Raw genomic sequence first — 144179 nt, forward strand, 5'->3', positions numbered from 1 at the left:
GTTCAAGGTTTCAGGCTTGTTTCTTCCAAAATGAGAAAGAATTTTGAGTTTTGGTACCGGGAGTCACAGTTGGAAATCAGTCTTGGTTTCGAAGTGTACACGCACTTGCTAATTTTACTTTTCTATTGAACATACTTCTTTCCGTATGAAATATTATAGTTTATTTACATTTTAGGGTACCTGAGGATTAAATAGAAATGTAGTTTGACTTGTTTTAACAAAGTTTAGTGGTAGCTTTTTGGATTCCTTTGTCTGCAGGTTGAACGAGTGGATTACTGAAATCGATGGCGCCAACTAAACAGACTTTTTGGGATTTAAAGAAGGATTTTATCTAACAAAACGACCATGCATGTTGTAGCTGGCACCATTGGGATTGCAAACAGAGGAAGATTTTCAAAAAGTAAGTGATTATTTAATCTCTATTTGTGATTTTATGAAGCCTGTGCTGTTTGAAAAATATGTTGATGTGGGGCGCCATCCTCAAACAATTGCATGGTATGCTTTCGCTGTAAAGCCTATTGTAAATCGGACAATGCAGTTAGATTAACAAGAATTTCATCTTTTAACCGATATAAGATACTTGTATGTTCATAAATGTTTAATATTACGATTACTTATTTGAATTGCGCACCCTCCAATTTCACCGCATGTTGTCGACAGGTATCCCGCTGATGGGACGCCTAGCCCTAAGAAGATTTATTAATATACATTTTTCTGAATATTTCAAGGCACCAATAACCAGTGTATTTACGTGTGTATTTCATGGCATGAGCTCAGTATTCTTCAACAAGGGAGAGAACTTTTGTTTTGTTATAAATGTCATCACGCACGCTGATTGACTCAAAGTCGTTTATTTTAAACAAATGAATGCAATGAAATATTTTCTCACATAGAATCATATCTAACGTCTGAGTATTCCCCCTTCATATTGAACACATTGAATTTCACCTCACAAATCCTGGGTTGATGTCACGTTATTTTGAAGTCATTCCTAGTACATGTAAGAGAGATTTCCTTCTTGTTTAGTCGGCTTTGAGCTTGTTATCTCTGATGTGTGGACTGTACCAAAGAGAGAGGGCAGGCTGTTTACACTGCGTGGTCAACAGACAACAGTCAGGGAGGACCCCTGGTTGGAAGCAGGTGTGGTTGTGTGTATTTGTTTCTGCATACTTTTGTGTGTTCGGCAGTTTGTCTCACGAACCGAGGATGATCCTCAGTGGAGGTATCCTGACCTGGACTAATAATAGGATGGAGGATGAGAAAGACAAGCCCATCATGGTTGCCATAGAGAACTCCAATAGGATCTGTCTACAGGTGGTGGCTCCGTACCTGGTGGCCGGGCAGGGGATGCTGACGGCAGGCATGGTTCTGGATGCTGTGCAGGTGGGTGAAGGGATTCTAGGTCTGGAGGGGAAAAGTTTGAGTTGATAGACGGTATGTAGGCAGCCTGTTGTAATGTCATCATACTTTATCTATTAAGTTGATATACAGTATATTTATCTGGCTTAATGAAAGCTAATTACGATAGATGCCAAGAAAAGGTACAACATAAAAAAACTGGGCCTACCAACACTCATGTACTTCTTACTTTTAATTCAATAAAACCCATCAAATCAGAGTGGGTAGTAGCACATTACACATTTCTAAGTCACAGTAATACTAGTAGAGAAAATCATCTGTGACTCTCCGGTGTTTACATTTTGCACATTTGATAAGTGTCTTTCTATTTAGCCTCTCACTCCTTCTCTCACATAGTCTGTGTAGACCGTAGATGCTTATATTCTGGATTCTGTTTGTGTTGTTGTGAGGTGGCTGAATGGTGGAAGAGGGGAGCTGGGGGGGGGGGGTTAGGTCGCTGTGATCTAATGAACCTGATAAGGTGACCTCGCTGGCGCGCCGTCACTAACACACCAGTCTTGGCACAATGGGATGACCGAGGTCTGTTACTTTGTGTCCAGTTTTTACGCAGCTTAAACTTAACGCAGCGTTTGCATACGTCTAAAAGTTTAGAAGAGTTCAACTTTTCATGGACCACAGTCAGACAAAGTAGGATGTATAAGCATACAAAAATGCAATGCATCCGTCTCTGTCTCTACAGGCCCTATTAAAAAAAATGTCACCAAGTACAACCTCAGACCAAAGGCAAGTTCTGCATAGCAAGTGCCAGACAGTATTCCCTTGGATTTCATTATGCAATCCTGGAACCCAGTCAATGTGTTTGTAATGCGGTCTCTAAGCTGTGATATACAGTCCCATAGACCTGTCACTTTGTCATTTAACAACAAACCCCCGAAAGGCCATTGCTATAAATAATCCAGTGTGTACTTGTACGTTTGACTAAGGGCTCTATTCAATCTGTAAAGCTGAAGCGTTACAGATTCCGCAATATAAATGTAAAGGTCATTTCCGATTGAACCGACGTATGCAGCGTTTACCATGAATGCAGTCTCCACTAAAGTGGGAACATTGCCGTTTAATTTCAATCATGCTGTAAAGCTGAACGTCCGCGATGCAGATTCAGTAGAGCCCTAAACTTTGTTTTTACTGCACACTGCACACACTGAGGATTATATGGTCTAAAAAGGCCACGTACATACTCAAGTTGTACAACTGATGTACAGCACATTTGGCACAATGGTTTTGATACAGCAAAGTTTTTCTTCAGAAAAATAATTATACAAGCATTGTGGAGACTGCACAATGGTTGTGTTTACTAATTGTGTTAGCACTAATAATAGCAGTCGTAATTGTGTTTACTAATAATAGCAGTTGTACCACAACCATTGTGTCAAATGAGTTTAGTATTTTAGAATGTTATTAGGATCCCCATTAGCTGCTGCTGACGCAGCCACTACTCTTAACGGGGTCCTCACAAAACATTTAAAATCGGAATTCACACTTTCATACACTTAGGTCGAACATTCCATGCTTAATAACATTACACATACGCCGGCACATACTCCTTCGTTAATCGTAATATGTTACATATACCACCCAGTGAGTCATACTGGGTCTCTTGCGGTATAATGTTAACCTTGGTGGAGTCTTTCATATAAAAAACAAATAGAGTCACACCGGATTGGAGCCATTCACCCAGTGAATGGAGTCCCATACATATGTTCCCTCAACACAACCGTGACAGCGTTGACTTTTTGTTATATGTTACAGTCATCTCCAGACATAGTGGGTTTCTTTTACGGTGAAGGGAGACAGATTAGTTGTACAACCTATGTGTATACGGGGCCATAGAAGCTAAAGTGATTAGTATTTTGACATTTCAGGTTAAGATTTTGTGTTTTCCGCTGACTTTGTTTTGGCAGTTGTTTTCTGGTCATTTTCTGGCAGTTGTTTGGTTGTTGTTTTCTGGTCATAGAGGAAACCCCTACCGGGACTTACTGGCACTACCCTTCTCCTAAATGTGTCCTTGTGGAATCTCAAGAACTGGATTTACTGTACTTGTCACGCCCTGACCATAGAGAGCCCTCGGGGTTCTCTATGGCATTTTAAGTCAGGGCGTGACTAGGGGGGTTTCTAGGTATAATATTTCTATGTTGAAGTGTGTGTATGGTTCCCAATTAGAGGCAGCTGATAATCGTTACCTCTAATTGGGGATCATACTTAGTGTGTCCTTTTTCCCACCTGCTAGGTGGGATATTGTTTTGTATGAGTGCCTATGTGCGCTACGTATTTCACGATCGTTATATCTTTGTGGTTTTGGAAGTTTCACTATCATTAAAATGTGGAACTCTACTCACGCTGCGCCTTGGTCCAATTATTCATACGAAGGTCGTGACAGAATATCCCACCTTTACAGGACCAAGCAGCGTGCCCAGGAGGTGAAGGAGAGTTGGTCATGGGAAGAGATACTAGGTGGATGCGAGATCCATCCTTGGTGGGAGTCGCCGAGGAGTAAAGGAGGACAGCGACAACGCCGGGGTCCGCGGCCACAAACAGCCCAAGGGTAACCCCAAGTTTTTTTTGGGGGGGGCACAAGGGGCGGTCAGCCGAGGAGAGAGCCAGAGACCGTCTGGGAGTCGATGGAGCAGTTTGAGGAGGGATATCGGAGAGAGATGTTGGCTAGGAGTATGCTGCAGCGCAGGCGTTTTGAGGAGTGTGTCATCAGTCCGGTGCAACCTGTGCCGGCTCCACGCACCAGGCCTCCAGTGGGCCTTCCCAGCCCGGTACGTCCTGTGCCGGCTCCCCGCATTCGCCCTGAGGAGCGTGTCATCAGTCCGGTGCAACCTGTGCCGGCTCCACGCACCAGGCCTCCAGTGCGCCTTCCCAGCCCGGTACGTTCTGTGCCGGCTCCCCGCACTCGCCTTGAGGAGCGTGTCATCAGTCCGGTGCAACCTGTGCCAGCTCCCCGCACTCGTCCACCAGTGCGTGTGTACAGTCCGGAGTCTCCAGCGACGGTCTACAGCCCGGTACCTCCAGCGACGGTTCACAGTCCAGAGCTTCCAGCGACGGTTCACAGTTCAGCGCCTCCAGTGACGGTCCACGGTCCGGAGCCTCCAGTGACGGTCCACGGCCCGGAGCTTCCAGTGACGGTCCATGCCCGGAGCTTCCTGCGCCGGTGCCATGGCCGGAGCCTTCCACTGCGCCGATGCCCAGTCCAGGCACGGTATCCAGTCCTGCTCCATGGCCGGAGCCTTCCTCTGCGCCGGTGCCCAGTCCAGGCACGGCATCCAGTCCCGCTCCATGGCCGGAGCCTTTCTCGGTGCCGATGCTCAGTCCAGGCACGGCGTCGAGTCCCGCTCCATGGCCGGAGCCTTCCTCTGCGCCGGTGCCCAGTCCAGGCTCCACTAGCCACCGACGCTAGTTGCCCACCCTAACCCTCCCCATCTAGTTTCAGGTTTTGCGGTCGGAGTCCGCACCTTTGGGGGGGGGGGTACTGTCACGCCCTGACCATAGAGAGCCCTCAGGGTTCTCTATGGTGTCTTAGGTCAGGGCGTGACTAGGGGGGTTTCTAGGTATTATATTTCTATGTTGAAGTGTGTGTATGGTTCCCAATTAGAGGCAGCTGATAATCGTTACCTCTAATTGGGGATCATACTTAGTGTGTCCTTTTCCCCACCTGCTAGATGGTATATTGTGTGGTATGAGTGCCTATGTGCGCTACGTATTTCACGATCGTTATATCTTTGTTGTTTTGGAAGTTTCACTATCATTAAAATGTGGAACTCTACTCACGCTGCGCCTTGGTCCAATTATGCATACGAAGGTCGTGACAGTACCACAACTAATCCTTCAGAAGCTTATGTTGTGAGACTCCAATGTAGAGATATCTACATGAAGTACAAGAAGTTGCATGACATTTCCGGGAGACTCTCTCTGTTTGTGTCCCTCAACAATTAGATAACTTATTTTTTTTTAAATTCCAGGCTAATCAGAGCAGGCAGTATCATATAAATAGAATTACTAATTAAGTAATTATAATTCTATGGGAATTACCTTGTGGGCACAAGCAACACATAATCTCTCAATTATAACTGCGTCCCAGAGTCCTCTAAGCCCTGAGTTTACAGTCCGTATTACAACACAGTGTCAGTGGGGGGAGCAGGAAGGAGAGAGCAGACTCTACACATCACGTCTCAGGGACACCTTTCAGCTGAGTCACTCTGTGTGTGTGTGTGTGTGTGTGTGTGTGTGTGTGTGTGTGTGTGTGTGTGTGTGTGTGTGTGTGTGTGTGTGTGTGTGGGTGGGTGGGTGGGTGTGTTTGTGGGGGGGGATTTTTGTGTGCGTGCATGCGTAATCACTTAAAAGGGAGAGAAAGAGCTGGGCTCAGTTTTCTCTCTCCCTCTTTAACAGCATGCATGACTCAAATCTCTGTCATGGTCATGGATGATTTTTACTTCACTTCCAGTGTTTTGCTAATATTTACTAAATATCTTTCCGGTCGATAATGTCGTTTTTTAAATCTGAATTTAAGTGAGAAGGAGAGGGGGATAAAGGGAGGGGGAGGGAGAGAGGCAGACTTGCTAATAAAGACTGATGCAGAAAGAGCCAAAACCCCATTAGATGCCACGCCAATGGAGGGGAGACAGTCAACCCACCAATCAAAAAGAAGAGGAGATGTCCTTTAGAGGAGACCGGGCTAGTGCCACGTTTTGTGAGAGGTGAAACACCTGCTGGCACAGAGAATGTGTCACAGTGGGGACAGGGAGGGTAGGAGGGCGAGACAAGAGAGAGAATAAAGAAAACAGAGTTGAGAAAAAGAGAGTCGTCGGGAGGCAGAGATAGATAGAAAATAAAAAGAGAGTAAAGGAGAGATTTAGAAATAGAGACAGAGTGAAGCAAAGCAATAAAACTACAGAGAGAGAAAGAAAGAGACCCCGTTTCAGTCTGATAGCCCTGCTCGTACAGACGCCAGCAGCACCCCCTCCCTCCCTCTCTCACAGAAGCACCATCCCAACCCACTCTGTCTGCATACCAGAGTACAGAAAACCCCTGGTAGCGATGGTACAGGTACTCTAACGCTTTGCCTCGTGACTCACACCTTATCGTTCTCACTTAATGTCTCACTGCAGTCCTTCTTCGGAGCCTTAGAACCACAGACCATCACCTTATTACCTCATTTCACTTCTGCGACACACCGATAAACAACCACCGTCACGTCTCTCCGACCCAACATGAGGAAGGGGCTCCAGGGAAGCCAGGCTGCTCACACAGGGCAGTGGGAAGAAACGGAGAGGAAAGAGGAGCGCCATCACGAGCAGCAGCAGCAGCAGCTGGGGAGGGCAGAGAAAAAGTTAGTAGCGTTCTGGTTGTCCTTGTCCCAGAGGACGTGGACATTTTTCAGGCCCCGCAGTGGCGAACGCACCGGCTGCTTCCAGCGGAGCCCTTCGGCAGCTCGCCTGCTGAAGAGCGAGCGGTGAGGAGTGCGAGAGGCCAAAGGCAGTCCGTGTCATTCTTCAGCTTCGTCCACCATTAGCAAAAAAAATTTTTTGTTGTTATATTAGTAACGTTGGCTAAAGACAGAAGCACAAGAGTGAGCGACAGGTGAAAGACAAGAGGAGGGAGGTTCGTCGAATGCCCTCTTCTTCTTTTCTGGGCTCCTTCCGGATTCTTTCCCTTAGGGAAAAGCGTTAGGCAGCAGCTGAACTGTTACTTTTAGAACATTACGACAACAGACTGTCATTACTTTTACTTCACATTCAGAACATTAAGGAAACAAACTGTGATTCAAAAGGCGTCGTGCTGCTGTCGACTGGAAGAACTTCCTGCTCTCCTCTTGTTGTCGTCAAAGCCAGGCCTCCCTCCTCAGAAGAAACTTCCACTCACTAAACTATAAAGTTACGATAGAGGAGATATTAGTGGTGGAGATTGTTGGAGGTTAGTGTGACAAGGGGCAGGTGTCGCTCCCTAAACCCCCACTCGTCTTTCCAGGAAGAGATGGGGTAACTGGGACCTGCTGAGACCATGGTGGTCACCCATCTGGAGCTGGAGCTGTGCTACCAAGGGAAGAAGCTGAGAGGCTTCACCTGTAAGCTGACCCGCTCCCCCTATGGCTACTTGCCTGAGAGTTCCTGGCTCATCGCAGCCCAGATCCTACTGCCCTTCCTGGTGGCCGGCCTGGGCATGGTGGCGGCGGGCATAGTCATGGACGTGGTGCAAGTATGGGATAACTTTGTGTTTGTGTGTTTGTTTGTGTGTCTTGTAAAGTACATTTCTGTGTGTGTGTGTGTGTGTGTGTGTGTGTGTGTGTGTGTGTGTGTGTGTGTGTGTGTGTGTGTGTGTGTGTGTGTGTGTGTGTGTGTGTGTGTAATATCTGTGAACAATATCCATGTATGTATGTATTTTCTTGACCTATTGTTAGGCTTTGAAACAGTATATTTGTGTGTATCAGGGCATGATGTAATGTGTTGTAAATCCCCTTGCATTTAAGCAAAAAACAGGTGAGAGAGGTGCAGCTCCACAGATGTTTGGGCATCTACATTGTTACATTGCTTTGGATCAGTGATAGCCCACATTCCCTGGTAGATAACCCACCAGTGGTGGGACTGGTGGGGTTAGAAAAGGGCACACTGGCTACATCCCAAATGGCACACTGATCCCTTTAAATCTCAGACACACCGGTTTGTCTGCCACAGTACTTAGCACTTCTGAACAGTGTCGGCAGTCAATCTCTTTTATGTTTACACAGCAAAGACCTTGAAGTCGTCAGCCACCCAGCCTTGTTAGGATACTCCAAACCAGAAGGCGGCAGTAGTGTTGTTTGGCAATGCATGTCTATGTGTGTTGCTATATGGTGTAGTCAATTTTAGCTATCTACCTAGCTAGCTGCACTCATTTTGCCCTTGTTGATAATAGTCAGATGGCAAGATCACAAATAAACAATTGAATTCACTCTCCATAATCACATACAGGCCTTAGATAAATGTTTAGCTATCTGGCTAATGTTAGCATGATTAGCTAACTAGCTGTTGTGCTACCTAGGTAAAGTAAAGATACTGCATTGACTCAAGCAGCTGCTACAAGCTACAAGCAGCTGCTACATTGAAACTAATCCATTGTGATTTAATTATAATGTTGCTAGCTACAGTGGCCAGATAGCTAGCTTGGTAAAGCATTAAGTGATGTGTGCATTGTGATTGTGATTCACTTAAAACCCCATTTGTTTAATATGAAGTGTGTGACTGCATTGCTCAGTTATCTAGCTAGCTAACTAATAAGCTAGTGCACATTATCAAACCTTACAAAAAAATCCTTCTTCAAGCACAAAACTCCTTACCTAGATGTAAAATATGTAAAGACGTCCTCTAGAAAAAAAATGTATTATGCAGCTTTATTGTTTTAGTTAGAACAATTCTGATGAAAAGGGGGTACATTAGACCTGAAAAAGAGACCTATTTCTTTTCCTTTTTCTTGTCACTCATATCGGCTCCCCACATGGAGGTTCAAATCAAATCAAACTTTATTTTTCACATGCGCCGAATACAAGTGTAGACCTTACCGTGAAATACTTACTTACAAGCCCTTAACCAACAGTGCAGTTCAAGAAGAGTTAAACAAATATTTACAAAATAAATTATAGTAAAAAATAATAAAAAGTAACACAATCACATAACAATAGCGAGGCTATATACAGGGGGTACCGGTACTGAGTCAGTGTGCGGGGCTACAGGTTAGTTAAGGTAATTTGTTCATGTAGGTAGGGGTGAAGTGACTCAGCTTAGATAATAAACAGTGAGTAGCAGCAGTGTACAAAACAAATGAAGGGGGGTGTCACGTCCTGACCAGTAAAGGGGTTATTTGTTCTTATAGTTTGGTCAGGACGTGGCAGGGGGTATTTGTTTTATGTGGTTCAGGGTGTGTTTGTGTATGTGTTCATGTAGAGGGGGTATTTGGTTTATATGGTTCGGGGTGGTTGTGTATGTATAGGGGTATTTTATTTATGTATTCCGGGGTTTTTGGGTTATCGTTCTATGTTAGTTTATTTCTATGTTCTGTCTAGGCGTTTGTATTTCTATGTTTTGGTAATGGGGATTGGGGCCTTCAATTGGAGGCAGCTGTCTATTGTTGCCTCTGAAGGTCCTATATTTAGGAGTGTGTTTGTTTTGGGGTTTGTGGGAGATTGTTTCTTGTTTTGCTGTGTGCTTGACGAGACTGTCTAGTTCGTTTGTTTTTGTATACGTTGTTTGTCTTTTTCCTTCTTCACTAATAAAAAGAAGATGAGTATACATTTTCCTGCTGCGTTTTGGTCTACACCCTACGACACTCGTGACAGGGGGGGTCAATATAATAGTCCGGTGGCCATTTGATTAATTGTTCAGCAGTCTTATGGCTTGGGGTTAGAAGCTGTTAAGGAGCCTTTTGGTCCTAGACTTGGCGCTCCGGCACCACTTGCCGTGCTGTAGCAGAGAAAACAGTCTATGACTTGGGTGACTGGAGTCTGACAATTTTATGTCCTTTCCTCTGACACCGCCTATCATACAGGTGTTGGATTGCAGGAAGCTTGGCCACAGTGATGTACTGGGCCGTAAGCACTAACCTCTGTAGGGCCTTACGATCAGATGCCGAGCAGTTGCTCGGTGATACAACCGGTCAGGATGCTCTCGATGGTGCAGCTGTAGAACTTTTTGAGGATCTGGGGACCCATGCCAAATCCTTTCAGTCTGCTGAGGCGGAAAAGGTTTTGTCGTGCCCTCTCACGACTGTCTTGGCATATTTGGACCATGATAGATCGTTGGTGATGTGGACACCAAGGAACTTGAAACTCTTGACCCGCTCCACTATAGCTATACTATTTTGTCCCCCCACACCAAACACGATCACGACACACAGGTTAAAATATCAAAACAAACTCCAATTATATTAATTTGGAGACAGGTCGAAAAGCATTAAACATTTATGGCAATTTAGCTAGCTAGCTTGCACTTGCTAGCTAATTTGTCCTATTTAGCTAGCTTGCTGTTGCTAGCAAATTTTTCCTGGGATATAAACATTGAGTTGTTATTTTACCTGAAATGCACAAGGTCCTCTACTCCGCCAATTAATCCACACTTAAAAACAGTCAACCGAATCGTTTCTAGTCATCTCTCCAGGCTTTTTTTAATAATCTCTTCCAGGCTTTTTCTTCTCTTGACTTTAGATTGCGATTGGCAACTTTCATAAATTAGATGCATTACCGCCACTGACCTCATTTGTCTTTCAGTCACCCATGTGGGTATAACCAATAAGGAGATGGCATGTGGGTACCTGCTTCTATAAACCAATGAGGAGATGGGAGAGGCAGGACTTGCTGTGCGATCTGCGTCACAAATAAAACTGACTTCTATTTTAGCCCTTGGCAACGCAGACGCTCCTGGGTGCAATAATTGAATAATATAGATTTCTACATTTATTTTGCAACCCTCGAGCACGCGAGTGTGTAGTCAGCCTGTTGACAATTACAGGTATTACATTTGCAACAGCTGTCACAGCTCTCCAGGGGCATTTCATTCCCGACTATCAATGTTGTGGTCGAGGACCACAAATTCCGACAAAGAGCACAGAGACCTGATGAGTCCATAGCAGATTACTTTGCTGCCCTGAGAGAGTTGCTTGTGAACTGTTTTTTTGGTGATAGATGAGATGCTGAGAGATAAACTTGTTGAAAAGACCTCTGCTCCCTTTTATTGCAGGTTAATTTCACACTGTGGTGTCAAAAAAAAGAGGAACGTGGCCGGAACTTGCAAGCCATTCTCAGCACCTTGGAGAACGCCAGTCTGCTGCTAATCAAAGGAAAATGTCACTTCAACAAAATGAGCCTGACCTTCCTTGGTCATACCATCACTGCACAATGACTACTACCTGATGATGGACTTGTCAGTGCCATTCTCAAGGCCCCTGCTCCTTCTGAAGGTACCACCCTGCACTCTTTCCTTGGCTTAACTGGGTGGTACTCCAAATTCGTCCACAACTACTCTACAGAGGTTGAGCATATGCTTGCCTGTCTCAGGACACATGCTGACGTGGATGGATGCTGCGCAGGAGATCTTCGAGAAAGTCAAGCAGCTGATTGTCAATAGATCTGCCCTGGCTATATTTGACCCTGCTCTTCCTATCCTGGTGTCCACAGATGCATCAGATTATGACTTGGGTGGTGTGCTTATGCAAATACATCCAGATGGAACAGAGCGCACAATGGCGCTTACATCCCGTACTCTCTCCTCAGCCGAGCGCAAATACTCCATAGCAGAAAAGGAAGCGCTTGCCTGTGTGTGGTTGGTTGAGCGGTGGTGAACGTTCCTGCGAGGTACACGTTTTACACTACGAACTGATCATCAGGCACTTACTACTGTAATTGCATCAAAAAGTGCAGGAATGCGCATTGCGAGATGGTCTGCTTGCTTACTGTGCTTCTCATATGACATTCTGCACAGGCCTGGATCAGTAAACCTAATTGCTGGTTGCCTGTCGAGTCTACCCCTCCCTTCAGACAAAAATGTTGTCCGCTTGTCTGAACCTGAGTTAGTGGCCCTGCTATCCACTGAGCTTAACACATTGGCTGAGTTCTCCTCCGAATGTGCTACATGCCCAGAACTGCTTTACACAGCCAGATTGAAAAATATGGGCCCAAAACAAGATTTTATTTTCTTCCCAGACCTGTTACCTTCCTTTCCCTTTCGGGAGGAACTCTGTACAAGACTGTTTAGTGTACCGTGTACCAAACCACCTGCTAATGCCCATTACGCTGCATCACAGAATGGTTTCACAAGCTCATAAAAACAACCAGGGAGTCTTCCGAACAAAACAACAGCTGTGTGAGCACTACTGGTGGCCTGGAATGGACACGTCCCTACAAACTACAATATCAACATGTCAACTCTGTCAGGCAAATTACAAAACTAAAAAACTACAAAGACGCATGTTGCACCTCTCCAGCCTGTTCCCCTTTCTGAAGGCCATGATAAAAATAATAGAATTGACATTGTTGGTCCATTTGAAACTGCCCCAGCAGATTGGTGGTCAGATGAAGTAGATGCTAAGCAACAGGACTGTTTTGCTAGCAGAGACTGGAATATGTTCTGGGATTCCTCCAATGGCATTGAGGAGTACACCGCTTCTGTCATTAGCTTCATCAATAAGTCCATCAATGACGTTGTCCCCACAGTGACCGTACGTACATACCCCAAACCGGGGGTCGGCAACCCGCGGCTCTAGAGCCGCATGCGGCTCTTTAGCGCCGCCCTAGTGGCTCCCTGGAGCTTTTTCAAAAATATGAAAATGGAAAAAGATGGTGTGAATATATTTTTTGTTTTAATATTTTTGTCAGTATATATTTGGAATGACACATAGGGATATTATTGTGTTTTGTTGCTCAGGTCCGAGGATGGCTGCATTGTATTGTCCGTGTCAAAAGAGAAGAGGGTGCTGCTGCATTTTACCCTTGCACATTTGCAGAAAACTAAAGAGAAGAGGATAATGCACAGAAATCGAACTTAAACTGTATTATTTAAATTTTATATACTCTACCTTTTCAAAAGGCTGCTGTTTTATTGCACGCTGTCTGTTGCCCAGATAAGGGGGAAAAGAGAAGAGGATTGTATCGTATTATTGAGGATTGAAAAGGACTGCATTTTATTTCCATGGGGAGGTCTGAAATTACAGGAGGCTATTATGCATGTTGCACATTTTGTTGTTTTTTTCGAATCCTAAAATAAAAATGACATCAAAAATCTGATTTCTGTATTGTATTTCTTTAATTTCATCAATGCAACGAAACATAATACATTAATATTATAATGGAAGTTAAACTTAAAGCACCATCGTACAGCAGAGTAGTCACGTGGTGCGTCATTCTCTCCAGGATGCGCTGCAGGTAAAATAAACGATTAATCATGAATGCTCATTATGTATTTGTAGCCTACTTATCATTTTGATAGTAGGCTAATATAGCTAATATAGACACTTACAGCATGTGTTGCCTTCATTATAAGGCTTATATAAGGCTTTTAATTTTTTGCGGCTCCAGACAGATTTGTTTTTTGTTTTTTTGGTCCAATATGGCTCTTTCAACATTTTGGGTTGCCGACGCCTGCCCCAACCAGAAACCATGGATTACAGGCAGCATCCGCACTGAGCAAAAGGCTAGAGCTGCCGCTTTCAAGGAGCGGGACTCAAACCCGGAAGCTTATAAGAAATCCCGCTATGCCCTCTGACGAACCATCAAACAGGCAAAGCGTCAATACAGGACTAAGATCGAGTCGTACTAAACCGGCTCTGATGCTCGTCAGATATGGCAGGGCCTGCAAACCATTACAGACTACAAAGGGAAGCACAGCCGAGAGAGCTGCCCTGTGACACGCGCCTACCAGACGAGCTAAACTACTTCTATGCTCGCTTCGAGGCAAATAACACTGAAACATGCATGAGTGTACTGGAAGACTGTTGATCACGCTCTCCGTAGCCAATATGAGTAAGACCTTTAGACAGGTCAACATTCACAGGGCCGCAGGGCCAGACGGATTACCAGGACGTGTACTGCGAGCATGCACTGACCAACTAGCAAGTGTTTTCACTGACATTTTCAACCTCTCCCTGTCCGAGTCTGAAATACCAACATGTTTCAAACAGACCACCATAGTGCCTGTGCCCAAGAACACTAAGGTAACCTGTCTAAATGACTACCGACCCGTAGCATTCACGTCTTTAGCCATGAAGTGCTTTGAAAGGCTGTTCATGGCTCACATCAACATCATCATCTCAGAAACCCTAGACCCACTCCAATTTGCATACCACCCCAACAGATCAAAAGGAACACCTATGTGAGAATGCTATTCATTGACTACAGCTTAGTGTTCAACACCATAGTGCCCTCAAAGCTCATCAATAAGCTAAGGACCCTGGGACTAAAAACCTCCCTCTGCAACTGGATCCTGGACTTCCTTACGGGACGCCCCCAGGTGGTAAGGGTAGGTAACAACACATCCGCCATGCTGATGCTCAACACAGGGGCTCCTCAGGGCTGCGTGCTCAGCCCCCTCCTGTACTCCCTGTTCACTCATGACTGCACGGCCAGGCACGACTCCAACACCATCACCAACAACAACGAGAGCCTATAGGGAGGTGGTCAGATACCTGGCTGTGTGGTGCCAGGACAACAACCTCTCCCTTCAACGTGATCAAGACAAAGGAGATGATTGTGGACTACAGGAAAAAGAGGACCGAGCACGCCCCCATCTCATCAACGGGGCTGCAGTGGAGCAGGTTGAGAGCTTCAACTTCCTTGGTGTCCACATCACCAACAAACTAACATGGTCCAAGCACTCCATGACAGTCATGAAGCGGGCATGACAAAACCTATTCCACCTCAGGAGACTGAAAAGATTTGGCATGGGTCCTCAGATCCTCAAAAGGTTCTACAGCTTCACCATTGAGAGCATCCTGACTGGTTGCATCACTGCCTGGTATGGCAACTGCTCGGCCTCCGACCGCAAGGCACTGCAGAGGGTAATACGAATGGCCCAGTACATCACTGGGGCCAAGCAATCCAGGAACTCTATACCAGGCGGTGTCAGAGGAAGGCCTTGAAAATGGTCAGACTCCAGCCACCCTAGTCATAGACTGTTCTCTCTGCTACCACACGGCAAGCGGTACCGGAGCGCCATGTCTAGGTCCAAGAGGCTTCTAAACAGCTTCTACCCCCAAGCCATAAGACTCCTGAACATCTAGTCAAATGGCTACCCGGACTATTCACATTGCCCCCCCCCCTCCCCTCTCCACACCACTGCCACTCTCTGTTGTCATCTATGCATAGTCACTTTAATTAACTCTACCTACATGTACGTACTACCTCAACTAACCGGTGCCCCCGCACATTGACTCTGTACCGGCACCCCCTGTATATATTGTTATTTTTTACTGCTTTACCTTTTACTTTTTTGCTCCTTTAATTACTTGTTACTTTTATCTCTTATTCTTATTCTTTTGAAACTGCACTGTCGGTTAGGGGCTCATAAGTAAGCATTTCACTGTAAGGTCTTCACCTGTTGTATTCGGCACATGTGACTAATAAGATTTGATTTGAGATTGTCGTTACGCAATCAGATCATTTGCTGGTTAAACTTCCTTTTCATGTCAAAAAGGGTGTACCAAATTGCAGTGCGCCACCAAAGTTATCCAAAGGAAAGGACCAAACACATATGTCCTTGGCGACAGAACGGAAAAACATGGAATGTGTCACATCTCTCACTGTGGCCTGAGCTGGCCACATTATGAAATGGTTCTGCTCATCCAGTGGAGATTTTAGCTTGTAAATCTTGGTGGGGGAAAAAAATTATGTGGGATGCATGCCAGCAAAGCCACTGCACAACACTAAACAATACATTAATTGCACTGGAACGGTGACAAACGGTGCCCACAAACTGTTAGGGCCTACAAAAAGCTGTCCCAACAGTAGAGTCCCAACAGCAGTCCCAACACCTTACCACTGCTACACCTGGCTATCAGCGGAGCCTTGTCTGGCAGCAAAACAGTTCATTCAGCCTCATTTACTGCCTTTTAAAAAAACATAGCTACTATATGGCTGTCACAACTTCCGCCGAAGTCGGTCCCTCTCCTTGTTCGGGCAGCATTTGGCGGTCGACGTCACCGGCCTTCTAGCCATCGCCGATCCACTTTTCATTTTCCATTTGTTTTGTCTTTGTCTTTTGTCTTTGTAATTGGGAGTTTCAATCCCCCAATTACCTGTTCATTATTTAACCCTCTGTTCCCCCATGTTTGTTTGTGAGTGATTGTTTCTATGTAGGAAGGTCCATTATTGTGGGCTCTGTTTTTGTATTGCATTTATTATATGTTGAGTAAAATACGGTTATTTACTCATATCTGCTGTCCTGTGCCTGACTCCTATACACCAGCTACACACAGACTTCCTTACAATGGCTGACTTGCTTAAACAAATGTGGTTTCTTCTGACAATTGAGATGTACAAACTATGGCATAAGGGGTTGACAAGCGGTTAAGAGGCAATCGTTATTTCGATTAAGACATTAATGAGCGAGCTAGGACGGACGTAGTCAATATAACTATTTGGTCAGCACTTTTGAAATGTACAGAGACAGAATTCAGAACATGGGGCGTTCTTACAGTGTTCTCCCTGTACACCAAGTCAGAACCGTAGGATAAATAAAGGGGGCATATAAGCAGACAATGAAAGCTCTTACAATATTTGATGATTACATTTCTCAAAAACAGGTTATAGCCTACATGTGCACCACCAAGTCAGAACAGTAGGCGAAATTAAGATGTGAAAATATACCAAATTATTTGGGTGAGGCACATGGGCTACTAACAGCTTACTACACAACATACACTTAGTATTACTTTCTTAGCTACAGTATACATATCTCCCTGGTAAATTACATAATTTATGCAGCAGCATACAATACATTTTTAGACTCACCTTGTTGTCCTGTGCTCACTTGAACAGAAAGGTGGCACAGCGGTCCTTGATGGGCGAATTTTGTCATCAAACTTTGTCATCAAATTCTGTCATTCTCTGGATTTATGGTGCTTTCCAGAATTGGGAACTTGAAAAAAAAGGTCATGATGACGTCAGTGATCTTCAGGTTGTAGTTCTAGAAAGAGGCCCGAGTTCCCCCACCTGCCCTGAATGACAGGTTGTCACTGTGCTCATCCCAAAGTGCCCTTGCATTCACAACAGACTATTCAAATTGAGTCAGAAGAAGCCCGGCTTGGCTAAATAACTATATTCAATAAAATCAGAAAGATTGTGAGTACTATAATTGACTGCTAAAGTGTCAATGTGATATTCTGATGTTACTGCCGTTATGGTTACTATGCTGTGCATTTTAACAGGGTTATTATTCTGACCTTTGTATAAGAATAACTGTTCAATTTAAGAATTGCGGAATGCTTTAGTAGCGTTATGCTTGGAGGAGCTTTACTTTCACAAGAGGGAAATATTTTGTGTTCTTCTGCTCTACCCAAGTTAACCACTAGAGACATACAGGTATTTTATTCTACGTATTCTGTCAGAGAACGGAAGTACAATAAGAACAGGATTTCAGATAGGGAGGAGAAGAGGGTGTATGTGCTGATTATGTATGCTGTGATGGAGTGCTAAGCAAACTTAACCTTAATTTTGGAAAACTCCGCTTGGAGTTTTCCAAAAGGCACCTAAAGGACTCTCAGACCATGAGAAACAAGATTCTCTGGTCTGATGAAACGAAGATTGAACTCTGACCTGAATGCAAGCGTCACGTCTGGAGGAAAGCTGGCACCATCCCTACGGTGAAGCATGGTGGTGGCAGCATCATGCTGTGGGGACGCTTTTTAATGGCAGGGACTGGGAGACTAGTCAGGATCGTGGGAAAGATGAACGAAGCAAAGTACAGAGAGATCCTTGATGAAAACCTGCTCCAGAGCGCTCAGGACCTCAGACTGGGGCGACGGTTCACCTTCCAACAGGACAACGACCCTAAGCTCACAGCCAAGACAACGCAGGAGTGGCTTCGGGACAAGTCTCTAAATGTCCTTGAGTGGCCCAGCCAAAGCCCGGACTTGAACCCAATCAAACATTTCTGGAGAGACTTGAAAATAGCTGTGCAGTGACACTCCCCATCCAACCTGACAGTGCTTGAGAGGATCTGCAGTGAAGAATGGGAGAAACTCCCCAAATACAGTACAGGTGTGCCAAGCTTGTAGAGTCATACCCAAGAAGACTCAAGGCTGTAATCACTGCCAAAGGTGCTTCAACAAAGTACTGAGTAAAAGGTCTGAATACTTATGTAAATGTGATATCTCAGTTTTTAATTTGTCATAAATTTGCAAAAATGTTTAAAAATTAAAACGTTTTTGCTTTGTCATTATGGGGTATTGTGTGTAGATTGATGGGTGTCATTAGTGTCGTAAGGATTGGACCAAGGCCCAGCGGGTAAAGTGCTCATCTTCTTCATTTATTAGAAATAACACTTAAACAAAAGAAACAAATGATGAAACAGTCCCATAAGGTGCACAGACTATACAGGAAATAACCACCCACAAAACACAAGTGAAACAAACCTCAACTAAATATGGCGTCCAATTAGAGACAACGACAACCAGCTGCCTCTAATTGGAGATCCTACCAAAAACCCAACATAGAAATAGAAAACTAGATTTAAACATAGAAATAGAGAACATAGAACCTAAACCAAAAACACCAAAACACACAAAACAAACACCCCCCTGCCACGCCCTGACCAAACTACAATGACAAATAACCCCTTTTACTGGTCAGGACGTGACAGAGGGAAAAAAATGTTTAATTCATTTTAGAATACGGCTGTAACGTAACAACATTTGGAAAAAGTCAAGGGGTCTGAATACTTTCAGAATGTACTGTATTGTCATTTTGCTTGTTTGATGGCTCTGTGGACGTCGTAGCTCAACTCCTTGTACTAAAAAGAAAGGACGCCTATTTAAATATAGGTGTTTCAAGATGGATCGTATAGAAAATGCTGTCTTGCCAATTCACATGTTATTTTCAATAGGAGTTGGCAAGACAGCACAATAAGATCTGGGACTCAGGGTACTTGTGGCTATACCCCATGGAACATTTTGGAGATGATGACACTTTTTTTGTATTTTTTTCTAAGTATACTCTGTAAGACATGCAGATAGGCATAGTGCGTGTAGGTAGTAGTGTAGCAAAAGGACATAGAGGCAGATAAGAGTAGAGCAGCGCAATAGCTCTTTCCCTGGTTTACCTTTTGGAAAGATCCCAGCAGTTGCATGGCATGACTAACTCCCTGAATAATGGAATAGGTTGGTGGGTTGGTAGTCACTTTGACTGAAGTTAGCCTTGAAAGCAATTTTTTCCCACATTTTTATTGGAAATGACAAAATGTGTGTGTGTGTGTGTGTGTGTGTGTGTGTAGTCGGGGGGGGGGGGCAAATACATCAACCATGAACACTGGTTGGATTCATTCAAACATTCACCTGTAACTCATAATATCAAGGCAAAACAGCAAAACATACTGAGTCATTTTAGTTTCACTGTAACGTCAATCTTCAGATTCTAGTTATTAGTTATAAGTGTCGTGACGTGACTTGCATTAATCTGATGACTGTATTTATCTTATCAACTAACTATGTTTAGTTGTTACCCAATTAAATGAATAATGTAACAATTAACTCATTAGGAATTTGGGGCAACACGGAATAAGTTGTTTATCAGTTACCATCTCCCGAATTAAACTCTAAAGATATATATATATGTATCGATAACAGTCACTTATTAATCATAACCTCATATCAGTCTCATTCTGAACGTTGCAGACTTCTTGAATCTGCAAGAATACCAGTCTTTTCTGATTATTCAGTACTACACAAATTAATTGTATTATTTATTTACTAACTAACTAAATAATAACACAGAATACACATACACTCTATCATGAGACAAAAGTCCCTAGTGGACTGACAAGATATGACGGCTTGTTACACACATGGAGAGAGGGTGGGGGAAGAGAGAGATAGAGAAAGAGACATTTATTGTGGATACATTCTATAACTCTCCTCAAAGTAATAATAATACTTTGTTCATGAACCATCGCCCATTCGGATAAGAAATGCAATGTATATATTTACGCATAGATGTCTTTGTTCGTCGTCTATCTCTGTTGAACCAATCAACCCTTCTATGGGGACTGGGTAGCTGTTGTTCACACTTCGGTGTTAGGCTCGGCGTCGGTATAAGGCTCGGCTTGTCTACCAGAGGTCACAATGTCCTTCTTAGTTGTAGAGCTTCTCTGGTAGTGGTGTTCAAATAGAACCGCTGCTCAGATTTAACAGTGATTGTCTGAGATGTGATTTCTTCCTTTCCACCTTGTGTCTTTAGTCAGTTCTAGGACCACTTTTACATGCACAGCTGCAGACTGTGAATGTTTTTGGTCTTGTCGTGGAGGTTATCTTCTCATCTCGTGTTGGTTTTCAGAGTTTCCAACCATTTCAATGTGTGGACCATGGACTTACGTCTTCTGGCATGGTATGTTAATTCTTGACGAGTCCATTTAAGCACTCTGGTCGGAAAGCCGGTTCCATCACACTGACACACTATTCTGACCTCATTAGGGGCATGGCTTAGTTAATGTGCCAGGAACATGAAAAACCATTTACGACAGGGTGTGAAGGTGTCATAAAACTGGCCCAGCCCCCCACCTCTGAGGCCTTGGATCCTTGACCAGGAGAGTCATGACAACAGCAACAGAGTATGCTTTTAATCTGAATAAAGAAATGATATAATAACAGTATTAATCATGTCCTGTTACAGTGAATTATTCTGCTTGCCAGATCTGTTTGTGCTTGAGCCAACTCCTTTCTGTTTTGGCATGACAATGACCAAACAGTTGGCTAAAGCACAAGTACTGTATATCTGGCAATCAGTCTAGCAGAAAATATGTTTGAGGGATTGGGATGTTTCATCATCGAGAGGTGTTTAAGGAGATCATTGTGAATGTTTCAGCACTGGCAAGTTTATATGGATATTATTCAGAGTAGTATGTTTCAGTAGTAGCTAGTGTTTAATTGTGTATTTTTCAGCACTGGGAGGTGTTTAAGGAGATCACAGAGGTGTTTATCTTGGTGCCAGCCCTGGTGGGACTTAAAGGCAACCTAGAGATGACACTGGCATCCAGACTGTCTACAGCAGTGAGTGGACACACAATGACACACACACACTCAAAGGCATGCATGCACACACACAAACACTGACGCACACACACTCAATGCTGGCACGACATGCTTAAAGCTCAAACTAAAACATGTGATTTTACACACACACAACCATTTAGAGGCTGCTGCCATATATACATAGACTTGGAATCACTGGCCACTTTAATAATGGAACACTAGTCCCTTTAATAATATTTAAATAATGTTTACATACTGCTTTACTCCTCTCATATATACTGTATTCTATTCTACTGTAATCTACTGTATGCCACTCCGACATTGCTCAATCGAATATTTATATATTTCTTAATTCCATTCTTTTAGTTTTAGATGTGTGTATTGTTGTGAATCGTTTTTAGATACTACTGCACTGTTGGAGCTAGGAACACAAGCATTTCGCTACACCCACAATAACATCTGCTAAATACGCATATGTGACCAATACAATTGTATTTAATTTAATTGAAATGTTATATCTCACCCCTTTTCCTCTCTAACTCCCCCTCCCTCCTACCTATCAGGCTAACACTGGGCAGATGGATGACCCGAAGCAGCAGTGGAGGATGGTGTGTAGCAACTTGGCTCTTATTCAGGTGACACTGACGTCTCCGTCCAGCAAACACAGCCAATGGCATTTTATCAAACCAGTGCTGTCACTTTCGCTAGCGTGTACAGTCAACCACACAAGATATTATGGAGCAAGTTTATCTGTGACTCCAACAGAGGGCACAAGAGGGTGCCATTGTTTCAAGGCAATGACACGTCTCAGTACCATGCTTCATTCTCTCTCTCTCTCTCTCTCTCTCTCGCTCTCTCTCTCCTCTTCCCTCCCTTACTCTAACCTTTCCCCCTCGATCTCCCTCCTTCCTTTCCTGCCTCCCATACCCTTCCCTTGCTGACTCACCTGTTCCCTCTCTCTCCCTTTCCCTCTCCCTGCCTCTCCCTCTCTCTCACTCTCTGTCTCTCTCTCTCTCTCTCTCTCCCTCTCTCTCTCTCTCTCTCTCTCTCTCCCTCCCCTTCTCTCACTGCCAGTTTCTTATTCCCCCTCTCTCTTCCTCCATAGGTCCAGGCAACAGTGGTGGGTTTCCTGGCTGCGGTAGCCGCAGTGGGGTTGGGTGCGTTGACCAGGGGTCATGTAGACTTTCTACAGGCTGCTGTCCTATGTGGCAGTAGTGTCACCACAGCCTTTGTAGCTGCCCTGTCCTTGGGTAGGTCAACGTGACAAAAGCACAACAGTATACTTGCCACTAGCTGATATACAAGCTCTGACTAACACCAGTAATTCTAGGTAGAATTGTAGCGAACGGAAAAGTGAACCCAGGTTGCTAGCGTGAAAGGCAAGCAAATTACCCATTGCGCCAGAGTAATCCTATATACCACCCATGGTTAAGCCACTTTGTGAGAATTGTAACAGGGCTCATTACTGAAGATTGCTACACCATGTCGTCACTTCGATTGTTCCGATGTTTAGCAGCTGTATATTTACTAGGTAAACCGGATATTGAGAGTGATCTTTTCTATCTTTTGGCAATAGATGACAGTCAGGAACCCTACAAACCTTAAGAGTTGTCCTGCTGAAGTGTTTGAATAAATAAATTAATCTAGATATGCACTTTGATATTGATGATTCTATTTTAGATTGACAGTAGGCCATAGTATGTGTGTCCACTCTCTGTGTCGGTAGGACTAGTGATGGTGGGAGTGATCATTGGCTCCAGGAAGGTGGGCATCAACCCTGACAATGTGGCCACACCCATCGCCGCCAGCCTGGGGGACCTCATCACCCTCTCTCTGCTGGCCGGGGTCAGCAGCTTCCTCTTCAGGTTCAAAGGTCAGATCAATCGCCATAGAATAACTGGAATGTGCCGGAATCTGGTCGAGCTGTAACTCTCTCAACAGCCGGACCACCTATGCTCCCCCCACCAACGGGGTTCCAGCCTCGGCTCGGCCGCTGTCTGTGCCCTTCCTACCTGTCATTCCTCCTTCATTGTCTGTCCCCCTCACTTCATACTGTCCTGTTGGGAAAAAAACTGTTAAAGTACAAAAGGATGTTTGAATCTCACATTTTATCTGAACCTTCACACCTACCACTGACTAGACCCATCTTGATGATTTCCAGGACTGGATGCAATATTAAGCTAAGCATAGGTAGAGCCAGAGCCAATATTATATTAAATATATGGCTCTGGGTAGAGCTATTTTCATATGCCTAGGTTCCGATTCCCTACACTTCTCCCCAAAATGGGCACTTGTTCCCCCCCTCATGGATTTAAAAGAATTGGATGAATGTATGCATGGACTAGACCATAGCCATGGGAAGTAGGAGTGCTGAGGGTGCTGCAGCATCCCCTGATTAATTCATTTTTTGTTTTTAAATGTCCCTACTAAATTAGTACTTTTATTACTTTTATTACTCCTGTATGAAATGAGAAAAATACTTGTCAGCAGAGCGGAGAAAAATACTCCTCAGCAACCCCCCCCCATGTCGACTGCACCTCCGTCAACAGCACCCCACCTCATAACACATTCCCACGGGCATGGGCTAGACTAGATGGAGTTTCCACAATATGTTTTACACCAGTCCATGAAGGTGAATTAGTGACTGCACACTTTGAGGAGAAGTGTAAAGAATCAGACAGAAGCCCAGTTCTTTCAGATTTTCTAGGAAAGTGCTTGGTAGAAAAGAGTTGATTTAAAACTGATCTCTCATTGTTTCCAGCTGGAATAGACTATGATCACAAAGTAGGTATTTTACATTACTTCATCGTTATTTCATTTTACATTTAATTTCCTTTCCAGGCAAATCTTGTTGACCTTTGCAGTGAATAAAAAATCTTACGCCTGACAAGGCAAATGAAATCTGCGTCTCGCTGGAAGCCCCGCCTTCCACAGGTGACAAGCCCAAGGCTCGGATTCATTCCTTTAATTCTTCTGCTCTTCACTTCGATGTGAGCAGCAACGATTCACACTACTAAAAACAAACACTTTTGGAATACTTTGTGGTAGTGCGTGCTCACCCCCTGGGCTTTGTGGGCCGGAGTCTTTGTATTTGTTCTCCTCGTTTCCTAACCACAAACCAATGAGTTTTTCTTCGGATTGCTTGGCCTGACTGTAGCAAAGAGTAAAATGGCTAACGCGACCGAAAAGACGAAGGCTAACAAGCCAGGTTTGGGTTCACAACTATGCCCAAATTAATATAAAGATACTCACGTTTGTTGTCTTGTATGTCTCAACGCATGCTTTGGCTGCCCTCGCTTGAATCAGTTTGTGTGCGGGACTAGGGGATGGTGTCAGTAACAGTGGCTTGCCCGCGGCTGGTACTGTTCCCTTAGTCCAGGGCGCAGGTTCTCTTGACAATTGTTTAGCATTCTTGAGGGGGCTTGGTGTTTCTGATAGTGACTTCCTCTCCCTGGTGCTCGTATCTCGGCTGAGTCTGAGTTGCGGAACGCAGAGATGGATTGGGTCTGGTTGGAGCAAATGTCTTGTTTGCCTGGGCGTGGTGTATGCGGTAGCTGTCGCTGGTTACGGGAGGCTACTCGAAGAGAGAGGGTGGCAAGGTTCGGTGGGTACTCCTTGCCGCCTATATCTGCCTCGGTCAAGCACCGCTTGTCTCTCTTCCCAGACTTGACAATGATGGGTCCGGTCCTACCTCTGTGATCCAGTCCTATGCAGACTTTCAAGAACAGCCTAGCTAAACAAGTGCTGCATAGCGTGCTAGCCAGGTTAGCTAACTCGCCAAGCTATTGCTGCCACCCCACGTGGAGTTGCTAGGGTAGCTCTCTTGTATATATGTAGCGTTAAGTCGCTTGGTTATTCTAAACAGACCGTGTTGCAGTCAAAGAGGCTATCTTGCCTAGCTTAGACTAAAATGTCTCCTGGCTAAAGTCAGCTAGCATGCATAACTTCTGGTGAATGAAACTTCCTAGCTTTCCCCCAGGATTATGGCAACTCATTCCTATTTCCAATTCCTGGAGTGGGAGGGAGTGGAGGAAGCGGGGCTTGAGTGCACCTTCAATAAGGAAGAAGCCCCCAAGCACTTGGCTTGGGTAACACATGGAGCAGGGGGCCTTAGCACGGGTCTGAGGGACCAGTGCGCACCTCCACAAAATCATTACTGTGACAACAGTACCTCCACATTTGGTTACGGCCAAAACAGGGTACTACATCAGCCATTGCCAGAGCCCTCTATGCAGGCTATACAGCCTCAAGGAACGTATTTATTTAGTTTATCTTTCTTTAAATAGGCAAGTCATTTAAGAACAAATTCTTATTCACAATGTCAGCCTAGGAACAGTGTGTTTGTTCAGGGGCAGAATGACAGATTTTTATCTTGTCATCTCGGGATTTGATCTGGCATCCTTTCAGTTACTGGCCCAACGCTCTAACCACTAGGCTACCTGCCGCCCCTAGGATACCTGCCTAGGGGCGGCAGGTACCCAGGGTGAGAGTAATAGGTTTGCTCTCTGTCCACAAGGGGGCACCCCTCCCCATAGGTGGCTCATTTCTGGGATTCATTGCTGATTCCTGCCTGTAGCTCACTAGTCCCTATGAGGCATAGTCACCGGAAGTAGGGGTGCTGAGGGTGCTGCAGCACTCCCTGGAAAATCAAAAAGAAAGAAATAATAAGAATTTTTGCACAGTATGTTTTGCACAAAAGTAGTGCCCTGGGCCTTTAATAGTCCTTGTATTAGCGGACCGAAATGCCATGGGTCATTTCATTTGGTATCCATTGGGGCCGGCTTGGGGCGGGATTTCCTTTCCCCATAGTTGTGTTGTACCAAGAGTACCGACTGAAAAGGAATGTAAAGTTATGACTATAACTACTGTTTCCTGAAGGAGGGAAACGAGGTACAGCCCAACTATGGGGAAATGAATTAAAGGAATGAATCCGAGCCTCGGCTTATCACCTGTGGAAGGCTGGGCTTCCAGCCAGGCGCGGATTTCATTACCCTTGTCAGGCATAAGTGCGACTCCCCATAGTTGTGTTGTACCTCGTTTCCCTGCTTCAGGGAACAGTAGTTATAGTCATAACATTACGTTTGCTGGTTATTGCAGGTCTGCTTGATAAATGTCTAACACTGCCCGGTGTGTTCCAGATACACATTTTCTATGGAGGTCTGCACTGAATATGGGATGGCTTTATCATGTTGATATACAGTATGTCTTGCAGTTGTAACACTTATTTTATACCTGTGTAAAAAATGTGTATGTGGAATGTGCTCACTTTCTCACACACACTCGCTACCTGTCCTGTCTTCCAGAGATGTGGTACCTGCCTGTGCTGGTGTGTGGCTTCTTCCTGGTTCTCATCCCGCTGTGGGTGGTCATTGCCCGGCGCTCTCCTCCAATTAGAGAGGTCCTGAGGTCTGGGTGGCAGCCCGTCATCGTGGCCATGTCCATCAGCAGGTAAAGGCCTGGGGCTTTCAACAATCTATTGTAATTCAATCAACATTCTAGCAATATTCAATCAATGTTCTATTCATGATCTACAAAAGACTCAGGAGTTTCCAACTAGCCTTCAAGGAGACAACCGTGCAGTATACACACTTAAAGTGTAGCTTGAAGGACTTAATCGCTTTCTCTTTCATCACCTTTATCTAAACTGATTTGATATAACTGGACAAGTAAAATATACTTCTCAGTAAGCTTCCATGCACCATATCGCTTTCATCTATCCTCTCCTTTCAGATCAGTGCAGATCATTTAAAAAAAACTTTATTATGACACCTTTCAGCTTTGGACATGTTAAGTGACGTTTGTGTCCCATTGTGTCCTTTTAAACCACAGTATCGGAGGCCTTATACTGGACAAGACCATGAGTGACCCGAACTTTGAGGGCATGGCGGTGTTCACCCCAGTAATCAACGGTGAGTGGACCGAACCTTACTCCTCAAACAAATGAAAGGGTGGGACCTGTGTGTAATTCAATGTTGAATAGTTCTTACTTCCTCCTAACTAACAAATATCCTCAAGAAACCACCCGAGAAACAGCTGTCCTACTGGGAAAGTACTGGTCGAATCAACGTCGTTTCCACATTATTTCAACCAAGAAAATCAATGTGATGACATTGAATCAACATGGAAAACTGATTGGATTTGCAAAAAGTCATCAACATAAGGGCATTTAGTATTTTTTTTTCACCCAACTTTTAACCTAAATCCAATGATATGGTGACATTGTTGTTGATTTCACGATGAATTCATGTTTGTTGACAACTCAACCAAATGTAAATCAAAACTAGAAGTTGAACTTACGTCTGTGCCCAGTGGGGTATGGGGAAAACCAGAAACAGGTTTAACCTTTTTGCAATGCTGCTTACCATTACTAAATATGTCTCTTATAAAACCACCATTAAATCTCATTTGTGCTCATGTTGGGAAATGGGTTCGAGTCGAGAAGCCATAGCTTAATTGGTCTCAAATGGTTATAAGCAGAGCATTACTTTACTTATGTCTGTTATCCTTAGCCTGTCCACTACTGTAACATATTATGTAAGCTTAAATGTAAAATCTGGTACTCTTTTCCCTCAAAGACAACATCTGGTTTTCTTGGTGGAGAGATATATGACGTATGACAAAATAGACGGGCGTGGGATCTTGTCCTATTTAAACAGTCTTTGAAGTATGACAGTAAATTACTATAATTTGTGTGATTGTTTACAAAAGCACAACGGCTTGATGCAAAGCATCTAAATGGCATCCACATTTATTTCATTAGTCATAAGTTGGTTCCACACAAGTTGCAGAGTGCCATGTCACTAAAGGCCTAGTCTGTGATATTTACAGCCATTTTTTAGTGATATATACCCATTAATTGTGAAGAATATCACTTATAAATGCATTATGAGTCTTGAAAGCCATGACTACGAGGCCTCCCGAGATGTTCATTACTTATACGGAATAATAGGACACTAATTTAAACCACTCAGCAGCCTAGTCAGAACATCAGAGGAGAAGGAGGAATGTATTGAAGTTCCCACATCTTCTGTAAATAAGACTCTTAGTATGGCGATGTTTGTTACCCATGGCTAGCCACCATCGCTGGAGAGGAATAACAATAGGGTTTACATAAACCTCAGCCTGTTTAGAATGACAACTATGCACTCTCTGCTTCGGATTTCCTCTATACTGCATATTTTCCAGCCTCAGCTAGCGATACCAAAGGTTTTCGCTTTTATCTGCATTTCAAGACAGGAAGTACATTTGCATTGCCATTCAGTGTTTCTTTCACTCTCTTTCTCCCTCCATCCCTGTTTATGTCTCTCTCACCCTCTGCCTCCCTCACAATCTCTCTCTTCCTCTCTTTCTCCTGCCTCTCCAAATCACTCTCTCCCTCTCCACCTCTCTGCCTCTCCACCTCTCTCTGTTCCTCTCAACCCCATCCAATTATAAATCAAAATCAAATCAAATTTATTTGTCACATACACATGGTTAGCAGGTGTTAATGCAAGTGTAGCGAAATGCTTGTGCTTCAAGTTCTGACCATGCAGTAATATCTAACAAGTAATCTACCAATTCCACAACAACTACCTTGTACACACAAGTGTAAAGGAATGAATACGAATATGTACATTAAAATATATAAATGGGTGGTGATGGCCGAACGGCGTAGGCAAGATGTAATAGATGGTATGGAGTACAGTATATACATATGAGATGAGTATTGTAGGGTATGAAAACATATAAAGCGGCATTGTTTAAGGTGGCTAGTGATTCATTACATCAGGATGGCATAGAGTACAGTATATACATATGAGATGAGTAATGTAGGTTATGAAAACATTATATAAAGTGGCATTGTTTAAAGTGGCTAGTGATACATCTAATACATCAAGATGGCAAGATGCAGTAGATGGTATAGCGTACACTATATACATATGAGATGAATAATGTAGGTTATGTAAACATTATCTAATATAAATAATATAAAGTGGCAAGTGATAAATTGATTACATACATTTTCCCATTATTAAAGTGGCTTGAGTTGAGTCAGTATGTTGGCAGCAGCGACTCAATGTTAGTGATGGCTGTTTAACAGTCTGATGGCCTTGAGATAGAAGCTGTTTTTCAGTCTCTCGGTTCCAGCTTTGATGCACCTGTACTGACCTCGCCTTCTGGATGTTAGCGGGGTGAACAGGCAGTGGCTCGGGTGGTTGCTGTCCTTGATGATCTTTTTGGCCTTCCTGTGACATCGGGTGGTGTAGATGTCCTGGAGGTTAGGTAGTTTGCACCCGGTGATGCGTTGTCCAGACCTCACTACCCTCTGGAGAGCCTTCCGGTTATGGGCGGAGCAGCTGCCGTAGCAGGCGGTGATACAGCCCGACAGGATGCTCTCGATTGTGCATCTGTAAAAGTTTGTGAGTGTTTTTGATGACAAGCCGAATTTGTTCAGCCTCCTGAGGTTGAAGAGGCGCTGCTGCGCCTTCTTCACCACGCTGTGTGTGTGGGTGGACCATTTCAGTTTGTCCGTGATGTGTACACTGAGGAACTTAAAACTCTCCACCCTCTCCACTACTGTCCCGTCAATGTAGATAGGGGGCTGCTCCCTCTGCTGTTTCCTGAAGTCCACGATCATCTCTTTTGTTTTGTTGACATTGAGTGCAAGGTTATTTTCCTGACACCACACTCCGAGGGCCCTCACCTCCTCCCTGTAGGCCGTCTCGTCGTTGTTGGTAATCAAGCCTACCACTGTAGTGTTGTCTGCAAACTTGATGATTGAGTTGGATGCGTGCATGGCCACGCAGTCGTGGGTGAACAGGGAGTACAGGAGAGGGCTGAGAACGCACACTTGTGGGGACCCAGTGTTGAGGATCAGGGGTGAAGATGTTGTTACCTACCCTCACCACCTGGGGGCGGCCCGTCAGGAAGTCCAGGACCCAGTTGCACAGGGCGGGGTCGAGACCCAGGGTCTCGAGCTTAATGACGAGTTTGGAGGGTATTATGGTGTTAAATTCTGAGCTGTAATTGATGAACAGCATTCTTACATAGGTATTCCTCTTGTCCAGATAGGTTAGGGCAGTGTGCAGTGTGATGGCGATTGCGTCGTCTGTGGACCTATTGGGTCGGTAAGCAAATTGGAGTGGGTCTAGGGTGTCAGGTAGGGTGGAGGTGATATGGTCCTTGACTAGTCTCTCAAAGCACTTCATGATGACGGAAGTGAGTGCTACAGGGCGGTAGTCATTTAATATTTAATATGCAAAACTTAGCTGTAGGCTGTGGAAGCACGGCTGTTGAGAATGTCATTTCAAGAGCTATTGCAGGGAACTACAGCAAGACACGCTCAAGGCTATTAGACATGTTTTTATTCCTCTCAGAGAGATGCGCTCAAGGCAATAAGATATGCATTCATCATCCCATCACATGTTTCTGAGTGAGGATGTTGTTAGGATTATAAGGACGATATTGAGTTTCTCATGACTGGATGATACAAAGGATTAAGTAGAGGAACATCAGTCTTCAACAACACCTGTAGCGTTGTGCTTGCTACCACGCTTTTAATACTTCTCTGATTTGAAGAGAAGCAGTATAATCTCATGCATACAAGATCATGCTCTCTTTTTGCACGAACTCACTTTAAAGATATGCCATTACAGTTACAGCCGAATAAGCCCTATTTGATGAACTATAAAAAGTTGCAGAAAACCAAAACTACCTACAATTACCTTAAAGATGCTTCATAACCTTGAAAATACCTATAACTTATTAAACCCAGAGCTCAAGCATAAATATGTAACAGACAATTTCGACAAATGATCCCACAAATAAACACCAACCTCTATTTCCAATGATTGTTCTGTTCCATCCCTTCACCCAGGTGTGGGAGGTAACTTGGTGGCCATCCAGGCCAGCCGCATCTCCACCTACCTCCACTACTGGAGCATGCCTGGGACCCTGCCTTCCAAGATGGCACAACACTGGCCTGGCCCCTGTCTGACCTTCTGCTCCTCAGGTCAGCAGTCAAAACACACTTCAACTTCAAACACACACATACAGTTGAAGTTGGAAGTTTACATACACTTAGGTTGGAGTCATTAAAACTCGTTTTTCAACCACTCCACAAATGTCTTGTTAACAAACTATAGTTTTGGCAAGTCGGTTAGGACATCTACTTTGTGCATGACACAAGTAATTTTTCCAACAGCTGTTTACAGACAGATCACTTCACTCATAACTGTCACGACTTCCGCCGAAGTCGGTCCCTCTCCTTGTTCGGGCGGTGTTCGGTGGTCAACGTCACCGACCTTCCAGCCATCACTGATCCATTTTTCATGTTCCATTGGTTTTGTCTTGTCTTCCTTCACACCTGGTTCCAATCCCATCAATTACATGTTGTGTATTTACCCTCTGTTTCCCCTCATGTCCTTGTCGGAGATTGTTTTATTGTATGTGATTGTGCTAGTATGTGTTGGTGTGCGAAGGGTTTTGTACCCACTTTGTTATTTTTGTATATTTTGGTTTTTGGAGTTTGGTCAGCACTTATTAAACGACTCCGTTTATACCAAGTTCGTTCTCCTGCGCCTGACTTCCCTGTCACCAACACGCACCCATTACAGAATCTCCGACCACAACTATGGAGTCAGCAGGAGAAGGTACCCCGGCAATTAAGGTGGAGGAGCGCATCCAGTAGCATGCAGTTATGCTTCACCATCTTGGCGTCGCCATGGATCGCGTTGTCCAGACAACGGACAGCTGGGAGAGACAGGGAGTTCTTCCAGCGCCTCCACCCGCACAACCGGGGTCTCTCTTGAGTTCCCCTTTCCCGCCTGAACCCAGTGGGATCCGTCTCTCCTTGCCCCAGGAGTACAACATGATGGCTGCGAACTGCCAGGGGTTCTTGTTACAATTAAACCTTTATCTGGCCACCGTCCACCCGGCTCCATCGGACCGTGAGAGGGTGTCCGCCCTCGTCTTGTGCCTCACCGGGAGAGCCCTGGAGTGGGCCAACGCCGTGTGGAGAGAGGGAGATGCGGCATTGGACCAGTTTGAGGAGTTCACCCGCCGTTTCCAGGCAGTCTTTGACCATCCGCCCGAGGGTAGAGCGGCGGGTGAGCGCCTCTACCATCTGAGGCAGGAGATGAGGAGCGCCCAGCAGTTCGCCCTGGAATTTAGGACCCTGGCTGCCGGCGCGGGATGGAACAACAGGGCCCTGATCGACCATTATCGTTGCAGTCTGCGCGAGGACGTCTTTCAGGAGCTGGCCTGCAGAGACACCACCCTCACATTTGACCAGCTGGTGGACCTGTCCACCCGGGTGGACTACCTGCTGGCTGCTCGCGGACGTTCAGATCAGGGTCTGGTGGTTCCATCCTCCCGCACCCCCTCTCCAATACCCATGGAGCTGGGAGGGGCGGTGCGCAGGGAGACCGGAGGGGGTCCCCGCTCGTGCACCATCGGTGGCCGCAGAGGTCACACTGCCGGTCGGTGCGGGGTTGGTTCCTCTGGGAATCGAGGCAGCAGGCAGGGCCTCTGTTGTACATATGTTTGTGTCTGTTACGTTCCCTGAATTTTCCCCGCATTCCCAGCATAAGGCCCTCGTCGATTCAGGCGCGGCTGGCAATTGATAGTGCTTTAGTCTATCGTTTAGGGATCCCTATTGTTCCCGTGGATGTGCCCTTCCCCGTTCACGCCTTAGATAGTCGACCATTAGGGTCAGGGTTAATTAGGGAGGTCACCGCGCCATGGTGCGGCATGGTGACGCAGGGGGGTAATATGGAGAGAATTAGTCTCTTCCTTATTGACTCCCCAGCGTTTCCCATGGTGCTGGGCCTACCCTGGTTAGCTTGTCATAACCCCACTGTTTCTTGGCCACAGAGGGCTCTCACAGGGTGGTCGCGAGAGTGCTCAGGTAGGTGTTTAGGGGTTTCTGTTGGTGCTACTATGGTGGAAAGTCCAGACCAGGTCTCCACCGTGCGCATTCCCCCTGAATATGTCGATTTGGCTCTCACCTTCTCCAAAAAGAAGGCGACTCAATTACCACCTCATTGACGGGGCGATTGTGCGATAGATCTCCTGGTAGACGCCTCACTTCCCCAGGAGTCACATGTATCCCCTCTCACAGGCGGAGACGGAGGCTATGGAAACATATGTCTCCGAATCCCTGCGTCAAGGGTACATTTGGTCCTCCACTTCACCCGCTTCCTCGAGTTTCTTTTTTGTGAAGAAGAAGGAGGGAGGTCTACGCCCGTGTATTGACTATCGGGGTCTGAATCAGATCACTGTGAGGTATAGCTACCCGCTACCGCTCATAGCCACAGCGATAGAGTCAATGCACGGGGCGCGTTTCTTCAAAAAACTAGATCTCAGGAGCGCTTACAACCTGGTGCGTATCCGAGAGGGAGACGAGTGGAAGACGGCTTTCAGTACCACCTCTGGGCACTATGAGTACCTCGTCATGCCGTACGGGTTGATGAATGCGCCATCAGTCTTCCAAGCCTTTGTAGACGAGGTTTTCAGGGACCTGCACGGGCAGGGTGTAGTGGTGTATATTGATGACATTTTGATATACTCCGCTACACGCGCTGAGTATGTGTCCCTGGTTCACAGAGTGCTTGGTCGCCTGTTGGAGCATGACCTGTACATTAAGGCTGAGAAATGCCTGTTCTTCCAACAGTCTGTCTGCTTTCTAGGGTATCGCATTTCCACTTCAGGGGTGGAGATGGAGAGTGACCGCATTGCAGCCGTGCGTAATTGGCCGACTCCCATCACGGTAAAGGAGGTGCAGCAGTCTCTTAGGATTTGCCAACTACTACCGGAGGTTTACCCGGGGTTTTGGTCAGGTGGCGGCTCCCATTACCTCACTGCTGAAGGGGCGCCCGGTACGCTTGCAGTGGTCAGCTGAGGCAGACAGGGCTTTTAGTCACCTGAGGGCTCTGTTAACCCCGGCTCCCATGTTGGCCCATCCGGATCCCTCTTTGGTGTTCATAGTGGAGGTGGACGCGTCCGAGGCTGGGATAGGAGCCGTGCTCTCTCAGCGCTCGGTTACGCCACCTAAGCTCCGCTCCTGTGCCTTCTTCTCGAAGAAGCTCAGCCCGTCGGAGCGAAACTAAGATGTTGGGGACCGGGAGCTGTTGGCTGTCGTCAAGGCCTTGAAGGCGGGGAGATATTGGCTTGACCACCGCAATCTGGAGTACATCCGGGCGGCGAGGAGACTGAACCCTCACCAGGCAAGGTGGGCCATGTTTTTCACCCGTTTTGTGTTTACCCTTTCCTACCGACCAGGCTCTCAGAACGTTAAGGCAGACGCATTGTCCCGGCTGTATGACACAGAGGAGCAGCCCATGGATCCCACTCCCATACTCCTGGCCTCTTGCCTGGTGGCACCGGTAGTGTGGGAGCTGGACGAGGACATTGAGCAGGCGTTGCGTACAGAGCCTGCTCCCCTTCAGTGTCCGGCTGGGCGTCTGTACTTTCCGTCTACTGTCCGCGACCAGCTGATCTATTGGGCCCATACGTCACCCTCCTCTGGTCATCCTGGTACCGGTCAGACGGTGCACTGTCTTGGTGGGAAGTACTGGTGTCCCACTTTAGCTAAGGACGTGAGGGTTTATGTTTCCTCCTGCTCAGTGTGTGCCCAGTGCACTGCTCCTAGACACCTGCCCAGAGGGACGTTACAACCCTTACCCGTTCCACAACGGCCATGGTCGCACCTGTCGGTGGATTTCCTGACTGATCTTCCTCCTTCACAGAGTAACACCACAATCCTGGTCGTTGTGGATCGTTTTTCTAAGTCCTTTTGTCTCCTCCCGTTGCCCGGTCTCCCTACAGCCCTACAGACTGTGGAGGCTCTATTTACATGTATTCCGGCACTACGGGGTGCCTGAGGATATAGTGTCTGATCGGGGTCCCCAGTTCACGTCGAGGGTCTGGAAGGCGTTCATGGAACGTCTAGGGGTCTCGATCAGCCTTACCTCAGGTTTTCACCCCGAGAGTAATGGGCAGGTGGAGAGAGTTAATCAGGATGTAGGTAGGTTTCTGAGGTCATATTGCCAGGACCGGCCGGGGGAGTGGGCAGCGTTCGTGCCCTGGGCAGAGATGGCCCAGAACTCGCTCTGCCACTCCTCCACTAACCTTTCTCCCTTCCAGTGTGTATTGGAGTATCAGCCGGTTCTGGCTCCTTGGCATCAGAGTCAGACCGAGGCTCCTGCAGTGGATGAGTGGTTCCGGCGCACGGAGGAAACATGGGAGGCCGCCCATGTCCACCTTCAGCGCGCCGTACTGCGCCAGAAAGTGGGCGCAGACCATCACCGCAGTGAGGCCCCGGTGTTCGCACCGTGGGACCGGGTCTGGCTCTCGACCCGAAACCTGCCCCTCTGCCTGCCCTGTCGGAAGCTGGGTCCGCGCTTTGTGTGGCCATTTAAAGTCCTTAGGAGAGTGAACGAGGTATGTTACAGGTTACAGGTTCCCCCCGATTACTGCATTAACCCCTCGTTCCATGTGTCTCTTCTCTTGCCGGTGGTGGCTGGCCCGCTCCAGGAGTCTGAGGTACGGGAGGTTCCTGCGCCCCCTCTAGACATCGAGGGGGCCCCGGCATACTCCGTTCGTTCCATACTGGATTCGAGACATCGGGCGAGGGGCCTTCAGTACCTCGTGGACTGGGAGGGGTATGGTCCGGAGGAGAGATGCTGTCTTCCGGTGGAGGACGTGTTGGATCCTTCAATGCTGCGAGATTTCCACCGTCTCCATCCGGATCGCCCTGTGCCTCGCCCTCCGGGTCGTCCCCGAGGTCGGTGCTGAAGCTCGGCTGGAGCCGTGCGTCAAAGGGGGATACTGTCACGACTTCCACTGAACTCGGTCCCTCTCCTTGTTTGGGCGGTGTTCGGCAGTCGACGTCAACGACCTTTTAGCCATCACTGATCCATTTTTCATTTTCCATTGGTTTTGTCTTGTCTTCCATCACACCTGGTTCCAATCCCATCAATTACATGTTGTGTATTTACCCTCTGTTTCCACTCATGTCCTTGTCGGAGATTGTTTTATTGTATGTGATTGTGCTAGTATGTGTTGGTGTGCGACGGGTTTTGTACCCACTTTGTTATTTTTGTATATTTTGGTTTTTGGAGTTTGGTCAGCACTTATTAAACGACTCCGTTTATACCAAGTTCGTTCTCCTGCGCCTGACTTCCCTGCCACCAACACGTGCCCATTGCAATAACTCACTGTATCACAATTCCAGTGGGTCAAAAGTTTACATACACTAAGTTGACTGTGCCTTTAAACAGCTTGACAAATTCCAGAAAATGATGTCATGGCTTTAGAAGCTTCTGATAGGCTAATTGACATCATTTGAGTCAATTGGAGGTGTATCTGTGGATGTATTTCAAGGCCTACCTTCAAACTCAGCCTAAAAAAAAAGAAAAAAAAAGAAAATGCATGAAATGAAATGTATGCATTCACTACTGTAAGTCGCTCTGGATAACAGCGTCTGCTAAATGATTAAAATGTTAAAAAAAATGAAGCACTGGGGTGGCATCATGAGGTAGGAAAAGTATGTGGATATATTGAAGCAACATCTCAAGACATCAGTCAGGAAGTTAAAGCTTGGTCGCAAATGGGTCTTCCAAATGGACAATGACCCCAAGCATACTTCCAAATTTGTGGCAAAATGGCTTAAGGACAACAAAGTCAAGGTATTGGAGTGGCCATCGCAAAGCCCTGACCTCAATCCTATAGAAAATGTGTGGGCAGAACTGAAAAAGCGTGTGTGAGCAAGGAGGCCTACAAACCTGCCTCAGTTACACAAGATCTGTCAGGAGGAATGGGCCAAAATTCACCCAAATTATTGTTAGAAGCTTGTGGAAGGCTAACCAAAACATTTGACTCAAGTTAAACAATTTAAAGGCAATGCTACCAAATACTAATTGAGTGTATGTAAACTTCTGACCCACTGGGAATGTGATGAAAGAAATAAAAGCTGAAATAAATCACTCTCTACTATTATTCTGACATTTCACATTCTTAAAAAAAAGTGGTGATCCTACCTGACTTAAGACCGGTAATGTTTACTAGGATTAAATGTCAGGAATTGTGAAAAACTGAGTTTAAATGTATTTGGCTAAGGTGTATGTAAACTTCCAACTTCAACTGTAAATACAGATTGTTAAATACCCACACGGACACAAAACATGACACAACACTGCCCTCACCCTTGCCCGACCTTCAGCTCCTAAACAGTCAAAACAAACTTCAAAAGTAGCACAAACAAGCACCGGGGGGCAGGGAACAGTGCTCCACCACCTTAGGATAGGTGAAAGTATTTTTGTTGAATTGATTTTGGAATTGAAAGGCAACCAGTTATGGGAAAAATGTATTCACTTACAGTACAAAATCCCAATTCGACTACTGCACACATCCACACACAATCTTACTTACCCATAGCAGTTGTCTTGCACACTTCATCCGACCTAGACAGTAAAAAGATAGTTAACTTTTTTAAGTTTTATATTATTTTTAATTGACCTAGGGTGTTGTCATTTAATCTAAACCGTTTTTAAGTCCTCTAAGTTTCCTCTTTACATCCACAGGAGTCAACTCCAAGTCAGCGAGAGTTCTGGTCTTCTTGGTGGTTCCGGGTCACCTGCTCTTCCTCTACACCATCCACTTACTGAAGGGCGGCCATGGCGCCCTCACGTCTGCCTTCGTCTGCCTTTACCTGTGTGCAGCCCTGCTACAGGTCAGAGGTCAAATATATATGTACCACAGACATTAAGACTGTATACAACTCCTACTGTAACAGCTGACATACTGTACATTGAAAAATCTATAAATAATAAAATATCACAAGAAAAGCTGACATATGGACATAATAATAATTAATTAAAGTGCAATTATTTATTTAGGCTTTTGGGTCTATAACTAAACTTCAATGATAGAAACCAAATAGGAATTGTATAGAAATGATAATGGTGCTTTGTCAGTGCGGCCTCTGGGGCAAAATGAGTTTCACACCCCTGTGTTAGTTATAGTATTTTATTCTATATCATTTTATTTAACCTAATTATTCCATAGTGACACACTGCAAAAATAAAGTAGGACACCTTTATTGCCATAAACCTGTGAACTTTGTGAAAAAGTTAGGTCAGTTTCATGGAGGAATGTTTATTTTCTCTACACCTCTTTTTTGTTTGGATCTCACACATTAAGGAGGGTTTGAGTCGAGGGAATCATAGGCGTACACTAAGAAAATCATTTGGATGACTATCACGTCAAGATAAACAATGGCCTTAGAAGAAATGTTTCATAAAAAAAGATTTACAGTTTTTCAGCCCTCTTGCTTGCCCAAACTCCAGTGCTGCAATTCAAACCACATGTTGCTGAAACAGGTCAACCAACAGACTGACACGTCTGTTTAGACCAAAACAGTGTTTCAGTCCTGGCATTTATCACATCAAATGGTCTTTTTCAGTGCAGTTGAAATGACCAGTGTTGTCATTTGCAACTTTTTAGTGTTAACTTGATAGCCGCTTATCAGTAGGGGACTTATAAATATAATTATACACTGTAATGAGCAACAGACAGATGTGCCTTACAAAAACCATATGTGATATAAATGTGCTGACTTGTACAAGAACATATGTGTAATAGTAACTATCTAAACCTAGACCGTATAAAAACAAGATCTAAACCAAGAGGCAATGGAATGATTACTGCTCAATAAAGAGTCAAGGATTGGGTTTGACTAAAGTCCAGCATACACAGTGGGTTGTCAGGCCCAGTGTTGCCAAATTACTGTATCAGCTCTTCTTCTCAGCGTTGCTCCATGCACATAGCCAAAGCTTAATCATTCAGTTCCAACCAGTATGAACATAACAGTGGTATAAAATGGAACAGAGGAGCGCTTGTTTGGTAATACAGTTGAAGTCGGAAGTTTACATACTGTCAGAATGGTGGGTGTAGCTGGTGTATGCAGTCAGGCGCAGGAGAGCAGAGAAATGGGAGCAACGTACTTTATTCAGAATAATTAATGGTACAAGGTAACACAATACACTTGCCCAAACACGAAACACAAAACATCAACTTTTACGCATGGGCAAGAAACAACACCCGTCGAAATTACCAGTCACCAACATACCGAACATGACATAAAACAATCCCGCACAACACCATGGGGGAAACAGAGGGTTAAATACATGAACAATAATTAGGGGAATGAAAAACAGGTGTGTAGAAACAAAGACAAAACAAATGGAAAATGAAAAGTGGATCGGTGATGGCGACGCCGACCGCCGAGCGCTGCCCGAACAAGGAGAGGCACCGACTTCGGCTGAAGTCGTGACAGTACCCTCCCTTGACACGTGGCTCCAGCAGCGCGCCGAGGCCGGCCTCGGGGATGACCCGGAGGACGAGGTGCAGGGCGATCCGGATGGAGACGGTGGAACTCCTGCAGCATCGAAGGGTCCAACACGTCCTCCACCGGCACCCAGCATCACTCCTCCGGACCGTACCCCTAACACTCCACGAGGTACTGAAGGCCCTTCGCCCGACGCCTCGAGTCTAGTATGGACCGAACTGCATACGCCGGAGCCCCCTCGATGTCCAGAGGGGGAGGAGGAACCTCCCGCACCTCAGATTCCTGGAGCGGACCAGCTACCACCGGCCTGAGGAGAGACACATGAAACGAGGGGTTAATACGGTAATCTGGGGGAAGCTGTAACCTGTAACACACCTCGTTTATTCTCCTCAGGACTTTGAATGGCCCCACAAACCGCGGACCCAGCTTCCGGCAGGGCAGGCGGAGGGGCAGGTTTCGGGTCGAGAGCATGACCCGCACCGGGGGACCGGGTCTGGCTCTCAACCCGAAACCTGCCCCTCCGCCTGCCCTGCCGGAAGCTGGGTCTGCCTCACTGCGGTGGGGGTCTACGCCAGCCTTCTGACGCTTCACGGCACGTTGAAGGTGCACATGAGCGGCGTCCCATGTCTCCTCTGAGCGCCTAAACCAGTTGTCCACCGCAGGAGCCTCAATCTGGCTCTGATGCCACGGTGCCAGAACCGGCTGGTACCCCAGTACGCACTGGAAGGGGGAGAGGTTAGTGGAGGAGTGGCAGAGCGAGTTTTGGGCCATCTCTCCCCAGGGTATGAACGTCGCCCACTCCCCCGACCGGTCCTGGCAATAGGATCGCAGAAACCTACCCACATCCTGGTTCACTCTCTCCACCTGCCCGTTACTCTCGGGGTGAAAACCTGAGGTAAGGCTGATCGAGACCTCCAGACGTTCCATGAACACCCTCCAGACCCTTGACGTGAACTGGGGACCTCGATCAGATACTATGTCCTCAGGCACCCCGTAGTGCCGGAAGACGTGTGTGAACAGAGCCTCCGCAGTCTGTAGGGCCGTAGGGAGACCGGGCAAAGGGAGGAGACAGCAGGACTTAGAAAACCATTCCACAACGACCAGGATCGTGGTGTTACCCTGTGAGGGAGAAAGATCCGTTAAGAAGTCCACCGACAGGTGTGACCACGGCCGTTGTGGAACGGGTAAGGGTTGTAACTTCCCTCTAGGCAGGTGCCTAGGGGCCTTGCACTAGGCGCACACTGAGCAGGAGGAAACATAAATCCTCACGTCCTTAGCCAAGGTGGGCCACCAGTACTTCCCATTAAGACAGCGCACTGTACGACCAATGCCCGGATGACCAGGAGGGTGACGGGTGGGCCCAATAGATCAAACGGTTGCGGACAGCAGACGGAACGTACAGACGCCCAGCTGGACACTGGAGTGGAGTGGGCTCTGTACGTAACGCCCGCTCGATGTCCGGGTCCAGCTCCCACACTACTGGTGCCACCAGGCAAGAGGCCGGGAGTATGGGAGTGTGATCCATGGACCGCTCCTCCGTGTCATACATCCGGGACAGTGCGTCTGCCTTAATGTTCTGGGAACCTGATCTGTGGGACAGGGTGAAAACAAAATGGGTAAAGAACATGGCCCACCTTGCCTGGCGAGGGTTCAGTCTCCTCGCCGCCCGGGTGTACTCCATATTGCGGTGGTCAGTCCAGATGAGAAAAGGGTGTTTAGCCCCCTCAAGCCAATGTCTCCACGCCTTCAAGGCATTGACCACAGCCAACAACTCCCGGTCCCCCACGTCATAGTTTCGCTCCGCTAGGCTGAGCTTCTTCGAAAAGAAGGCACAGTGGCGAAGCTTTGGTGGCGTACCCGAGATGTTGCAGCATGGCCGCATGCTGCTGGATGCGCTCCTCGACCCCTAATACGGGGTTGTCTGCTCCTGCTGACTCCATATTCAAGGGTACGGGATTCTTTCAGAATGGTGGGTGTAGCTGGTGTATGCAGTCAGGCGCAGGAGAGCAGAGAAATGGGAGCAACGTACTTTATTCAGAATAGTTAATGGTACAAGGTAACACAATACACTTGCCCAAACACGAAACACACAAACATCAACTTTTACGCACAGGCAAGAAACAACACCCGTCGAAATTACCAGTCACCAAAATACCGAACATGACATAAAACAATCCAGCACAACACCATGGGGGAAACAGAGGGTTAAATACATGAACAATAATTAGGGGAATGAAAAACAGGTGTGTAGAAACAAAGACAAAACTAATGTAAAATTAAAAGAGGATCGGCGATGGCTAGTAGACCGGCGATGCCGACCGCCGAGCGCCACCCGAACAAGGAGAGGCACCGACTTCGGCTGAAGTCGTGACACATACATCTTAGCCAAATACATTTAAAATCAGTTTTTCACAATTCCTGATATTTAATCCTAGTAGAAATGCCCTGTCTTAGGTCAGTTAGGATCACCACTTTATTTTAAGAATGTGAAATTTCAGAATAATAGTAGAGAGAATGATTTATTTCAGCTTTTATTTCTTTCATCACATTCCCAGTGGGTCAGAAGTTTACATACACTCAATTAGTATTTGGTAGCATTGCCTTTAAATTGTTTAACTTGGGTCAAACGTTTTGGGTAGCCTTCCACAAGCATTTCACAATAATTTGGGTGAATTTTGGCCCATTCCTCCTGACAGAGCTGGTGTAACTGAGTCAGGTTTGTAGGCCTCCTTGCTTGCATATGCTTTTTCAGTTCTGCCCACAAATTTTCTATAGGCTTGAGGTCAGGGTTTTGTGATAGCCACTCCAATACCTTGACTTTGTTGTCCTTAAGCCATTTTGCTACAACTTTGGAAGTATGCTTGGGGTCATCGTCTATTTGGAAGACCCATTTGGAGCTAAGCTTTAACTTCCTGACTGATGTCTTGAGATGTTGCTTCAATATATCCACATAATTGTTCTACCTCGTGATGCCATCTATTTTGTGAAGTGCACCAGTACCTCCTGCAGCAAAGCACCCCCACAACATGATGCTGCCACACCAGTGCTTCATGGTTGGGATGGTGTTTTTCGGCTTGCAAGCCTCCCCCTTTTTCCTCCAAACATAACGATGGTCATTATGGCCAAACAGTTCTATTTTTGTGTCATCAGACCAGAGGACATTTCTCCAAAAAGTACAATCTTTGTCCCCATGTTCAGTTGCAAACCGTAGTCTGGCTATTTTATGGCAGTTTTGGAGCAGTTGCTTCTTCCTTGCTGAGCGGCCTTTCAGGTTATCTCGATATAGGACTCGTTTTACTGTGGATATAGATACTTTTGTACCTGTTTCCTCCAGCATCTTCACAAGGTCCTTTGCTGTTGTTCTGGGATTGATTTGCACTTTTCGCACCAAAGTACGTTCATCTCTAGGAGACAGAACGTGTCTCCTTCCTGAGCGTTATGATGACTGCGTGGTCCCATGGTGTTTATACTTGTGTACTATTGTTTGTACAGATGAACGTGGTACCTTCAGTCATTTGGAAATTGCTCCCAAGGATGAACCAGACTTGTGGAGGTCTACGATTCTTTTTCTGTGGTCTTGGCTGATTTCTTTTGATTTTCCCATGATATCAAGCAAAGAGGCACTGAGTTTGAAGGTTGGCCGTGAAATACATCCACAGGTACACCTCCAATTGACTCAAATGATATCAATTAGCCTATCAGAAGCTTCTAAAGCCATGACATCATTTTCTGGAATTTTCCAAGCTGTTTAAAGGCACAGTCAACTTAGTGTATGTAAACTTCTGACCCACTGGAATTGTGATAGAGTGAATTATAAGTGAAATAATCTGTCTGTAAACAATTGTTTGAAAAATTACTTGTCATGCACAAAGTAGATGTCCTAACCGACTTGCCAAAACTATAGTTTGTTAACAAGAAATTTGTGGAGTGGTTGAAAAAACGAGTTTTAATGACTCCAAACTAAGTGTATTTACATTTCCGACTTCAACTGTAGATGTCCGACAAGAGGTGGCCTTTGAAAAGGGGGATGAATACTTGCACAAGCAAAAATAAGTTGGTGCTGGTAGTGTGAAGAATACATATGTTTTTGTATGTGAACCCTTTGTAATTCCTGAATTTATGCATCAATTGGTCATCAAATTAGATTTTATCTTCATCTAAATCACAACAATAGACAAACATAGTGTGCTTAAACTAATAACACACAAATTATTGTATTTTTCTTGTCTATATTGAATACATCATTTAAACATTCACAGTGTAGGTTGGAAAAAGTATGTGAACCCCTAGGTTAATGACTTCTCCAAAAGATAATTGGAGTCAGGAGTCAGCTAACCTGGAGTTCAATCAATGAGACGAAATTGGAGATGTTGGTTAGAGCTGCCTTGCCCTGTAAAAAACACTCACAAAATTTGAGTTTGCAATTCACAAGAAGCATTGCCTGATGTGAAACATGCCTCGAACAAAAGAGATCTCAAAAGACCTAAGATTAAGAATTGTTGACTTGCATAAAGCTGGAAAGGGTTACAAAAGTATCTCTAAAAGCCGTGATGTTCACCAGTCCACGATAAGACAAATTGTCTATAAATGGAGAAAGTTCAGCACTGTTGCTACTCTCCCTAGGAGTGGCCGTCCTGCAAAGATGACGGCAAGAGCACAGCGCAGAATGCTCAATGAGGTTAAGAAGAATCCTAGAGTCAGCCAAAGACTTACAGAAATCTCTGGAGCATGCTAACATCTCTGTTGACGAGTCTATGATACACGATACGTAAAACACTAAACAAGAATGGTGTTCATGGGAGGACACCACGGAAGAAGCCACTGCTGTCCAAGAAAACCATTGCTGCACGTCTAAAGTTTGCAAAAGTGCACCTGGATGTTCCATAGCGCTACTGGCCAAATATTCTGTGGACAGATGAAACTACAGCTGAGTTGTTTGGAAGGGACACACAACAACATGCGTGGAGAAAAAAATGCTCAGCACACCAATATCAAAAGCTCATCCCAACTGTAAAGTATGGTGGAGGGAGAATCATGGTTTGGGGCTGCTTTGCTGCCTTAGGGCCTGGACAGCTTGCTATCATCGACGGAAAAATGTATTCCCAAGTTCATCAAGACATTTTGCAGGAGAATGTTAGGCTATCTGTCCATCAAGAAGTTGGGTGATGCAACAGGACAACGACCCAAAACACAGAAGTCAATCAACAACAGAATGGCTTCAACAGAAGATAATATGCCTTCTGGAGTGGCCCAGTCAGAGTCCTGACCTCAACCCAATTGAGATGCTGTGGCATGACCTCAAGAGAGCAGTTCACACCAGACATCACAAGAATATTGCTGAACTGAAACAGTTTTGTCAAGAGGAATGGTCCAAAATTCCTCCTGTCCGTTGTGCAGGTCTGATCCGCAACTATGGAAAACGTTTGGTTGAGGTTATTGCTGCCAATCTAGGGTCAACTAGTTATTAAATCCAAGGGTTCACATAATTTTTCCACCCTACACTGTGAATGTTTGCATGGTGTGTTCAATAAAGACATGAAACGTATAATTGTTGTGTGTTATTAGTTTAAGCAGACCGTGTTTGTCTATTGTTGTGACCTAGATGAAGATCAGATCAAATTTGATGACCAATTTATGCAATAATCCAGGTATTTCCAAAGTGTTCACATACTTTTTTTGCCACTGTAATATGTTTATTGTTATTCACAGGTGGTGATTCTGCTGTACACGGCTGACCTGATGGTGCGCTGGATGTGGCGGCGGGGGCTGGACCCGGACAACTACTCTATCCCGTACCTCACGGCTCTGGGGGACCTGTTGGGGACTGGCTTCCTGGCCCTGACATTCAGAGCCGTTCTATTGGGCATTTCCTCTGGGATGAAGGGGGTTTGAGAGAAGGGGCTAATCCATTTCTGTCCAACATGGTCTTATTGAATATATTAAAATAGAGTAATTTAGCTATTGTAGGTATATGTCAGTTATGCTGACATATTATATGTTGTTCTGTTCATCCATTAGCAACTCTGTTCAGGTCATATTTAAGTGATAATGCCCGAGAAGCCAATGTTCAGAGGATATATTGGCAGGGGTGTTGTTAGGCCCGAGACGAAATGCCAATACATCCTCCAAACACCGGCTTCGAGGACATTATCACTTTTAAACAACAGGTTACCAACATATTCATATAATGATTGACATATATTCATTAAAAACATATTTTTTATGAATTTATTCATACCATTTCATCCTTCAACAAGATATAATCCCGACACAAATCTAGGGTTGCTACCCAAGCTGTTCTATCGGTTCGGGTGCCAGAGACGCGACCCAGTCGTTCGTTCTAAATGTTCCACTGCCATACTGGCTGGCAACGTTCTTATCCCTTGCTTGCTAGCTAGCCAATTAGTGCTAACTTACGGTCACGTCAAAAAGTGCAGCCAGAACAACAGCAAAGTAGCTGCATTTGCATTTGTTTAAGCTGTTTTCAAAATACATTTATTTGGATACATCCATAACAATGAGCTAATGAGGCACGATTTCCCCTGGCATAGAAAATGTGCTCACTCATCAGGCCACTGTTGTTCAGAGGAGCTAGCCAACAACACAGTAACACAATCACTTCAAACTGAAGCTGGAAAACCTGAAAACTAGCTGCACTTGGTTTTGTTTGACCTCGTTTCAATTTACATTTATTTGTATATAACCATAAAAATTATGCCAGCTGATTCATGATTTCGACTGGCTAAGAATCGCTGCCCGTCTCGTCACGATCATTACTATGGGACAGCTGAAGATCAAATTTGAATATTGAAACAATATTGCAAAATGTCGGAGAGACAGACAGCAAGGTTTATACAAATCTCCGCTGTTGAAAACAAAATGTTAGTCTAAAAGAAATGTGAGATAATGTCTAGATGCTTTTTATAGTGGAGATCAAGTTTATAAACTGCTTGGCTGGGTTGATGAGACAATGGATTGCGCAGTCAGAAGGGTTTGGATTGCGCAGACATTTTCATTTTATAGATTTAGCCGGTGGTAACTTGTGGAATAGACACCGGCTGGAATGCTGTTTTAACCAATCAGCATTCAGGATTAGACCCACCCGTTGTATAAACTACTGTATGCAAGTGGCTGGAATTAAGAAGTGAGGGAGAAAAGATTCAACAACATAGCTTACCGACAACCACCAAGCTTGACTTCACATAGTCTTTAGTCTCCGATAACGAATGAATGCTGCTGGGCCTCCCAAGTGGCTAGCGATCTAAGGCACTGCATCACTACAGATCCTGGTTCGATCCCAGGCTGTGTCGCAGCCGGCCACGACCAGGAGACCCATGAGGCAGTGCACAATTGGCCCAGCATTGTCCGGGTTACGGGAGGGTTTGGCCGGCCGAGTTGTCCATGCCCCATTGCGCTCTAGCTCTGGCGCAATGCATGCTGACACGGTCTCCAGGTGTTTCCTCCGACACATTGGTGTGGTTGGCTTCTGGGTTAAGCAAGCATTGTGTCAAGAAGCAGTGCGGCTTGGCGGGGTCGTGTTTCGGAGGATGCACGGCTCTCGACCTTCACCTCTCCTGAGTCTGTAAGGCAGTTGCAGCGATGGGAAAAGACTACCAATTGGGGAGAAAAATGGGTAAAAAAAATATATATATATATATATACTGCTCCAAAAAATAAAGGGAACACTAAAATAACACATCCTACATCTGAATGAATTAAATAATCTTATTAAATACCTTTTTCTTTACATAGTTGAATGTGCTGACAACAAAATCACACCAAAATAATCAATGGAAATCCAATTTTTCAACCCATGGAGGTCTGGATTTGGAGTCACACTCAAAATTAAAGTGGAAAACCACACTATAGGCTGATCCAACTTTGATGTAATGTCCTTAAAACAAGTCAAAATGAGGCTCAGTAGTGTGTGTGGCCTCCACGTGCCTGTATGACCTCCCTACAACGCCTGGGCATGCTCCTGATGAGGTGGCGGATGGTCTCCTGAGGGATCTCCTCCCAGACCTGGACTAAAGCATCCGCGAACTCCTGGACAGTCTGTGGTGCAACGTGGCGTTGGTGGATGGAGTGAGCCATGATGTCCCAGATGTGCTCAATTGGATTCAGGTCTGGGGAACGGGCGGGCCAGTCCATAGCATCATTGCCTTCCTCTTGCAGGAACTGCTGACACACTCCAGCCACATGAGGTCTAGCATTGTCTTGCATTAGGAGGAACCCAGGGCCAACCGCACCAGCATATGGTCTCACAAGGGGTCTGAGGATCTCATCTCGGTACCTAATGGCAGTCAGGCTACCTCTGGCGAGCACATGGAGGGCTGTGCGGCCCCCCAAAGAAATGCCACCCCACACCATGACTGACCCACCGCCAAACCGGTCATGCTGGAGGATGTTGCAGGCAGCAGAACTTTCTCCACGGCGTCTCCAGACTCTGTCACGTGCTCAGTGTGAACCTGCTTTCATCTGTGAAGAGCACAGGGCGCCAGTGTCGAATTTGCCAATCTTGGTGTTCTCTGGCAAATGCCAAACGTCCTGTACGGTGTTGGGCTGTAAGCACAACCCCCACCTGTGGACGTCGGGCCCTCATACCACCCTTATGGAGTCTGTTTCTGACCGTTTGAGCAGACACATGCACATTTGTGGCCTGCTGGAGGTCATTTTGCAGGGCTCTGTCAGTGCTCCTCCTGCTCCTCCTTGCACAAAGGCGGAGGTAGCGGTCCTGCTGCTGGGTTTTTGCCCTCCTACGGCCTCCTCCACGTCTCCTGATGTACTGGCCTGTCTCCTGGTAGCGCCTCCATGCTCTGGACACTACGCTGACAGACACAACAAACCTTCTTACCACAGCTCGCATTGATATGCCATCCTGGATGAGCTGCACTACCTGAGCCACTTGTGTGGGTTGTAGACTCCGTCTCATGCTACCACTAGAGTGAAAGCACCGCCAGCATTCAAAAGTGACCAAAACATCAGCCAGGAAGCATAGGAACTGAGAAGTGGTCTGTGGTCACCACCTGCAGAACCACTCCTTTATTGGGGGTGTCTTGCTAATTGCCTATAATTTCCACCTGTTGTCTATTCCATTTGCACAACAGCATGTGAAATTTATTGTCAATCAGTGTTGCTTCCTAAGTGGACAGTTTGATTTCACAGAAGTGTGATTGACTTGGAGTTACATTGTGTTGTTTAAGTGTTCCCTTTATTTTTTTGAGCAGTGTATATATATTTTTTTTTTTATGCTGCTAAGGGAGTACCTGTATACTGTAGCTCGATATGCTTTGAGCACCCAATAACCATATAGACGCTAACTGTTGAGAAGTGCTCTGATGTCTGTAAATGCTTCATAGTAAACTGGCAAATGCACTGTACTGAAGCAATAATGTTGTCTGTACTTGTTTTGTTGACTGTCTGTACATCTATACTCATGCTAAAAAATTGTCACAACTGCACTCTCTGGATGTACACAATATTAATCAATAGATGACATAGGGTGTATCCAGTGTCACAATTTCAATGATCAAGCACTGCTATTTTCAATTGTGCCTTCAAACCATTACTGTACAAGCTAGAGGAGTCATGTATTTTTTATGACATCAGCAATGTTGCTTATTCGTCAGTTAGTCTGCCACATTTAATTGGTTTAAAAGTTAATGTTTGTATCAATGTATCTAAGACATACCACTGCTTGACATTGCTCACATTTCCCAATGATCATTTATTTGTGAATAAAGTAAGTGTTATGATTTCTCTTCAAATAAATCGGCCCTTTTAAATAAATGAATACGCACTTTTAAAAACAGGCTTAAATCATATTAGCTGTTCTGCATTGAACATGACAATATGACTTCCATAAAAGATATCAATTGTATAGAATTGTATTTTAAATTGTACAGGACCCATGTTGACTTAGTATGTATGCTAATGACTCATCTGACTAGATCATACCTAGAGCAGGTTATTTTAGTAACACAATTACTTTGTTTCAATGTGTTCCTTTGTTGGAATAAAACCATTCACATACAATGCCTGTCTTCCATTTTATGACCCCACTTATATTACAGGACAATCAATACGTCATGTGATTTTACAAAACAGATTTAAAAAACATAACCTCACCACTAACACTCAAATGCGCGTCTTTGTGGCAGCCCTGTATTTCAACACCACGGTACACAGTGCATGTTGGGAAATAACTACTAAACTATCTCCATATTTGAGTGATGCGCAGAATCACTGATCTTCAAATCACCTTGTGTTCCAAACAATTACATCCTAAGTGATGTAGATGAGCAAATCAGTGCAAAAAGAGCATTGCTCAGTCCCATCCTATGCAACACGGAGCGAAGCTTGTCAGTCTCCACCTCCAGACCAGAATGTGCCCAGGGGATATACTGTAAATACCTGTGCTGAACACAGTTATCCCAACAGTTACTTCACACAATACGGTAAAATGCCAGTTACAACTGTGCAGATTTCCTAAAGCAATGCCTGTGCTGGTGCTGTAGGTATAGAACCGTGTCGGGGTCAAGGTTCGTGGCTCTCAGCTGTGTATGGAGCACATACAGTACACATACTGTAGAAGAATACACATACAGCACTCTTATAAAAAAATTGTTATTCAGCTGTCCCCATATGAGAAACCCTTTTGGTTCCATGGAAAACACTCTGTGGAAATGATTCTACATGGAACCCAAAAGTGTTCTACCTGGAACCAAAAAGGGTTATTCAAAGGGTTCTCCTATGGGGACAACTGAAGAACCCTTTTAGGTTGTAGATAGCACCTTTTTTTCTGAGAGTGTAGAGGAGCCTTGTTGACCTTGTGTCAAAGAACATGACAGGTATCCAGATTAAGTGAAGCCTTTGACAAATGGCGAGACCTTTGCTTAAAGTGGAACTGACAGCATTTTAGCAACATGAAATCTCATTCAAATCTGTTCATATACACCCCCAGGAAGAATATGACCCCTTTAAAAAAAAAATAATCTGACAAGCGAGCACTTAGATATGGTTTTCATAAGTTCTTAGAATGGAATTACATATACTAAGGCATTTGTGAAAATTCTATAGGAATATTGAGTGGGAAAGCAGCCTTGCGTTTGGACAATTAATACACTGCAGCAAATAAAACCGAATAAAAAACATCTGTCTCGTCTAAGACCTGGAGTCTACGCAGACTGGTGCGCCATAGCCAATCAGAGCTACAGTAGGCGTTTATGCAAACAAGCCATTTACCACACAGGTCTGCAATCATTCACTTTGAACTGGACTGTTTGTTTACAGGCAGTTGCAACAGCATGACTTTAGATCATTACAACACATTCCCCAAAAGCCACAAAATACACCTGAATGGATTTATGCAAATATGTAAATACCACGGGAGTCTTCTTACATTTTGGAACTTTACTGTCCTATTGATCGAACAACCAGTGACGGAGAGAGGCTCGAGGCCCTCTCGCCGTCACATCAGCAACAACAAGATCTACAACTAATGCTAGCCAGAGCAAGAATGAACACTAGATAAACCCTCAAACTTTTTTTATCTAGTCGCCTGTCAAAATTGCACTAATAAATTATGGGGAATTGTAGCGTACTCATCCTTCTGCAGCAGCTTGCCTGCCAATGCATTAATTATTGTCCCAACCAAGCACCCAAGCTAACTGGCTAAAGTTGGCTCGCTTGCTAGCTAGCTACTTCCAGACACAAATGAATGCCTCACTCTGACCATTTTACTCTGGTTAAGCCCCTGGTTAAGCTGTTTACATGTTATCTAGAGCATTCATGACTAACAATTACATTTTTTGCCTAAGTTTACTGACACCGGTCATATCTAGCGGGTGTTGAGCATTTGTAAATTCATCAGTTATTCTGCACTCTGGCACACTCAGACGAGAGTGCTCTGAAATCTGAGTAGATAGCCAGAGTGAATTTGCAAACGCATGAGATATGGTAACTGGATAACAGTCATTCAAGTTCTTGCTAGCTTACCAAATGACACCTGCATCCCTAGCTGTATATAGCCACCGAAAAACGACATAAGGGGAAAAGGTCAGTCACTCACCAACTCCTCCAATTACATTACATGACATCCTCCTAGCAGCTATATAGCTTACAGTGGGGAAAAAAAGTATTTAGTCAGCCACCAATTGTGCAAGTTCTCCCACTTAAAAAGATGAGAGGCCTGTAATTTGCATCATAGGTACACTTCAACGATGACAGACAAAATGAGAAAAAAAATCCAGAAAATCACATTGTAGGATTTTTTATGAATTTATTTGCAAATTATGGTGGAAAATAAGTATTTGGTCAATAACAAAAGTCTCTCAATACTTTGTTATATACCCTTTGTTGGCAATGACACAGGTGAAATGTTTTCTGTAAGTCTTCACAAGGTTTTCACACACTGTTGCTGGTATTTTGGCCCATTCCGCCATGCAGATCTCCTCTAGAGCAGTGATGTTTTGGGGCTGTCGCTGGGCAACACTGACTTTCAACTCCCTCCAAAGATTTTCTATGGGGTTGAGATCTGGAGACTGGCTAGGCCACTCCAGGACCTTGAAATGCTTCTTACGAAGCCACTCCTTTGTTGCCCGGGCGGTGTGTTTGGGATCATTGTCATGCTGAAAGACCCAGCCATGTTTCATCTTCAATGCCCTTGCTGATGGAAGGAGGTTTTCACTCAAAATCTCACGATACATGGCCCCATTCATTCTTTCCTTTACACGGATCAGTCGTCCTGGTCCCTTTGCAGAAAAACAGCCACAAAGCATGATGTTTCCAACCCCATGCTTCACAGTAGGTATGGTGTTCTTTGGATGCAACTCAGCATTCTTTGTCCTCCAAACACGACGAGTTGAGTTTTTACCAAAAAGTTCTATTTTGGTTTCATCTGACCATATGACATTCTCCCAATCCTCTTCTGGATCATCCAAATGCTCTCTAGCAAACTTCAGACGGGCCTGGACATGTACTGGCTTAAGCAGGGGGACACGTCTGGCACTGCAGGATTTGAGTCCCTGGCGGCGTAGTGTGTTACTGATGGTAGGCTTTGTTACTTTGGTCCCAGCTCTCTGCAGGTCATTCACTAGGTCCCCCCGTGTGGTTCTGGGATTTTTGCTCACCGTTCTTGTGATAATTTTGACCCCACGGGGTGAGATCTTGCGTGGAGCCCCAGATCGAAGGAGATTATCAGTGGTCTTGTATGTCTTCCATTTCCTAATAATTGCTCCCACAGTTGATTTCTTCAAACCAAGCTGCTTACCTATTGCAGATTCAGTCTTCCCAGCCTGGTGCAGGTCTACAATTTTGTTTCTGGTGTCCTTTGACAGCTCTTTGGTCTTGGCCATAGTGGAGTTTGGAGTGTGACTGTTTGAGGTTGTGGACAGGTGTCTTTTATACTGATAACAAGTTCAAACAGGTGCCATTAATACAGGTAACGAGTGGAGGACAGAGGAGCCTCTTAAAGAAGAAGTTACAGGTCTGTGAGAGCCAGAAATCTTGCTTGATGGTAGGTGACCAAATACTTATTTTCCACCATAATTTGCAAATAAATTCATTAAAAATCCTACAATGTGATTTTCTGGATTTTTTCTTCTCATTTTGTCTGTCATAGCTGACGTGTACCTAATTACAGGCCTCTCTCATCTTTTTAAGTGGGAGAACTTGCACAATTGGTGGCTGACTAAATACTTTTTTCCCCCACTATATGTTAGGCTCCGTGTTTTTAGCTTGGTACATAAATAGAAATTAGTCATTTGAAATAAATTCATTAGGTCCTAATCTATGGATTTCACATGGCTGGGAATACAGATACATCTGTTGGTCACAGATACCTCAAAAAAAGGTAGGGCTGTGGATCAGAAAACCAGTCAGTATCTGGTGTGACCAACATTTGCCACAGGCAGCGCAACACATCTCCTTCGCATAGAGTTGATCAGGCTGTTGATTGTGGCTTATGGAATGTTGTCCCACTCCTCTTCAATGGCTGTGCAAAGTTGCTGGATATTGGCGGGAACTGGAACACGCTGTCGTACACATCGATCCAGAGCATCCCAAACATGCTCAATGGGTGACATGTCTGGTGAGTATGCAGGCCATGGAAGAACTGGGACATTTTCAGCTTCCAAGAATTGTGTGTAGATCCTTGTGACATGGGGCCATGCATTACCATGCTGAAACATGAGGTGATGGCGGCGGCTGAATGGCACGACAATGGGCCTCAGAATCTCGTCACGGTATTTTGGGGCATTCAAATTGCCATAGATTAAATGCAATCGTGTTCGTTGTCCGTAGCTTATGCCTACCCATACCATAACCCCACCGCCACCATGGGGCACTATGTTCACAACGTTGACATTAGCAAACTGCTCGCCCACACGACGACCGGGATTCATCCGTGAAAAGCAAACTTCTCCACCATGCCAGTGGCCATCGAAGGTGACCATTTGCCCACTGAAGTCAGTTACGATGTTGAAATGCAGTCAGGTCAAGACCCTAGTGAGCATGACGAGCAAGCAGATGAGCCTCCCTGAGTTTGTGCAGAAATTCTTTGGTTGTGCGAACCCACAGTTTCATCAGCTGTCTGGGTGGTCTCAGACGATCCTGCAGGTGAAGAAGCCGGATGTGGAGGTCCTGGGCTGGAGTGGTTACACGTGGTCTGCAGTTGTGAGGCCGATTGGACATACTGCCAAATTCTCTAAAATGACGATAGGCGGCTTATGGTAGAGAAATTAACATTCAATTATCTGGCAACAGCTCTGGTGGACATTCCTGCAGTCAGCATGTCAATTGCACACTCCCTCAAAACATCTGTGGCATTGTGTTGTGTGACAAAACTGCACATTTGAGTGGCCTTTTATTGTCCCCATCACAAGGTGCACCTGTGTAATGATCATGCTATTTAATCAGCTCCTTGATATGCCACACCTGTCAGATGGATGGATTATCTTGGCAAAGAAGAAATGCTCACTTACAGGAATGCAAACAAATGTGTGCACAAAATTTGAGAGAAATAATATTTTTGTGTGTATCTAAAATTTCTGGGATCTTTTATTTCAGCTTATGAAACGTGGGACCAACACTTTAAAAGTTGCGTTGATATTTTTGTTCAGTGTACATGAAACAACTCAACAACTTAAAGTCTATTGTTATCAATTTAACAACAAGAGCCAGTCCAGTCCGTCTTTTGTTGACCAACAAGAGGGCTGCACCATTAGAATGCAATTTTATGTGGGCCGAATTAAACATTTGGTGGAAAAAATATTGTGAAACACTATCATTCCACTATTACTGTTGTAGATACAGTATATTCAGGACATTTTCTGAAATTACAATGCAAGAATATTACATATATCTCCTTTAAAGGGATATTTTGGTGAAATTACATATTTAGATATATGTTTCTTTACCTTGAAAGCAGTTTATAGACAAGGAGTCCACACTTTGCTTTTGTTAAACTACCCACTGCCAACAAATGTAATTTCTAGGTACTATCCCTTGTCTTAAGGCCTTCCCACACCATACTTTGGATTCAGTCTTTTACGATTATTACATGTCACACTGTGCGATGTGACCAAATTAAAATCTTGATATCAACCTGGCCAGATTATAGATTTGCTTCAGTTCTGTCGTCACATTTTGTGATTGGCTTGCGAGGCTACATCAACTGGGCTTGTCAAGCATGGGGTCAAAAGAACAACAACAAGTTGTTGCTGTGATGTTGGCAGTGTTTTGTCTCGAGAAACCCAAGAAAAATAAAAATGGTATGGACCCGTTTATGGCTGGGAACGAGGGCAGTATGGGCACGCCAGCATGGCGTCATCGGCCGTGTTCCTATTGGTCAGTCACCGGGATCGGCTCGCAACACCAGCCACACTACACGATGAAGGTGGCAAAAAAAATTGGACACTGACCGAACTTGACGGAGCCTACAACCGCACGTAGTTGTACTTAATTGGCAGACCTAGGCCCTGTCATACTGAACGAGCCAAGACGTCCGACAATCATTTACGACCTACGAATTTGCCTACATATTGTCTGGGACGGCAAAATCGTGGCATAAAATGGCTAAAATCGTACAGTCGGTGTGGGCCTTTAGGTATACTTTATCAGACAGGGCTCCAAGCCTCCAGAGGTGTCACTGTTGATACTAGCACAATGTTAAGAGTATAGACATGAAGACTGGTAATAATAATGCCTATCATGACAGTTAATCTTTCATAACATTGGACACAACTCGGATTTGAGTGAAGTAAAAGTGCTCTCTTTCCATACTTTCTTTCAAAACAACTATAAAACAGCTTGATTTTACCTCAATATTTCAAACATTCACACAGTCAATTCCACATATTGCACGGCTGGATTCTCATCCTTGATGTTGACTGGTCCACCAGCATTCCAGACAGGGACACACAAAAACAGCTGTGTTTATGTGTTTATTTGAATATGTCTGAAGTTATGGTAGATATTCCAGATGTCTCAGTGTGATCTAACCGCAGTTTGTTGACATTGAGACCCAAATATTACAATAAATAAACTGCCTAATGATAGTCAATGCCATGCTCTGTACACACCAGAGACACTCTCTACAGTACAAAGAAGACGCTGATGTCAGTGACATTTCCAAAGGATGTCATACACATTTGAGTCATAAGGCCCACACTCAAAGGCACTAATAGGAAGACTTTCAGTACCCCTGTGAGATAAATATTACTTTCAGACAGCTTGTGTTCCTCTTAGTCTGACTGTAGAATGGAAAATTGTTGGTGACAATAGAAACTTTGAAAGAAAAAAACTAAGTTTGTTGGTGGTGTCATAGAGTTTGGTTATTTTGAGTTAATGTGCACTATACTGTAGGTGCATTTTACACATACAAAGGCAACAGTTCAATCTCCAGTGGCTCATTGTTACAGTACAAAATAATTTGCCTAGTTTAGTCAACTTCTCCATCTTGAGAAAGTGTCCATTCCCGGTTGTGAGGACGTCTCATCTTAAAGCCTCTCTTACCTTTGATATGAAAGATATCTTTATTTAGTTGCTTAGAGTTCACCAGGTTAGTTCTCTCAGTAACAAGCATTATTGTGCTTTGAAGAGTCCCGGGATCCATGTTAAAATTGTCTGTAACAATTATCTTGAGCCCTCTGTCATAGGTTATACAAATGTTGTTATAAGCAACAGCTGCTAAAAGCCATACAAATAGCTGATATCAGCTGTCTGATATTTGACCACTTCAAGCTGCCACGACACAAGCAATAAGCTAGTGGGGACTGGGCATGACTTCATGCTTACAACTGCATTACCTAGTCCTTATGACAGACGGTTCAAACAAAGCCTACTTCTAAGAAAAGTTACTTCATTGAAACTTCAGGTACTCCGGCGTGGAGTAGTTGAACAGCAGGAAGTCCATGTGGTATAGGTTGTACAGCTTCTTCTGGTAGAAGGGGCTGATGCTGTGAAAGAACTGGGCGGCCATGTCTCCCGTAGTCCTGGTGCTCTTGGCTGAGGTGGGGAAGGTCACCTGGCCCTTCACCCCGGCCAGCTGCAGCACGTAGCGGGAGTCCTGCTCCAGCGTCTCGTACTTGCCCACCACATCATAGTGGATGAGGCAGGGGTGGCACAGCGAGTGCACCCGCTCCCAGTGCTCGTTGAAGGGCTCCTCACGCTGCGTGGCCGGGTCAACCAGGTAGTACACAAATTCCTTAAAGGAGACGTCGTCGCCCCGCTCCAGCGCCTCGGCCTGCGGGTCAGTTCGATGCTGGCGGATGATCTTGGTGCCGTAGCGCTTGTGGAAAGCCGTGTTGTAGCTGCGTGTGAACTTGTTGCGGTAGGCCGAGACGAGCCGCTCAAAGGGCTCGCGCACAAACACAAACTTCAGGTAGGAGCGCAGCCGCTGATTGATCTGGGAGGTGGAGTACTCAGAGAGGGTGCGTAGGTTGCCCGGCACGTGGGCCTCGTTGGCGGGAATGGCAAGGGGGTCGCGGCGGGGGCCAGCGGCGCCTGTCAGGACCATGAGAACTCGTTTCCAGTTGGTGCAGGCCACCTTGGGCACGTAGCAGTAGAGCAGGCCATGCTGGTCGTCCACAATGATGTGCTTGAGGTCCTCAGGGATGAGGACGCGGCGCTTGCGCGTGTACGAGCGGCAGGCGTCTTCCAGCAGCTCCCGCCGACCCTGGTGGGTCACCTGCACTGCCGACTGCTCCAGCTACAGGAGAAGAGAGGAGAGGATTCAGTGAGTATTCCAGGTAGTGACATAAAAAAACAGCTAGAATTTGTCTGAAGTTCTGGTAGATGTCTCGTGTTGTTTGATCACAGTTTGTTTTCTTGAGGTGAGTTGAAAGTGAGATGGCCAATGGTTCTGGCTGTTACTGAACACATTGGCATATTTCAACAGGTTAACGTAGGGAGTTTCAACACTCATCAGATTGCAGAATGGGAGACAAGAAACTGGTCTACACAATACAAATAAAATCTATTTAATGAGGCTGAACACAAGGCTGAACAATCTACGAAGGGTTTTGGCCCCACAACAACCCCTAGCCCAAACACACTTCAAGTACATCCAAAATAATTGGATAGGTATAAGCAATGTTGTTGTAGCGCCACCTTGCCCCTATCTTGATTAATCAACAAAAGTATAATAACACCCTTGCCTTTCTCGAACTAACAACTGTCTTAGTAGCACTGGCTTTGCAGATAATTTATTGAGGAGAAATGTACTTACTATGACATGTGGTTGTCTCACCTACATATCTTAAGATGAATGCACTAACTGTAAGTCACTCTGGATAAGAGTGTATGCTAAATGACTAAAATGTCAAATGTAAAAATGAAGGAGAAAGGGGATACCTAGTCAGTTGCACAACTGAATGCATTCAACCAAAATGTGTCTTCTGCATTTAACCCAACCCCTCTGAATCAGAAAGGCTAGATGGATGGCATTTTTTTACATATTGCTTATACCCATCCAATCCTTTCAGATTTACACAAGTGCCTTATAGGGGCTAGGGGTTGTTTCTGTATGGGGCCTTTTTCAATATGAGAAAAAAACACCCTTTCAAAAGTAAGGCTCGGACCTCCTCAGTCTATTGACATTAGGAAGTTACTTGCAGGGGCAGAAACACTCCTCGCATTCCAACGTCACTTCATAGAATTCATTCTCCACCTTGTCCTTACCCGCACAGAAAATTCATTCTGAAAAGGAGTTAGCTACGTGCTTATGTAATAGTATAAATGTCTGGGAGCCATAATAGGCATAATCTGTCCAAGAATGGAGTTAATCTCCAGAAAATTGAGAGTAGGAGGAGAGGTAGAAAATAAAATGAAAATGTGTGCATTAGGGAATCTGCAACCAAGACAAGAGTATGTTCGTGCTGAATGACTCTGAATTACAGCTTCTCTAGATTATCTTATTGTTTGTCAAACTTAAGACTTGATAGTTGAGTTTTGATAGTTGAGTTTTAATGACCCATTTCTATCCCACGTACACACACACTGTAACTGGATGTCATAATCATATTTACTGTAAATCTCTCCCATCGACACACCGCCAATACCAACAGTACTGGTCAACCAGTTCAACTCCTTCCATTTACTTACTCCTTCCATTTACTCAGACAAATGCAGAGGCTCTCAGTTTGTCTCTGTGTCTGGTGGCATATGTGGTCCTCTGAGCTGGTTTGAGAAGACACTGTTTACACTGAAAGCTCAAGGACACACTTAAGCAGGCTACAACGATGCCAACTCTGGACTTTCACTCATTGTGTAGCTGGGAAGTTATATCTTTCTATAAAACACTATTTTGTCAAGCAGAAGTTATCATTAAAACATCAAGTAAAACTATTACTTTATCTTTTGGCGCCAGGTAAGTAATTACTTGTCAATGTCACTCATTATCAATAACAGTGTAAAGACTATCTTATATGACAATCTTGAGTGGAATTAGTGGAGCAATGTGTATTTTTATGGTACATACTCTTACCTTGTCGGCTACGACTGACCTCAAGTAGATTCAATGGGTTCCTCATAAACCTAACACGCAAACCACACCGGCCAAGTTGCGTGTGCAAGCGTTGCAAAATACATTTACACATACATATTATTCAATCATTTCACCCACACCGCACACGCGCGTGAACGAGCGGCTGCATAGCCAAGCTCTAAAATACAACTTGTTTCTATTTGACACACATTGATGCACTGCAAGTCCCGCCTCTCCCATCTTCTCATAGATTTTCAGGAGCATAGAACCTCTCATGGACGAGCGATTAATCATAGATAACTTACTAAAAATTCTGAGATCATAATTTTGAGGTCATATGAATAAAAAAAATGTAATTGCCTATTTCAAAGTCATGTCCCCCCCCCCCCCCGTCCTTCAATTTTCCTAAATAAGTCTATTCAACACACTGTCATTGTTTGTGATATTGAAATTCGAACAGAGTTTGTGTTAAAAACAGTTTTAGGAGGACATATCATTGCTGCCCCCCGCCCCCACCCTTCCTTCACCAGTTGGCTGCCATCTTACAATGGCTCATCAAAACTATACCTAAACTATATCAAAACTAATTTCACATCTGGGCTTATAATAATAGATGTAGCTTAAATACAAGATTAAATTGATAATAGTCTGATGGGCGACAATATTATCAATTGCCTTGTGAATGAAGAGACTGAAGTGCAGCGCTGGTAATCGACAAAGTGGGGGAACAGAGCTTACCAAAAACCAACTTTTTCAAATCATCTTTCATGCAGGTAAGTCGTTTTGATTTCATAACCTAGCGGAAAGAGTATGTTGTAATGTTTCTAAAACACATACATTTGCCAAACAACTTTTTTTTTTAAAAGGGGGATAAATACATAAAAATTTGAATAGTTTCCTGATCTTTCTTATATCTCTCAGATATACTGTAGGACAGACACTTCAGAACAAACTTCCTTTAGATTTTTTGGGGGACTATCTGTTGTTCCCTGTAGTGAATCTGTTATTCAATGCATTTCTATTGCTAATAGCAATAAAGCCAAACTCAATGTTTAATCTAATAATTATTTCAATATTTTTTTTGATAAATTAGACTGGGCTTAGACTCTAGAGGGTTTTAATAGTCAGAGTAGAGAAACACATGATTGACACCGATGAAGTGTGTGTCAGTCATGCTGGTGTTGGCAGTAGAGAGTAGAGAGAGTTACGCCGCTGCTGCAAAACACGCTGGTGCTTTATTGTTCATTAGGGGATATGTTTTCTTGGTCTTGGATACACAAAGTGATAGCAATTCAGAACCTTCCCTTTATTCTATGGTTCTTCCCTTCCCTTCTTCTTTCTGGGACACATGTTCAGGTTTAGAGATTGGCACTGGCAGCTCTTTCATCTCTATGTGAACAGACGGATCATTCACCTTTCTGTTCTCTCCTGATCTCAGGGGCTCCTCCACAGTACGATCATCATCCAAACTCTATTCTCTCCTGATCTCAGGGGCTCCTCCTCAGCACGATCATCATCCAAACTCTCTCTGCCTTCTTCTGTCGTCTGATCGATAAGGTGTGCTAGACGTGATACCAATTGGCAACATTCCTGTGTCCTCAGAGCGCTTTTCTTGAACAGGGACAGGGACTGTAAAGGTGACAGCATCTGGAATTCCCCTCTGGTAAATGCCCTGATCAGAAAGGTTTAAATTGGTAAGGGTGAGGGAAAGGTCTCCCTGTCGGTAAGCATCTTTGATATTTGAGACAGATACCCTGTTCTAAAATCTAGGGCCATAGGTAAAAATGATCTCCTATGACAGACAAAACATTCTTCTGATCTTTTTCCAATAGACCTGCACCTCACTGTCAGGAGTAGGGTTGCAAAGGGTCAGAAACATTTCGGTAAAGTTCAGGAAATTCTCCATGGGAAGTTAAGCTCTGGAATTTGGGGAATTTTGCTTAAAATATCCCCAATTCAATAGAATTGCAACCCTCTGCATGCACAGTGCATTCTTCCATCACATGTGCAGAGCACTCTTCCATCACATGTACAGCTGATTCTCAAGATCTTCCACACTAATGAGATGCTGTCACGACTTCCGCCGAAGTTGGTCCCTCTCCTTGTTCGGGCGTCGTTCGGTGGGCGGCGTCACCGACCTTCTAGCCATCGCCGATCCACTTTTCATTTTCCATTGGTTTTGTCTTGTCTTCCATCACACCTGGATCCAATTCCATCAATTACATGTTGTGTATTTAACCCTCTGTTCCCCCCCATGTCCTTGTCCGTAATTGGTTGTTGTAGTGCTTGTGCACGGTATGCTGGTATTTACCGGGTTTTGTTTGACCCATTTATTGTATTGTTCTGTTTACGGTGGTTTATGGTTATTAAACACAACCGTTGTAAATCAGTTTCCGCTCTCCTGCGCCTGACTTCTCTGCCGCCAGTAGCATCACATTACAGATGCTATTGAGCCCACACTACTACACTGTCTGAGCCAAAGACTACATGCTTTCTGGTAAGTTTTGATTACAATACTGGGTGGGGTGAATATATTTTAAATGACATACTAGATTTTTTGTTAACTAGTAAATAGTAGCCTACAGCAAAGTGTGTTTAAATCATTTCTAACTTGTTAACAATTTCTGCTAGTTAGTTTTTGCTACCATGTGGGTTTTAGCTTGCTTGAGCCTGCTAACTGAGGAGTGTTAATTCACCTGTTCTCATACATGTTTCATTTTAAAACATTTATCTTACAAAGGAGTTGTTTAGTCTAACTGCTTTACTATTTATCTGTACATGGAACTGTATTTGGGTTTTTTTAACTCATTTTTTTCTAATCTTTACAGGAAAACACAACAGGCACTATCTGATGTGTGGAGACATTTCACTGCAGCTAATGAAGGAAAAGCTGTATACATTTGCAAATACTGTGCCAAATCATATGTGAAGAATGCAACAAAGATGCAGAATCATCTGGCCAAGTGCATAAAGTTCCCTCAGCACTCATAACAAGCAACCTCTGACAAAAGTCCCTCTACTTCTTTTCGAGGTGAACATTATGAATCAGAAACCTTATTGATAGCAACAGCTCATGGTCCTCTTGGAATCATACGGTTTTTTTTCTCAGTGGAGGAACGTAGTCAGAGAAATGTTGATGAATGTCTTGCTCGAGCTGTGTATGCAACTGGTTCACCTCTGATGCTCACAGGCAATGTGTATTGGAAGAGATTTCTGAATGTTCTTCGCCCAGCATACACCCCTCCAACCAGACATGCTTTATCTACTCATTTTCTGGATGCAGAGTTCAACAGAGTTCAAGTGAAGGTCAAGCAAATCATAGAGAAAGCAGACTGTATTGCAAACATCTCTGATGGGTGGTTGAATGTTCATGGGCAAGGAATAATTAACTACATCATCTCCACCCCTCAACCAGTATTCTACAAGAGCACAGACACAAGGGACAACAGACACACCGGTCTCTACATTGCAGATGAGCTGAAGGCAGTCATCAATGACCTTGGACCACAGAAGGTATTTGCACTGGTGACAGACAATGCTGTGAACATGAAGGCTGCTTGGTCTGAAGTGGAGGAGTCCTACCCTCACATCACACCCATTGGCTGTGCTGCTCATGGATTGAATCTGCTCCTCAAGGACATCATGGCACTGAAAACAATGAACAGACTCTACAAGAGAACCAAGGAAATGGTTAGGTATGTGAAGGGTCATCAAGTTATAGCAGCAATTTAAGTGAGAAGAATAAGAGCACCACATTGAAGCGGCCCAGCAACACCCGTTGGGGTGGTGTTGTCATCATGTTTGACAGTCTCCTGGAGGGGAAGGAGTCTCTCCAAGAAATGGCCATAATCACAGTCTGCCGATATGGACAGCCCCATCCAGAGGATCCTCTTGGATGATGTATTTTGGGAGAGAGTAGTAAGCAGCCTGACACCTATAGCAGTAGCCATTGCAGAGATTGAGAGAGACAATGCCATCCTGTCTGATGTTCAGACTCTGCTTGCAGATGTAAGAGAAGAAATCCGTACTGCCCTGAAGACTTCTGCCTGAAGCCCATACACGCTGCAGCGTACATGTTGGACCCCAAGTATGCTGGCAAGAGCATCCTGTCTGGTGCAGAGATCAACAAGGCCTATGGTGTCATCACTACCGTGTCTCGCCACCTTGGCCTGGATGAGGACAAGGTTCTTGGCAGTCTGGCGAAGTACACTTCCAAGCAAGGGCTTTGGGATGGAGATGCAATATGGCAGTCGTGCCAACATATCTCATCAGCCACCTGGTGGAAGGGACTTTGTAGATCCGAGGCTTTTTCCCTTGTTGCCTCCATCATCCTCCAAATCCCACCAACATCAGCCGCCTCCGAGCGCAACTGTTCCTTGTTTGGGAACACACACACCAAAGCACGCAACAGGCTGACCAATACAAGGGTTGAAAAATTGGTGGCCATCCGGGCAAATTGTGGGCTTTTTGAGCCTGACAACGAGCCATCCTCAACAAGGTTGTAAAGTGACAGTGAAGATGAGGCCTCAAGAGTCTGATGTTCAAGAGGTGGACATTGAGGAGGTCCAGGGAGAAGACGTGGAAGCCTGAGAGGAAGACAACCAAAGCTTTAGTTTTTAGACTATCATTTTACAGATGTATGTTGAAAACGTTTTTGGGAGATGCGATGGATCATTGGGAATCATTCAATATTACCTTTCTTTTGTTTTTCAGTGAAATCATCCCATGTGAAGAGTCAACTCATTTAATTAAAGTTTAATTCATAACTAAAACATTTTTATTTTTTTATTTCAATTGGAAGGATTGAATAATTTGCAATTATGTCTACTTATGATAAGGTAAAATGTTTATGTTTCTGTCTCTATATGATATGGTAAATATATCCAATGCTAAAAACATCTACATTTAAATGGTATTAATATTAATTTGCATATATTTCCATTATATTCCTGTTAATTCCCACAGAAAGTGTCTAAACCCTAGTCAGGAGTTTGTTTTTCAGTTGAGCCGTGGCAAGTAAGCTTCACGTTATCTCCTACATGAGCAGATTTTACATTGGGGCCCAAAATGACTAGTTCTACATCCTGTAAAATGTTGTTATTGCATATACACTCATAGTAGCCCAGCTGAGGTAATGGTGAGAGAGAGGTCTCAATTCTGGAGTTTAACCCTGTTTTCATAGCCCTCTCCTGGGGTGAAAATCTTGTTGATCAACTTTAGCCACCATCTTCTGGTTATAGTACATTGGTAAAATAACAACCCAGTGTTTATCTCCCAGGACAAATAAGTTAGCAATTGAAGCTAGATAAATGTCCATGAATAGTTCATGTGTGTTTGACATGACCCGAAATGAATATAGTTGGTTCACAGTTGGTTTAAATATTTTTACCTGCGAGTCATGATCGCGTCTGGTATGGATGAACAAAATCTAAATGCTTGCGATGACGCATGCGGACGTACGTGCATGGCCAGTGTAGTCAGCATATAAGGGTAACTTAAGCATACAAGATCAACTCTCCATGCATTGTAAAACCTTTGCTTAAGTTAAATTTCCAGTATAAAGTAATTACACCCTTTCGTTTTCCAAAACTGAAGTTAGACAAATCAGGATAAAATTTGTTAAAATCTTCCGCCAGTTTTGCTTGCTGCCTGCATAAATTCAAACATTTTTCCTCAAAGTATAGCAAGAGCACAGAGTAATAACAAAAAGAAAACTGCAAGCGATTATAAAGTAAATAATGTCTCAAGCAGTTGTTCTGTCTTTTGGCATGAGCCTCAGACTACCCTCCCTGTATGATTTAATTGGCAATAGCCAAGCTAATTTCTCTCACATTCTCTCCAAGTCTTAGTTCTGGAACAGTCCCTACGTAATGTCATACTGTATAATATACTACAACCTGTACATACAAAACACATCCCGGAACTGTGTATGTTTTTTTACATTACAGTTACCCTGGAGTAACGCCCATGTAATGTAAAATGTTGCCATAAAGTTTTAGCGAACCTTGTGTTGATGAAAAGTAATTGCAGAGAGTTTCAGGCCACAGGTTAGCTTTTTGCCTCTGCTGACACCAGAACGTCATAGTGTCACACTCTATAGATGATTGTTTAGAAGTAGACATGACATGAGATATTTAAGTAGCCTATAAAGTACAACTCTATAGGCTTCTTATTAGGGATTCATATTTTCCCGTTTAAATACTGGAGTTTAAATACCGGGAATAATTCCTACTAACAGAGAGAGTCCGGGGAAATACTGCAAAAATACCCACTTGAAGTACCCACTTAAAGTGTTTAAGACCAAGTCGCTCTGGATAAGAGCGTCTGCTAAATGACGTAAATGTAAATATGGTCACTATGCCAGGGTTAAGAGGGGCGCTGCACCGGCTTGGTTGTGCCACTATGTAAAGATTTCAGAGCAAATGAAACTGATATTTTAGTAATGTTATAGTAATTATCTTTGATCGCCAATGCCATTGTTGTGAATTGCAAAACAGGCCATTTATAAATTCTGAGCGTTATCATAGCAACAGCCAGGCCCTACTGTCTGCAGTGCACTACTAGTTTTCATGCCAAGTTTTTTTTACTGGAGAACCTTTGTATGTGGACACCTTTATTCAATGGCCTTGCTTCCATGATAATTAAATGTCAGCTTTTCTCAACCAATAAGGTAAACACTCTCACATTATACAGAACTTTCAGCAAGTAAGCAGCAAAGGCTCTGAATATTTAAAAAAATGGCACCTTGAAAAACTCACAAAATATGACCAAAAACAAGTTCAGTGGTCATCAACAGTCATGTAGCTATAAATTCATCAGCCAATGATGTGAACGCTACCTGGTGGTGGGTGGGACTTACCTGGTCACTGTCATAGAGCATCTGGAGTGGACTTCTCCCTGACTTTCCCTGGCCACTGCTCCTCCCACTGCCCTGCGCAGAGGCTGAGAAAACACACACAGGTACACACATCAAGGTCAGTACAGGCAGATTACCTATAGTACACACTCAAGACCGCTAGCCATCTCTGCTGCATTCTAAATTGGTATCCACACACTCCATGTTATGCCAATGTGGCAAATCATCAGGTATGGCAAGTTCTTACTAAATTTTCAATCTAAATGCAAATTTCATGTTTGTTTAATGTTGAGCCCAATGCTTGATAAGCAACCACTCTGACACAGCCTAGTTGAAACTAGGGCAAAACGTTCTTTACATCCGTGCCATAGTTTAGTTAGTGTTAGTGAAAATGTGCAACTTCCTAAAAAAGGGCAAGAGAGATAATCATGAACCGTGTTAAATGTAAAGGTATGAATGTAACCACAACCAGAGACTTTAATATAGCCTAATAGAAAGTCACAAATCCAGTTGAGTCACAGGGAGACCAGAAAGAAAAACTCACCCATGTGTAATTATTTTACATACTATACACACTACTACACACCTGAGGGTCATTAAACACTAACAAACAGGTGCACACCCAAACGACATTCCATACAACACTTACCTACAGGTTGTCATAGAAGCACACAGAGAAGAAAGATGATTTGTTATGTAAAACCAGGCCTCAAAAAGGACTGTGCATCCATTCAGACTACAGCTGTATCTTTTACTGTAGCTCTCTCCTAAACATACAACGCAGCAACACTACTGAGAACAGCACTCCTTTATGGGAGCAGAGGAGGAGGTGGAAGGAAGTATGAGGGGGGGAAAGGGTGGAAATTTGCTTGCAATCATAGAAAACCAAGAGAGCAGATGGAGGATAAACAGCGGTAGGAAGCCTCTGGGACTACTTTAGAGTTACTTTAAGAAACATGATGTGGCATTTAGATTGTTGTTGTTTAGACTATTGTCTTCGTAGCCTCTGTTTCGTATGCTGTTGCTCATGTGATGTTCTATTTAAAAAAAATGGTTGGCGGTGCAAACATGCAATTTACTGTGTTTGAGTTAGATAGTAAAAAATGTCACATTTGTCAGACAGTGTGGGTTGACAAGAAACGTTCACATCGGAATTGAGAGAGACAAAGAGTCACAGACATGGTCTCTCGAGACAGGGGAGGGTTGGTGAGGGTGCAGCCAGACAGGGCATGGCTGAGATAATTGTCTGTGTTTCAGTACCATCAAGCACGACTTCAGAAATCCGACATCATAAATGGCATAGGAAACCACAAATGTATTCCTTAATGTTACTGTACAAGAATGGAGCATTCACCTACTGAGAATAATTTGGTTTAAACTTAAATTAATTAGCAAGACTTCCAGTAACTAATTAAAAACTAAATAGGACTGAGATTGAATATAAAGGTATGAAAAGGATAAAACAAACTGATGTGTCACTCTGACCAAATGAGTGGAACACACAAACCCACACTAAGGAGGTCAACAGGACCAACTCAGCCACCATACAGTACACCAGTCTGGTGGAAAGATTTAGACTGGAGAGACTACAACTGGTGGCATACAGTCTTCCTCTATGTACCCAACTGTCCTCTGACCCAACCACTGTAGTTTGGTCTAAAATTGTCACATCTACTCCCGCTACGGCACTCAACGTCACCAGTCTACTAACCACCGGTCCTGGCAACCCATCATTACGCTCACCTGGCAACCATCATATCACACACCTGGCAACCATTATTACACACACCTGCGCCCCATCATGAGGCACACCTGGACCTTATTACTACCCGATTACTTCCCCTTTATCTAGCACTCCATTGTATCACCTAGTAGGTAGCATTGTTTCCTGTTTAGACGCGACTCCTGTTTTTGTATTCAGTCCATGTTCGTTCCTATTAAACTCACAGACTGCACCTGCTTTCTGACTCCCTGTGTCTCTGTTACAAAAATGTAACATTCTCGTACTAGTCACTACTGTTGGGTTCTGAGAATACAAAATATACTTATTCATGTCACTGAGGAAGAGAGGGTAATGTATAATGGTTTACATTATGTCAGGATATGTTATTGTTAGACATCAGATCCTATGGGAGGGATCATCTGGGAGAAGAGACAGTCTGGTACCAATCACCATGACAGCCTTGAGTTGGGGAAGAGTGAGCACTTTGGGGTAGAGGTCAGGTCAGATGAAGTGAGGAAGAACAGATATCACAAAGGTTCTGTCTAGCAACAGAGATGCATCGTCTGTTCAGATGTGTAGGAGGAGACTCAGCCTAGGAGAAGGGGTTAAATATCAGTGCTTGTGTGAAAATGTCTTTGTCTAATGCAGCTGTATTGATCCTCTGGGAAGAATAAACTTGGTTTAAGCTTTCATAATGTCAACGTCTAGTTTTGGTTTACATTCGGTTTAGTTGTCAACTAGCGTGACTTCAACAACAAATATTACCATGTGATTGGATTGAGGTTAAAAGTTGTGTGAAATAAAGATGAAATTCCCTTACGTTGATTACTTTTTTCAAACCCAATCAGTTCCACGTTAATTCAACATCACAAAAATGTTTTTTTTTTGTTCAAATGACCTGGAAACAATGTTTATTAAACCAGTTTTTGCCCAGCGGGTAGTGCTTGATTAAACCAATTTGTGCAGTCTACTCACTACACACCAGAGATCCATCAGCACATGACTTCAAGAGGACATCAACATTGAGAAAATATGTTTATATAGTCATCCCATATGTTTATATATGTTCAGCTCTTTCGGCAAATGCAAGACAGTGTTTATGTTAAGTTTTAGGACATTGCAAACAGCTGAAGCACATACTGTAACCATGCCATAACATTTTCAGGAAACACTTCTTCTCTGGTGTGTTCTTAGTCCTTGCATCAAGACATTGAAAAAGGTATAGGGCTACATATACACAGATTACATTTTACACAGTCATTCCCAGCTCGTTAGACCTGTCCACCTGCTTTCCGTATACCCGATTTGAATATATTATCCCCTGCTTTAACGACCTCCACTGTTCAAGTCAATATGACTGGTACTAACTCAGCCCTGTTAAGGCTGTAAAAGCAGTCAGTCTCTGTCAAGTTCAAAGAGAAAGAGAGGGCCTCTTCTGACGTTGATCTGACATGTTTCAACTCCAGAGTAAAGCTATACGGAGGCACTTCTCAAACCTGTCAAAAGGAATAGAGGAGACTTTCTACCTGCGAAGTTACGACCGTCATAAATTTGTATCACTGTATACATTTGTATCGCCTGGATTTTCTTATTCCACTTTACAATTGACTGCAAAACTTGAGATGTGATTTTTACGGCATAAAAGACGCTGACACATGCAGTGTTTGACACTTGGCAAACTAGTATTTTCGATATTTTGTCCGTTTTTCTTTACTGGGAGAATTCACAATTCATATTCTTTAATGGAAGAGAACTGGTTTAAGAACTGGCATCACAATTTTAAGTGGCATCTGTATGTTGACCCAACACTAGCCTCAATTTCAGGAGTATGGGAGTATGGTAACGTGAGACTAACCTGATGCAAATGACTATGCATTTAATCCGTTTTAAGAGGTAACTTTAACAGCTTTGCTATAACTTTCACATATAAGTTATTGAAAGGCAGCTATTGCATGAGTCACTTCCACCTTGACTGGGATGTAATAGCTACTGTGAAAGACGATGAAGAGGTTGTAGTTCTATACAGAGGAGCAATGACAACAGGGTAAGATAGAAATTGTCCTATAACAGTTAAGATTAGCTTGATCTCCCCCTTTAAATAAAGGACGCAACGTGGCTGCATTCTAAGCACTGGGGAGAGACATCACACAGAGAAAATATAAATATACATTGTGGTATGTTTATTTATTTTATTTGTATTTAACCTTTATTTAACTAGGCAAGTCAATTAAGATAACATTCTTATTTACAATGATGGCCTACCAAGGCAAAAGGCCTCCTGTGGGGACGAGGGCTGGGATAAAAAAAAAAAAAAGTAGGACAAAACACACATCACGACAAAAGAGGCACCACAACATTACATAAAGAGAGACTAGAGACAACACAACATGGCAGCAACACGACAATGGTAGCAACAAAACAATGGTAGCAACACAACATGACAACAACACAACATGGCAGCAACACAACATGGTAGCAGTACAAACATGGTACAAACATTGTTAGGCACCGACAACAGCATGAAGGGCAAAAAGGTAGAGCCATTCTTCTTATGACCTTTGTTTTGGAGGTGTTCAGAACAAGGTTAAGAGCAGAGAAAGCTTTGGCCATGTCAATAAATATAGCAGCAATATTGCTTAGAGTCAAGTGCAGTGGTGACATAATTTAGGACCTTTAAGGTTGCAGTGGCACATCCATAACCTAAGTGGAAACCAGATTGCATACCAGAGAGAATACTATAGACATCAATAAAGCAAGTCAGTTTATTTTTGACAAGTTTTTCAAACACTTTTGACAAACAGGACAAAATAGAAATAGGCCTATAACAGTTAGGATCAGCTTGATCTCCCCTTTTAAATAAAGTACGCAACGTGGCTGCCTACCAAGCTCTGGGAACCTCCCCAGAGAGGAGAGACAGGTTAAAAAGGTCAGAGATAGGCTCGGCGATGATAGGGGCAGCAACCTTAAAGAAGAAAGGATCTAAACCATCAGACCCAGATGTTTTTTTTAGGGTCAACTTTTAAGGAGCTCCTTTAGCACATCAGACTCAGTGACCGCCTGAAGGGAGAAGCTGTTTAGCGGGTCAGGGGAAAAAGAGGGAGGGGCATCAGGGTTAGTCGCATTAGAAGGGGTGGGAGATGAGGAAATGTTGGACCGGCAAGGAGACGTGGCTGAGTCAAATAAGAATCCTGACTTAATGAAGTGGTGATTAATGAGCTCAACCACAGTAACAACCAGATTATCAACATTAAGTGACATGGGCAGCTGTGAGGAGGAGGGTTTATTCTCAACGTATTTCACCATTTTCCAGAACTTCTTGGGTTTAGACCCACAGAGAGAAAACTGCTCCTTTAAGTGGAGCGGTTCGAGAACTTCAAGTTCCTCGGTCTCCAAATCACTAAGGACATAAAATGGTCCACTCACACACGTACAGTCATGAAGAAGGCGTGACAGCGCCTCTTCCCTCTCAGGAGGTTGAAAAGGTTTGGAATGGGCCCTCAAATCCTCAAAAAGTTATATAGCTGCACCATTGAGAGCATTTTGACTGATTGCATCACTGCTTGGTATGGCAACTGCACCGCCCTCAATCACATGGCGCTACAGAGGGTAGTGTATACAGCCCAGTACATCACTGGGGCTGAGCTCCCTGCCATTAAGGACCTCTATATCAGACAGTGTGAAAGGAAATTCTGGAAAATCGTTAAAGACTCCAGCCTCCCAAGTTATAGACTGTTGTCTCTGCTTCCGCATGGCAAGCAGTACCAGTGCATCAATTCAGACACCAACAGGCTCCAGAACAGCTTCTATTCCCAAGTCATACGACTGCTAAATAGATAACAGAATGGCGAAACAGGCTATCTGACTTGACCCTTGTATTACATTTTTATTTTGGACTGTCTCTGTAGACACTCACAGGACTCTACACACTCACGCACACTGACACTCCAACACACACATAACATGCACACACATTTATACTAACTACACTCACTTGCAATCATCATTTACTCTGCTGCTACTCTGTTTATCATATATCCTGATGCCTTACCCCTATACATACAGTATATCACTCCAGTATCCCTGCACAATGTAAATATGGTATTGAAAGTGACCCTGTATATAGCTTCTTACTTTCTCGTGTTTTTATTTCTTATTTTTATTTATTTTGTAATTTTGTTCTACCTTATGTTATTTTTAGTGATATATTAATATTGATTACTGCAATGTTGGGTTTAGAGCTTGCAAGAAAGGCAATTCACTATACTTGAGCACATGACATTTAAACTTGAAACCAGGTGCCCCATGTCTGTTAACGACACAACTCAACGTGCTGTGGCTGGATTAACCCTAAAAGGCATACATTCTAAAAGAGGGAGGAAAGTGACACCTAACTGCAGTGTGGATTAACTTAAACACACACACCACTGACAGAAGAGGAAAGGCTGGGTGCATCAGGAATCCAGCAGAGTAAGACCGCCACACAATCAAACCTTTCCCTGCAACAAGGATGAGGGAGAGTTAAGAATAGGTGCCTTGTGCGTGTGCACGGGTATACACTCTAGGAGTCCTGATGTAATATGCCAAATAAGATATAGCGTAAAGAATGGCTAAGGAAAAATGTTTTGTTTCTTAGCATTCATGCTATCACATCGAATGGACTGGCTCTGATAGCTTAATCTTGTCCGATCCCAATCCAATCAACCAAATAGCATGCCATCGCAATATTTATAACGCTGTTGAACTCCAAGCTCTATAAATACCCATTAGGCTAAGCAGCATTAAATCCAATTTGATGATGCTGCTGTGACATGAGTCAGGAGTGAGTGACTTTGTAGAGATACACCGTATAACCAGGAAGCAACGTGTGCAGCAGGGTCAAGGAGGGGAAATGCAATAAACACTCTTGACCTGCAAACCAATATTTAATTTAAGAATTGGTTAAAAATAGGTTACGGTTAGGGTCATGGTTAAGGGTTTAGTTAAGGTTAGGGTTAATTTAAGGGTCAGGGACAGTTTTAGGGTTACGTGACAGCCACTGTGGTCTACAAGGCTGTTTCTGCATTACATGGTAGTTCCACCAAGGATAAAGGCAATTGAATACTACTTTTGTAAGATGAATAGAGTATAGAGGGAAAATGTATGTGTGTGTGGCAAGGAAAAAGGCAAACGGACGATGTGTGTGTCTCTCTCTCCACACCCGTGTGAGACTCGGCAAGTCTGAATGCCAAGCCACTTGTGAACAATGAACACACTCACACTCTCCATGCCACAGCAAGGCATGCGGGAAATATATACTGTAGACCACTGTAGCTGGGGATAACCTATAAACTATGCACTTCCAGGAGGTAGGGGGAGGGAAAGAGTACGAGAAGCAATAGATGCAACTATACATATTAAAACAAGTCTCTAGGCTTGCCATCTGCAGTCCACCTGCACTTAACCCAACAGCTACTAAGTTGGCAAGTTAGATCTGAATAACTGCATGTTAAAATATAATATTTAAAAAATAACTTGCTAATGTCTTGCTAACCGATGTCTTGCTAATAGAAATTACATGTTATTTGTGTGGAGAAACAACCATTTCCATGCTGAACAATTGACCTTGTATATACAGTAACTTCTTACTTTCTCGTGTTCTTCTTATTTTTTTTATTTCTCGTGTGTTTTTGTTCTACCTTATGTTATTTTAAGTACTACATTGATATTGATCATTGCATTGTTGGGTTTACAGCTTGCAAGAAAGGCATTTCACTGTACTTGCGCACATGACTGTGAAACTTGAAATTATACTGACCAAAAATATAATCGATCACGCAGGTGAAGAAGCCGGATGTGGAGGTCCTGGGCTGGAGTGGACGTACTGCCAAATTCTCTAAAACGATGTTGGAGGCGGCTTATGGTAGAGAAATTAACATTCAATTATCTGGCAACAGCTCTGGTGGGCATTCCTGCAGTCAGCATGCCAATTGCATGCTCCCTCAAAACTTGAGATATCTGTGGTATTGTGTTGTGTGACAAAATTGCACTTTTTAGAGTGGCCTTTTATTGCCCCCAGCACAAGGTGCACCTGTGTAATGATCCGGCTGTTTCATCAGCTTCTTGATATGCCGCACCTGTCAGGTGGATGGATTATCTTGGCAAAGGATAAATGCTCACTAACAGGGATGTAACCAAATTTGTGCACAAAATTTTGAGAAATACGTTTTTTGTGCGTATGGAACATTTCTGGGATATTTTATTTCAGCTCATGAAACATGGGACCAACACTTACATTGCGTTTATATTTTTGTTCAGTATAGAAGACCATTTAAAGGTTACTTTCTCTACAGACATTGGCCCACAAATGGTAAACCTATCACAATGACAAAAATAATGTTGATGCTTAAATAATGTTGATGATAAAAAAAGTGTTTCCACTGCCACATTTGTCAATGGAGCCAACTGGTACAGTAATAGAGAGAGAACGGGTCCCCAAAGGGCAATTTTGTCACTTTGGCCTGGCCCTTGCCTAGCGTGTGCCAAGGTGTGGAGGCATTTTGTGGTGAACAGTGATACAGTACATTGATGTATTTCAAACTGTTTTATAAACACATTACAACTTCCTTATGGAAATTGCCACTGTAAGTCAAGGCAGCACACATTTTAAATACGACCACTCCCAAACCTTTTAAATGTTTTCCTAATTAAATGCCAGGAGTACAGGTAACGTCAGTACTATTTTTGAATATACGACGCAGGACCTGGCAGAATGTCACTATAGCTACTGTATTCCAGGAACAAGCAGAGATGACACATTGAATCAATGTGCTCTTAGTACCTTAACTTCCTGTTGTTATTATTAGGGCCGGGACGATACCAGTATCTCTATACTTATTAGTATCGTGGCAAGGAAATAAAACATGAAGTGAATGTAACTTATTTAGGAAAACAGCCATAATGTTGGAAACAGACATCATTATGTTGTCTTCCAGAGTAATTTTAATATATTTTCCAAGCTACAGAACACAATATTTTACAAACAGCAGGTTTTTAAAGGACCAAAATGATCTGCTTCGTGTTTTCATTTTAGCCATGAAAAAAAAAATTCAATACTGGTATTGTCACAGCACTAGTTATTATCATTCTACAACCATGGAAAGCTACACAAAAAAATCTACAAATCACTCTATTTGCTATTCTTCTGATGAATTAACATTTATTCGGATGAAAACTAATGAGCAATACGTTCAGGAGTTTCCCATCCAATTACAGAAGATAAATTGTTGTATTTGCTGAAGATCTAGGCCTAAGTAAAGCCCAAGAATTGCTCATTGTATATGTTGACTGAGTATTGCTCAGAATAAGATCTGCTAGCTAAGTGACAAAAAAATGTAACCCAAGTACAGACTTGTCTACCTAATGGAGCCCCACAGTGGAGGTGTCATAATACCCATAAAACCTAGTGGTCAAACAGGGAAATGGTTCCAATCGTTTTCCCACGATTCATTTTTCCCATAGGGAATTTTAGAAACACTTAAAATAAGAGCTGTGTTACGTCCCGGCTTACCTTTGCGTGACATTTTGATAACCAGGTAAATCTCAATCGGACAAGATGAGTTTTATCAATATATTTGGCTCTATTTATTCTCCGATTCGAAAATGCTAATTAGCATCAAAGTAGACATTGTGCAAGACCACAAATCCTTGAAAGCTCCTGCACGTTATCTCTAGCTGACACCTTTGCTAACAGGTATTTAGTCAATTTAAAACTTGCACAAAACAGTTCACAGAATTGTCAATTTAATGAAATGTAGCCAATTTATTAATTACTAAATTTAGCTAACATTAGATAGTTAATCCAGAGATTCTGACCATTGCTTCTGTTTGGCAGTCTCGTCCAGATCATCATGGCATTTGTAGTTCTTTATGATAGCCACATTAGCAGATAATTAGCATTTCATTTTGGGGGAGTAAATACAGCCGCATACTGTATATGGATAAAAGTCACCTTGTCCTAAAAAGATTTACATGTTTATAAAAACGTCATGCCAAGGTAAGCCTACATGAAACGCAGCCCTTATTTTAAGTGTTTCTAAACTCCCCTAGGGGAAAATGAATGGTGGAAAAACGATTGGAACCATATCCTTGTTTGAACACTTGGTTTTATGGGTATTATGACTCATACCGAGGTACTCTATAAAGGTTTTCATAGCACTCAACCAAAAACCCATTTAATGTGAGCTGACCAAGTCCTATTAGTTTACTTGACTAGACCCCATGCTGATCCTCTCTCTTTCCCACTCTCCCTTTCTGGTACAGTAGCAAGAGCTTAGGAGATGCAGAACGTAGAAAGGCCAATGTGTGTTTCTCCTGTCCCTGCCATGAATGCTGCTCTTTGTGGAAATCCCTCGGGGAGCAGGGGCCCCATCCCCTTCCACGGGCTCTCCAGGTCTGCCAAAGAGAGGAGCTTTACTGAGAGAGACACCGCTGTGTGGAGGCCGATCCCCGCTGCTGCTGCAATGTATGTGAAGGATGTTAGTGCACATCCACGGGTGCGTGGGTGGTGGGGGTTATCTCTTTAACGAGAGTGAGAGTCTTAGGAGAGTGCAAGCAGATGTGGGGCAGGTATCTTCTTGGTCTTTCCCCGAGACACATAGTATGGATTACAGAACAGGTGGGGGCTTATATTGTCTATAGGCACATTTGTGGGGGTAAAAAGAGTACCAAGGCTGCTATAGCAGCAAAGCAGGCTATGGATGACCCTCCTTCCACAAGGAGGGTCATCTTCCAGGCGGTTCTTTGGGTCATCACCAAGGTTTAAGTCTTTAATTGCGTGCCAGGTTGATGACATGGGAACACCTTACATGCTACGCCTGTTATGTGCCGATCAGGAGACAAGTGTTTCGCCTAGTGAGGAGAACAAGCCTCTCAAAGCGCTCAACGGTGATCTGCGAAATTGCTGAGTCAGCATGGGCAGTCTAGGGTGGATAAGGTGACCTTCAGCACAGATCTAGGAACAGTTTTAACTCCAAAGCTAACATTTAGGTGAAAACTGGGGACAAAACAAGAACACAGGGTTGACAGAGCACATCAAAATTCCACAAAACTAAATGACGGAGAGAATTCCCATTGCCATTCCCAGGAGTCCTCTGTGTGGGAAGATAATCCAATCCTACATAGGGATTTGTGCCATGGTGAGAGCAGCTGGAAGTAATAGAGGCCAATTATGAACAAAACCAGAGTGAGCGAAGAAATCCGTGTTCCTGCATCACACAAACTAATCTAATCCTGGAGCGATTGATCTACATCATTGGAGGATGTTGAGCAGGAGGATGGCTCATAATAATGGCTGGAACGGCGCAAATGGAATGGCATCAAACACATGGAAACCATGTGTTTGATACCATTCCACCCATTCCGCTCCAGCCATTACCATGACCCTGTCCTCCCCAATTAAGGTACACCAACCTTGTGTGATCCACATGAATTTGCAACTGGCAGGGGGAAAAGAACAGGTTGGAACAGCAGGGCTGAACTGAACTGACGTCAATATCCCAAGATGGCTACAGATCTGACGGCAATCTCAGGCAGAACTAATTTCACTTGGCAACCTGAGACTACCATCGAGATCTACATGACAGACAGTCAGTCAGTATCTCTTCTGGGACACGCAGTACTAGATTGAAGTCAAACAACAATGACAAACATATGAGAAACTGGAACATTCCCCAGAACAAAGTTCAAGACAGTTTGTGCTCATACTCTTCTAAAAGGTAAGACAATGTACAGATTTGTGGCTAAGGATATTTGTATTAGTCTGGGGTACTGAAATAGTTTTTGACACTCACGTGTTGAGCAGATAAGTATTTTATGACCCCAATGCTCTTGAATCAAGCCCAGGCAAGGCAGGTATGAGGTGGGGACCAACTTCACATTCATACAAAGTTGATAGTTGCCCCAAGCACTGATCTACGGCCAGGATTCCTTAGTCAGCCATAATGATTATGGTTGGGACCAAGATAGGGCAATCAGGCCTCAGATCAGCACTAAATCAGTGAAATCATTGGTTGGAGCCTTGTGTGTCTTCTTTCCCCCTTCCCCCTTCCACTTGTAAAACATATATCTGACTTGTACACCACAGAAGCATGCACTGGCTTACAGGGCATATAGAGAGGTTAGTGGTGGAAGGATCCTGGCAGTATGTCTGTGACATAACATTCCATTGAGGTTTAGTGCCACGTATGCTGTCTCACATCTTTTCAAAAGTCGTGTTGTTCCACCAAGGCTTTTGTCTGACCCTCAAGATCCACTGGCTTTTGCTGCAAACCACAAAGGGTATATTGGGTTGAATACACGTTGATTTTAGCATGGCCACCACAAACATTTGATTTGTGTCTCCTGGGTCAGGGGATCAGAGGCTATAGCCAGCATCTGGTGCAGTCTATGTAATTATCTTCCTTGAACTTGAGAGTGAGGACTGTGCACACAGAAATCCCATTCAGCAAGTGGGAGAAAATGACCCTGCCCTTTTGTAAGTTAAACAATGCTGTGCAGCGTGATATGATACTCTCCCTTTGTTAACATAGTAAGACATTACGTCAGACTGGGGTCTGACAAAACAGACTTAGAAATTGAAATGTTCCCAAAGTCTCATCTGCACGCCCGACTGCAACATTTTGAAGCCTATCCAAATTCATTTGGCCAAAGGACACAGATTTTGTTCCCCAGACCTGTGCATTGGTATGAAAGTGTGCTCTTTCATGTAGATCTATTGCATGCTCAGTGGCATTTCCTGTTACAGAAAACCATGCACACATTTGTGCTTATGTCATGCTGAAGACCTACAATAAGATACACCCGTAAAATGCATTTTGGTTATAAATGTAGTAGTGACAAACCCATATTGATTGACCTTAGCTTGAGCAAAACCTTTCATGGCATTATGCTAGATAGAAAGGGAGTAATTTCAACAACATTTGAAGTTTAGGACTTTGATTTGATAAACGGAATAAGTTCTTTCAAAAAATGTCATACGTAGAGCAACATGCACCTACAGAGCTCCACAAAGGTGACCATTCTGTTCAAAAGTTTTATAAAAATCCCAAAATGTTACCTTGTAGGACCACATGGACTTAGTATGGTTGGACATGTTTGAATGAGGCCATTGTACGGGCAAAGAGGGACCAATGTGGGCTACAGGAGAAGGCCGGGTCTCACAGTGAACGGATACACTAACAGTAGCAAACTCTCACCACGTTATTCCACATAGCAGAGGAAACACTGAACCAATCAGGTGGGTAATTAAAGTTTTCCTCCATTCTGCTCCAAGTCCCAAAGGGAAACGGAGACAGGGTGGGACATGAGGTAAAACATTTGTGAAAGCTGTTGTGAGAGTGGGGTGGGGAGACACAATAACACACACTTTAAACATATAAGCTCTGTGGTTTACTCACTGACAGCAAGGCAATGGAGATGTGTTTCTATAGTAGTATAGCGTGTGGTGTAGGTCTAGTCAGGCCAACTTGGCCAAGTCTGCAAAATGACAAACGTTCTCACTGAAGTAGAATTTCTGTTAAGTAAATGGGCATACACACTGTGTACAAAACATTAGGAACATCTTTCTAATATTGAGTTGCACCCCCTTTTGACCTCAGAACAGCCTCAATTGGTCAGGGCATGGACTCTGCAAGGTGTTGAAAGCATTCCACAGAGATGCTGGCCCATGTTGACTCCAATGCTTCCCACAGTTATGTAAAGTTGTCTGGATGTCCTTTGGGTGGTGGACCATTCTTGATACACACGGGAAACTGTTGAGCTTGAAAACCCCAGCAGCGTTGCCATTCTAAACACACTCAAACCAGTGTGCCTGGAACCTAATACCATACCCCTTTCAAAGTACTTAAATATTTTGTCTTGCCCATTCACCCTCTGAATGGCACACAAACACAATCCATGTCTCAATTGTCTCAAGGCTTAAAAATCCTTCTTTAACCTGTCTCCTCCCCTTCATCTACACTGATTGAAGTGGATTTAACAAGTGAAATTACATTTACGTAATTTAGGAGAAGAGCAACTTACAGTAGTGAGTGGATGCATTTTTGTACTTTTTTGTACTGGTTCCCTGTGGGAATCAAACCCACAACCCATGCTCTACCAACTGAGCCACATGGGACCAACATCAAATAAAGGATTATTGATGTTGGTCAGTCTATGTAACAGAAATAGGTGTTCCTAATGTTTTGTACACTGTGTACACCTCTATTGAGCCTTTTTAAACCCATTATAATGAAAAGTATGAATAAGTGCTTGCATGGAAGGCTGCAGGCTACTTGGCTATCATCCATGGTTTGGATATGACATGCCCTGGTATCTATTCACATTGTATTAGATCACAGGAGACATTATTATTATTATAATATTATTCATTGTCTAAATACAATGGATTTTTTTTAGCTCCTAAAATATGCCATTTAAGAGTTTTAATAGAGATAAATTCAAAAGTCACTTGGGAACACATGGGAAAACATGCATATTCCATTCAATGTAGTGAAATATGACAAATTCATGAATACAGTAAAAGGCTTGTGCAGGATATTTGACTCACCTGGTTTCAGGTTGCTGTGAAAATAGAATATAACCATTATAAAACACCACAAGCACATTGCAAGAACCATCCGATTAACTTTGGGTTTTCTCATCCTGAATCTTTAGGAACGACAAAGCCGACCCAAGTCCTTCTGTGGTTCATGCGAAAAAGGACCGTGCAACGCTCAAGTAACGTTAGGGATTTGGAGATTCGAGTACATTGCTCGGGTACAGATAGAACCGTCTCTTCAAGTCAAATTGCTGGTTGTTACTTGTGCGATTCATCATTTTGATGTGCATCCACGCATATCCTGCGCCGGTGAAAAGTTACAACAGTCCAACCGCAAAAGGAGCGACAGTTACGCGAAGTCAGCAAATAATTAGTTGCAGAACACTTGCCATGCCAGTCGCTCGAGTTCTGAACAAATTTACTGGCCAGGGTAGAAGGTATTTTATTAGAAATTAAAACGGCAATCGACTTCTCTTACGAAGAAGGGGTTTATATGCTCTTCAGCAACCCTTCAGAGCTTAAGATCTTTCCAAATGTTAGCTTTGCTGTTAACTCTTTACTTTCCAGAAACATGTATGGTACGGGTGACGCTTTGGCTACATACACCCCCAAGCGTTGGAACATTTGGGAAATAAATATGATACGTATTCAATGAACTATTCTGGTATCAATGCAATATCAATGCAATGCTATTGATAATGATATGATTCCAGTGATATTTAGGCTATATAAGGCCTTTTAGAAATCAAGCAATATTTGGCATGGGTTTATTGACCCTGCATCTACCAGTAGTGGCTAACTAAACGTTATCAGTAATAAAGTAAGATAATGATGCATTCTAGTATTTAGTATTACATGGTAGCTACATACGCTGTTATAGCGTAATTACAGTCTAGGTACAAATTGTTGCATAGCAGCCTACTTATACATCTCTTATACCTTCATCCCCGTGGCTCAGTTGGTAGAGCATGGTTGCACACAGCATGGTGTGGTGTGTGCAACGCCAGGGTTGTGGGTTCGATTTCCACGGGGCCAGTACAAAAGAAATGCATGAAATGAAATGTATGCATTCACTACTGTAAGTCGCTCTGGATAAGAGCGTCTGCTAAATGACTAAAATGTATATGTAACCTCTCACCAAAGGCATGTATATTCAACAATCTACTCGTAGTTACAGCATACATGTATTAGGGATACTTATTCTTAAGTGGACATGCGGTTGTTATAGGGACTGTATAATCTGTTTGCTGATCATATAGTAGTGACCTCAATACCTAGCGACCTCGTCAAGAGGTTTTGACCTCTTGGCAGAGCGGTTAAGGTGTTGGCATGACAGTTGCTGGACCCGAAATTGCTACATTGGTGTCAGAAGTGGGGCCATTGGAGAGGCGTGTACACATGAGGGACATGGTAAAGAGAAGCGTGGGGACACACTCTCCCAAAGGAAGAGGGTAATGTAGCGACTTTAACCCAACACCTAGCAACCTTGTCAAGATGTTCGGATCACTTGGCGTAACGATTAACTTGTTGGCATGACAGTCGCTGGACCCAGGTTCGGGTCAGGGCATGCACAGCTAATTAAGAGCTAGTAACATGTCCTGTCCTGCCTTTGCCTCTTGACCCCCCCCCAGATATTTGGCACCTCCGCTTCCCACTGGGTCTCAGGGCAGAAGGTCCTGCTCGGAACCAGTGTGGATTAGGAACCATGCAAGTGATCAAACGAGGGAGACGGTGTGAAGCTTGGCAGTTTGAGGGAGATAATGGTGAGTGGTCATTGTCAGCTCTGAGGCCAATTAGTCTGTTGTGTTTGACTAGACATTAAACCTGTGTTTAACTAGACCCCCCCCCCCCATTTTTTTTTATTTTTAAATAAATAAAACCTTGCCAGTCTTTTCTTACTAGCACTGCCTTTGTTGATAACTTCTTTACTGAGGAAAAATGTACTTACTATGACTGTGATATGTGGTTGTCTCACCTAGCTATCTTAAGATGAACGCACTAAGTCCCCCGATCCCTAAGGCACTGCATCTCAGTGCTAGAGGCGTCACTACAGACACCCTGGTTCAAATCCAGGCTGTATCACAACTGGCTGTGATTGGGAGTCCCATAGGGTGGCGCACAATTGGCCCAGTGTTGTCTGGGTTTGGCTGGAGTAGGCCGTCATTGTAAATAAGAATTTGTTCTTAACTGACTTGCCTAGTTAAAATCTGCTGTGGTAACTGTTTTAGCATTAGTAGGGCAAAGGAGAAGGTGACAGCAAAGTGCAAGTGAGCGAGAGCCTGGCATGGTCTTTTGCTCTGCACTTGACACAGGTCCAAGGCTGAGCTCCCTTCTGACAGTGTTGAGGTATATGAGCTCACTCACTCCCTCACTTCTTACCTCCCCGTTACCACCTCTTCCTCCTTGAAAACCCTACACTGGCTCCAGGGTTTCATTGGAAACACATTTTCTCCGGAGGAGGAGAAGAGTACATTTGTTTATTGGGAATATCATGTTCCCACACAGTACAGCAAACTGTAGCCATTCCAAGGTAATTCTGGGGGGAAAAGTCCAAGACGTTAGCTGATAATGGTGCTTCTTGAATAGTCCCAAACGCATACAAGGGGTAAAAAATAATACAATCAAAAGTATTGGTCTTTACGCAAATAATTGTTTTGCTCTCACTTGAGCTAGACAAGTTGCAAACTCTTATCTGTTCGGCTAAAAACCTTCACCTTCTCATGCTGATGAACAACAATGACCTTTTCATGCTTGATTGATCACTGGCTGTCAATTTGGACCCACCCTCAATTTAGGGACCAGGAGGCTGGTATTGGAAGGGTGTAGGAATAACAGTAATGCTCTCTGAGATCAGTTGATTGATGTATTGGAATGAGAACACACTAACCCTTCATGGACTTGGTAGTGGTTGGAGAGGAATATAAGACTGTGCTGCCCCCTACTGGACATCAATGATAACAGTGAAACATGAGACAAGGAGAAACAAAATGATTCTCCTTATTCGTAACTCAGTCTGTAACTGAAAATGTTACTTATTTTACATCTCTACTTATTTTGTATCAAAGTTATCTACTGGTCACATTCATACAAGGGTGTTTGGTAGAGCGGTCACACTTTAACCTAGTCTAAATACATCCGATAAAGGCTCATGGAAGCCTTCAAAAGCTTCACTCTACATAGCACCTAGGCTTTTCATCAGTGACTTTAATAGTCCAAAACATCAGTAGGGGGGCAACGTTGAGTCCATGTCCCACACTCTGCCACAGTGTGAACAACACAGTAGATCATATGAGGAAGAAGTGGGAAAATGAACCCCCAAATACAAACACTACATTACCTCAGTAATAAGGAATGATCAATCCATTCATACTAAATGATAGGATCAGTGAGTCACTGATGCAAGAGTCAGTCACAGCTCAAGGAAGTTTGAAAAACATTGAGTTGTAATACAGCAAACTACATTACCTGTTCAGGTTGCAATCCAAGCTACTTAGCATATTTCCATTGAATGTAATTAAGTTAACCACCACTGATTGTTTGATGAAAAGAATAACATATTGGCACGGAAAACCAGATTACCTTGTTTTAGACTATAAGACAAGGACATTTCAACAAAAGACTCCTTCATTACAACATAAGATGTGGTAAGGGCATGTTGATAAGGAGGGCCAGCCATAACTGTGGTCATGGTTTGCAGTGGGACAGGACTAATATTTGTCTTGTCATTGATAGCATATCGTGAATCAACACAGGAACTGCCAGCCGTGGGTCCTGTAACAAAAGTACACTGTGGCTTTGGGTCTTTGCACATTTGCAATCCTTGACACAACTTCCTTCTCAGTGAGAGACAACCGTATGGAGAACAAGCCTCATTCTTGAAACAATGTTAGTCAAAACAGCAGCATTTTCCTACCTGGGCCTGTATTCATAACGCGTCTCAGAGTAGGAGTGCTTATATAGGATCAGCCTTTTATCTCATAACAAATAAAATCACATGGACGGGGGGCCTGGACTCATTTCCACAAAGACTGAGTAGGAGTGTTGATCTAGGGTCAGTTTGGCCTTTTAGAGCATCATGAATACAATTTGAGATCAGATCTAGGATCTGTCCATACAAAGGACAGAACAAAACTGGAAGAGAGTCTACTTCCCACTTTATTCAACCTCTGGATTGTTCGTGGTCACACATTTCTAATAACTGTCTTATGCCTTGAATTACTCATATCACCCTGAACAAACTCAGGGAAAAGGTTGACTAACAGAGGGGTAGAGCTCCGGACAGTGGTGGGAAAAAGTACCCAATTCTCATACTTGAGTAAAAGTAAAATATACCTTAATAGAAAATGACTCAAGTAAAAGTGAGTCACCCAGGTAAATACTATTTGAGTAAAAGTCTAAAAGGATTTGGTTTTAAATATCAAAAGTAAATGTAATTTCTCAAATATACTTAAGTACCAAAATTAAAAGTATAAATCCTTTCAAATTCCTTATATTAAGCAAACCAGACGGCACAATTAGTTTTTTTCATTTATGGATAGCCAAGTGCACACTAACACTCAGACATAATTTACAAACAAATAAGTGTTTAGTGAGTCCGCCATAGAGGCAGTAGAGACAACCACAGATGTTCTCTTGATAAGTGTGTAAATTGGACCATTTTCCTGTCCTGCTAAGCATTCAAAATGTAAAGAGTACTTTTGGCTGTCAGGGAAAATGTATGGAGTAAAAAATACATTTTCTTTAGGAATGTAGTGAAGTAAAAGTTGTCCAAAATATATAAAACTAGTAAAGTACAGATAGCCCAAAAAACTACTTAAGTACTACTTAAGTATTTTTTACTTACATACTTTACACCACTGGCTCCACATTTGTTTAAAAAGCTCATCTGAATGACAGATTAATTTAATCATATCGCTGGTAGATTGAGTTTCAATTAAACTGTAGTACTAAAGTAAATTAAAATTCACAAAGGCCAGAGTTGTCATGGCAGCGTGTGCAGGTGACAACGTTCGTACAGCTAAGCGTAGGACGGGAACCACTAAACCCAACAAAAGCGTCACACCAGTCTAGGTTCTTTTGATCATAACCGCCACTTGGCTGGCTGAATAGACCCATAGAAATAAATACACAAAATGAAAAGGGAAATACCCCATTTTAAAATGTTCCAAAACATCCATTTTCTGATGTTGGGTGCCCACTTCAACAGACTGGCTTGATCCACTGTACAGATGTGGGTGATGAATGAAGATAATTAAAATAATCCATTAATGAGCTCATCACTATTAAACAGCACGCCCACTTGTATGGAAAGAGGGTTCTCAGCAAACAATGTGAAATCGAGTTGTTTTTCCTAAAATCCTCCCTCAGTTGTAATTAAACTTTAAAACGTACAGGTTCAATAATATAGGTTGAAGAACAATTGCCTCTAAAAATGGCCAACATATCTTTCCCTTTACCAATACACTTGTACTAATAATAATTTTTGATATGCAAGTAATGTCCCAGCTCCAATGTCAGTCACACATGGTAAGATGACACAAGCGGATCACGGTGTAGGCTGGCCCTTTCCAGTAAGAAGGAAATGACACCGCAGACTGAAGACTACACACCCGACTCCGTATCTCTGGAAATTAAGAGGCAGGTTGCTAAGGAAAACCTAAATCACCCCACGTCCTTCAGTACTTTCCTGTAAACTTGTGCATGCAAGAATGTCAAGATTTCACCATGAACCACTAACCCCACTTAGGCAACCACACAGAACAGGTCGCTTCATGATAAAAGCAAAAATAAAAGGTAACAGATATCTTCAATTTGAGACAGCAAACGAACAGCCAAGATGATCTTGCATGTTGACATAACTTTTATTTGTCTTCAAAAGATAATCTACAAAGGTGATACCAGTGAAGCAGTCATTTATACAGTTTGACCGGTGTCACTGCTCAACAACAGTAGTCATAGGAATTTATTTAATCTTAAAATACTGTCCTCTACCAGATTGGCTACATCTTAAATACACAAATAATGCAGAGGCAAACGAAACAGCAAACTGATACAAAGAAGCATTTGTTTAATTCTCCACTGTAAACTTAAGATGTATTTATTTTTTAACATTCAGTACAATTCGAGTTATGTACTCATTCCTTGGAAGTCCTAACAGAAAGTGTTTCCTGAAGCAGCAGAGCTTTGAATGTCGGAGGCTCTTTTTCTCTTGACTTCTGTCACTTTTTTGGGTAACACTTTGGTAGAAATTGGAACTGGGAGGCGTCTTTAATCTAAGGCTAACGACCTTGATGTGGAGAAAGGTCGATACCATGAGAAATGCAGATTAAAAACAAACATACTTTGCCAACCACATTAACCTCAATTATGTTTTTTTTTCTTCATATCTAAGATATTTGATAATACACTTCTGCCAAGAATGTTGATGGCATGACAGAAGAGAAGAGTCGTGATGACAAAAGAAACAATATCTTACGTGAGTGTATGTATGCGTATGTAAAATGTGTTTAAGTTGGGGAGTTGGACGAAGGGTTCGGTTCACCCCATGTGCATTTGGACACAGAGGGACATCGGTCCTAGCCCACCACAGTGACTGGGTTAAGGGCCAGGACGTCAAATAGCACTCACACATCCCTAGAGGGGTGGTGCACCTCTGAGCAAGACACAAGTGGCACCTTGTAAAAAGCAGCAGAGTAACCCCGCTGTCTAGTAGGCTGTCCCATAGATCGTAACTCACCTCATCTCATTATCTCACCTTGTATGTCCACGCTACAGGCCCCCTCAGTGCATCTTTTGGCTCAATCTTTCAGACAGCGAGACATATTTCCCCATCCACCCCTATTCCCAAAGGAGTGGTTTTATTCATTCAGACCCCACCACCCTGGTTTCTAATCACCTCATTGTTTTTTCCTGAGAAGAGATTGGCCTTGGATGTAGAATTTGAGTGGGGGCCAGGTTGGCAGAGATACGAGGTGAGAGGGAGGGCGAGATGGAGATATCTAAGATGAAGAACGGGACAGCCTGCTAAACGAGCAGGGTTTAACCTCAGCAGCCCGCCTGGGTGATGTCACCGCCCGAGCTCTTGGTCACCTCCATGGTGGTGAAGATCTGGAAGAGAAGAAGCAGAACAACTGTTGATCTCTGGTTTGGTGAGGCGCTGCGGCTCGTTCACAAATGTAAAAAAAACTGGACAAAAGCAACCGATTAAAGTTACAACCATAGATAGATGGATAGAGGGAACACTTCCTACAAAATACTGTGATAACATTAACCTTAAACGTAACGGCAATTGTTACCTGTGGTACTAACTGGTCAGCTGTTACAGTAGTTAGTTTTCCAGCCTTTAGTTAACAATTAAATTCTTGATTTGATAGGCTCTAAGGTCGAATAACTGGTCATGGCTCACTGCCAGATCGACTCAGACAATCAGAAAAAGTTCTGCAAGTTACTTTTTTGCACCGTGGAGGGACTTGCATGTTATACATTCACGTTTTTTTTTTATGTCTATCAAAAGCAGTCATAGAAGTGATTAATGGGAAAGATGGAGATGGATAGAAGACACACATCTTGTGTCTACAACCGATCCAAGGAGGACAGAAAACGAGGGCAAAAATGGAGGAGCAACTATGGAATGAAACGCGGCCTGCAGCTGGTGTGCGGTCAGTCTTACCTCAGCGCAGGTGGGGTGGATGCCGATGGTGTTGTCCAGCTGCTCTTTAGTCAGTCCGCACTTCATGGCCACGCCATAGCCCTGCGTCACCTCGCCTGCGTTGGGCCCCAGGTAGTGGAATCCGATCACACGGTCCTGCAGAGAGAGAGTGATGTTACTGATAGATCAGGTGTATAGGTAATCTACTAGTTTGTTAGCCAGACCCTGCATATCGGAACTTGTATTCTTCTTCAATATGGCTATTGAATTTGACGTGTGTCCATTGTTATTCTAGAATAGCTTTCAGAAACATGGGTGTCAAAAGTGACAAAGTGTTCACATAGCTTCTTGACCAGAGACAAGGGTGGAAGATTTTTGTTCCTCTAACAAAATCATTGTTCGGGTTTCCTGAATTTTTCAGTGTGAGAACCTTTGAACTCTATACAGCAAAAGTGACAATTGCAGTATCCACAAATCAAACAGGTAGTCAGGTGAGTTAGGAGAGAGGGTTCCTACATTGTCCAGTTTATTGCAGATGATCTTGGAGTAGCACTTGTTGTTGTCCCTGTTGGGGACAGTGAACTCCAGAGGCCAGAAGAGACTGTGGTACACCTACACAGTTAAGGACACACATTAAATACACACGCATACAGAAAGGGCAGAATAACTTGCATATTTATTTTTAATGTGTCATGCATGTATGTTTCTAGAGTGTGAGAGGGTGGTGTTATAACTAGGGCCATGTGTTTTGCGCAAGCGTGTGACATATTTAATTTAACCATTATTTCAATATTTTTTCATCAAACTGTCACCTTTTCTTTTTATGCCAGAAGGTCCAGCACCATCCTCAGACAATACCTTTCATTTAATGGGAAATTCTCATGTCTGGAGAACCTGTATTTTAAGCCTCATGTCAAGGCTTAAAATACAGGTTAAATCCTGCTATGTCACATGATTGCACAAAACACAGGGCCCCATTTATAACAGTATTACTGGTATTGAACTTGACCTTAGAATGACTTACAAAAAACAAAAAACTAACTGCATCTGTCTCCACGTGCATATGTTACAGTACGGTGTCAGTGGGACCCACTTCAACACAAAATGTAAAGTTCTTCATTGCAGAAACACTAACACCACAACATTAACCTATGATACGTTAGGCCTATATATGATAGTATTATACAGTCAGTGGACATTTTATTAGGTACACCCATCTAGTACTGGTCAGACCCCCAATTGCTTACAGAACAGCCTGCATTTCAGGGCATGGAAATGTTGCTCAATTGGTATCAAGGGACCTAACATGTGCCAGGAAAACATTTCACCACAGCCACCAGCCTGTACAGTTGAAACCAGGCAGGATGGGGCCATAGACTCATGCTGCTTACGCCAAATCCTGACTCAGCCATTAGTATGACAGAACCAGGATTCGTCAGACCAGGTAACATTTTTCCACTGCTCAATTGTCCAGTGTTGGTGAAAGCGTGATCACTGGAGCCGCTTTTTGTTTTTAGCTGATAGGGGTGCAACCCGGTGTGGGTGTCTGCCGCAATAGACCATTCGTGACAAGGATCGACGAGTTGTGTGGTCCGAGATTCCGTTCTGCACACCACTAATACGCCGTTACTTGCCTGTTTGTGGCCCGCCCGTTAGCTTGCACGATTCTTGCCGTTCTCCTTCGACCTCTTATCAATGTGTTGTTTTCGCCCACAGGACTGCTGCTGACTGGATGTTTTTTGTTTGTTGCGCTCCTGTGCGTGAAAAGCACAGGAGGACACGTCCGTTTCTGAGATACTGTAACCGGTGCGCATGACACAACGATCAACCACGCTCAAAGTCACTTAGGTCACTAGTTTTGCCCATTCTAACATTCAATCGAACAGTAACTGAATGCCTTGATGCTTGCATTATATAGCAAGCCATGGCCAAGTCACTCACGGTCTGTAGGAGCGAACCATTTGAACGGGGTGGTGTACCTAATAAACTGACCACCGAGTGTATATGATCGGTATCACTGTTTAATAGCTGGCGAATCAATATCAACATTTAAACTGGTATGCTAGAATGCATATTGGAGATTGGAGCAGAGCCTAAATGTCAGTTGATTTCGGTCTGTAATATTCAGTGCAAGATGTCTGGCGAGTGTGTGATGTGGCTGTAGTACCAATAGGCTGGAAGCGGGCTCTGTGTCTGTGTGTGTGTGTGTGTGTGTGTGTGTGTGTGTGTGTGTGTGTGTGTGTGTGTGTGTGTGTGTGTGTGTGTGTTGCGTCAGCAGCTACCTCCAAGTTGTCTTGGCCGTACAGCTCAATAGCTTTCTCCTCAGAATGCCCACAGGCGCCATACTCCAGAGGGGTGAACACAGTGGTGGGAACGTTTACGTAGTCACACTGCACACAACATCATTCAACCGCAGTTAATAATAAAACAACAGGGCATGACAATTTACAGTCTGTACCAGGTGGTGTCACATTGGAGGTTCACCAGACAGAATATACTACAGTAGGATGATAGAAGCTAGGGAACATTTTTACATGGTCTCTCTTAGTTTTTACATTTTAGGTGGAGAGCAAAGGCCCCACCATATAACATCGAGGGCCAACATTAAGATTTGAAAGCAACAAAAGCCAATCTTATTAAAAGCAGAGGGACAACAGAGAGAAGAGTCACACTGACAAACTGCCATGGTCTATCAATAGAAAAGCATGTTAACTCCCAAGGGGTGAAATCGAGGCCCGCTGTCCAATAATTACCTTGAGCGAGGCTCCCGCGTACAGCCGGCGTGCCAGCAGCTTTCCGGCCTGGATGGCCACGGGTGTCAGCTCCCACTTGCCCTCCAGGATGTCTCCGATGGCGTAGATGTGCGGCACGTTGGTCTGTTCCTCGTCGTTCACCGGGACCTTACCGTTCCTGGGGGAGAAGAGTGTGGAAGCTTAGCTAGGGTAAAATGACTGACGACTCCCATATGACTAATTACAGATCCCCATGGAGCCACAAGTTGCAGATAGATCCCTGGTCTAGACTTACTACACATACATGTATAAGAACAGTTTGCAGAATACATACGCACCAATCTATTTGACCTTTATTATGCAGCAGACGGATTGAAATATGTTTAGGGCATCATAGGAACTCATTGGGGAACAGAGAAAAGTCAAACAAGTACAGAATGTGGTCAATAAATCCCACTTGATGATTAAGTGGAATACAAAGTAAATATTTTACCATCCCCAACGTGCATTCCAAATTAAGCTAAGACTATACGGTGAAAATATTCACACTGTTCGCAAATGAAAGTATCAGACCTTGCGACAGACATTCTCAGTGTAATGTGAAAGAATGATGTAATGTGACCATAGGATGTTGACAAAAGTGGTTGTGTTTTTCCCGGTTGAGAAATGTCTATGCAATGAACGCCATTGTTCCGTGATTGAGGGTAAACCAATAATAAGGCGTTCGGGTCACAGCTTTTAGTGGTGCATTATTTAAGAAAATACCATATACAGTGCATTTGGAAAGAATTCAAACCACTTAACTTTTTCCACATTTTGTTATGTTACAGCATTATTCCAAAATGGATTAAAAATCACCGCCCGCCTCTCAATCTACACACAATATCCCATAATGGCAAAGCAAAAATAAGTTTAGAAATGTGTGCAAATGTATAAAAATAAAATAGCACATTTACATAAGTATTCAGACCCTTTACTCAGTACTTTGTTGAAGCACCTTTGGCAGCGATTACAGCCTTGCGTATTCTTGGGTATGAGTTTACAAGCTTGGCACACCTAAACTCAGAAAAAATAAAATAAATGTCCTCACACGGTCAACTGTTTATTTTCAGCAAACTTAATGCGTGTAAATATTTGCATGAACAGAACAAGATTCAACAACTGAACAAGTTCCACAGACATGTGACTAACAGAAATGGAATAATGTGTCCCTGAACAAAGGTGGGGGGGTTGAGATAGCTTGTTGGCATTGCAGGCACAGTCCGATGATGCTGTGACACACCGCCCTAGACCATGACGGACCCTCCACCTCCAAATGAATCCCGCTCCAGAGAACAGGCCTCGGTGTAATGCTAATTACTTCGCCGATAAACGCGAATCCAACCATCACTCATCAGTGAAGAGCACTTTTTGCGAATCCTGTCTGGTCCAGTGACGGTGGGTTTGTGCCCATAGGCGACATTGTTGCCGGTGATGTCTGGTGAGGACCTGCCTTACAACAGGTCTTCAAGCCCTCAGTCCAACCTCTCTCAGCCTATTGCGGATAGTCTGACCACTGATGGAGGGATTGTAACTCGGGCAGTTGTTGTTGCCATCCTGTACCTGTCCTGCAGGTGTGATGTTCGGATGTACCGATCCTGTGCAGGTGTTGTTACACGTGGTCTGCCACTGCGAGGACGATCAGCTGTCCATCCTGTCTCCCTGTAGCGTCTTAAGCGTCTCACAGTATAGACATAGCAATTTATTGCCATGGCCACATCTGCAGTCCTCATGTCTCCTTGCAGCATGTCTAAGGCACGCTCACGCAGATGAGCAAGGACCCTGGGCATCTTTCTTTTAGTGTTTTTTCAGAATCAGTAGAAAGGACTCTTCAGTGTCCTACGTTTTCAAAACTGTGACCTTAATTGCCTACCGCCTGTAAGCTGTTAGTGTCTTAATGACCATTCCACAGGTGCATGTTCATTAATTGTTTATGGTTCATTGAACAAGCATGGGAAACAGTGTTTATACCCTTTACAGTGAAGATATTTGGATTTTTACAAATTATCTTTGAAAGACGGGGTCCTGAAAAAGGGGAGTTTATATTTGAGGAGTTTCTCTCATTCTTCTCTGCAGATCCTCTCCAGCTGTCAGGTTGAATGGGGAGCGTCGCTACACAACTATTTTCAGGTCTCTCCAGAGATGTCAGATCGGGATCAAGTCCAGCCTCTGGCTGGGCCCCTCAAGGACATTCAGAGACTTGTCCCCGAAGCCACTCCTGCGTTGTCTTAGCTGTGTGCTTAGGGTCATTGTCCTGTTGGAAGGTGAACCTTCACCCCAGTCTGAGGTCCTGAGAGCTCTGGAGCAGGTTCTCGTCAAGGATCTCTGTACTTTGCTCCAATCATCTTTCCCTCGATCCTGACTAGTCTCCTAGTCCCTGCAGCATATGAACTGCCAGATAGCTGCAACAAGATGTTGACATGCTCACACCAACATCTTGTGGCATCTGACCAGGCTTAGTGAACGGCAAGAACGTGCTCGTGACTCAATGGTCGACCAACTGCTCTCTCCTTGAGTGACAGCGGGCAAGACATTTTGGGAAGCGGCATGCAGAAGCGAGGAAGACGACTCAAGAAACAAAACAGAGTAAACTATAAAAACGGACATTACACATGCCTGAGTTGCATATCACACTTAACAAACCAAAACATAAAAATATCATCATAGAAGGTAAAGTAAAAACACCAACCGGCCCATGCATCAACAAAGGTATAGTCAAATAGGGCATACCGCCCAGCCCTAGGTTGTGGCCATGAAGAATGGAACTGATTGTCTGGGTGGGGCTAAGATCTTGCCATCACCAAAACGGAGACAAAGTATACAACAACGAGGATGATTCATCATCAACGACAGTCATGTAGCGCAAATGAGACTCAGTCTATGCATATACACTGAACAAAAATGCATAAAAATGCAACAATTTCAAAGATATTACTGAGTTACAGTTCAAAAGAGGAAGCCAGTCAATTGAAATAAAAGCATTAGGCCATAATCTATGGATTTCACATGACTGGGAATACAGATATGCATCTGTTGGTCACAGACACAGTAGGGGGATGGATCAGAAAACCAGCCACTATCTATATTTCCCTTACGCTGCGTGACACATCTCCTTCGCATAGAGTTGATCAAGCTGCTGATTGTGGCTTTTGGAATGTTGTCCCAGTCCTCTTTATTGGCTATGCGAAGTTGCTGGATATTGGAGGGAACTGGAACACACAGTCGTACACGTCGATCCAGAGCATCCCAAACATGCTCAATGGGTGACATTTCTGGTGAGTATGCAGGCCATGGAAGACCTGGGACATTGTCAGCTTCCAGGAATTGTTTACAGATCCTTGTGACATGTGGCCGTGCATTATCATGCTGAAACATGGGAGGATTGCAGCGGCTGAATGGCACAACAATTGGCCTCAGGATCACGTCACAGATGTCGTCACAGTATTTAAATTGCCATCGATAAAATGCAATTGTGTTTGTTGTCCATAGCTTATGCCTGACCATACCATAACCCCACTTCCACCATGGGGCACTCTGTTCATAATGTTGACGTCAGCAAACTGCTCACCCACACGACACAGTCTGCCCGGTACAGTTGAAACAGGGATTCATGCGCAAAGAGCACACTTCTTCAGCGTGCCAGTGGCCATCGAAAGTGAGCATTTGCCCACTGAAGTCGATTACGACGACGAACTGCAGTCAGGTCAAGGCCCTGGTAAGGCCGACGAGCATGCAGATGAGCTTCCCTGAGACTGTTTGACAGTTTGTGCAGAAACTTTGCAAATTGTACAAACCTACAGTTTCATCAGTTGTCCGGGTAGCTTGTCCCAGGCAATCCTGCAGCTGAAGAAGTCGGATGTGGAGTTCCTGGGGTGGCATGGTTACACGTGGTCTGCGGTTGTGAGGCTAGTTGGACTTGCTGTTAAATTCTCTAAAAACAGAGGCTGCTTATAGTTCAGAAATTAACATTCAATTCCTGCAGTCAGCCAAGTCATGCCAATTGCACGCTCCTTCAACTTGAGACATCTGTGGCATTGTGTTGTGTGACAAAATGGCCTTTTAAATGGCCTTTTAATGTCCCCAGCAAAAAGTGCACCTGTGTAATGATCATGCTGTTGAATTAGCTTCTTGATATGCCACACCCGTCAGATGGACGGATTATCTTGGCAAAGGACAAATGCTCACTAACAACGATGTAAAAATACACATGTAAACTACTAGTCTGGTTGATACCAAACTCAAAGTCCATCTGACATGGGTCGCTTTAGCCAGCCTGGTAAGCTGCACTCATGTAGTGCAACCGAGAGGCCGAACCTGGTGCACCTTAAACTGTGTCAGTCAGCCCCATGTTAAAGAGATTCTCCGTTACGTTTGTATAATTTCTTGCCAGTAGTTCTGAAAGGAGCACTCACGAGCCAAAAGTGGTCACCGAAATCTGCGTGCTACGTCACATATGTTCATCACGTCATTGCTCTCTCTCTCTCGCTCTGCATCTGTCTAGTTGTCACTCAAATGGTGAGGTGCAGAACCTCATTGCCTGGAACACGAATTGCTAGGGGGCTGGCCCACGTGGGGGAAACGCAAGGAAAATGGCGCTGCACAGCTTCCAGTAAACAGTCACTTTCAAACTACGGATTTCGTAGCTAATTGAGGTAAAACAGTAATTCTTCTCATAGATTATGCATTTATGAACTACACATTCATGTCCTTAAATGCTGCTAGGGACCAGGTCATATGACTGAAGCATTTGACTAACTAAGGCGCACTCACTCCTAAGTCTGGCTCATGCGCTTGCTTAATCCCGTTGGCCTAGAGAGCACTCTGTTGGGCTGACCCATTCATAACTGAACTGCATGTTAGAAACCCCATGAAAACACTTCTTCCTCAATCAATCCGGATAACAATATTTTAAAGAAGCTTGAGGTTTTTTTAGAGACCGTTACGTCCCAATGTAACAGCAAAAGGGGGTTTCTCTCCTTACAAAGCAAACACAAAAACTCTTATCCCCACAAAACCCCTCCCTGTCAGTTCTCACACACACACACCTCTGGTGAGGCAAAAGTGCTGAATCACCATGACTGTAGAGAGCCTTAAAGGTACAGGCGTGCACACACACACCCTTGTCTGCGTCTCATTGGTGACAGCCGCAAGGGTGCATGGGTGGATGAATGAAATAAGAGAGCGAATAGAAGAAAATAAAAGGAACGTTAACTTAAGGAAATGTAAAATATATATATATATTTTTATCAACCTAAAATGACATACACAAATCTAACTCCCTGTAGCTCAGCCCCTGAAGCAAGGACATGCAAATTCTTGGTACCATTCGAAAGGAAACACTTTGAAGTTTGTGGAAATGTGAAAGGAATGTAGGAGTATATAACAATAGATCTGGTAGAAGAAAATATAAAGAAAAAAACGGTTGTTTTCTACCACCATCTTTGAAATGCAACAGAAAGGTCCAACATCTAGCCATCACTCTGGTTGTAATTCCGATGGTGTCCACAAGATGGCAGTGTATGTGCAAAGTTTCAGACGGATAACTTGAAGTATGAGCAAACTACATGACATTTAGTGTGAAGTCACCCAGGTACGTTTGGGCAAATCGTGAAGGAGACATTTACATTCATATTACATTTGTCTGCAAGAATATCGTCAAATCTGTATACTTGGACTTTGATTTAGCTTTTCCAGTATTAGTAGCCATATTATAAGTTCAACATTTGCAAAACACCCAGTTTTCATAACTCTCCATATTCTTAATTTTTGTCCAAAAGGAGAAGCTTGACGTCGCACAAGGTTAGCAGCAACATTTTGCGACAGATACTGGGGTTTCCGCATACTCCCGTAAAGCCCCGCTCATTGGCTATCTAGCTAGCTTTGTTTGACCCGGATTGGTGCTTTTTTATGAAGTTAAAGTCAATCAAGTGAAGACCGCCCGTGTCATCGGCGTGCCAAGAAGGCGTCGCTCTCTGACCAAATTTGGTGTCCTATAAGATATACTACACTCCTAATGATATAGTGAAGTCTGGTTACGTTCTAGGATCTCTGAGGAATACATACAAATGTGATTTGACTGGTTGAAACAACGTTTAGGGTTAGATTTTCACCGATTCCTTTCTTCGCAAATTGAACGAATGTAAATACAAAATTGATCGTGCATGCTATATGGACCTTTTTAGGATATGGAAAATTATTTTATCTAACAAAACGACACTTCATGTTATCTCTGGGACCCTACGGATGATACATTCTGAAATCTTGCTCTGATTTAAGTACACATTTCACCTTCAGAGGTGAATTTATCAAACCTAACGTGGTGAAAAAAGTGTTTTGTTGTTAGGAGCTCTCAACTAAATAGCATGGCATTTCTTTGCAGTAATAGCTACTGTAAATTGGACAGTGCAGTTATATTAACAAGAACTTAAGCTTTCAGCTGATATAAGACACTTATATGTACCGACATTTGTTGTTTCTCTAAAATCTGCGATCGTGACACGGCGCTGCATGATTTACAACTGTCCCGTTGACGGGATGCCTATCCCTAAGTTAAACTTACTTGGGGTTGACTTTGACTCCGGCTTGATCCAGGCCGATCTTGCCTGTACACGCGTCACGCCCCACGGCTATCAACACCTGCGGGAGGACAAGGAAGTCACCGGGTTAACGGGACCATTCTCCCAAAACAATAAAGCCCCGTCATCCCTACAGAGCAAAAATGACTAAATTTTGCTGGACAAAACATCTTATAGTTAAGGCTCAAAGACTGCCAATCATGCAGAGTTTGATAATGCCTAATGCCATATGTTAAAGTACTTTGTTTGCAGATTTAACTAACAGTATTGGTTTCATTCATAAGTGACAGATTTACTTTGGCTATTGGAGGTTAAGAGGACTTTAATGCGTACGTACAGTGTTGTATTCTCCCTCGATGGTTTCGTCACTCTCCGTGCTCTTGGCTGTCACCTTCAGCCTCCCAGGAGTGCCTGCCTCCAGCTCCTCCACCTGATATATAAAATGAATTGTATGGGGGGGGGGGGAATTGGTGTATCTAGCTACAACATTCTCTATAATACTAGAATGGCCAAGGCCGGGTGAACTGACGGCATCTTTCACTCTGAAAGATCACGTGGTTTTTAATTTAGTTCACCTTCATGGATGTTAGTCTTTGAACTTTAGACTTAAACTGACTCTTCCGATAAATAGCAAAATATTACACAACTTCCCAGATGACAGAACAATTTAGCCCAGGCATTTCCAAACCATAAAAAGGCCATAAAGAAAGCCCTGAACAGCTGAGTAAAGATACAAAGGGTGTAGTAAGCCTTTGAAAGCCTTCAAATACTATTTGAACCCAGGTATGGTAGTAGATGACTCACCTTGACAGGGACGTACTTCCGGAGGAACTTGACACCATGCTCTTCCATGTGCTCACCGGCGCGGTTGGCCATGTCCTGGTCGAAGCCCCTCAGCAAGATGGAGCGTACCATGACCGTCACATCCAGGCCCAGGCCGGCAAGGAAACCCCCGCACTCGAGCGCCACGTAGGATGCCCCGATCACCAGGGTCTTGCCGGGGCAGTGGGGGAGCGAGAACAGGTCATCGCTGCAGCATAGACACCCACAGACAGGGGAAGATCAGCCATAGTAGGGTGCACCTCCGTTAAACCCATAATGCTCTTTAAATGTATAAAAATGCCACAATTCACCCATTCTTTCTGCGATTAGCACGTGAAATACCTGGAATGTCAGATTCATTCACTAGACCAGTGGTCACCAACCGGTCAATCGTGATCGACTGGTTGATCTTCAAGGCATTCCTAGTCGATCGCCAAATATTTCCGTAGAAATGCCAATGATAAAGCCTTGTGCTCCTATGTTTTAAATTTGTCCCGCGCGGTTTGTGGTAGGTGCACTTGATTCAGCTGCCCTGCACGTCGGGTACGCGAATTGTTCCCATTTAGAACCATTTCATTTGTCTCAAGGTATAAAACCTGGCGGACCCGGAGGGCTAAATCAAGTGCACCTATTACTGGCCAATCGGATTAGGATAGCTCAAAATCACTGTGCCTGCAGCTTCTACGGACCGTCCGCTGCCGTCTCCTTCCATTCGTTGAGACTAACAATTGTAAAACATTTTTTTTTAAATGTACTGGATTTAAGAATGCTCAGCTTACAGCTGATCTATTTAGCTCATGTTTTGAAATATAATATGGTCTGAGAAGAACAATATTGTCAGACCAAGCATGCCCAATATGACGTGATAATGTATTAGGCCTACTGCACAAACCTCATTCTTACAGAACAGCTTTTATTCGGTTAATGTTGCATAGGCTTACATTTTATGAGTCATGCTTAAAAATAAAATAAAAATCGGTGGTAGACTTTGGATTTTGACTCAGAAAGTGACCTTGACTCAGAAAAGGTTGGTGACCACAGCATTAGACACAATAACTTCCTTTAACTGTTAAACTCCCAAACTATAAACAACAAAAAAGTCTGGCTAAAGACTGGTTATGTAGTCTGAAATGGGTCTGGGCGTGAACTTTGACACCAGTAGACAAGTATGTCCTCTGAAAATGTATTCAGTCACAAAACAACTACTAGGCATAGAATTTGCTTTAAAAGGGTACAGAGATGGATACCAGGGTCTGTCCCTATGACATGTAGGTTAGGAAAAGCCCACCAACACAGAGGTTCATCTTCTAGACAACCTGTGTTTAGACAGGTGGGAGATTATAGCCTTATTAAATGAATGACCTGAGATACAAGACCTCCTGTGGTGGGAATTAGATATGTGAGCTTGCCTGGGGAAGGTATGTGTGTGTTCCAGAGCACAAGCTTAGCTGCAATGTTCCACATCCCTTATGTCCATCCACATTTCACCTGCATGTCAGTGTTAGACAAATCTAATGCTTTTTCTTACTGAAGGGAGGGGATTACCTGAACTTGTCCAATGAGAAACTTCAGTTTCTAATGCCGATGGAAATAGTTTTACTACAGTGTACACTAATGAAACCACCTGCAGTGTGTTTATACAGCGCATTCGGAAAGTAGTCAGACCCTTTGGCTTATCCAACATTTTGTTACGTTACAGCCTTATTCTAAAATTGATTCAAATTATTTCCCCCTCCTTAATCTACACACAATACCCCATAATGGCAAAGCAAAAACAGGTTTAGAAATGTTTGCAAAGTTATCAAAAAAACATTTAAAAACAGATACCTTATTTACATAAGTATTCAGACCTTTTGCTATGAGACTTGAAATCGAGCTCAGGTGCATATAAGGTTCCACAGTTGACAGTGCACTGCAGAGCAAAAACCAAGCCATGAGGTCAAAGGAATTGTCCGTAGCACTCCGTGTAAGGATTGTGTCGAGGCACAGATCTGGGGAAGGTCCCCCAAGAACACAGTGGCCTCCACCAATCTTAAAATGGAAGAAGTTTGGAACCACCAAGACTCTTACTAGAGCTGGCTTCCCGGCCAAACTGAGCAATCGAGGGAGAAGGGCCTTGGTCAGGGAGGTGACCAAGAACCCAATGGTCACTGACAGAGCTCCAGAGTTCCTCTGTGGAAAGTACAGAGATCCTTGATGAGAACCTGCTCCAAAGCTCTCAGGACCTCAGACTGGGGTGATGGTTCACCTTCCAACAGGACAATGACCCTAAGCACACAGCCAAGACAACTCAGGATTGGCTTCAGGACAAGTCTCAATGTCCTTGAGCGGCCCAGCCAGAGCCTGGACTTCAACCAGAGCGAATATCTCTGGAGAGACCTGAAAATAGCTGTGCTGCGACACTCCCCATCCAACCTGACAGAGCTTGAGAGGAATGGGAGAAACTCCCAAAATACAGGTGTGCCAAGCTTGTAGCGTGATACCCAAGATGACTCGAGGCTGTAATCGCTGCCTAAGGTGCGTCAACAAAGTACTGAGTAAAGGGTCTGAATACTTATGTAAATGTGATATTTCAGTTTAAGTTAAAACATTTGCAAAATTAAAAAAAATACAAAAATAATGCTTTGTCATTATGGGGTATTGTGTGTAGATTGATGAGGGGGAAAAAAGTTAATTTTAGAATAAGGCAAAATGTGGAAAGAGTCAAGGGGTCTGCATACTTTCTGAATACACTGTATCTTGTTGATTGTATAATGATCTTGAGACTGTATAATCTTGTTGATTCAATGAGGGCTTTCCCCTGGCTGGACAGCAGTCAAATTGGATTGTGGGTTAAATAATGGGCACATTACTCTGTCCAGGTGTTGCTGATGCATGCCAGATCTGGATAGGTATTTTACCTATCAGCTACCCACATCATATGTTATTGCAATCTGGTGCCCGACGGCAGTCAATGACGTGGTACACAACCATTGGTTGATGCATGCAACGTCTGAGCAAGTGGGGGAGGGGAAGGGGTCTGGTCTCACCTGGTGATGCAGTACTCTTTGTCTCCGGGGACGCCCAGGTAACGCGGCCTCTCGCCCGTCGCCAGGATAAACTTAGCTGCTGTATGGAAGGTCTCCTTTCCTCGCTTGTTGGTCGCCTGCGGACGGAAAGTAGGGTGTCAAACGCTCTCTTACACACCGAAAGAATACTCGATAAAAGTAACCTAGCGTATCCCCGTCTGTTGTGTCAATCCTACAGTATGGTTTAAATCGATGCATCAATTCAAGGGTGTGGTTTGAAACCGTCCACGAGAGGGACATTAGCTGCTGTACTAACTGTTGTGATGTGTTTGTACGGAGCTATTACATATCTTTGGGGTTTGTTTACGATAAGCCAAGGAACTAACAGTTTCAGAATACATTGTGCATCTATAAAAAAAAAGTTCACATCAATTTTACCCATTTAAAAGACAATCAATTCAGTATGAAAATGGAAGGCAGTAAATTCAGTATGAAAATGGAAGGCAAGTCAATTCAAAATTAAAATGCATCAGAAAAAAACCATGGTTAGACATTTGCTTATAAATTCATAGGGTGCCAACCTTGATTTTGTGTGGCTCGATGAACTCTGCGTAGGAGTTGACGTAGTTGACGTTCTTGTCACGCAGCGCCACCCGGTAGCCCCAGTTCAACGAGCCAATGTAGTTGTTCACCGCGGTCTTCATCGTCTCCCAGTTGTGCTTCACTGGGAACCAGACCAGAATGACAAAGTCAACAAAAATGTCTTAAAGTTTTTTTTTGAAAGTATTTAGTAATTTATTACCCTTAGTGAAAAAGTTCTCAGCTGGAAGTTTTACATTTTGACCTCTTCATTATATGAAGAGAGCTAAAACAAGAGAATGTTTGTTTTCAAAGGGAAAAAAAAGTGTACTTTTACACCTTCATGTTTCATGCCTAGCACTGACCATGGCTCTGTTCCAAATATCCTTAGAAACATACAACTTTGGATGAGGCCATGTGTTGAACATGCTTTCCAAGTGACTAATACAGACACAGTAACCTAACAGACGCTACCTGTCTCCTCAGGCAACTCCCAGCCAAACTTGCGGGCATCCTGCATGGAGGTCCCTAGCAGGGCTGTCTGGTGCATCAGCTTCTTGGGGATGCAGCCCACGTTCACGCACGTGCCACCCAGGCCTGTCCAGGGACACATACAGAGTCACACATTTGGAGATTTATTTTAGATCCCATTGAAACATGCAGACATGTTGCAACTGAAAACAGCGGTATTCTGCTAGCTATTTTGATTTATGCGTCGGTGGCCCTGCAGCAGTTTCTGTAAGATTGTATGTCTGAAACAACTACAAGTTAGGTCGAAGACACACACGCTCATAATATAGTATAACTATCTTCAAAGTAATGACTTGGGACGTCGGGTATAAGATGACAGCTTATTTTAGTAATAATACTTCGTCACGCTACATTTCACCACTTTAGACAGTTCAAAACAATAAAGAAAGTTGTTAGCGCAAGCCAGGCTAATCACTCGTCACTTGTTTATAACTGGAACACTCATTATCACTTCCTGTCGCAAAGCATTCTGGTACTTGCAGTCAATAGCATAATCCAATACAGATGGAAGATAGTATTAGTTCTCAATTACTCTTGTATATATGTAAATAACTGTAGATAATTCATTGAGATTATCTAAAGATATTAACTGTAAAACTTAACTCCGTAACCCATTCAAGTTACCACAACCCCCCCAATAAACAACTGTTCATATAAATCAACTGAATAGGTCTCAAAGTCCCTGAGGTAGCACAAACTGAACATGACCTAACTAGGCCATCTCGGCCTGGAAAAAAAGTTACTTGATCTTCCCTAGTTTCTAAGTTTGTCTGGGTGTCATCTTCTCCGATGACTGCAACGTCACCCACTTTTAGTGGGGTGGGCTGACTAAATCCAGCAAGTAGTCTCTTCGCCAGCTGTTCCAGAAGCTGGTCACAAGTCTCTGCCTGTACTTACTGCATGTTATTTCCTCCTTGTTGAGCATCATTCAGAAATAGATTGGGCGCCAGGAAGTGGGCTGGTGTCAGGAGTTGTGGTTCATCCACTTCATTGTACTCGGAAGGTCAGAGGCCTAGAGATTAGGATTGCATCAACCCGTCAGGACTGTGCACATTACATTTACATTTTTGTAATTTAGCAGATGCTCTTGTCCAGAGCAACTTACAGTAGTGAGTGCATTTTCATATTTTGTTTGTACATTTCTTCAAAAGTTGAGTGAAGCTCTCCCAAGAACTTCTCAGGCATGTTTTGACGAGTCTCACAGAATCCGCCCCCACCAGGCTGCTCGCTCGCGATGATCCTCCAGGCAATGCCTCTTTCTGAGAAGAACTCCAAGAGTTGGGGATCTTTTATTGATTTCTACAGATCTTTCAAGTCCTGACCACCTCTCGAACATTTTTGCATTGTCAGAATGGATTACTTTGCATAACCGAACATGAATGTCTCTTGATTGACCTGAGATCCAAATCTATTGCTCTGGGTACAGCACAATGTAGGACTTCTTCACAGAACCATTTGCTTTCATGTAGAACGGTCCTGCAAGATCCACATCTGTGGTGGGGATTCAGTTATTCTGTCTTTTGGTAAAAGCACAGTGACCTGCTGTCCGGCCTTTGCTTTGAATCTCTTGCAGGCTGTGCATCTAGCCATGGTGCTCCTGACTAGCACGCAAGATCCAGTATCTTTGATTTGCACTAGAGTGACTGATACTCCAGAATGCATCTCCTTCTCATGATAGTACTACATCAGCATTTCTGAGTTTGCTGGGCAGAACCCATTGGTGCTGCTCTCTGAATGGGATGTTGGACTGTTGCAAACTTCCTGTTACAGTGGGGGGGAAAAGTATTTGATCCCCTGCTGATTTTGTACGTTTGCCCACTGATAAAGAAATTATCAGTCTATAATTTTAATGGTAGGTTTATACACTGCTCAAAAAAATAAAGGGAACACTAAAATAACACATCCTAGATCTGAATGAATGAAATAATCTTATTAAATACTTTTTTCTTTACATAGTTGAATGTGCTGGCAACAAAATCACACAAAAATAACCAATGGAAATCCAATTTATCAACCCATGGAGGTCTGGATTTGGAGTCACACTCAAAATTTAAGTGGAAAACCACACTACAGGCTGATCCAACTTTGATGTAATGTCCTTAAAACAAGTCAAAATGAGGCTCAGTAGTGTGTGTGGCCTCCACGTGCCTGTATGACCTCCCTACAACGCCTGGGCATGCTTCTGATGAGGTGGCCGATGGTCTCCTGAGGGATCTCCTCCCAGACCTGGATTAAAGCATCCGAAAACCCCTGGACAGTCTGTGGTGCAACGTGGCGTTGGTGGATGGAGCGAGACATGATGTCCCAGATGTGCTCAATTGGATTCAGGTCTGGGGAACGGGCGGGCCAGTCCATAGCATCAATGCCTTCCTCTTGCAGGAACTGCTGACACACTCCAGCTACATGAGGTCTAGCATTGTCTTGCATTAGGAGGAACCCAGGGCCAACCGCACCAGCATATGGTCTCACAAAGGGTCTGAGGATCTCATCTCGGTACCTAATGGCAGTCAGGCTACCTCTGGCGAGCACATGGAGGGCTGTGCGGCCCCCCAAAGAAATGCCACCCCACACCATGACTGACCCACCGCCAAATTGGTCATGCTGGAGGATGTTGCAGGCAGCAGAACGTTCTCCACGGCGTCTCCAGACTCTGGTCACGTCTGTCACATGTGCTCAGTGTGAACCTACTTTCATCTGTGAAGAGCACAGGGCGCCAGTAGTGAATTTGCCAATCTTGGTGTTCTCTGGAAAATGCCAAACATCCTGCACGGTGTTGGGCTGTAAGCACAACCCCCACCTGTGGACGTCGGGCCCTCATACCACCCTCATGGAGTCTGTTTCTGACCGTTTGAGCAGACACATGCACATTTGTCATTTTGCAGGGCTCTGCGAGTGCTCCTCCTGCTCCTCCTTGCACAAAGGCGGAGGTAGCGGTCCTGCTGCTGGGTTGTTGCCCTCCTACGGCCTCCTCCACGTCTCCTGGTAGCGCCTCCATGCTCTGGACACTACGCTGACAGACACAGCAAACCTTCTTGCCACAGCTCGCATTGATGTGCCATCCTGGATGAGCTGCACTACCTGAGCCACTTGTGTGGGTTGTAGACTCAGTCTCATGCTACCACTAGAGTGAAAGCACCGCCAGCATTCAAAAGTGACCAAAACAACAGCCAGGAAGCATAGGAACTGAGAAGTGGTCTGCGGTCACCACCTGCAGAACCACTCCTTTATTGGGGGTGTCTTGCTAATTGCCTATAATTTCCACCTGTTGTCTATTCCATTTGCACAAAAGCATGTGAAATGTATTGTCAATCAGTGTTGCTTCCTAAGTGGACAGTTTGATTTCACATAAGTGTGATTGACTTGGAGTTACATTGTGTTGTTTAAGTGTTCCCTTTATTTTTTGAGAAGTGTATGAACAGTGAGAGACAGAATAACAACAAAACAATCCAGAAAAACATGTCAAAAATGTTATAAAATGATTTCCATTTTAATGAGGGAAATAAGTATTTGACCCCTCTGCAAAACATGACTTAGTACTTGGTGGCAAAACCCTTGTTGGCAATCAGAGGTCAGACGTTTCTTGTAGTTGGCCACCAGGTTTGCACACATCTCAGGAGGGATTTTGTCCCACTCCTCTTTGCAGATCTTCTCCAAGTCATTAAGGTTGAGGCTGACGTTTGGCAACTCGAACCTTCAGCTCCCTCCACAGATTTTCTATGGGATTAAGGTCTGGAGACTGACTGATTTGGCCACTCCAGGACCTTAATGTGCTTCTTCTTGAGCTACTCCTTTGTTGCCTTGGCCGTGTGTTTTGGGTCATTGTCATGCTGTGATACCCATCCACGACCCATTTTCAATGCCCTGGCTGAGGGAAGGAGGTTCTCACCCAAGATTTGACAGTACATGGGCCCGTCAATTGATGCGGTGAAGTTGTCTTGTCCCCTTAGCAGAAAAACACCCCCAAAGCATAATGTTTCCACCTCCATGTTTGACGGTGGAGATGGTGTTCTTGGGGTCATAGGCAGCATTCCTCCTCCAAACATGGCGAGTTGAGTTGATGCCAAAGAGCTCCATTTTGGTCTCATCTGACCACAACACTTTCCCCCAGTTGTCCTCTGAATAATTCAGATGTTCATTGTCAAACTTCAGATGGGCATGTATATGTGCTTTCTTGAGCAGGGGGACCTTGCAGGCACTGCAGGATTTCAGTCCTTCACAGCGTAGTGTGTTACCAATTGTTTTCTTGGTGACAATGGTCCCAGCTGCCTTGAGATCATTGACAAGATCCTCCCGTGTAGTTCTGGGCTGCTTCCTCACCGTTCTCATGATCATTGCAACCCCACGAGGTGAGATCTTGCGTGGAGCCCCAGGCCGAGGGATATTGACAGTTCTTTTGTGTTTCTTCCATTTGCGAATAATCGCACCAAATGTTGTCACTTTCTCACTAAGCTGCTTGGCGATGGTCTTGTAGCCCATTCCAGTCTTGTGTAGGTCTACAATCTTGTCCCTGACATCCTTGGAGAGCTCTTTGGTCTTGGCCATGGTGGAGAGTTTGGAATCTGATTGATTGCTTCTGTGGACATGTCTATTTTATTTTTTATTTATTTTTTTACAGGTAACAAGCTGCGGTGAGGAGCACTCCCTTTAAGAGTGTGCTCCTAATCTCAGCTCGTTACCTGTATAAGACACCTGGGAGCCAGACATTTTTCTGATTGAGAGGGGGTCAAATACTTATTTCCCTTATTAAAATGCTAATCAATTTATAACATTTTTGACATGCGTTGTTCTGGATATTTTTGCTGTTATTCTGTCTCTCACTGTTCAAATAAACCTACCATTAAAATGATATACTGATCCTTTCTTTATCAGTGGGCAAACATACAAAATCAGCAGGGGATCAAATACTTTCCCCCCCCCACTGTACATTGAGTAGTTCTTCCTTGTCCAGGAACAGTTTTAGTTGTTTGATTTCACAGTCATTGTTTAGGTTTTTTCCTGCCTTCAGCAGTTTGATCTCCTGACTGAAACGCATGTTACTTTGAGCTAGTACTTTTCTGCTTCAAACAGTTTGTCAGTCAGTTCACCTTGTGTCTGTGTTTGTATGAGCATTGGCTGTGAATCCTTATATCCAGGCAGTCACTCTGAACACTCATTTCAGTTTGCTGTACCCTTCGAGCTCCAACAACGGTTCAGTGACGTCTGTGTTGTTTACAGTGACATGACTTAAGTTCTGTGATCACCTCTTCCGGAACCTTGTCATCATTAGCTTCCTCTGACTGATCGCTAGGTCCGTTCCACCATAGCTGGCTCTAAAGTGTCAAACAGTTTGTCCTCCTTAGGGAGATCAGCTGGATTTGTTTTCCCTTCATTGTGTGACCATGACTCTGTTGGTCAAGGACTGGGTCTCTGTCACTGTTTGCGTCAAATGGTTTCCATTTTTGAGCTGAACTGCAAATCCAATGCAGCACAATCGAGTCTGTCCACACTGATCTGTGTTTGTACCATTGTTCTGTGTGGTCAGATTGCTTGCTAGTCTTGCTCCAATCACAGCTCCCATGAGCTCCAGGCGTGGCAGTGTCATTTTCTTGGGAGGGGCTATCCTGGACTTGTTTCTCTGTTTTGTGTTACACCTTACAGGTAAGATACTGCACTGTAAGCATTTTTCACGTGTCACAGAACGTGAAAAATGGCTGCATGTCTGTTCTGTACCACCTTGGTATGGCAAGATGGTGTAGTTCTGAACACATTCTAGTGTCAAATCAGGTGGTAACTTTTGTCCAAGCTGAGTCCCATGTCAGTCCCACATTTTCTGGAACACACACACACTTGATCCTGATGGTAAAGGGGGTCAGGAAGCCGATAGGGTCGAAGATACATGCAAAATGCTTCTCTTTGCGTTCTCCTTTTGCTTTAGAATGCTCAGTAGTGGTCTGAGGTCAAACAAAGTAATCGGTTTCTTGTTTCCACACTAAGCCTAACACTTTCAGCACTGCTCCGTGTTTCCCTGCCCCCAACGTGTGGTCAGTTGTTGCACTCTCCTCACACTTTGTTTTCAGCTCATGAGAGTCATCCACTTGCAGAGGTCCATGCCTGCAGTTGATACAACTGCAAAGAAAATGCTCACAGAGTAAGCCTCTAACGTTACTTAATTTCAAGTTCATGCAATCTACATAGAGTGACTCAATGCCCCTCTAGAACTTCTGTTCTGTTTTGTATTGTTTCAGATGCTTCCTGATTGTAGCTGTGAGCAAGAATGGACTTGGGGAAGCTCCAAACACCACTCGTCATCATCAGCACACAGCTCCATTTCATTTTCTCCATTTGGTGACCCACAGGAATCTCACGGCGTCACCGTCTCTCAGCTAGGGATATCTGCAGAAAGGCTTTCTTGATGTCTGCCATGCGATCTGCGATCTCGTGCCGTCTAAACTGAAGTCGTCTCAGGTTCCAGACGTTTTTGTTTTCACGGTAACTCCACATGGTATCGTCCATCACTGGTGCCTACACCGACCATCCAAAAGTGCTCTCTAAAGCAACTAGCATCTCTGTTACGATCTAGCAGAGTGGAGAGACTATGTGCCAGTAGTAGTCTGCCCCTATCAGGACAGAGAGTTCAGGATCGTCATCTCCTGTAAAGTCTGCGAGCAGCAGTCCTTTCCTCTTGAGCTCATGTTGAATCTGCTCAGCAGGATCTTTCCTCAAGGCTGTGCATTTCTTAGTAATAATACTTGTTCACATAAAAGTGTACCACATTAGATCATACCAAACAATAGAATAACGTTGCTAGCACAAGCCAGGCTAATCACTTGTCAGTAATTGATATTCTCATTCATTTCCAGTCAATAGCGTAATCCAATACTAACCAATAATACAGAAAGATACACATACATACATTTGAAGTCTGAAGTTTACATACACCTTAGCCAAATACGTTTAAACTCAGTTTCACAATTCCTGACTTTTAATCCTAGTAAAAATTCCCAGTCTTAGGTCAGTTAGGATCACCACTTTATTTTAAGAATGTGAAATGTCAGAATAATAGGAGAGAATGATTTATTTCAGCTTTTATTTCTTTCATCACATTCACAGTGGATCAGAAGTTTACATACCGTAATTTCCAGACTATTAAGCGCACCTGAATATAAGCCGCACCCACTGAATTAAAAAAATATATATTTTGAACATAAATAAGCCGCACATGTCTATAAGCCGCACATGTCTACCGGTACATTGAAACAAATAAACTTTACACAGGCTTTAACGAAACACGGCTTGTAACAAAAAATAAAAAATTTGCAATAAACAGTAGCCTACCAAGAAAGTAATTGCTCCAGACCAAGCTCCCGTGCAGCAGCTCAATTTCCTTTTCCAACAGCCAGATCAATCGCCTTCAACTTGAAAGCTGCATCATATGCATTTCTCCGTGTCTTTGCCATGATGAGGGTGACAAAATGACTACCGTAATCAGAATGATGGGAAGTTTGAGCGCGCTTAATTTAATCTAAACAGTAAAGAAAAAAGTTGTTTGACCTTAACCCGTTCGGCAATTTCATTGGTCTAATGAAAGCTTCATGCCGCCAAAAAACTGAGCACGTCACGGAATGTGTTTTCTTTTTTTTTTTTAAAGGGGGAAAAATCCATATATTAGCCGCGTCATTGTTTAAGCCGCGAGGTTCAAAGCGTGGGAAAAAAGTAGAGGCTTATAGTCCGGAAATTACGGTACACTCAAATAGTATTTGGTTGCATTGCCTTTAAATTGTTTAACTTGGGTCAAACATTTTGGGTAGCCTTCCACAAGCTTCCCACAATAATTTGGGTGAATTTTGGCCCATTCCTCCTGACAGAGCTGGTGTTTATACTTGCATACTATTATTTGTACAGATGAACATGGTACCTTCAGGCGTTTGGAAATTGCTCCCAAGGATGAACCAGACTTGTGGAGGTCTACTATTTTTTTTCTGAGGTCTTGGCTGATTTCTTTTGATTTTCCCATGATGTTAAGCAAAAAGGCACGGAGTTTGAAGGTAGGCCTTGAAATACATCCACAGGTCCAGCTCCAATTGACTCAAATAATGTCAATTAGCCCATCAGAAGCTTCTAAAGCCATGACATCATTTTCTGGAATTTTCCAAGCTGTTTAAAGGCACAGTCAACTTAGTGTATGTAAACTTCTGACCCACTGGAATTGTGATACAGTGAGTTATAAGTGAAATAATCTGTCTAAACAATTGTTGGAAAAATTACTTGTTTCATGCACAAAGTAGATGTCCTAACCAAATTGCCAAAACTATAGTTTGTTTAACAAGAAATTTGTGGAGTGGTTGAAAAACGAGTTAATGACTCCAACCTAAGTGTATGTAAACTTTCAACTGTGCATACATACCAGTATGTGGACAACCCTTAACATTTGTGGATTCGGCTAATTCAGCCACACAGCCATGCAATCTCCATAGACAAACATTGGCAGTAGAATGGCCTTACTGAAGAGCTCAGTGACGTTCAACGTTGCACCGTCATAGGATGATACCTTTCCAACAAGACAGTTCAAATTTCTGCCCTGCTAGAGCTTCCCCGGTCAACTGTTAGTGCTGTTATTGTGAAGTGGAAATGTATAGTAGCAACAACGGCTCAGCCTCGAAGTGGTAGGCCACACAATCTCACAATACAGGACTGTCGAGTGCTGAAGCGCGTAAAAAAAATAATAATTGCCTGTCCTCCGTTGCAACACTCACTTCCAAACTGCCTCTGGAAGCAACGTCAGCACAAGAACTGTTCGTCGGGAGCTTCATGAAATGGGTTTCCATGGCCGAGCAGCTGCACGCAAGCCTAAGATCACCATGCGCAATGCCAAGTGTCGGCTGGAGTGGTGTAAAGCTCATTAGACTCTGGAGCAGTGGAAACTTAAGTTCACTGAAGTAATGAATCATGCTTCACCACCTGGCAGTCCAACGGACAAACCTGGGTTTGGCGGATGCCAGGAGAACGCCAACTGCAAAGTTAGGTGGAGGAGGAATAATGGTTTGAGGCTATTTTTCCATGGTTCGGGCTAGGCCCTTTAGTTCCAGTGAAGGGAAATCTTAACCCTAAAGCATACAATGACATTATGCGTATTCAACTTTGTGGCAACAGTTAGGGGAAGTTCCTTTCCTTTTTCAGCATGACAATGCCCCCATGCGCAAAGTGAGGTCCCTACAGAAATGGTTTGTCGAGATCGATGTGGAATAACTTGAGCCTTGACCTCAATCCCATCGAACACCTTTGGGATGAATCGGAACGCCGACTGAGAGCCAGGCCTAACCGCCCAACAGCAGTGCCCGACCTCACTAATGCTCGTGGCTGACTGGAAGCAAGTCCTCGCAGCAATGTTCCAACATCTAGTAGAAAGCCTTCCCAGAAGAGTGGAGGCTGTTTTATCAGCAAAGGGGGGAACCAACCTCATATTAACGCCTATGATTTTGGAATGAGATGTTCGACGATCAGGTGTCCACACACTTTGTCATGTAGTGTAGTTCTCGATCACAAAAGTAATACAATTACTATTGCACATCAATAAAATCTTTAGATAATTCATTCAGATTAACTGTAAACATGAACTCGGTAACCCCTTAAAGTTAATAAAACGTTGATTGAAGAAGAGTGACACGTAAGGAGTACACCAGGGAAGCCCTACTCACCCCAGGTGTTCCCTTTCGGCGTGGGCACCACATAGTCCAACACCATCACCTTCTTCCCCAGCGTCGCTGCCTCCTATCCCATGAGAAGCACAAGAGGGCAGAAGTCCATTTAGACAACTTGATTAAAGGTACTCAGCGATACTCAGAAAATAAAACAGCATAGTGGGTCAATTTCCGCAACTAAGAGCATTGAAGCTCAACTTCAACGGTTTTGGTGCCCTGGCTACCATTCAGGTGAACAGGGCGAAGCGAACGCGTGCCCATGCGCAGATACTGTGTGTGACTGTGTGAGAGCGAAGTCTTGCATCTTGCTCATCTCAATAGCTGCGGTGCTGCTCGTGGCGACTTCATTTCGCAGAGTCTACCTTTAATACAACCACTGGTCAACTCGCTCAGCATACACGCTTAGTTTCATCGTTGCTATGATGACCCATCTGAAATCCTGTGTCTGAAAACATTACCAGCAGTCAAAGCTCTTTAGAGAAGGTTTGAGGGAAACCTTGGATCTTCTCCTCCAATCTGTTTTGAAAGGAATTGAGGCAACAAGGACAGAGGAAGCAAGGATTGGACAGCTAGTAATGTTTTCAGACACAGCCTTCCTCCAAGGGCCTCAATACTTGAAAAGGTGCAGGCCTGGAGTTATGCTTGGTTTGAGATGCACTGTCTGGGAGGCTCTCACCTTTGAGCAGGCCAGGCCTCCCGATCCGCCCCCGATGACGATGAGGTCATACTCGTAGACCTCATTCTTCTCGCACAGTAGCTTTTGAAGGATGCCATCTTTGTGGGCCTGAGAAGAGGATGACAGGTGGTCAGCTACCACTGCAAGAACAACATTAACCCAACAAAGTCTTAAAAAAGGCACACAAACATGCTTCTGGTGGAAAAAAACAAAAACATAATGTAATGCAGTAAGGACACCCGACATGCTGATTTATGATCCCGGGGGAAAAAAAGGTGTTAATGAAAAATGTGCATGGCTGTGAGGTTATTCTACATTCAATAGCGATGCCGACACCATTCATGCCGGAGAGGGCGTTCTTCATGCCACATAAAATCCCTTCGATGGAACTAAACCAGCATTTCCAAGATAAGGGCAGGAGACAGAAAGCACGTACATTTTAAGGATAATAATACATTATACACTGAAGGAGAATGTATTGGTGGCTTCAAGTAAAACATAAGCTATTGTGTAATGCTGGCAAAGTGCCACCTTATGCTACACATGAAAAGACAAAAACAGTTTAATGAGCTAATTGCAGCTCAGTGTAGAGGGAAGAGGAGACTCTAGATTTGGGTGTTCTTAAGTAGCCATTTTTATGTAAATAGAAGTTTGGCAGTGGCATCAGGCTCTTATAACCCCACTTGACCCAAATAGATCCACTCAACCCTTGTTTCTGGCAAATGGACAAAGACACTCTTCAGTAATATTACAATGCAATTAAAGCCTGCAGTGGGCATAATTTACCACATGCTAAAATGCAAGGGGAACCTATGACATCAAATGTATCTTTCTTTGCCAAAACCTGACATTTTAGCAGAAGTTTGAGTTATGGGTCCTGTGTGGCTCAGTTGGTACAGCATGGTGCTTGCAACGCCAGGGTTGTGGGTTAAATTCCCACTGGGAACCAATATGGGGGGGAAAAGTATGAAAATGTATACATTCACTACTTTAAGGTCACTCTGGATAAGAGCATCTGCTAAATGACTAAAATGTAAATCAAAACAGGATAAGTCCAAAAGTTGGTGGCATTTGCAAAACCACGAGTGAAATGACAATGAAGTTGTTCTTGAAATCTTACGCTACAACGATCCATACCTGCATTGTTTTGTCACAGCCGCCAATGTGGGTTTTGTTGACGAAGACATTGGGGACAGTTTTCTGCCTGGTCATCTCAAGCAGAAGTTCTTGATAGTTTGATCCATTATCTAGACAACAGTTAAGAGATGTTAGCAGAGTAGCAGCTAAATGTATATGAAATTAACCACTCATATCTCTGACCTGTACACTAGGGTCATTATAGGTGACATTCATACAAACAGTACATGTATAACATTACAGGTGTCCCTGACAAAAGAAACTACTTGGAACACTATCAACTATTAACTTGCAACATTTTATAAAATGTTCTGGGCCCTCAGTTTCCTGTGCCAGTGAGCTCAGGACAGACCCAGCTGTAGGCTATTTGCGCAAGGGATAAAGAAGTAATCAGGTAGGCCCTATTTTATGACATTTCCAATGGATCAGAATTACATTTTTCCCTTTCACACCGAGTGGTTATCGAAAGGGAGAGAGCTGGAAAGATTTGTCAAATACATTGAGGATGTATTGTCATTCTCAATTATGTAAAAACAGACGACGTTTGCTTGCTGTTTGAGGTGAAGAAAACATTACTTTGAGAAGCTCTACAGCGGATTAGTGGTGATGCGTTAATTCAATCGGAAATACTATCAGATCCCCAAATGGGCACATTTATATGCCTATATTTGTGCGCAGGCCAGGTAGCCTATAGGCCTACTTATAGGCGTAATCAGGTGCGCGTTCTAAGGCAACATTGACAGGACCGCTCAAAACAAAAGACAATTAATAAATTGACAAAATTCACAAATGGAATGAAATAAATCAGAACTTGAGTACCGTAATTTCCAGACTATTGAGCGCACCTGAATATAAGCCGCACCCACTGAATTAAAAAAGATATATATATTTTGAACATAAATAAGCCGCACATGTCTATAAGCCGCAGGTGCCTACCGGTACATTGAAACAAATGAACTTTACACAGGCTTTAACGAAACACGGCTTGTCATCGACTCATTAAGACCAAACTCCCATGCAGCAGCTCTATTAACCAGCCAGAGCAATCGCCTTCAACTTGAAAGCTGCATCATATGCATTTCTCCGTGTCTTTGCCATGATGAGGGTGACAAAATGACTACCGTAATCAGAATGATGGGAAGTTTGAGCGCGCTTAATTTAATCTAAACAGTAAAGAAAAAAGTTGTTTGACCTTAACCCGTTCGGCAATTTCATTGGTCTAATGAAAGCTTCATGCCGCCAAAAAACTGAGCACGTCACGGAATGTGTTTTCTTTTTTTTTTTTAAAGGGGGAAAAATCCATATATTAGCCGCGTCATTGTTTAAGCCGCGAGGTTCAAAGCGTGGGAAAAAAGTTGCGGCTTATAGTCCGGAAATTACGGTAGTATAGGTTGTGCGCTCTGCAAACAACATGTCCACTCAATGAGAATGGTAAAAGACTGGAATAATAATATATTGAATGCATTAACAGAAATTAGCAAAACAAACATTGTAGATGAGAAATTATAGGAATTAACAGTAAATGTACTACTGGTGATATGTAATGGGGAACTGATTGAGACTGACAGTCAAATGCAAACAATTCACACACATGAACTTATGAAACAATGAATATACAGAAATTGGCAGGAGAGAGTGCATTCTGGAGAGAGAGGTGCATTGGGCATCTTAGCCACACTCCCCTTCTTCTTGGACTTCGCCATCCCCGCGGCCTCCGCAATCGATTAGTACACTGAGATTGTCGTCGAATAAGACTAGTGTCCCATGTGTTATGAAAAATATATATACACATTTGCTTCTGCTCGATTAAAACAAATCTAGCTCGACCAACAGCCTATCGAACAAACAATCGGCCAGTCGACTAATTGGGGTCAGCAGTAAACGTAAAATAACTTAAATTGTAAGTGCTGACAGTGGGTTCAGTCTGATGTAAATGCACATTGGGTCTGTTCTGCAAACAAACAGTTTAAATACACTGCATAATTCAGTACTGGCAATCTTTTCTAAGTGTATTTTCCAGAGCAATTTATGTAGCGCCCAGTGTGTATTTACCAGAACAGCTGTGACCGGTGAGAGATAAAATGGCCAAGCATCCAGAGGAGAGAAAGAGATTGAGGGAGTGACTCAGCACATTGTGGTGGCCCTAACAAACATTGACAGTGTATTCTGTGGTAAAACATTAACATATTGACTATGCAAGTAAAAACAATGTTAATTTTATTAGCCTTTTTTTTAACCTTCTGATCAACCATTAACAAGTGAGAAATATCAGATAAAGCAATAAGGAACAGCTTTAAGGTGAGCTTGAGGAAACAACCCATTACTAGAATAACAGGTCCTGTACATATTTTTGTTTCACCATTCAAAAGACATAATGCAAATGTGTGTATGGTCCATCAACATTTCCCAAATTAATTTAATTTACTAATTTAACCCTTGCATTTGAGATAGTCCACACTGACTGAGTGACAGCATGACCAGACAACTGGTCTGGAGGCGTGGCTCCTTAGTAGAGTACTACTTAACACCTTTTGAACTTCCATTGCCAATTCAATGATATCCCAAAACGTATAGCCAACTTTACTGAGGCTAGAAAAATACTGGTCATATAACAAAGAGAACTACATGTGGGACGTTTGAATGCTGTGCATCGGCTTTCGAAGAAAAAGCTTGCCACCACTTCCTGTGAACAATTCCTTACCAATTAGATCCAGCTCCACCACATTGCAATTCACGTTCAGTTCCTTGAACAGATCCTTCACCTGGAAAGCGAAACAAATATACTGCTTGAATCCCGTTTAATCTTCACTGGATTAACTACCCATCCACCGTGTTACTGTAGTCATTTAACATTACTTAGTTCTGTCAGAAGCTAGCGAGTAACCGGCTACTACTAACTAGCTAGCAAGGTAGGCAAAAAGTAAAAACAAATAATGTTGGACTTACTTTCACACAATATGGACAGTAGCTTTTACTGAATACCAACACTTGGTTTGAATCAATAAGTTCCTGTATCCGAGATTTTAGTTGATTCCTCCCAGTGTCATCGTCGATGGGAGGCATTGTTGGACTATTTTCGCCTGGCTTGCCTCCTGGCAAGCTTGAACGTATGGGAAAGAGCGGAGCGAAACTCCCTCCAACACGCAACCTAGCTGTTAAACGATGACCCAGCAAGTCCGATTTCTCAAGTAGTTGTCCTTGCGAATCACAGATAGATAGAAACTACCTTGCTAGCTAGATATAATTCCAACAGGTCAACTTCTGCCCTCATGTCGTTTCAACACCCGCCCGGTATATCAACCCCGCGAAATGTTCTGAGTAAATCTTGTTTAAGGTCAGAGAAGAAGAGGCAAAGCGAGAGGGTTTACCCCGCCCAAAATCTGTCCACGTTAAGCAGATCATTCATTACGCAAGTGATGTTTTTATATGGGGGGGTGACAATGAGAGTGTCCAATTTAGTCAATATAAACATGTATAGCTATTTTCGTAATGCTTACTTAGGTTGTTATGAGTGTACTGTTTATATCGGAGTTGTTCCTGTTGAAATAATTCGAGATGTATATGCATATTCATAAAGCTAGCATAGCATCTCACTCTCCATTGAATACAGGCGGTTGACGTCAACACCCCTCATCGAATATTCCAAATAATATTCAAATAACGAGATGTATCCACCAACCCAAATAGAGGAATAGGCGGGAGTTTGACAGCCCGCCGTTTCCGCTCTTTGGACAACGAATAATTTTGTTAAGGCGGAGACACAAGCATCTCGTCATTATATACAATATCTCTGGTAAAGTCTCTGGTTGGGGGGAGTATGTCTGTTTACATGCCTGAATGTATACTAACCCTTGTTTCAAACTCTACTCTGAAGAAATATATTTATATATGATCAAACCACACCATACGATTAAATTGATGAAGCAGTGAAATTGATAATCCCCGTGATATTAATCAGAATTTATAACATTGTTGGAGGACACGGACCAACAGGCAATATTGTCAGGCAGCTATAACATTACTTTTGACAGGGTCCGTGCTATCTTGAATCCTTAAGGGGGAAAGCACAAAAAAAGACAGAACTGTATCTATTTGGATCTATCCATCTACATCTATTTCCACATTTAAAAAGTATTAGCTACTTAGTATAAACTTGACTTTTTTGGATTTGTGCTTTTATTAGGCTACATTAATTATTTGATATAATGGTTGTTGTATTGTTCAAAGTCATAATCCATTACAAATAAGAAATGACTTTGAACAATACAAATGTTTTGGCTCATAGCACCATCTGCTGGAAAACAAGTATATATTTAGATTTTATTGGATCCCTATTATTTTATTTACCTAGGCAAGTCAGTTGAGAACAAATTGTTATTTTCAATGACGGCCTATGAACGATGGGTTAACTGCCTTGTTCAGGGGCAGAACGACAGATTTGTACCTTGTCAGCTCAGGGATTTGATCTGGCAACCTTTTGGTTACTAGTCCAACACTAACCACTAGGCTACGCTGCCGCCCCAGTTAGCAAATGCCAACGTCAACAACTAGTCTTTCTGGGGTCCGACCAGGGCCGGGTTACCAAATGGGCAAGGTTGGGAGCTCCCCAACCTTCTGGGGGCTCCCAAACCAAAAATAAATATAAAATGGGGTATTTTCCTAAGCATGCCTTCTAGACATGGCTGTAGCTAGATTCTGTCTGCCTACCTACCTGGGTACATTTGTACGGCCTGGTCACTGGTTGAAGTTTATGCTATATTTCTTTCTATTAGGCTAGATATTGTTCTAAATCTCTCTGTGCCTCTATGACCTAGAAATGCCTCAGACATGATGAAAACAAGCCCATATTCCCCCATGGTGAAATTCCCCTTTAAAATATAAATAAATAACATACACAATACATAAAGTGACACAAAAGAAAGCCAATTTGCAATTTTATTTGATTGTATGAGAGGCACTGTCGGAAAAAACATACAGTATTTTTTTGTGTTTTGATGTTACCTTTTACATGCACTGAAACCCAAAAAGTGTCTTAAACATCAATATTCAGAGTATTTTAAAACGCATTCTGTGTATCATAACATTTATATTGGGTTTACAGCCACGAAACACCAGATCTCAGCTTAGGTGCATTACTTTTCATGGTTTCATTACACAGTGATGGTGGATTGCACTGCATTGGATTGGGTTCCTTTAACTAATGGTAGGATTGTATCTGGCACAGAAACTGGATTATTTGCGTTCAACCATTGGCGGCTGTATCTGGAACTGCATATTGCAATAGAATGATATGAAATACAATAAGTTCTGACACTTAACTATTGTTTGACTCTTTCAACATGACACTGAAAAAAGCTATCAATAACCAAAAATATGAGCTTGTTTTACTCCAATGTTTTGTGTGACACACACAAAGTGGTCACAGTTCGTGTGATGAGAAACAATATTTGTTACTTTTGATCATTCCACTGTGGGCTATTATTGTGGTCCTCCATGTTTTACATTGACTTAAATGTACAGTGCCTTGGGAAAGTATTCAGACCCGTTGACTTTTTCCGCATTTTGTTAAATTACAGCCTTATTCTAAAAAAAATCCTCAGCAATCTACAAACAATACCCCATAATGACAAAGTGAAAACAGGCTTTTAGAAATGTTTGCACATTTACAACAAAAAAAACAACAGAAAAAAAACGTATTTAGGTAGATTTAATTGATTGGACATGATTTGGAAAGGCACACACCTGTCTATATAAGGTCCCACAGTTGACAGTGTACGTCAAAAACCAAGCCTTAAGGTCGAAGGAATTGTCTGTAGCGCTCCGAGACAGGATTGTGTCGAGGAACAGATCTGGGGAAGGGTACCAAAACATTTCTGCAGCATTAAAGGTCCCCAAGAACACAGTGGCCTCCATCATTCTTAATTGGAAGAAGTTTGGAACCACCAAGACTCTTCCTAGAGCTGACCGCCCGGCCAAACTGAGCAATCGGGGGAGAAATGCCTTGGTCAGGGGGGTGACCAAGATCCCAATGGTCACTCTGACAGAGCTCCAGAGTTCATCTGTGGAGATGGGAGAACCTTCTAGAAGGACAAACATCTCTGCAGCACTCCACCAATCAGGCCTTTATGGTAGAGTGGCCAGACGGAAGCCACTCCTCAGTAAAAGGCACATGACAGCCCGCTTGAAGTTTGCCAAAAGGCACCTAAAGACTCTCAGATCATGAGAAACAAGATTCTCTGGTCTGATGAAACCAAGACTGAACTCTTTGGCCTGAATGTCAAGCGTCATGTCTGGAGGAAACTTGGCACCATCCCGGTGAAGCATGGTGGTGGCAGCATCATGCTGTTGGGATGTTTTTCAGTGGCATGGACTGGGAGACCAGTCAGGATCGAGGCAAAGATCAACAGAACAATGTACAGAGAGATCCTTGATGAAAACCTGCTCCAGAGCGCTCAGATTGTAATGGTGCCGACAGAGAGGGCTGCCTCGCTTCTCGCTCTTTGGAAACTTTGCAGTATTTTGTTTTTTATGTATTATTTCTTCTCGGCTGTTATTTCAGACAGCCGGGAAGAACTATTGGATATCAGAGCGACGGTAACTCACCAGCACTACGACCAGGAATACGACTTTCCCGAAGTGGATCCTTTGTTCGCACCCTGATTGATTCCAGAAGCTGACCGAAAACAATGCCGGCAAAGGAAAGGTACTCAGAGCGGTCTTCTAGTCCGACTTAGGAGGCATGCACACCACCCACTGCTTCCGAGATTATTACTCGCAAATGTTCAGTCACTGGATAATAAAGTTGACGAGCTCAGGGCGAGGGCTTCTTTCCAGCGAGACATCAGGGATTGTAACATACTCTGTTTCATGGAAACATGGCTCTCTCAGGATATACTGTCTGAGTCGGTCCAGCCAGTTGGGTTCTCAGTTCATCGCGCAGATAGGAAAAATATCTCTCTGGGAAGAAGAAGGGCGGGGGTGTATGTTTCATGATTAACGACTCATGGTGTAATTGTGATAATGTACAGGAACTCAAGTCCTTTTGTTCACCCGACCTAGAATACCTTACAATTAAATGCCGACCCTATTATCTCCCAAGAGATTTACCTTCGGTTATAGTCACGGCCGTGTATATCCCCCTCAAACCGATACCACGACGGCCCTCAAAGAACTTCACTGGACTTTATGCAAACTGGAAACCACATATCCTAAGGCTGTATTTATTGTAGCTGGGGATTTTAACAAAGCAAATTTGAGGAAAAGTCTGCCAAAGTTCTATCAACATATCGACTGTAGTACTCGTGCTGCTAAAACACTCGACCACTGTTACTCCAACCTCCGGGATGCATACAAGGCCCTCCCTCACCCTCCTTTCGGGAAATCTGACCATGACTCAATTTTACTCCTCCCTTCCTATAGGCAGAAACTCAAACAGGAAATACCTGTGCTAAGGACAACCCAACGCTGGTCTGACCCATCGGAATCCGCACTTCTAGATTGTTTTGATCACGCGGACTGGGATAAGTTCTGGGTAGCTTCAGAGAATAACATCGATGTATATACTGATACGGTGACTGAGTTTATCAGGAAGTGTATAGGAGATGTTGTACCCAATGTGACTAATAAAACCTACCCTAACCAGAAACCGTGGATAGATGGCAGCATTTGCGCAAAACTGAAAGCACGAACCACCACATTTAACCATGGCAAGGTGACTGGGAATATGGCAGAATACAAACAGTGTAGTTATTCCCTCCGTAAGGCAATCAAACAGGCAAAACGTCAGTATAGAGACAAAGTGGAGTCGCAATTCAATGGCTCAGACACGAGACGTATGTGGCAGGGTCTACAGACAATCACAGACTTCAAAAGGAAAACCAGCCACGGCGTGGACACCAACGTCTTGCTTCCAGATAAGCTAAACACCTTCTTCGCCCCCTCTGCGTTCTGAGTGCATGTGCAGAAGGCGAGGTCAGTACAGGTGTGTGTGTATACGGACATATTCAATTTCTCCCTATCCCACTCTGCTGTCCCCACATGTTTCAAAAGCAAAGGTAACTGAACTACATTTACATTTACATTTTAGTTGCAAACACCATGCTCTACCATGGTGTTTGCAACGCCAGCATGGTGTGTGCAACGCCAGGGTTGTGGGTTCGATTACCACGGGGGGCCAGTGCAAAAAAAAAAAATGCATGAAATGAAATGTATGCATTCACTACTGTAAGTCGCTCTGGATAAGAGTGTCTGCTAAATGACTAAAATGTAAATGTAAATGTGTAGTTCAGTTACATTTGTTTTACCAGCATTTAGTACCAACTTCAGGTCAACCAAGGCTTTCTGCATGATAGTAAAAGCAGATTTAAGAGTCAACAGAGCCTGAGCTGCCGTAGGGGCAGTATCGTATACAACAGTGTCATCTGCATACAAATAAAAGTTACAGCTTTGTACAGATAGACCATTGCTGTTAATTTAAATAGTTAAAAGAACTGAACCAAGAATCGAACCCTGTGGGACACCTTTTGTTATGTCTAGAAATCCTGATTTAACGCCATCAGTAAGTACACACTGTGGTCCGTATTTTAAATCATTCTCAAACCAGCTACAAGCAGCCCGATCTAAGCCAATCGTTGAGAGTTTCTGAATAAGTAAGGTGTGATCCACAGTGTCGAATGCCTTGGACAGGTCAATGAAGAGGGCAGCACAGTGTTTCTTCGTATATAAACAATTCATGACATAATTTAAAACCATAGAAGTAGCAGAGATGTTACTATGACCTGGTCTGAACCCTGACTGTTTTACATTCAGAAAATACGTAGCAGTTAAAAGGGATCTAAGCTGAGTATTAATCAATGATTCCAGGATTTTTGCTAGGCAAGAGAGTTTGGAAATGGGACGATAATTATTTAGATCACTCGGGTTGCCACCTTTATGTAGAGGAAGCACATGGGCCACCTTCCAAACTCTAGGGATAGTACTCATTATAATTGTCAAGTAAAAAATATGTGTTAATGCTTCCGCAATCAATGGAGCAGAAAGCTGTAATGAGAAAGGATCAAGCATATCAGCCCCAGTAGATTTTTTTTTTTACATCAATCATAAGTAATTGTTCCAATACATCAGAAGTAGACAGTTGCTCCAGAGAGTACAATGATTCACTGGGGGTTGTCTGGTGGTCTATCAAGTCGACTAGCGGCTGGGAGAGGGACGAGCAGTTTACTGACTGACTCGAGTCTATTAAACTGATATTTCTTTCAAACAAAAAACGGCGTACATAAAATGTTGATTAAAAGCATTATCTATCAAATTTTTTCCAATAATGATGTCAGAGTTCAGTATAACTAGCTTGGGTAGGGAAGGAGAGGAATTTCCACGCTTTAGTGCCTTAACTGTTTTCTAAAATTTGTAGACGTCAGCCCTCATGAAGACACTGTCATGGAAGAGTCATGTGAAAGCTATGCAAGTGGGATGGAGGATGGCAGCCTGAGGAAAGAGATGTTATCCCTCATGAAGACCCTGTCGTGGAAGACTATGGAAGTGGGGTGGATTCACCCACTGCCTGGAATGGCAGGGGCATCAACAATGAATAATGAATCAGACCTTGACAGAATCCCTGAGGGCACATCATTGGCCGTAGATCTTGCTGCTTTGACCAGTGAGTTCCAGGTAAAGCACAATTCTGTGGATAAGCTACTGAAACTATTGCAAAGCCATGGCCATCCACAAGTGACATCCACTGCCCGCACTCTCGTCAAAACTGGAAACCGTGGAAAAGTCAGGCATTGAGATCTCCACTACCCACTAACGGAGAAGTTGGTCAAAACCCTGAATCGTTACCCAGTTCAACAGGTCAGCCCCCCCCCCCCTTAGCACTACACAGCTGATACAAATAACCAACTCATCGTCAAGCTTTGATTATTTTAATCAGCTGTGTAGTGCTAGGGCACCTGGGGGGGCCCCCAGGACCAAGTTTGGGAAACCCTGCAACAGGTGACTGACCTCAACATTCTGGAGTTGTCTTTTAATGTTGACAGACTGCCTCCATGTGGCCTGTCCTCTGAGCAGTCATGCTTAGTCCAGTGACCATTTTCCCAACAGTACTGACCTGTGGACTGAAAAGGCAAACTAACCTTGTGTTCCTAGGTGACATGTGGCTGACCTAGATGAGATATGACGAATGGCCTGGACTACAGAGGGAGGAACATCAAAATAACAGTCCAATGCTTTGTGTGTGATACTCCAGCAAGATCCATGGTCAAGAACCCCAAATGTTACACGGGGGGACTGGTTCAACCGAGTGACATACCAGGAGACAACTAACCTAACCTTGCACACAAATGCATAATTCCACGCTCAAACGTAGCCAGAGAACCATCACGGCAACACACCACTGTCTGACCTCCTAGTTGACAAGGTGCTGTGTTTCCCCATCGATTACATACACCAGGCCTGCCTTGGGGTCACCAAAAAACTCCAGGTGACCTGGTGTAGAGGGGAAAAAGGGATGAGAATCTCTGCCGGTCAGCTGTGGGAGGTGAGCAGCAGGTTCCTACAGTTGAGGTCGTCGATCCCCTCCATCTTTGCCCGTACCCCCCGAGGCCTCTATGAGCTTGAGAAATGGAAGGCAAGAGTTCCGCCAGTTTCTCTTGTACACAGGGAAACTGGTGCTGAAGGCTGTCCTCAGAGAAGAACCTTCCTACCAGCCTTTCTTGACCTTCAGTGTTGCAGTTGGCTTGCAACACTAGTACCAACACTGGTACAGCAGCATCCCCACTATGCTCACAACCTGCTGCAGTACTTTGTTGTAAAAGGACGTGAACTTCACGGGGCCACCTTCCTTGTCTACAAAACGCACATCATGCTGCACAGCAGATGCTGTCAGGTTTGGTGGCCTGGACAATTGCAGCGCTTTCATGTTTGAAAACCACCTGCAGACAATCAAGAAGATTGTGCGATCAGGAAAGAGTCCCATGGCTCAAATAGCTAACAGACTGGAGGAGAGTCTGACCAGGCCAATTGAACAGCCAAAAAAATGAACCACAAAAAAGAGCAAGGACCAGGCCTACCTGTTGGAAGATGAAGAGAGCTGTGAGCTTGTGGAGGTAGTTGAGAAAGAGGGAAAGGTGCTGTGAAAACTGTACCACCAACCAGAACCTCTGCTATTGGACCCATGCAGCTCATCCCTGATTGGTGTGTACAAATACCACAGGAGAAACACAATTGTAAAATGGATACCAACCACGGAGATCCACGGAGATCTGGCAGAGGGCCATATGAATGGAGAGAGGACAGAAGACCACTTTTGTGTCAGTACTACATCAGGTCTGAAGATGCCTGCTGTGGAGACTAACACACACTGACACAAACACAGTGGCTGACCTAGCTGAGATCTTGACAGATGGAAGGTGTTCCGATGCCACCAGTGGCACAAAAGTGGGCCTGACAGAGCTGACTGCTGAAGATGCAAAGTTGGAACTCTCTGGAGAGGAGATGCCACTCTTAGACACACAGGAAGCCGTGCCACTGCCCAGTGGCTCTCAGAATTCACCACATTCTTGAGATGCCTGCTGTGGAGACTGACACAAACACACAAACACGGTGGCTGGCCTAGCTGAGATCTTGACGAATAGAAGATGTTCCACTGTTGGAGGTAGGTACTGTTGGACCTATTTATTGTCATTTTGGCCTCCATTGAATTCATTAACAGTGCTCCACAAACAGTCCTAGTCAGGGTTATGAAATTGCTAATGTTTTCCACATTTCAGATAGGTACTAGTTGTCCTTCACTTAATGTTCTTCTATCTTTTTAGATTACTTACCAAAAGCTGTGAAGTGTTCTAAGGTTCCGGAAGTGAAGTCAGCAGTTGAAAGCGTGGATGAAACGCTACCTGACAAAAGGCCAGTGAAAAGACAGAGGGAATACCGTGACAGCAGCTGTGATGAGGGTATGACACAAACTGATCTGGTAACAGATCAATAAACCCACTGAATCTGATCTGGTCTCTGTAACCCTTAACCCTGACTGCATTTTTGACCAAAGTATCCTGTATGCTATTTAGACGAGGGCTCTGAACTAAACACACAAGCAATGACCACAATGGAACCCTCGTGCCAAAAGACAACAACAACTAGAGGTATGATTGTAAAAATGTATCTTCAACATTTCAAAAGTATAAGAAAATAATATACACACACATGAAATGTTGATTAGTCAGTTCATCAAATGGACAAAGATGTATATGTGCCCGTTAAGAACTACTGATTCATCACAGTATCTTGTTCATGTAAATAAGGTGATTCTCCACAGTATGTTGATAATTCACACTACTACTAGGCCTATTTGAAAAATCCTCAATATTTATCTTCAATAACATTTATCCAAAACCTAATGAGAAATAGATAAACACAGAAGAACTGAAACTGGATGGCCCACTTGATTGCAGTGTATTGAACATGTATTTTTTTAGATAAGTGTTCAGGACACCTTCCCACCAAAATTCCTCTAGTGAAGCCTAAGCTACCCACCACCCCCTCCTGCACCCTTCCTTTGAAGAAACACAACACCAAATGTAAGATAACATTGTTGCAGGAGCATTATAAATATCAGATGTCAACCTTATCAACAAGGAATTATCAAGAGACCATTGACACAATGGTTGTGTTGCAATTCTGCTCTTTTGACATCACTTACAACAATGGCAAGTTGTTACTAATACTTGCAATTTTGCACACAGTCATTGATGGACCCTCAACATCTTGCAACCTGGCAGCAGACAATATCTTAGATACAGACTACTCCCAGACAGACATGTTGCATGGTATTACTATTTTGCTATACTGTCTTTATTTTCAGTGTCTGGAAAGTGTCTGACACCAACACAGGAAAAGTAGCCTATTGGCCTAGTGATTATTACGGTTGGAATTCTGCCATCATCTAGTTGTCACAGTGGATAATGACCTGATTTCAAACTTTTAAAGCTGCAACATGTAAATTTTTGGATGCGAACCTACCAAATTCACATAGAAATGTGTGTTAGAGATCTGTCATTCTCATTTAAAGCAAGTCTAAGAAACAGTAGAGCTGTTCAATGTGCTCTATTTCTATACTAACCTTTCTAACATTTTGTTGTTGCATCTTTTACTTTCGGTTTTGTATACCAGCTTCAAACAGCTGAAAGTACAATATTTTTGGTTATGGAAAATATATCTGACAGCAGTCAGATATTCAAATTTTAGCAACCAGGAAATGGAGGAGCGATTTCTGCATAGTGCATCTTTAAGTGTGGAACTTCACTGCTTGTATTTTATCTACTTGTATATGTGTGCACAGAAACTGACAGACCCTAAACACCATTCTGAGATGGCAAGTACGCAGCCACCCAGCAAACAGCTCCTTCCCTGGCACTAGAGATTAAATTAATTAATTGTATTTTACCCTTTTATTTTAGTTTTATTTTAACCTGAAACTTAGATACTAGTAAAAGTGACAATGACTGTGGAATTGTTCATCTACTTTGAAGTCCCAAATTGTCCAAAACATGTTTACTGTACCAAAAGTATGTGGACACCTGCTCGTTAAACATCTCATTTGAAAATCATGCACATTAATATGGAGTTGGTTCCCCCTTTGCTGCTATAACAGCCTCCACTCTTCTGGGAAAACGTTCGACTAAATGTTAGAACATTGCTGCAGGGACTTTCTTCCATTCAGCCATAAGAGCGTTAGTGAGGTGGGGCAGTCGGCTTTCCAATTCCATCCCAAAGGTGTTCGATGGCGTTGCGGTCAGGGCTCTGTGCAGGCCAGTCAAGTTCTTCCACACCAATTTCAACAAACCATTTCTGTATGGACCTCGCTTTGTGCACGGGGGCATTGTCATGCTGAAACGGGAAAGGGCCTTCCCCAAACTGTTGCCACAAAGTTGAAAACACAGAATCGTCTAATGTCATTGTATGCTGTAGCGTTAAGATTTCCCTTTGCTGAAACTAAGGGGCCTAGCCCGAACCATGAAAAACAGCCCCAGACCATTATTCCTCCTGCACCAAACTTTAAAGTTGGCAGGATGGATTGGGGCAGGTAGTGTTCTCCTGGCATCCGCCTAATCCAGATTTGTCCATTCTACTGCCAGATGGTGAAGCGTGATTCCTCACTCCAGAGAACGCATTTCCACTGTTCTAGAGTCCAATGGCTGCAAGCTTTACACCACTCCAGCCGACGGTTGGCATTGCGTATGGTGATCTTAGGCTTGTGTGTGGCAGCTTGGCCATGGAAACCCATTTCATGAAGCTCCGTCTTGTGCTGACGTTAATTTCAGATGCAGTTTGGAACTCGGTAGTGAGTGTTGCTACCGATGACAGACAATTTTTACGCGCTTCAGCACAAAGCGGTCCCGTTCTGTGAGCTTGTGTGGCCTACCACTTCGCGGCTGAGCCGTTGTTGCTCATAGATGTTTCCACTTCACAATAACCGAACTTACAGTTGACCGGGACAGCTCTAGCAGGGCAGAAATTTTACAAACTGACTTGTTGGAAAGGTGGCATCTTATGACCGTGCCACATTGAAAGTCACTGAGCTATTCAGTAAGGCCATTCTGTTGCCAATGTTTGTCTATGGAGATTGCTTGACTGTGTGCTCGATGTTATAGACCTGTCAGCAACGGGTGTGGCTGAAATAGCCAAATCCACTAATTTGAAGAGGTGTCCACATACTTATGTATATATAGTGCATATGGGTCCAACTGTAGTTACAAAACATGTCGAAAATATGTTGTCTTGATGGCAGTGTGGGAGAATAAAGAAAATTTTTGTTATTTTCAAATCAAATTTTATTTGTCATATGCACTGAATAATTTCACAGGTGTAGACCTCACCTGTGAAATTATTACTTACAAGTAGGGCTGTTACTGGTGACCGTATTACCGCCACACTGGTCGTCACGAGTCAAGAAGGCAGTCAAATTCCACGTTACCATTTAGTCATGGTAATTAGGCTTCTCCAAGCTCTGATGCTGCTGATGGTCATTAGTAGCCTACCAAACTTGCTAACTGCCTGGCACTCAGCACTCTATTGTCCCTCTAATCACTCTGACATCAATGCAAATGTCATCGAACATCTAATCAAACACTTCATGAGAGCCCATGAGCTCATGTTATGCAACATTTCTATAGGCTATGCAATTGCATGAGAAAACAGAGTGATGGCCTGTACTAGAAAGAGGAGGGTCCCATCAGCTTTCTATAGGCTAGCCCTACTATATTTATTTATCTTTCCTAATATTAAGCACATTGCTTCTATTTACACCAGGAGTATAGCCTACCTGGCTGACATGAAAATGAACCATGGGAAAAGCATCCTCCATTCGCTATTTAAGTACATAGATGACATGTATTTTTTCCCCCTGCCCCTGTTTCGAGACAGGTGCGTGATAATGGTTCATTCTAAATCAAAACAAATTTCACACAAATTATTTAGTATATGTAAAGACAAGATTAAATCAAGAATAGTCTGATGGGCGACAATATTAACCTACAGTATCACTTGTGAGTTATATAATATCACTTGTGAATGATGCCCAGCATAAGGCAAGAAACAATGCAAAACTTTTTTTTGCGACTTTTTCAAATCATAGTCACACACCTCATGTAGCCTAGCCTATAGCCCTATATGTTTTGATAAGGTTTGTATCATGGAGCGGCAGGTAGCCTAGTGGTTAATGTTGGGCTTGTAACCGAAAGGTTGCTAGATCGAATCCCCGAGCTAACAAGGTAAAAATCTTTCATTCTGCACATGAACAAGACAGTTAACCCACTGTTCCTAGGCCGTCATTGTAAATAAGAATGTGTTCTTAACTGACTTGCCTTGTTAAATAAAATAAAATCACAACTAAAGTGGCCAAATAACTTCTTAAAATTAAGCACATAAATCCACTTTACAGAGCGTAACTAGCATACATACTCAGCATGTGAGTTTGAAGTTTGGGGGACATCATTTTCACCATAAAAATGCACCTTTATTAAAAAAGCATTAAATGCATAACCGCATTTGCTAATGGAACAAAAGCCTACTGCCGTGTGCGCATTGCTGCGCTTATATTGTGAAGAAATAGCCTAATAGTTTATCAACATTTTAAGCTAAACGTTCTAATCTGTTGCGTCAGCCTCATTGCGTAAAAAAGTTTTTTTGATGCTAGTGGTTGTATTAATTTGGGATCTATCGCAAATATTTCTTTCTCGTACAGAATAGAATAGGTTTACTTTTGTACTATGTGGGATAGTAGATTGACATAGGCTTGTGCTTTTGCTGTTCGTTAGGCCTACTCATCTTGTTGGCTGACGAAAAGTAAATGTGTACATTTCATCCAATATCTTCAGTATGAGCCTCGGAATTGGATAAGGACGCATGCAGTTGCGACCCCGATGTGTCTGTCTTCACTTGTAGCCTATGAGAAAGAACCGATCACCTGACAGAGAGCCATGTGAGTGAGAGGTGCTTCAGCCGCAAAAGCCATGGATTTTTTTAGGGGATTCCGCTGGGAATTTCGAAGTGCTTGCCAAATTGTGAATGAGAGACTGAGGAAGTGTGTACAGCCTGTAACAAAAACAAAGCATAACTAAAGGCCTTTCATGCAGCTTTTTTTCCAAATCATCATTAGAGTCGCATCATGCAGCCTTAGAACGTATTAAAAATCTAAACATATAGCCCAATGTTTGTATAACAATTAAAGTTACATAAATAACTCTAAATTAAGCAGATAGTAGCAGCTGTTTCTTTGCTAAACTCAGCAAAAAAAGAAACCTCCCTTTTTCAGGACCCTGTCTTTCAAAGATAATTCGTAAAAATCCAAATAACTTCACAGATCTTCATTGTAAAGGGTTTAAACACTGTTCCCAATGCTTGTTTAATGAACCATAAATAATTAATGAACATTCACCTGTGGAACGGTCGTTAAGACACTAACAGCTTACAGATGGTAGGCAATTAAGGTCAAAGTTATGAAAACTTAGGACACTAAAGAGGCCTTTCTCTTTAGTGTCTCTGAAAAACACTTAAAGAAAGATGCCCAGGGTCCCTGCTCATCTGCGTGAACATGCCTTAGGCATGCTGCAAGGAGGCATGAGGACTGCAGATGTGGCCAGGGCAATAAATTGCCATGTCCATACTGTGAGACGCCTAAGACAGCGCTACAAGGAGACAGGATGACAGCTAATCGTCCTCGCAGTGGCAGACCGCGTGTAATAACACCATCACAGGATCGGTACATCCAAACATCACACTTGCGGGACAGGTACAGGATGACAATAACAACTGCCCGAGTTACACCAGGAATGCACAATCCCTCCATCAGTGCTCAGAATGTCCGCAATAGGCTGAGAGAGGCTGGACTGAGGGCTTGTAGGCCTGTTGTAAGGCAGGTCCTCACCAGACATCACCGGTAACAACGTCGCCTATGGGCACAAACCCACCATCGTTGGACCAGACAGGACTGGCAAAAAGTGCTCTACAATGACAAGTCGCTGTTTTGTCTCACCAGAGGTGATGGTCATGATGGTCATATTCGTGTTTATTGTCGAAGGAATGAGCATTACACCGAGGTCTGTACTCTGGAGCGGGATCGATTTGGAGGTAGAGGGTCCGTCATGGTCTGGGGCGGTGTGTCACAGCATCATCAGACTGAGCTTGTTGTCATTGCAGGCAATTTCAACGCTGTGCGTTACAGGGAAGACATCCTCCTCCCTCATGTGGTACCCTTCCTACAGGCTCATCCTGACATGACCCTCCAGCATGACAATGCCACCAGCCATACTGCTCGTTCTGTGCGTGATTTCCTGCAAGACAGGAACGTCAGTGTTCTGCCATGGCCAGCGAAGAGCCCGGATCTCAATCCCATTGATCACGTTTGGGACCTGTTGGATCGGAGGGTGAGGGCTAGGGCCATTCCGCCCAGAAATGTTCCGGGAACTTGCAGGTGCCTTGGTGGAAGAGTGGGGTAACATCTCACAGCAAGAACTTGAAAGTCTGGTGCAGTCCATGAGGAGGAGATGCACTGCAGTACTTAATGCAGCTGGTGGCCACACCAGATACTGACTGTTTCTTTTGATTTTGACCCACCCCCCCTTTGTTCAGGGACACATTATTCAATTTCTGTTAGTCACATGTCTGTGGAACTTGTTCAGTTTATGTCTCAGTTGTTGAATCTTGTCATGTTCATACAAATATTTCCACATGTTAAGTTGCTGATAATAAACGCAGTTGACAGTGGGAGGACGTTTCTTTTTTTGCTGAATTTATATTACATGGATTTATTAGACTTTTTAAATTGGAGATGTTTCAAAGGTCTGCATCAGTGGCTTGTAGGCCATGTGTGGAAGCCGGGAGTTGCTAAATGTGTTTATGTAAACATTTACTAAATTAAAAAATACATTTTAAAAAGTTACACAACAAAATAACAATAACAAAGCTATATACAGGGGTTACCAGTACTGATTCAATGTGCGAGTCAATGTGCGGGGGTACAGGTTAGTCGAGGTAATTGAGGTAATAAGTACATGTAGGTAGGGGTAAAGTGACTATGCATAGATAATAAACAGCGAGTAGCAGCAGCGGGAGGGGGTCAATGCAAATAGTCCGGGTGGCCATTTGATTAATTGTTTAGCAGTCTTATGACTTGGGGGTAGAAGCTGTTAAGGAGCCTTTTGGACCTAGACTTGATGCTCTGGTACCGCTTGCAGTGCTGTTGCAGAGAGAACAGTCTGTGACTTGGGTGGCTGGAGTCTTTGACAATTTTTTGGTCCGTTCTCTGACACCACCTATTATAAAGGTCCTGAATGGCAAGAAGCTTGGCCCCAGTGATGTACTGGGCCGTATGCACTAACCTCTGTAGCGCCTTACGATTGGATGCTGAGCAGTTGCCATACCAGGCGGTGATGAAACCAGTCAGGATGCTCTCCAGGGTGCAGCTGTAAAACTTTTTGAGGCTCTGGGGACCCATGCCAAATCTTTTCAGTCTCCTGAGGGGGAATAGGCGTTGTTGTGCCCTCTTCATGACTGTCTTGGTGTGTTTGGACCATGATAGTTTGTTGGTGATGTGGACAACAAGGAACTTGAAGCTCTTGACCAGCTCCACTGCACCCCTGTCGACGTGAATGTGGGCTGTCTTATCGGCCCTTCAGGAAGTCCAGGATCAAGTTCCAAGGTCTTTAGCTTTAGTGATGTGCTTTGTGGGTACTATGGTATTGAACGCTGAGCTGTAGTCAATGAACAGCACTCTCACATAGGTGTTTCTTTTGTCCAGGTTGGAAAGGGCAGTGTGGAGTGCGATTGAGATTGTGTCATCTGTGAATCTGTTGGAGTGGTATGTGAATTGGAGTGGGTCCAGGGTTTCCGGGATGATGGTGTTGATGTGAGCCATGACCAGCCTTTCAAAGCACTTCTTGGCTACAGACATGAGTGCTACAGGGCGATAGTGATTTAGACAGGTTACCTTGCCGTTCTTGCGCACAGGGACTATGGTGGTCTGCTTGAAACATGTAGGTATTACAGACTCGGTCAGGGAGAGGTTGAAAATGTCAGTGAAGATACTTGCCAGTTTGTCTGTGCATGTTCTGAGTACTTGTCCTGATAATCCACCTGGCCCAGCGGCCTTGTTAATGTTGACCTGTTTAAAGTTTTTACTCACATCAGCTACGGAACAGCTGGTGCTCTCATGCATGCTTCAGTGTTGCTTGCCTTGAAGCGAGCATAGAAGGCATTAACTCGTCTGGTAGGCTCGCGTCACTGGGCAGCTCGCGGCTGGGTTTCCCTTTGTAATCCGTAATAGTTTGCGAGCCCTGCCACATCGACGAGCATAAGACCCGGTGTAGTAGGATTCAATCTTAGTCCTGAATTGATGCTTTGCCTTTGATTTTTTGTCTGAGAGCATATCGGGATTTCTTATAAGTGTCCGGATTAGTGTCCCGCTCCTTGAAAACGGCAGCTCTAGCCTTTATCTTAGTGCGAATGTTGCCTGTAATCCATGGATTCTGTTTGGGATATGTACGTACAATACTGTGGGGACAACGTCATCAATGCACTTATTGATGAAGCCAGGGACTGAGGTGGTATACTCCTCAATGCCATCAGATGAATCCTGGAACATATTCCAGTCTGTGCTAGCAAAACAGTTCTGTAGTTTAGCATCTGCGACATCTGACCCCTTCCGTATTGAGCGAGTCTGTTATTTCTCTGCTTGAGTTTTTGCTTGTAATCAGGAATCAGGAGGATAGAATTATGGTCAGATTTGCCAAATGGAGGAAAAGGCAGAGCTTTGTACACATCTCTGTGTGTGGACTAAAGGTGGTCGTGAGTTGTTTTTCCTCTGGTTGCACATGTGACATGCTGATAGAAATAAGGTAAAACGGATTTAAGTTTTCCTGCAATAAAGTACTGCATTTTGTAGTTATTGAGGCAATCATTTACTATTCAATATATATTTTAAACCTTTGTGTACAGTATCTCAAACAGACATACTACAGGTTTTCATTCAAAAAGTGGAGGTCATTAAAGAAACACAACAAGAGATCTTCCTTCATTTGTGAAGGATGTGGGCTGCTAAACAAGGAGACCTGGCCTGGCCATGTAACAGTTAGTCCTGACTGAGTTTCAATATCCCCATATCACCCCTTGGCCCGATAATTATTTAGAAAATGGGTCATGAAATAAATCAACTAGGCTCACCAATTTGCCATCAACATTAGTCTACTTCCTCAATGGCCAATGTGCACAAATGTGTGGCTGGCACACAGCTCTGTTGTCTGCCACAACTTTATGGCATTAAACAATTTCACAAGTGTGTAAATACTGACATCAAACCTGTTGTCTTAAAAACGTTATGCCCTTTCCCAACAGCATTTCTGATTCAATTTCTGTGTTACGTTGCAGACTCATCATCTCAGCCTTATAGGTGGGGCCAACCCCGGAGAGTGTACAAGGAGGGTTCTGAGGACTCCCACAACAAGCCAAGTTTGGAGGCACTATACTGTAGCCTGAAAGGGAAACGGGGGGAAATTGCACTTACTGTAAGAACATGAGTGTGTACAATGTTATCAAATGTGAGTTCAATTACAAAACAGTTACTTCACAGCAAGCCATGGTAATAGATTCTTCCCAAACACAGATTAAGCCTTGCTCCTTATGCTGGACTAGGGCTGTTACGGTGAACGAATTACCGCCACACTGGCAGTCACTGGCCCATCTACTGTTGCTAGCCCAAATTTTGACTTGTGCTCTGATATCTGCTTCACTGATTTCTGCTTTCGTAAAAGCCTGGGTTTTCTGCACATTAACACTAGAAGCTTATTACCTAAAATGGATCAATTGAAAGTGTGGGTTCACAGCTCAAATCTAGATGTGTTGGTCATTACTGAGGTGTGGTTAAGAAAGAGTGCTTTGAATACTGATGTTAACCTTTCTGGTTATAACCTTTTTCAGCAAGACAGATCTTCCAACGATGGGAGAGTGGCAATCTTTAGCAAGAATCACCTTCAGTGCTCGGTTGTGTCCGCAAAGTCTGTCCCAAAACAATTTGATTTCCTGGTTTTAAGCATTAAACTTTCAAATAGCTCTTTGTTGACTGTTGCTGGGTGCTATCGTCCTACATCAGCACCGGCCTGTACCCTACCTGCCCTAAGCTCTCTCCTGGCCCCTTACACTAAGTCTGAATTTGTCCTGCTAGGTGAACTAAACTGGGACATACTTAAACCACCTGACCAAGTCCTAAAGCAATGGGACTTCCTAAATCTTTTTCAGATTATTACCAACCCCACAAGGTATGAGCCCAAACACCCAGAGAAGGCTACTCTCCTCAATGTTATTCTCACAAATAATCCTGATAGGTATCAGTCTAGTGTTTTCTGTAATGACCTTAGTGATCACTGTTTTATAGCCTGCGTTAGTAATGGCTGATACGGAAAACAACCTGTCCTGATTTGTCATAGACGCTTGCTAAAAAAACTTTAATGTGCAAGCCTTCCTTCATGACCTGGCCTCTGTAAATTGGTATAGAATCAGCTTGATCCCCTCTACTGAAGATGCTTGGACCTTATTTTTTTGATATTTTCAGTAATATTGTTAACAAACACACCCCAGTAAAGAAAATGACAATTAAAGTTGGACCGTGATCTTGCAGAGTTACTCCGCCTCAAGAATTGCATTTTGCTCGGCAAACGCATACTCAGGCTGACTGGCTCTCATTCAGGCAAATTAGAAATAAGTGCACTCAGGCTATCCGGAAGGCCAAAGTTAATTACTTTAAGGAGTCGTTCTCTCTCTGTGGGTCTAACCCCAAGAAGTTCTGGAAAATGGTTAAAGACCTGGAGAATAAACTCTCCTAACAGCTGCCCATGTCCCTTAAAGTTGATGATGTGTTTGTTACTGGCAAGAAGCACATGGCTGAGCTTTTTAGTCACCACTTCATAAAGTCAGGATTCCTATTTGACTCAGCCATGCCTCCTTGCCCGTCCAACATTTCCTCATCTCCCACCCCTTCTAATGTGACTAGCCCTGATGCTCCTCCCTCTTCTTCCCCTATCCAGCTACAAAGCTTCTCCCTACAGGCGGTCACTGAGTCCGAGGTGCTAAAGGAGCTCCTTAAACTTGACCCCCAAAAACATCTGGGTAAGATGGTTTAGACCCTTTCTTCTTTAAACCTGATGTGGATAGGGGGCAGTATTTTCACGGCCGGATGAAAAAACATACCCGATTTAAACTGGTTACTACTCTTGCCCAGAATGTGCATATTATTAGTAGATTTGGATAGAAAACACTCTGATGTTTCTAAAACTGTTTGAATGGTGTCTGTGAGTATAACAGAACTCATATGGCCGGCAAAAACCTGAGAAAAAGTCAACCAGGAAGTGGAGGATCTGAGAATTGTAGTTCTTCTTTCTAGTCCCTTTCGAAACTACAGTATCTGTGGGGTTATGTTGCACTTTCTAAGGCTTCCATTGGCTGTCTAAAGCCTTCAGAAAGTGGTTTGAGCATTCTCCTGTCACTGGGCAGAGTATAGGAGCTCAGTTACTGAGTGGTCTACCTGGCAACAAAGGGATTGGATATGCGCGGTCCCGCGAGCACGCTGTTTTTAATTTTTCTCCTTGAATGAATACGCTATTGTCCGGTTGGAATATTATCGCAATTTTACGTTAAAAATACCATAAAGATTGATTTTAAACAGCGTTTGACATGCTTCTAAGTATGGTAATGGAACATTTTGACTTTTTGTGTCTCGAATTGCACTCGCGCGTTAGCCTTTGGATAGTGACCTGAACGCACAAACAAAACGGAGGTATTTGGACATAACTGTGGATTATTTTGAACAAAAACAACATTTCTTGTGGAAGTAGCAGTCCTGGGAGTGCATTCTGATGAAGATCAGCAAAGGTAAGAGCATATTTCTATTACTAATTCTGAGTTTAGGTTGCCCCGAACTTGGCGGGTGTCTGTATAGCTTTCTGTGATGGCGAGCTATGTACTCAGAATATTGAAAAATGTGCTTTCTCAGTAAAGCTATTTTAAAATCTGTCACAGTGGTTGCATAAGGAGTTCTGTATCTATAATTCTTAAAATAATTGTTATGTATTTTGTCAACGTTTATGAAGAGTATTTTTGTAAATTCACCGGGATTTTTGGTGGGAATACATTTTCTGAACATCACGCGCCAATGTAAAATGCTGTTTTTGGATATAAATATGAACTTGATCGAAGAAAACATACATGTATTGTGTAACATGATGTCCTAGAAGTGTCATCTGATGAAGATCGTCAAAGGTTAGTGCTTCATTTAGCTGTGTTTTGGGTTTTATTGACACATGTCCTTGCTTGAAAAATGGCTGTGTGGTTATTTTGGTCTATGTACTCTCCTAACATAATCTAATGTTTTGCTTTCGCTGTAAAGCCTTTTTGAAATCGGACAATGTGGTTGGATTAACCTGTTGAGGACAGACATTCCGCTGGCAGAACCCCGTTCCGCCAGCGGAACCCCTAGCCAACAGACAATGGCATCGCATGGCGCGAAATACAAAACCAACTAAAATACCACAATTCAATTTTCTCAAACAATCAACTATTTTACACCATTTTAAAGATAAGACTCTCGTTAATCTAACCACATTGTCTGATTTCAAAAAGGCTTTACAGCGAAAGCAAAACATTAGATTATATTAGGAGAGTACATAGACACAAATAATCACACAGCCATTTTCCAAGCAAGCATAGCCATTTTTCAAGCAAAACATTAGATTATGTCAGCAGAGTACCCAGCCAGAAATAATCAGACACCCATTTTTCAAGCAAGCATATATGTCACATAAACCCAAACCACAGCTAACTGCAGCACTAACCTTTGATGATCTTCATCAGATGACACTCCTAGGACATTATGTTATACAATACCTGCATGTTCTGTTCAATCAAGTTCAAATTTATATCAAAAAACAGCTTTTTACATTAGCATGTGATGTTCAGATCTAGCATACCCACCGAAAACTTCCGGTGAATTTACTAAATTACTCATGAAAAAACGTTGACAAAATACAGAACAACTATTTTAAGACCTGTTAGGGACAGACGTTCCGCTAGCGGAACGCCTCACCAATATCCAATAGTATAGCGTGGCGCAAAATATACTGCTAAAAAAATAAAGGGAACACTTAAACAACACAATGTAACTCCAAGTCAATCACACTTCTGTGAAATCAAACTGTCCACTTAGGAAGCAACACTGATAGACAATACATTTCAAATGCTGTTGTGCAAATGGAATAGACAACAGGTGGAAATTATAGGCAATTAGCAAGACACCCCCAATAAAGGAGGGGTTCTGCAGGTGGTAACCACAGACCACTTTTCAGTTCCTATGCTTCCTGGCTGATGTTTTGGTCACTTTTGAATGCTGGCGGTGCTTTCACTCTAGTGGTAGCATGAGATGGAGTCTACAACCCACACAAGTGGCTCAGGTAGTGCAGCTCATCCAGGATGGCACATCAATGCGTGCTGTGGCAAGAAGGTTTGCTGTGTCTGTCAGCGTAGTGTCCAGAGCATGGAGGCGCTACCAGGAGACAGGCCAGTACATCAGGAGACGTGGAGGAGGCCGTAGGAGGGCAACAACCTAGCAGCAGGACCGCTACCTCCGCCTTTGTGCAAGGAGGAGCAGGAGGAGCACTGCCAGAGCCCTGCAAAATGACCTCCAGCAGGCCACAAATGTGCATGTGTCTGCTCAAACGGTCAGAAACAGACTCCATGAGGGTGGTATGAGGGCCCGATGTCCACAGGTGGGGGTTGTGCTTACAGCCCAACACCGTGCAGGACGTTTGGCATTTGCCAGAGAACACCAAGATTGGCAAATTCGCCACTGGCGCCCTGTGCTCTTCACAGATGAAAGCAGGTTCACACTGAGCACATGTGACAATCGTGACAGTCTGGAGACGCCGTGGAGAACGTTCTGCTGCCTGCAACATCCTCCAGCATGACCGGTTTGGCGGTGGGTCAGTCATGGTGTGGGGTGGCATTTCTTTGGGGGGCCGCACAGCCCTCCATGTGCTCGCCAGTGGTAGCCTGACTGCCATTAGGTACCGAGATGAGATCCTCAGACCCCTTGTGAGACCATATGCTGGTGCGGTTGGCCCTGGGTTCCTCCTAATGCAAGACAATGCTAGACCTCATGTGGCTGGAGTATGTCAGCAGTTCCTGCAAGAGGAAGGCATTGATGCTATGGACTGGCCCGTCCGTTCCCCAGACCTGAATCCAATTGAGCACATCTGGGACATCATGTCTCGTTCCATCCACCAACGCCAGGTTGCACCACAGACTGTCCAGGAGTTGGCGGATGCTTTAGTCCAGGTCTGGGAGGAGATCCCTCAGGAGACCATCCGCCACCTCATCAGAAGCATGCCCAGGCGTTGTAGGGACGTGGAGGCCACACACACTACTGAGCCTCATTTTGACTTGTTTTAAGGACATTACATCAAAGTTGGATCAGCCTGTAGTGTGGTTTTCCAATTTAATTTTGAGTGTGACTCCAAATCCAGACCTCCATGGGTTGATAAATTGGATTTCCATTGATTATTTTTGTGTGATTTTGTTGTCAGCACATTCAACTATGTAAAGAAAAAAGTATTTAATAAGATTATTTTATTCATTCAGATCTAGGATGTGTTATTTTAGTGTTCCCTTTCTTTTTTTGAGCAGTGTACAAAACACCTCAAAAATGCTATCACTTCAATTTCTCAAACATTTGACTATTTTACACCATTTTAAAGATAAGACTCTCTTTAATCTAACCACACTGTCCAATCTCAAAAAGGATTTACAGTGAAAGCAAAACATTAGATTATGTCAGGAGAGTACCCTCCCAAAAATAATCACACAGCCATTTTTCAAGCAAGCATATATGTCACAAAAACTAAAACCACAGCTAAATGCAGCACTAACCTTTGATGATCTTCATCAGATGACACTCCTAGGACATTATATTATACAATACATGCATGTTTTGTTCAATCAAGTTCATATTTATATAAAAAAAACAGCTTTTTACATTAGCATGTGATGCTCTGAACTAGCATTCCCACCGCAAACTTCCGGTGAATTTACTAAATTACTCACGATTAACCTGTTAGGGATAGGGGGCAGTATTTTCACGGCCGGATAAAAAATGTACCCGATTTAATCTGGTTACTACTCCTGCCCAGAAACTAGAATATGCATATAATTAGTCGATTTGGATGGAAAACACACTAAGTATTCTAAAACTGTTTGAATGGTGTCTGTGAGTATAACAGAACTCATATGGCAGGCCAAAACCTGAGAAGATTCTATACAGGAAGTGCCCTGTCTGACAATTTGTTCTCCTACTAGGGCATCTCTATCAAAAATACAGCATCTCTGCTGTAACGTGACATTTTCTAAGGCTTCCATTGGCTCTAGGAAGGCGCCAGAAAGTGGAATGAGAGCTCTCCAGTCTCTGGGCGAAAAACAGCAGGGGTTTTTGTGAGTGGTCCTTCTGGGAACAATGACACTGGAGCGCGCGTTCACGAGACGACTCCATGTTTTACTTTCAGTGTTTGAACGAATACAACGTCTCCCGGTTGGAATATTATCGCTATTTTCCGAGAAAAATCGCATAAAAATGTATTTTAAACAGCGTTTGACATGCTTCGAAGTACGGTAATGGAATATTTTGATATTTTTTGTCACGAAACGTGCCGGCACATCACCCTTCGGATAGTTACCTGAACGCATGAACAAAACGGAGCTATTTGAATATAACTATGGATTATTTCGAACCAAAACAACATTTGTTGTTGAAGTAGAAGTCCTGGGAGTGCATTCTGACGAAGAACAGCAAAGGTAATCCAATTTTTCTTATAGTAAATCTGAGTTTGGTGAGTGCCAAACTTGGTGGGTGTTAAAATAGCTAGCCGTGATGGCCGGGCTATGTACTCAGAATATTGCAAAATGTGCTTTCACCGAAAAGCTATTTTAAAATCTGACACCGCGATTGCATAAAGGAGTTCTGTATCTATAATTCTTAAAATAATTGTTATGTATTTTGTGAACGTTAAGAATTATAGATACAGAACTCCTTTATGCAATCGCTATGTCCGATTTTAAAATAGCTTTTCTGCGAAAGCACATTTTGCAATATTCTGAGTACATAGCTCGGCCATCAAGGCTAGCTATTCAGACCCACCAACGTCGGGGCAGCCTAAACTCAGAATTACTATTAGAAAAATTGGATTACCTTTGCTGTTCTAGCGCTAGCGGAACGTCTGTCCTCAACAGGTTTTTAAGGTTGCTGCCCCTATAATCGCCAAGCCTATATCTGACGTTTTTAATCCTGTCTCTTCTCTCCGGGGAGGTTCCCATTGCTTAGAAGGCAGCCACGGTTTGTCCTTTAATTAATGGGGGAGATCAAGCTGATCCTAACTGTTATAGGCCTATTTCTATTTTGCCCTGTTTATCAAAGGTGTTGGAAAAACAACTGACTGGCATTCTTGATGTCTCTTCTTGATGTCTCTAGTATTCTCTCTAGTATGCAATCTGGTTTCCGCTCAGGTGATGATGTCACCATTGCCCTTGATTCTAAGCATACCTCTCTCAAAAAGTGCAGTGTATAAAGTCAGAACATCTGTTGTCTCAGCCACTGCCTGTCAACAAGGGAGTACCCCAAAGCTCGATCCTAGGCCCCACACTCTTTTCAATTTACATCAACAACATAGCTCTGTCAGTAGGAAGCTCTCTCATCCATTTATCTGGAGATGTAACAGTCTTATACTCAGCTGGCCTCTCCGGATTTTGTGTTAAACGCTCTACAACAAAGCTTTCTTAGTGTCCAACAAGCTTTTTCTGCCCATAACCTTGTTCTGAATACCTCCAAAACAATGGTCATGTGGTTTGGTAAGAAGAATGCCCCTCTCCCCTCAGGTGTGATTACTACCTCTGAGGGTTAGAGCTTGAGGCAGTCACCTCATACAAGTACTTGGGAGTATAGCTGGACGGTACACTGTCCTTATCTCAGCACATATCAAAGGTGCAGGCTAAAGTTAAATCTAGACTTGGTTTCCTCTATCGTAATCACTCGTCTTTCACCCCAGCTGCCAAAATAACCCTGATTCAGATGGCCATCCTACCCATGCTAGATTATGGAGACATAATTTATAGATCGGTAGGTAAGGGTGCTCTCAAACGGCTAGATGTTCTTTACCATTCGGCCATCAGATTTGCCACCAATGCTCCTTATAGGACACATCACTGTACTCTATACTCCTCTGTAAACTGGCCATCTGGCCATCTGTAACGGGCGAGTGGACCAAAATGCAGCGGGTATATTTATCATCTTCTTCTTTATTGTAGGAAAAAACACTTAAACAAACAAACGACGAAAACAGTCCTGTAAGGTGCACAGACTATACAGGAAACAACCACCCACAAAACACAAGTGAAACAAACCCCAACTAAATATGGCCTCCAATTAGAGGCAACGACAACCAGCTGCCTCTAATTGGAGATCCTACCAAAACCCCAACATAGAAATAGAAAAACTAGATAAACACATAGACATATAAAATGTAGAACATAAACCAAAAAACCCGAACCACACAAAACAAACACCCCCTGCCACGCCCTGACCAAACTACAATAACAAATAACCCCTTTTACTGGTCAGGACGTGACAGTAGCCCCCCCCCCAAAAGGTGCAGACCCCAAATGCACCTCAAAACAAAAACCCCACAAAAATAAACCCCAAACTTAAATGGAGGGAAGGGAGGGTGGCCAACGTCAACGACGGCTCCCGTGCTACACCCCCCCCAATCCTCCAACTACGGAGGCGGCTCTGGCTCCGACCTTAGTCCCCATTCTAACCTGCCCACCCCCGCTGAAGGCTCTGGGCTGAGGTGCGTCGCTGGAGACCTCGGGCTGAGGTGCGTCGCTGGAGACCTCGGGCTGAGGTGCGTCGCTGGAGACCTCGGGCTGAGGTGCGTCGCTGGAGACCTCGGGCTGAGGTGCGTCGCTGGAGACCTCGGGCTGAGGTGCGTCGCTGGAGACCTCGGGCTGAGGTGCGTCGCTGGAGACTCAGGCTGAGGTGCGTCGCTGGAGACTCAGGGCTGAGGTGCGTCGCTGGAGACTCAGGGCTGAGGTGCGTCGCTGGAGACTCAGGGCTGAGGTGCGTCGCTGGAGACTCAGGGCTGAGGTGCGTCGCTGGAGACTCAGGGCTGAGGTGCGTCGCTGGAGACTCAGGGCTGAGGTGCGTCGCTGGAGACTCAGGGCTGAGGTGCGTCGCTGGAGACTCAGGGCTGAGGTGCGTCGCTGGAGACTCAGGGCTGAGGTGCGTCGCTGGAGGGCTCCGGACTGTGGGCCGTCTCTGCTGGCTCCGGACTGTGGGCCGTCTCTGCTGGCTCCGGACTGTGGGCCGTCTCTGCTGGCTCCGGACTGTGGGCCGTCTCTGCTGGCTCCGGACTGTGGGCCGTCTCTGCTGGCTCCGGACTGTGGGCCGTCTCTGCTGGCTCCGGACTGTGGGCCGTCTCTTCAGGCTCCGGACTGTGTGCCGTCCCTTCAGGCTCCGGACTGTGGGCTGTCTCTGCCGGTTCCGGACTGTAGGACGTCGCCGGAAGCTCTGGATGGGGAACTGTCGCCGGAAGCTCTGG

General features: G+C 43.7%; 3 protein-coding genes across 4 annotated transcripts; 1 reads left to right on the forward strand and 2 right to left on the reverse strand.

Annotated features, from left to right (window-relative positions):
• Positions 1 to 7404: 7404 nt before the first annotated feature.
• On the forward strand, positions 7405 to 45813 carry LOC106565241 (solute carrier family 41 member 1). The gene is made up of 10 exons (XM_014132136.2): positions 7405 to 7614; positions 21028 to 21135; positions 21681 to 21752; positions 22223 to 22367; positions 22844 to 22990; positions 26421 to 26565; positions 26947 to 27026; positions 30974 to 31108; positions 37680 to 37828; positions 45155 to 45813. Exons 1-10 carry the CDS (start codon positions 7420 to 7422, stop codon positions 45335 to 45337), a joined length of 1359 nt encoding a protein of 452 aa, XP_013987611.1. The 5' UTR covers positions 7405 to 7419; the 3' UTR covers positions 45338 to 45813.
• Positions 45814 to 55874: 10061 nt separating this feature from the next.
• LOC106565240 (carbohydrate sulfotransferase 11) lies at positions 55875 to 84191 on the reverse strand. 2 transcript variants are annotated; one of them, XM_014132135.2, is made up of 3 exons: positions 84048 to 84191; positions 66289 to 66371; positions 55875 to 57653 (listed from the first exon to the last, which is right to left on the reverse strand). In XM_014132135.2, exons 2-3 carry the CDS (start codon positions 66307 to 66309, stop codon positions 56805 to 56807), a joined length of 870 nt encoding a protein of 289 aa, XP_013987610.1. In that variant the 5' UTR covers positions 66310 to 66371; positions 84048 to 84191; the 3' UTR covers positions 55875 to 56804. The 2 variants fall into 2 exon arrangements, with proteins under 2 accessions (XP_013987610.1, XP_013987608.1); XM_014132133.2 differs by lacking the exon at positions 84048 to 84191 and adding an exon at positions 80592 to 81141.
• Positions 84192 to 86419: 2228 nt separating this feature from the next.
• Positions 86420 to 117345, reverse strand: LOC106565239 (thioredoxin reductase 1, cytoplasmic). Its single transcript, XM_014132132.2, has 16 exons — positions 116953 to 117345; positions 116708 to 116768; positions 114007 to 114116; positions 112870 to 112977; positions 112191 to 112263; positions 102460 to 102582; positions 101988 to 102130; positions 101428 to 101543; positions 98381 to 98606; positions 97914 to 98006; positions 97561 to 97637; positions 90984 to 91140; positions 90513 to 90620; positions 88747 to 88842; positions 88252 to 88386; positions 86420 to 87689 (listed from the first exon to the last, which is right to left on the reverse strand). Exons 1-16 carry the CDS (start codon positions 117067 to 117069, stop codon positions 87627 to 87629), a joined length of 1806 nt encoding a protein of 601 aa, XP_013987607.2. The 5' UTR covers positions 117070 to 117345; the 3' UTR covers positions 86420 to 87626.
• Between the last annotated feature and the right edge of the window lie 26834 nt (positions 117346 to 144179).

Source organism: Salmo salar, chromosome ssa12, assembly GCF_905237065.1.
Source record: "Salmo salar chromosome ssa12, Ssal_v3.1, whole genome shotgun sequence".
In the NCBI taxonomy this organism is placed as follows: Eukaryota; Metazoa; Chordata; class Actinopteri; order Salmoniformes; family Salmonidae; genus Salmo; species Salmo salar.

Coding starts and splice junctions, on each gene's coding strand:
- LOC106565239 (XM_014132132.2), bottom strand. CDS start 117,069: ATGCCTCCCATCGACGATGACACTGGGAGGAATCAACTAAAATCTCGG. Junction 116,769..116,952: donor ACTGTCCATATTGTGTGAAA/GTAAGTCCAACA, acceptor TTCGCTTTCCAG/GTGAAGGATCTGTTCAAGGA. Junction 112,978..114,006: donor GCTGTGACAAAACAATGCAG/GTATGGATCGTT, acceptor TCCTCTTCTCAG/GCCCACAAAGATGGCATCCT.
- LOC106565240 (XM_014132133.2), bottom strand. CDS start 80,685: ATGAGAAAACCCAAAGTTAATCGGATGGTTCTTGCAATGTGCTTGTGG. Junction 66,372..80,591: donor TCACAGCAACCTGAAACCAG/GTGAGTCAAATA, acceptor GTGTTTTCTCAG/CCTCTGCGCAGGGCAGTGGG. Junction 57,654..66,288: donor TGCTCTATGACAGTGACCAG/GTAAGTCCCACC, acceptor CTTCTCCTGTAG/CTGGAGCAGTCGGCAGTGCA.
- LOC106565241 (XM_014132136.2), top strand. CDS start 7,420: ATGGTGGTCACCCATCTGGAGCTGGAGCTGTGCTACCAAGGGAAGAAG. Junction 22,368..22,843: donor TGTAGCTGCCCTGTCCTTGG/GTAGGTCAACGT, acceptor CTGTGTCGGTAG/GACTAGTGATGGTGGGAGTG. Junction 27,027..30,973: donor GTTCACCCCAGTAATCAACG/GTGAGTGGACCG, acceptor CCCTTCACCCAG/GTGTGGGAGGTAACTTGGTG.